A 144,179-nucleotide genomic window follows, 5' to 3' on the forward strand; every position below is an offset into this window, starting at 1 on the left:
GCCTGTCGTGGCTCCAAGGGTTCGGGTGTGTCAAAGCTCGGAAGGAAAGCTCGAACATGAGGATCAGACTTTTTGAGTGCGGTCCACTCATGCTCCCACATAATATTCACTTTCAAACCATAAGTAGCCTGTAAAGATTCCAATTTGTCTTGAAACTCTAGGTACATTTCACCAAATGTCTTTTGGGTTAGGACACACAAGGCCTGTGACTCAAAGCAAGATTTACAACCGTGGAAGAAACAACCGTTGTACTCAAACACGGTCTCAACACCATCAATATGTGTGTATCCATCTACATGATAAGGCCCAAACGCCTTCTCACCCCTATTCAAATAATGTTGAATAAAAATGTCTTTATCCTGGGCCAAGTACTCCAACCACTGAATGGAGCCACTAGAGTATGACTTGAATTGGCGTCGGTAGTTGTCAGGCGAGGGGATAGCTATAGATGCTGGAGGTAGAAAGTGTGTATGATAGGTTTTCATGCATGCCGATGCAATAGTTGTACAACTCCAGGGGTGAATGCCTGCATCTTTGATGACCTCTGCTCTGAATCTGAGGCCCCCTCGCAAAGGATAACCACGTCGTTGTCACAGTATGACTCCATCTCTTTGTGGAAATCAAAAGTGCTGTGACATACTGTCTCGTACCATGTCATGAATCTCTCTCGCTCTTTGGGAGACATTTGATCACAACCGTACATTTCGGGTCTCGGATAAGATCCTATATAGTGTAGATTCTCCTCGGATGTAAAAAAAAAATGGGGAAACCAACCTTTCACAGAGTTCTCAAAACCCAAGGCCTCAGGCATTTCAGCCAATCTCATGGGTAAGAAGCTTAAACTGTCAATGTATCTCTGGTTGAAAGCGGGGTCTACAAAACACAAGATTTTACTACCTTGAGCTATGACACTGGGTGCAACGCCTTGCTGTATCAGAGGGTTCAAAAGAAGGTACGAATCATATGCTCTAGAATTGTGCGCTATAAACGTGAAGTTTCTGTACTGGGGTTTTCTGGTAGTGTTTTAGAAAGAGGAATGCACAATTGGGTCCCTCGGCTGACCACTTATCCCCCTTGAAAGTCATGGTAGATACAAAAATAGGCAAATGAACCTCTGATTGTTGATTAGTCTCAAAATGATAAAAAACGTATTTCTCTGAATGTTCATCTTCAGCCAAGGGTTGAATATAACACTCGTGTGGCACTTCTTGAACCACTTCAGAGTCTCTGCTTTTCAAAGGCCCTTTACAGATTGGGCAATGTATGATTCCACACACATGAGGTTTAGGGCTGTCTATTTTAAGGTTGTAATTGCATTGACATTTTGGACATTTCCTGTTAATATCACAACTGCTTACAGATTTACAGGCCTTGGGGTGCCATGTTTCAATTTTGTGTTTTTCGTAACAGTAGGCCGAATGTCATGTCCTGTGACAATCGACACAGGGTGTCAGGTTTAAGGGCTGCATCGGACAGTTTTCATCCAGACATACGGAACAGTTATAACGGCACGAGTGCCCCCCCACAAAGAGATGGAGTCATACTGTGACAACGACGTGGTTATCCTTCGCGAGGGGGCCTCAGATTCAGAGCAGAGGTCATCAAAGATGCAGGCATTCACCCCTGGAGTTGTACAACTATTGCATCGGCATGCATGAAAACCTATCATACACACTTTCTACCTCCAGCATCTATAGCTATCCCCTCGCCTGACAACTACCGACGCCAATTCAAGTCATACTCTAGTGGCTCCATTCAGTGGTTGGAGTACTTGGCCCAGGATAAAGACATTTTTATTCAACATTATTTGAATAGGGGTGAGAAGGCTTTCGGGTGTAGCCGGTATGACAGGCTGGACACACATACGGTGCGCCTAAAAACGCTCCGATGTTGGTAACTGCATAGTAATGGTCATTTTGCACATAAAAGTACAGAATCTGAGGATGAGGTTGGGGGTTGTTTTGGAATTTCAAGAGAGAAGCATTAGCTCTACTGTGGTACAAAACCACAATCTTGATGTTCAGAAAGTTTTCAAATTTGACTATGTCAGAGAATGCGACTGCATCCTGTATGCCCAGACCGACAGCATTTTGAAGCTCTCTAGCCTTTTGTAACGCCTCTAGATCCGTACATCCAGGGTTTAGTAAATGTGCAAGGCCTATTGCAAAGCATAGCTTATTACCAGGATTGTGAACATTTATGAGGCATGCCCTTTTATTGTTTATGATTTCTGATTGCATTAAGCTATCAAGTTTCCTTCTCTGACTCCCACCTCCAGGGGTTGCCGTATTATTTGCACTATAAGCTCTAGCGACCTATCGGCTATGATGGATAAATTTGATGGAACAAGTCGTTCCAGCAGGGCTATAAATTGTTCAAGATCTGCTTCACCATTGGGTAAAATAAGAGATAGTGTTTTGCATGCTATCTCCACAAATTTCCAAATTGAAAACTGTCTAATCTCTGTATTGCTGAATTTATTTCTGTACACAACCCTGTCACTTCTATCAAGACCATCTCCCTCCTGATTTATTAGACAATTTTCCAATTCCTCAAAAACATCATATTGCATTACAGACTCTTCTGGCGGGGTGTGTACGGGTTCCGGGGTGTGTACGGGTTCCGGTGTAGACAGGGGCGAAAATCTGATATCAACTTTGGAGGGGACAATTACATAACATTTTCTCAAGAGCAATTCCTGAGGGGGACACCAAAAGTAGTGCTGTAACACATAGCCTACATTGTAATATGGTAAATATATATTGAGGAACTAAAGAAATAAGGTGTTTGCCGTACTCCTAACTACCGGTACCCTAAACTACACAACTAATCACAACAGCAATACCATTGCCTTTAACAAATCTTAGTTCAGTCACCAGTTTAAGTTGAGTGGGGGTATCCATGGCATTTTCCAATTATGTTCCTATTTTACAAGTAAAAAAAATTGAGAACCTTTCATAATGTTGCCAAACAAAGACTCAAACTTACCCGAGACTCCCTGTCTCTGCCAGTCTGTCCCTGCATATCTGTCCCCAACTCTGCTGTCTGTGTGCCATCTGTTGCCTGCTCTGCCTAATGACATCATTGTGAAACATTTCCATTAGAATTTCATTTCTTTCTTATGAACATTTTATCAACTAGTCTTTGAGATATTAGGCTACTAGGGTTCTTACTTTGCGTTTTGGTGTACTGAAAAATACTCTGATGTCCGTCTTTAATTTTTCTGCCATTTTTCTACCTGGCTGGCTGGCTGGCTACACACACACACAGTGTGTAGGTTATTTACAGTAGGAGATGGGCTTCTATCATCTTAACTTTTATCATTCTATTTGGGCTTCGATCTAAAAGGTAGCTAGCAAATGTGAAATGGAGTAAAATGACAAGAGTTGACAGCTGTATGAGTTCACCATTTACACAACATATGCTGCAACCTTTTGTAATTTTAATAGTTTGTTTCATATTGGCTGGCTTCCAACAATAGCTGAATTTGCAAAGCTAGCGAGCACCAATTCCGTTTCAGTGGTGTTTGCTATAATCTTTGCTACCCGGGTTAAATAAAGGTGAAATAAAATAAATAAAAGTTCCCTTGCGACAATTTAGCTTTTGCAACGAGACCATGAAATATATTTAAGACAATGGTAGAAGAGAGTGTAGTTCTGTTCAGTTTGGACTTCAGTTTATCGCTAACCTTATCACAGGGACTTTGAAGCACTAACTTACATCATCTGCATGCTGATCTTGGAATAAATTGACGATAGCAAAGATTCCATCTTTGACGAGGCCACATAAATGGAATAGGTACTAGCTAGCTTAATAGTTAATAAATCCCCCCGGGATTTCCGCCCCTGGGTGTAGAAGATCTCAGGCTCTCCTTCATCTGGTTTATTAAAAAAACTAGGGCGGGCGGGATTTGCGATAATTGGTTTTCATAGGTTGTTCCTGACTCGTTCATATGTTTAATTATTTCAATTAGGTCGGTGGGAATTTGGGAAAATAGATTTTCGTCTATCGGAATTATGTCTGATACCCCACCCTCGTTCATCCGTTCAATTAAAGCTTGTAGATCGGGGGTACTTTCGCCAAAAGGCTTTCAACTGTCTCAATTATTGGCACGTCCATTTCAGTAACTGTTTTTACCGCCGGTATTTGCGTTTTTTAAACGGTTTATTGCTTAACAAATGGGGCATTGTTCTACGCCAGAAGGATAGATCCTGACTGTATTGCCGCTCGAGTAAATCAACCATTCGTTTGTGTAGCAAGACTTTTCTGGATTTTAGAGCCTTTGAAAAGGCATTGATAAACCCAGCTTGGTCTATTTCAGGTTTGGGTGTTTCTACATAAGAATTGGAGGAATCAAGAAGATTGGCTGCTTTACAGAATATCCAGTCGTCTACCTCAGGAATGTCATTTAAAACGTTGAAATCATCCGGTTTCGTTGTTTTATTGTGAATGTCTGGCGCGCCGAAATCCTCCGCGTGTTCTCGGTGTGTATGGTCTTCTGTGCCGTTATACGCCGGGGAGGAGTCTGAAAGAAAATAATATTTACATAAAATAGATTGTTAAACATGGAATATATTAGGTTAAAATGTCAAATACATTTCAGATATAATACTATATATTAACAATACATAATTAAATTACCTCGGCTTTTTTGACGTGGGCTGTTCTGACGAATCGCGGAAACCGGGGGCTTTAGACTTTTTTTCACCAGGCCTTGCAGATTCTGCAGGGCATGTCTCGTTGGAGTCTGAAAAAACGTTATTTGTCATTGTTTTAACATATTCAATCATAAAAAATCTATAAATTATAATAAACTATGTATTACTAATAACATATATAATGGCTTCATACCTTGTCCATATAGGGTCGTTTCTTGAAGCAGTAACTTTTCGGGCCGGGGGGATTCTGCGCAATGCACTTGCGCAGATGTTGTGCCATGTTTGGGGCGGAAATATGTAGCTTGGTTCCTGGGGGGAGTTAGGGTAAACCCGTTCGAACAGAAAGGCAGAATAGCATCAATGTCCTCGTTCAGATTACATGAAGCACCTGTGATCCTTCTTTTGGGTCTGTCCGCTGTAAACACAAAAAATAGCTTTTAATATAGGGTTCACACTTTTTGTTTTTAATGTATACATTTTCTTAGGGATTTTTATTATTGAACTTACGTCGACAATAGTGTGATGGAGATTGGCTACTTAAAGGGCTGCACGCAGTTTGATTCTGAGAATCATCTATCCCCCGGAGAAGCTGTGTAAAGGATTGAGACCCTACAGATGTTAGATAATATTAACATATATTTATACGAAATATACACATTGTTAAAATATGAGAATACGTGCATTTGACATATTGCCCAAAAATCATTGTCCATCCGTTTTAGAATAGCGATATAATTTTTTTTATATCCATACAATTCCCTGAAAATACCTCTCCAAATCTAATATATTATTTTCACTACCTCACGTTCAGAAAGCTCCATTTGGACCGATTCCGCGATTATCTGTTGGCCTGATAACTCTTCTGTCTGTTGGCCTGATGTTGCGCTTTAGGATGTCTTACCGACTGGCTAGTTTCACTATTATGCAATGAGTTTACAGAGCTGGGGGTGCCGTTTTTTTGGGCGACATCCTGTATGCATAAAAGGGTCATATAAACTACCCCCAAATGTCTAAAGACCCAAAAACCACAGGCGGGTGTCTCGACATATTCTGTCTGCAGGTATTGCATTTATGCTTCATAGCACAGCTTGGGGGTGTCCGTTGTATATTTATATCCCGGGGTGGGGGACCTTTAGTATATGCACTGATTAGAAATAACATATGTTTTAAACCCTTAGGAGGTAATCTAGACAAGATATCTTATGCCTGGGCTTTTTCACTTTTTAGCCCCCACATGCTTGTGGGTGAGATAAATACGTATTTGAAAGGCTTTTGTGGTAATAAAATTGAAAGTGCCTTGCCCAATTGAAGAGACGCCCCCAATCCTAAACAAATTTACACACACTTTTTCTGGTTTCAAAAAGCCACCCATGCAGAGACACACCCCCCTTTTTGTTTTGAAACACACACACAATTACCCTCCCTCACACGCACGCACCCCCAGTGCACGCACATGACGTTCCGGAATCCTTTTTTCTCAGGGCCCTGCCGGGGTATGGCTCGAAAATGCATAGTCCCTATGTTAAAGGTGAGATACAGCTTTAAAACCATTTTATTTAATTCATAATATTTAGTACAGACCTTTTTAAACATGCAATAATCATTTAAAATGTTTTACTGTGCAATATTTTAACACGCACTAATGTTTTTTATGTATAAACAACGTTTGAAGAAATGAAAGATTCCCGTTCGTTAAGGGGTAAATTTAAAAACATTTATTTAATTCGTAATATTTAGTACAGACCTTTGAATAATGAATACATAACATTTTTTAACTGTTCCTTTCTTACGGATAACAGGCCCGGCTATAGGGTTGTCACTGAACCCCACCCGCTGTCTGTGTCCAATTCCCCAGCGTCAAGACTCGGTAAGTTTTCACTCCAGGGATAGATCCTACGTCTGGCCTGTAGACACTCGCCCGTGTGTCTTAAGGATAGAAGCGGCCATCGACGTAATTGTTCACGATTTTGGAAAAGACTGTCCATCTTATTCCTCAGGGTTATGAATATAGGGTAATCCCTCCATTTAAAGCTAAACACAGGCATAAAATAATTCACATCCTTGCAGGCTTTGGAAAATAAATATGAACTGACAAACTTCGTCGCATTTGTACTATCAAATTGTTCACATGCTAAAATTGTCACTTTGGAGTCGGGGCTATAAGCCATTGAAGAGATCCTGATGGCTTGTAAATCATGGCGACCCCCCACAAGCTCTTCCAATGCATAGCCTGGTAATTCTGTAGCGCTAAAGGCCTGTTCAATTTGACAGAGCGCTAGGCGTATCTTAAGCCATTCTCCCATACACAGTGCAGGAGAAAAACTCCCGGGTTTTGCATGATAAAGGGGTCTGGGGCCACTGTCTGTGAAAATCTTCACCGTTGAATCCTCAGGTTTGAACATATAAGTCATATGGCCATCAGCCTCCAACACATAGCCTCACGGACATTCCTAATTCATAGACAACAACCCTAAGAGCAATAAAATAGGGGGGTGTGGGGGCCATCCTCTTTGAAATGTTCAAACACAACCCCCCCAGTTCAATGAGGTCCCTACACATCAATCATTATGGCCACTTCAAAGAGATGCAATATAGATATAAAATAACACACACTCTAACACGTGACAGATGCAACTATATGACCCTAACCACGTGACACCTTCCCGCCAGGATGTCCTGACTGGATGCCCTTATTTGGGCATGTACGCCCCAGCCGGACATAGGGTCATAAATCATGATTTTGACCGATGCCGTCTACTTTATTCTCTTTGTAGTTATTGACTCTGAAAGACTCATCAAAGAGATGCAGTAAAAGAGAGAGGGCGAGAGAGAGAAAGTGATAGAGAAAGGAGGAAAAAATAGCAAAATTTGGTGAAATGAGCCCTACAGTGGAAGAGGAGAGTTTCACTGTCCACCACTCATCATAATCATAAAATCAAACAAACCACAGCACTGTGGGAGAAACAGGACTTGGAACATTAACTTTTAAGTTTCCTTACCAACTCCTTTGGGACATAATGGAAGTTTCAAGGGATGGTATCAGGGGAAGTTCTTTCTTATCAGTGTGTTTCAATGGTTATCCAAGAATCTACGGTGACATTTCAGTTTCTACTGAACTGTAGTGCTGGACTCTTATTCCTGGACTCATCAGCGTTTCGGAGTAAGAGTGCTGATCTAGGATCAGTTTTGTATTTTCGATCATAATGAATGAGATTACATGGACATGGGAGGACCTGATTCTAGATTAGGACTCCTACTCTGAAACGCTTTATGAAAAAGGTGGTTAACCTCTTATATCTAGACGTTCCGCTAGCGGAACACCTGCTCCAATATCCAATGATAGGCGTGGCGCGAATTACAAATTCCTCAAAAATACAAAAACTTCCATTTTTCAAACATATGACTATTTCACAGCATTTTAAAGACAAGACTCTCCTTTATCTAACCACACTGTCCGATTTCAAAAAGGCTTTACAGCGAAAGCAAAACATTAGATTATGTCAGCAGAGTACCAAGCCAGAAATAATCAGACACCCATTTTTCAAGCTAGCATATAATGTCACAAAAACCCAGAAGACAGCTAAATGCAGCACTAACCTTTGATGATCTTCATCAGATGACAACCCTAGGACATTATGTTATACAATACATGCATGTTTTGTTCAATCAAGTTCATATTTATATCAAAAAACAGCTTTTTACATTAGCATGTGACGTTCAGAACTAGCATACCCCCCGCAAACTTCCGGGGAATTTGCTAACAATTTACTAAATTACTCACGATAAACGTTCACAAAAAGCATAACAATTATTATAAGAATTATAGATACAGAACTCCTCTATGCACTCGATATGTCCGATTTTAAAATAGCTTTTTGGTGAAAGCACATTTTGCAATATTCTAAGTACATAGCCCAGCCATCACGGGCTAGCTATTTAGACACCCGGCAAGTTTAGCCTTCACCAAAATCAGATTTACTATTATAAAAGTTTGATTACCTTTTGTTGTCTTCGTCAGAATGCACTCCCAGGCCTGCTACTTCAATAACAAATGTTGGTTTGGTCCAAAATAATCCATCGTTATATCCGAATAGCGGCGTTTTGTTCGTGCGTCCCAGACACTATCCGAAATGGTAAATCAGGGTTGCGCGCATGGCGCAATTCGTGACAAAAAAATATCTAAATATTCCATTACCGTACTTTGAAGCATGTCAACCGCTGTTTAAAATCAATTTTTATGCAATTTATCTCGTAAAAAAGCGATAATATTCTGACCGGGAATCTCCTTTTCGGCAAACAGAGGAAAAATCACAAAGACGGGGGCGGCCAGGGCACACGCCTAAGCCCACAGTCCCTTGATCGGCCACTTGAGAAAGGCGATAATGTGTTTCAGCCTGGGGCTGGGATGACGACATTCAGGTTTTTCCCGGGCTCTGAGCGCCCATGGAAGACGTAGGAAGTGTCACGTTAGAGCAGAGATCCTTTGTAAAAGATAGAGATGGCAAAGAAGTTCAAGAAATGGTCAGACAGGCCACTTCCTGTAAAGGAATCTCTCAGGTTTTGACCTGCCATTTGAGTTCTGTTATACTCACAGACACCATTCAAACAGTTTTAGAAACTTTGGAGTGTTTTCTATCCAAAGCCAATAATTATATGCATATTCTAGTTACTGGGCAGGAGTTGTAACCAGATTAAATCGGGTACGTTTTTTATCCAGCCGTGAAAATACTGCCCCCTAGCCATAACAGGTTAATATATGCCATGGTTACTGTGTGATTGACAGCATAGCTGATACAATATCAACATTGCAGTGGCATTCCACGCCAGACTGCCCAAAAGATAATTATGATGTTTTGGGTCTTCCCCAAATTAAATTCATAGAAAGGTCCGGGATTCAATCTGATCAAGCTTTGTCAGCAAAGTACGTTTTAAAGCCAGTGTTCCTGTGTTCGCAGAGACCAAATTCACAGTAAACACAGCATATGGCAGATTTGGTCACTAATAAGTGCCTAAATTGGAACGTAGTGGCTGTACAGTAACATTCTATACAGTGCATAGCGTCGGTGCCCAGGGTCTCCACTTTTCAGCTCTCTATACGATTCAGCTGACAGCTGTTCTAAACTTGAGCAGCAAGTGCAACAAGAAGATGCCCCCATCCTCGCAGCGATTTGGGCTACTTTTGAAAATGTTATGTTGTCCGAGTGAGGGGAATGCGCTCAGATTTGGAGTTCAGATGTGCACTTCACATTTCCATATTATAAAACTCATGTATCAATGTTTATGATCACTATGTTTGATATACAGTTACAAGGATGACATGGCATTATACCCTGTGTTGTTCTGAACAGAATGAGCCCATGTTTGTCGTATTGTGAAGAAAATTTGCCATGGAACACGCACTTGAATGCACTCATGACTCCATTCTGTGAGCACCAACATTGTTATCTCTGAAGTGCCTTGTGAAAGCCTATCACTGTAAGATCATATTTTATAGCTAGTCATGTGGGCAATAAGGATAAGCTTTGAAATGATGCCCACCTGACCCAGTTTGCAATTTATAATGGGCTATTTTTGGATTGCGTAAACAGTAATTGTGTGAGGGTGGGGATGCAGGGCTGTGTTCCAAACAAAAAACTACAAGTGTGCTTGCTTCAGTTCCTCAACGGCCCAGCTAGGCGAGCTAAAAAAAATCACCTATTAATGAAATTACTTAAGAAATATGCGCACTTTGGAGTGTTGTGGCAACTTGGAGACACCAGTGTGTCACAACGTCGACTGAAGGTGGCGCCTCTCCTTGTTCGGGCGGCGCCCGGCGGTCGTCGTCGCCGGCCTACTAGCTGCCACCGATCCTCTTTTCATTTTCTTTTGGTGAGGTCTGGTTTATGTGTGCACCTGTGTTGTGTTAGATCGTTAGTGGGGGGGTTATTTAGTCTCTCTGTTTAGGTTTGGGGATTGTGCGGGATTGTTTTTGCCTGGTTTGGTTAGGTTGGAGTTTTAGGCATTCCCTCTGCATTGTGTGTATTAAGGCTACAAGGTTTTCTGGGCTGCGCCCCTACTCGGTTTTCGGGCTCTTACTGTATTGGTATTTTTTCCCCTGCCTTACATGTTGTTGGCAGTTTGGACTGTTGCCTATTAAAAACATGTGTTCACGGACCTTGGTCTCCTGCGCCTGACTTCACCCCTTCCTGCTGCTTTGAGTTCCCTGACACAGTGAGACCTCTCACTCAAACCCTTGTCATTTTTTCTGTCTTGTTTCACCTACCCTACATTTCCATGAATTCTTATTATATTACTGAATGTATCCAGAATATTTTCAGATTTCGTTATTGACAAATGCTGCGAAAAGTACAGTAAATGTAAAATACACATAAAATCAACAATGTAGTGTTTTGATTCAGTCTTGTGTCATGTGAACTGTGGTGTCCTCACCTTTAGTCTGATCATTTTTCCATAATCTCCAAAGTGATCCCTTTCAATTGCTACCATGTTTATGCATATGCTTCTCATATTTCTTTTGGTAGAAACATTTCAATTTGACCTTATCCAATACTCAAACTCATATTACAGATGGCGTCCTGTGTGAGGCCAACATGTCACAGATTTCCTAACTTTAATGAATTATTTCTCAAAAATTATTTTGAAGACAGATTTCAAATGAATGCCAAACATCCTTCTCTCCAAGGACCATTCTACGGATTTTAAAGAATATTCAAAACATCATGATTATCATTGGGCCAAACCGGCATGCAATTGCCCTGCAGTATTGATCAGAGAGAATAAAAAATAAATAAATAGAAAGACTGGAATTATAAAACCAACTAATTTTTTTAAGGCTTCAAGGCTCTGTGTCACTCTCAAATGGGCCTTGTCAGTTTTTGTATGAAGTCTATAATCATTGCCTTTGCCAATGTTATATTGCCTTTCATCTCTCTCCATGCAAAACCATGTCATTTAATATTCCCTCGCTCCGCTTGTCAGCCGATTCTAACCCCACCGGCCGTGTGGTAGCCTCTGGGAGTCAGGTAGAAAAGCAGAGGTACAGTGCATTCGGAAAGTATTCAGACCCCTTGACTTTTTCCACATTTTGTTACATTACAGACTGATGCACTGGAAGCCTAGTGCGTGGGGCTGGTACTGGAGGTACCAGACAAGGGACACGCACCACAGGGCTAGTGCGAGGAGCAGGAGCAGGACGTACTGGACTGGGCTGATGTACTGGAGGCCTGGTGTGTGGGGCTGGTACTGGAGGTACCAGACTGGAGACACGCACCAAGGCTAGTGCGAGGAGTGGGAACAGGATGCACTGGACTGGGCGGACGCACTGGAGGCCTGGTGCGTGATGCTGGCTTTGGAGGCGCCAGACTGGAAACACGCACCTTAAGGCTAGTGCGAGGAGCAGGAACTGGATACACCGGGCCATGAACAATCACTGGAGGTCTGGAGCGCACAGCCTGCACAACCCGTCCCGGCTGGATGGTAAACAGTAGCCCTGCACGAGCGGAGTGCTGGCACAGGGCGAACTGGGCTGTGCAGAGGCCTGATGGCTGCCGTGCGTAGAGCAGGCGCAGGGTAGCCTGGGCCTAGGAGACGCACTGGTGGCCAGATGTGCTGCGCAGGCATACTCCTACCCGGCTGGATGCCCACTCTAGCACGGCACTTGCGAGGGGCTGGGATCGCACGCACTGGACTGTGCGTGCGCATGGGCGAGATCGTGCGCACTTCCGCGTAGATCGGCGCTCTCATCTCCAAACGCTCCCCATAATAAGCACGGGGAGTTGGCTTAGGTCTATGACCTGACTTAGCCACACTCCCCGTGTGCCCCCCCCCAAAATAAATTCTTGGGGGTGCCTCTCACACTTGCCAATCGGCGCGTATAATGCCTCATAATGGCGCCGCTCCGCCTTGGCTGCCTCCAGCTCCTCCTTAGGCCATCGGTATTCCCCAGCCTGGTGCCATGGTCCTGCCCCGTCCAGAATCTCCTCCCATGTCCATGAATCCAAGGAGCTCCTCTGCTGCTCCTTCCTCCGCTGCTTGGTCCGTTGTTGGTGGGTAGTTCTGTCACGTTCGTCGGACTGAGTGAACAAGGCGTAGCGGGAATGTGTATGCTCATCTTCTTTATTAATGAAAAAAACAACAACAAAAAAACACTTAACCTGTTTAGGATAGGGGGCAGTATTTTCACGGCTGGATAAAAAAACTTATACTTATTAGATATGGATAGAAAACACTCCAAAGTTTCTAAAACTGTTTGAATGGTGTCTGTGAGTATAACAGAACTCAAATGGCAGGTCAAAACCTGAGAGATTCCTTTACAGGAAGTGGCCTGTCTGACCATTTATTGTCTTTCTTTGACATCTCATTCCATTACAAAGGATCTCTGCGGTAACGTGACACTTCCCACGGCTCCAATAGGCTCTCAGAGCCCGGGAAAAACCTGAATGTCGTCATTCCAGCCCCAGGCTGAAACACATTATCGCCTTTCTCAAGTGGCCGATCAAGGGACTGTGGGCTTAGGCGCGTGCACTGGCCGCCCATGTCTTTGTGTTTTTTCCTCTGTTTGCCGAAAAGGAGATTCCCGGTCGGAATATTAACGCTTTTTTACGAGATAAATTGCATAAAAATTGATTTTAAACAGCGGTTGACATGCTTCGAAGTACGGTAATGGAATATTTAGAATTTTTTTGTCACGAAATGCGCCATGCGCGCGACCCTGATTTACCATTTCGGATAGTTTCTGGAACGCACGAACGCCGCTATTCGGATATAACGATGGATTATTTTGGACCAAACCAACATTTGTTATTGAAGTAGCAGTTCTGGGAGTGCATTCTGACGAAGACAACAAAAGGTAATCAAACTTTTGTAATAGTAAATCTGATTTTAGTGAAGGCTAAACTTGCCGGGTGTCTAAATAGCTAGCCCGTGATGGCTGGGCTATGTACTTAGAATATTGCAAAATGTGCTTTCACCAAAAAGCTATTTTAAAATCGGACATATCGAGTGCATAGAAGAGTTCTGTATCTATAATTCTTAAAATAATTATGCTTTTTGTGAACGTTTATCGTGAGTAATTTAGTAAATTGTTAGTAATTAATAATAATTTTGCACGCCCAATTTTTAAGTTTTTTATTTGTTAAAAAAGTTTGAAATATCTAATAAATTTCGTTCCACTTCATGATTGTGTCCCACTTGTTGTTGATTCTTCACAAAAAATTACAGTTTTATATCTTTATGTTTGAAGCCTGAAATGTGGCAAAAGGTCGAAAAGTTCAAGGGGGCCGAATACTTTCGCAAGGCACTGTAGTCAGTCCAATCTACACTGAATGCACAAAACATTAGGATCACGGCAGGTGGGTAGGAGAGTTGGGCCAGTAACCAAAAGGTTGCTGGATCGAATCCACAAGCTGACAAGGTAAAAATCTGTCGTTCTGCCCCTGAGCAAGGCAGTTAAACCACAGTTTATTTGTTTGTTTTATTAATTTATTCATTTTTTTTTTTTAAGGGGGTGGATCTGTTTTAATATTGCAGATAGATTGTTTCCATCAATGTAATTGTCTGCATCATGTCCAATCCCCCATATATTCTTGGGGTAAATATATATTCATCTATGTACAGTGGGGAGAACAAGTATTTGATAACCTGCAAAATCGGCAGTGTTTCCAACTTAGGTTTTCCTACTGCCAAAACTATCGTTTGTAACAATACATTTATGGAGTGGTTGAAAAACGAGTTAATGACTCCAACCTAAGTGTATGTAAACTTCCGACTTCAACTGTATATGTATATGTGTATGTATGTATATACAGTGGGGAGAAGAAGTATTTGATACACTGCTGATTTTGCAGGTTTTCCTACTTAAAAAGCGTGTAGAGGTCTGTAATTTTTATCATAGGTACACTTCAACTGTGAGAGACGGAATCTAAAACAAAAATCCAGAAAATGACATCGTATGATTTTTAAGTAATTAATTTGCATTTTATCTCTAATGTTCAATTTACATAAACTTGTAAATTACTTATAAATGGATAAACCATGATAATAAATCATGAAAAAAAAAATAATAATAATTCATGTTTTATAATCAAACTAACAAATGGAACAAACAATGAACAAACATTCACCGCGAGGTTTACAAATTCAGAGACTTATGATCACACAATTTTATTTCCATCTATCATCACACAACAAAATGCCATTCCAGCTGAATCTGCTGTCTTGTTCTATGTCAAATGGAGCGGCTTTTAGTTTCTCCACTTCCCCCTTCTGGTTCCTCAGAGAGTAATAGCTCATGAATATATGCATGAAAACCAAAGTCTGAGACTATGACAATTCCCACTCGCTCTTCACCTGACACTCTGCCTCCAGGATACTTTCCTGCTGGGTTCCACAAAAATGAAAGCTCTAAAAAAACTTCCTCATGCTTTCGCCCAGTCTTCCCCTTTCGGCCCCAGGTTCCGAGAGGTGTTCCCAAGTAATGTCATATTCACTTTGTTCCCCATCTCCTCTATTTCACCTGATAGGCACGTCACCTGATATGCAAGTGCGCATCCCTAATCAACGTTACATCCTCTTGAGGTACCTCAGCACTATATATGCTTTCACATCAATGCCTTCAACATTTTGTTCAGAGTACAATTACCCCAACAGCTATCCTCTATCATATGATGCATTAACCAATAAAGCAGCTAACCCCAACCCAAATATGATGTTTAAAGTAGCTCCCAGGCCCAACCCATCTGTATGTCTTACAGTGGAATCGAGTCTCTCGCTCCGCTTCCTCTGTCATGGTGTCTTCACTCACCCATTATGCAGCTGGACCTCACTTCACGTGAGAACAATGCACCCCCCAAGGAGAGACATAATGATCTTTACCGCTGCAGGTACTGTACGGCGTAGTGTGTGTGGCCCAAACCAACGCTGTCCCAACACCCCTGCCTGGGGTCTCTTGATGGTCACTCAATCTCCAGAATTCAGCCCATGCCCTTGGTTATTTCTGCTTTCACCTGAGGATATACACACTGAAACACATCGGTCATTTCCTGACAACTCTCCACGTATGGCAAGATCACTAATTTGTGACATTTGAATAACCACCTACCCAGTACTCCCATCGGTCTCCCAGTTACAATTACCAATCCATGTGGCATGAGTCTTCATAAACTAATATCCCAACAATGCTACTAAAGTAACCCCTGCTACTACCAACATGGCCCATGACTATAGTATCACAATACCCCTCATTTGCACAGTAGTCCAATTCCATGCTGTCAATATAGCATCCTTCGCTACTAGTACTGCTCCTTCAGTTACTGTCCCTACAGTGACTGCCGTGAGAATAACTCCAGCATGTAATCTGTCAAAATGTTCACCGGCTATTAGAAATTGGAGAAAAATGAGTTGGGAATAATATCCAACCTAACAAAACTCTGAGTCACAGGTGTCCTGAAAGTTTACCATAGTGTCTGAAATGCCACCACTATCTCTTCTACTCTCACCATGATCTAGGTATGTGTAATGTTCAACTAAATCCCCATATTGTGTACAGTTAGCTGTCCTCCCTCGCCTATGAGCTATCTCCTGTAACAATATACAGTCTCTGGGAATGATACTATCATTACATCTAACCCATAACACACAATACTACTTCTAATGCATTTTCTACAGTTATAAACATACTAACACATTCTCAAATCAGTTAGTCAATATACATCATTCCCTTCTATGGAACAATTAACACCCTCATGTTCCATGAAACCTAAAAACATATTGACTTGAAAAGGAAAGAGAAAAAAAGTACATGTTTAATAACATCACTGATGCGATAATTCTGAATACAGGGTAAAACAAAAGAGAACAAAAAATGTTCATGGTTGTCCCAAGCTATCATCCAGTGATTCCCCTAACAAACCTCCTCCCCTCAGGATGACACTTAGAGATAAGTTTCTGGAAACTCTCTCAGCCAAATACATTTTAGCAGTACCCCCACCCCTCATCGTTATGTAGCAATTCCTTCTCTTTGTATCCCAATCACAAAGAACACATTTAATAAATTATCCAACCCAAATTCAGATTTACCAGTCCTAAGTGCTTACTTTGAGTCTAGGACTCGAATTCCAGCTTCTCAATTTAGCACACATCATCCCTGTTAGAACATACATTTATAAAAAACCTTTTATTGCCGGTCATAACGCTTCTCATTACAGCCCCCTTTTGTCCCTGTTCTCCTATCACGAGTGGCCTGGTAATGAAAGATCAGTATCTCAATGCATCCTTAGTCTAAATAGTTAGCAGGTTGTATACCACCACCACCACCACCTTTCCTTCACCCGGCATTTATCATTCTAGCGTGTTTTCTTCAGACGTCGTTTACAGTTCTTTTTCCCAACGGCACATGTAATATTTGCCTGTCACATTTCATGGCCCTTGATAATGTTCCCGATTTTAATATCCAAATAGATACTTCCGTTTATCCCATGTACATGAGTTTGTCACCTGAGCCATTCTCTCTCTCCACGCTCACTCCACACGTGCTCTCAGCACCCCGGCCCCGGTTTTTTGCTCGGACTCAGATAGACGTGTTAAAAGTCACTGTCTCTCATTGCATGCCTTTGTTGGTCTTTCTTCAGGCGGTTAGGGAGGGATTTGAGGTTTACACACACTGTTTGTGGTCAAATTATTCCTACCATGCATTAAGACACAATATGACGTCACCTTCCATGATAACCTCAAAAGCACAGATCATAACAGCAGTTTAGTTCATTTCATTTCTGTTTCAGGAAACCAGACAAACATTGACTATATGTCTAATTATGACATTAACCATTTCTTAATAACATTATCTCTACGACAAATGTCAAAAAGCATAACAATGTTACTGCTAAAACCATTTTATAAATTAGTCCATACTCCCTTATTCTACTGGCGACCTCTCGGAAGAGTTACCAGATTATGAAGTTAGCCTCCTAACCCCTCGCAGAATTCCCCACTCCAGTATTCCCATCTGGTGAAATTTGTATCGAAACAAAAACACAAAATGAAATCAGCAATACATATATCACAATCCATTTGAAGTAACTGTCATCCCTTATTAACATATATTTTCATTTCTATATGCAGACTGAACACAGTACCACTGTATAAGTACACAAAGACCAGGACCCTCAGGGAACTGGTAATTTTCCCCTTTCAAATGCGTGATTCAAAAACATGTTAAATCGAAAATAAAACAAATTCGAATAACTTAGACTTAGAATTACAACTCTTTATAACTCCCTATGGAAATAATAATAATCTCCTAAAGTAATGGTACAATTTGGATAGAGAATGGTGTTTCTCATACATTTTATATTTAAATCCCCCCGATAATTTCTAGTGAGGTTCTAGTGAGGGTCATTCCTCACCAGAAATTCTAGGATACAGGGCATTCGACACCATTAAAATGTTTCCTCTCCCTTTTCTTTCCCTGCCCTTCAGAAACTATTTAAATACCTTTCAAAACATTTCCATCCTTCTGCTTACCCAATTTAACTGAATTGAAAAGACCCCATCCAATAAATCCCACAGTATCAACACACCACTAACGCACATTCGTAACCAGTAAATAGTGTGTGAAGAGGCCTCACTTATTATCCGGAACTCGTTTATGGCCTAATCCAGATACGTTAATAACTAAAACTGCTGAATATCACTAAACTCTCACCCCCCTCAAACTCCAGGGACCAGCAATCCAAAAGTATTAATTATAAACCAAACCTTTTATTTGTAAATCCACTGTCCTTACTCCAATCATTAAATGTTTGTCTAACGATTCACTGGTCTCTTTTCCCCATGATTCTCCATAACCACCACACCACATAAAAAAATGTAAAGTTCATTTTAGGTTTGGTAACCCCTATACCAATTACTTGTGACCCCAGTTCATTTTAGGTTAGGTAACCCCTATACTAATTCCTCGTGACCCCTCCACCCTTTCGTCCATTCTAGAATTCTATTCCACAATAAGATGACATAAAACGTAAATCTATTTAAAAATAAAACCACATAAAATGTCTCATGATATAAAAAAAAAAAAAAGGCTTTCTGAGTTTGCAAGGAGTGTTTGGCCTTCTAATTTAAATTTGTTACCTTTATAATCTATTCCCCTGGCATTTTGCCTAGATTCTTCAACCCAAAATACATTTTCCTGTGGCAAATTTAGCCAATTTCTCATTGCAAGGAATCCGCAATATGTACATGTGGCTCTCTAACACTTTCTCTCACCAAGGCAGCCGCCTTAGCCATTTTGTCTGCTTTACGATTACCTATGGCGATTTTATCTGTACGACTAGTATGAGCTTCACGTTTCACCACTGCTAATTTACTGGGTAACTGACATGCTTCTAATAATGCCTCTACCTCCAGACCATTTTTTATTGGTGTTCTTGTCGCTGTTAACATGCCCCGTTGTGACCACAATCATGAACTACTCCAAATGCGTACCGAGAATCAGTGTATATTGTTACATTCTCCCCTTCCGACAATCTACAAGCCTCGGCCAATGCATGTAACTCTGCCCCCTGTGTTGACACCGAGGCTAACAGTGGGTCAGCCTTCACTATTCCTCTGTCATCACACACAGCGTACCCCATTGTTCTCTTCACTCTGTGTTCATGTAACTAGAGCCATCTGTATACAATTATTGTCCCGATTCCAATGCTGTCTTTTGCAAAACAGGCCTAGGTTTTGGAGTAATCTGATCTGGGTTACATGTATGCGATTCACCCTCCCCAGGCAACGGCAATAACAACGCAGGATTCAAAGCACCAATCTTATGAAATTGTAGACATTCCCCATTTAACGTTAACTCCCAGTTTGTCCATCTTGCACCAGTAACATGTTGTGCTTTCGTGCTGTCCACCATGGTTGCTACTGCGTGTGGAACATACAAATCTACTTTTTGACCCATTGTAATGGAAGCCATGTTATGCAACACTATTTCTGTCGCCTGTACCGCTCTAAGGCACGGTGGCATTCCTCTTGTCACCGAGTCTAGCGATTTACTCCAGTACATTACTGGTCTTTCTCTACCCCCAATGCCCGCTCCATGTAAAATCATCCTGGTATTGTCACAGGTCCTATGTTTAATGTCATAGGTAATAGTTGTATCGCCTTAGATTGTGACCCTGTTACCCCACTGAACGTGATACTTTTCCCTGTCGCATATTTTGCCAATTTTTCATCGTATGGAATCAGTGATATTTGAGTGGTTGTATCTATTAGAAAGTTGTGTGAGACGTGACCTCCTACGTCTCCTTTCACATAAAAAAGTCATCTCTATGAACCACTATTGATCGAACGGAGGCCATGTGTTCCTATGCAAAATGTTCCTGTCCCGCTGCTTTCAAGAGGGTTTGCTGCTGCTCTTTTGACACAGAAGCAAACGCTTTTACAGCGGCATTTTCTCCCAAAACAGCATGTTCCAGTACCACTGTACACTCATTCTTCCAATGCCGGCTCCATTTTACCTCACAGATCTTTATTTTTCTCTTTTTGTAGTTTTATCGGCTGCTGATAAAATGCTGTGATTAGGATGCCTGCATATTGTGGTTTGGACCGTTCTCTGATCTCAGTGTTCCACATTACGATTGCATCCATACATTGACTATTTTTAAACATTCTATTACCGGAAAGTGTGTTCCAACTTCGCTAATTTTCCCCACCATTTATTTGGTACTTGGTTTGATCATATGCTTTTTTAGTGCCTCTAAGGCTATGGTAACATTTTCCTTTTCTACTCCTCCCTCCCCGGGAGTATCCTGGACTTCAGAAGCCATTTCAGTTTTATTGTCTCGGCGTCACCCCCCCAACGGCGATAAGTAATAACAGTCTAGCCTATTAATAATTTGGACACTTTTGTACCCTTTTAGTGCTGGTTTTCAGGGAATAATAAATAATAAAGATATATTTTTTAAGTGTGTATATGTATGCATGTATATACAGTTGAAGTCGGAAGGCTACATAGAACTTAGCCAAATACATTTAAAATCAGTTTGACAATTCCTGACATTTAATCCTAGTAAAAATTCCGTCAGGTCAGTTAGGATCACCACTTTATTTTAAGAATGTGAAATGTCAGAATAGTAGTAGAGAGAGATTTCAGCTTTTATTTCTTTCATCACATTCTGAGTGGATCAGAAGTTTACATAAACTCAATTAGTATTTGGTAGCATTGCCTTTAAATTGTTTAACTTGGGTCAAATGTTTCGGGTAGCCTTCCACAAGCTTCCCACAGTAAGTTAGGTGAATTTTGGCCCATTCCCCCTGACAGAGCTGGTGTAACTGAGTCAGGTTTGTAGGCCTTATTGCTCACACATGCTTTTTCAGTTCTGCCCACGCATTTTCTACAGGATTGAGGTAAGGGCTTTGTTATGGCCACTTCAATACCTTGACTTTGTTGTCCTTAAGCCATTTTTGTCCCCATGTGCAGTTGCAAACCGTAGTCTGGCTTTTTTATGGTGATTTTGGAGCAGTGGCTTCTTCCTTGCTGAGCGGCCTTTCAGGTTATGTCGATATAGGACACGTTTTATTGTGGATATCTATATCCACCATAAAAGTACTTTTGTACTTCTTTCCTCCAGCATCTTCACAAGGTCCTTTGCTGTTGTTCTGGGATTGAGTTGCACTTTTCGCACAAAAGTACGTTAATCTCTAGGAGACAGAACGAGTCTCCTTCCTGAGCGGAATGATGGCTGCGTGGTCCCATGGTGTTTATACTTGCGTACTAATTGTTTGTACGGATGAACGTGGTAACTTCAGGCATTTGGAAATTACTCCCAAGGATGAACCAGACTTGTGGAGGTCTACAATTTCTCTTCTGAGGTCTTGGCTGATTTCTTTTGATTTTCAAATGATGTCAAGCAATGAGGCACCAAGTTTGAAGGTAGGCCTTCAAATACATCCCAGGTACACCTCCAATTGACTCAAATGATTTCAATTAGCCCATCAGAAGCTTCTAAAGTCATTACATCATTTTCTGGAATTTTCCAAGCTGTTTAAAGGCACAGTCAACTCAGTGTATGTAAACTTCTGACCCACTGGAATTGTGATACAGTGAATTATAAGTGAAATAATCTGTCTGTAAACAATTGTTGGAATAATTACTTGTGTCATGCACCAAGTAGATGTCCTAACCGACTTGCCAAAACTATAGTTTGTTAGCAAGAAATTTGTGGAGTGATTGAAAAATGAGTTTTAATGACTCCAAACTAAGTGTATGTAATTATCCGACTTCAACTATGTTGAAGATTGAAAAACAGTTTGGTGCATTTTTCCCCATATTACTTCCAGTTCGCTTTATTTTTATAATGTACTGCTTAAAAAAATAAAGGGAACACTTAAACAACACAATGTAACTCCAAGTAAATCACACTTCTGTGAAATCAAACTGTCCACTTAGGAAGCAACACTGATTGACAATACATTTCACATGCTGTTGTGCAAATGGAATAGACAACAGGTGGAAATTATAGGCAATTAGCAAGACACCCCCAATAAAGGAGTGGTTCTGCAGGTGGTGACCACAGACCACTTCTCAGTTCCTATGCTTCCTGGCTGATGTTTTGGTCACTTTTGAATGCTGGCGGTGCTTTCACTCTAGTGGTAGCATGAGACGGAGTCTACAACCCACACAAGTGGCTCAGGTAGTGCAGCTCATCCAGGATGGCACATCAATGTGAGCTGTGGCAAGAAGGTTTGCTGTGTTTGTCAGCGTAGTGTCCAGAGCATGGAGGCACTACCAGGAGACTGGCCAGTACATCAGGAGACGTGGAGGAGGCCGTAGGAGGGCAACAACCCAGCAGCAGGACCGCTACCTCCGCCTTTGTGCAAGGAGGAGCAGGAGGAGCACTGCCAGAGCCCTGCAAAATGACCTCCAGCAGGCCACAAATGTGCATGTGTCTGCTCAAACGGTCAGAAACAGACTCCATGAGGGTGGTATGAGGGCCCGACGTCCACAGGTGGGGGTTGTGCTTACAGCCCAACACCGTGCAGGACGTTTGGCATTTGCCAGAGAACGCCAAGATTGGCAAATTCGCCACTGGCGCCTTGTGCTCTTCACAGATGAAAGCAGGTTCACACTGAGCGCGTGACAGAGTCTGGAGACGCCGTGGAGAACGTTCTGCTGCCTGCAATATCCTCCAGCATGACCGGTTTGGCGGTGGGTCAGTCATGGTGTGGGGTGGCATTTCTTTGGGGGGGCCGCACAGCCCTCCATGTGCTCGCCAGAGGTAGCCTGACTGCCATTAGGTACCGAGATGAGATCCTCAGACCCCTTGTGAGACCATATGCTGGTGCGGTTGGCCCTGGGTTCCTCCTAATGCAAGACAATGCTAGACCTCATGTGGCTGGAGTGTGTCAGCAGTTCCTGCAAGAGGAAGGCATTGATGCTATGGACTGGCCCGCCCGTTCCCCAGACCTGAATCAAATCAAAATTATTTATATAGCCCTTCTAACATAAGCTGATATCTCAAAGTGCTGTACAGAAACCCAGCCTAAAACCCCAAACAGCAAGCAATGCAGGTGTAGAAGCACGGTGGCTAGGAAAAACTCCCTAGAAAGGCCAAAACCTAGGAAGAAACCTAGAGAGGAACCAGGCTATGAGGGGTGGCAAGTACCTCTTCTGGCTGTGCCGGGTGGAGATTATAACAGCACATGGCCTAGATGTTCAAATGTTCATAAATGACCAGCATTGTCAAATAATAATAATCATAGTAGTTGTCGAGGGTGCAACAAGTCAGTAACACAAGAGTAAGTGTCAGTTGGCTTTTTCATAGCCGATCTTTGAGAGTATCTCTACCGCTCCTGCTGTCTCTAGAGAGTTGAAAACAGCAGGTCTGGGACAGGTAGCACGTCCGGTGAATAGGTCAGGCTTCCAGCAGGTCTGGGACAGGTAGCATGTCCGGTGAACAGGTCAGGGTTCCATAGCTGCAGGCAGAACAGTTGGAACTGGAGCAGCAGCACGGCCAGGTGAACTGGGGACAGCAAGGAGTCATCAAGCCAGGTAGTCCTGAGGCATGGTCCTAGGGCTCAGGTCCTCCGAGAGTGAGAGAGAAAGAAAGAGAGATAATATATTTTAAATTCACACAGGACACCGGAAAAGACAAGAGAAATACTCCAGATGTGACAGACTGACCCTAGCCCCCCGACACGTAAACTACTGCAGCATAAATACTGGAGGCTGAGACAGGAGGGGTCAGGAGACAGTGGCCCCATCCGATGAAACCCCCAGACAGGGCCAAACAGGTAGGATATAACCCCACCCACTTTGCCAAAGCACAGCCTCCACACTACTGGAGGGATATCTCCAACCACCAACATACCATCCCGGGACAAGACCGAGTATAACCCACAAAGATCTCCGCCACGGCACAGCCCAAGGGGGGGCGCCAACCCAGACAGGAAGACCACGTCAGTGACTCAACCCACTCAAGTGACGCACCCCTCCCAGGGACGGCATGGAAGAACACCAGTAAGCCAGTGACTCAGCCCCCGTAATAGGGGTAGAGGAAGAGAATCCCAGTGGTAAGAGGGGAAACCGGCCAGGCAGAGACAGCAAGGGCGGTTCGTTGCTCCAGCCTTTCCGTTCACCTTCACACCCCTGGGCCAGACTACACTTAATCATAGGACCTACTGAAGAGATGTGTCTTCAGTAAAGACTTAAAGGTTGAGACTGAGTCTGCGTCTCTCACATGGGTAGGCAGACTATTCCATAAAAATGGAGCTCTATAGGAGAAAGCCCTGCCTCCAGCTGTTTGCTTAGAAATTCTAGGAACAATTAGGAGGCCCGCGTCTTGTGACCGTAGCGTACGTGTAGGTATGTACGGCAGGACCAAATTGGAAAGATAGGTAGGAGCAAGCCCATGTAATGCTTTGTAGGTTAGCAGTAAAACCTTGACATCAGCCCTTGCCTTAACCTCTATGGGCTAGGTGGGACGCTAGCGTGCCACCCGTGGTGCACTCCATCAACAGCAGGTGCATTTCAAGAGCGGCAAATTTGAATCCAAATAAATGTCAAAATTCAAATTTTTCAAAAATACAACTATTTTACACCATTTGAAAGATAAACATCTCCTTAATCTAACCACGTTTTATGATTTCAAAAAGGTTTTACGGCGAAAGCATAAATTTAGAGTATGTTAGGACAGTACATTTACAAGAGTTGTGTGTAATGTTTTGTCAAGTCAAAGACAGGGTCACCAAAACCATAAAACCAGCTAAAATGATGCACTAACCTTTTACAATCTCCATCAGATGACACTCCTAGGACATTATGTTAGACAATGCATGCATTTTTAGTTCTATCAAGTTCATATTTATATCCAAAAACAGCGTTTTACTATGGCATTGATGTTGAGGAAATCGTTTCCCTCCAATAACCGGCAGTCAAGTCAGCGTCACAAATTAAATAATTAAAATTAGAAAACATTGGTAAAATATTATATTGTCATTTAAAGAATTATAGATTTACATCTCTTGAACGCAATCAACTTGCCAGATTTAAAAATAACCTTACTGGGAAATCACACTTTGCAATAATCTGAGCACTGCGCCCAGAAAAATACGCGTTGCGATACAGACTAGACGTCATGTTGGGGAGATCTAAAATCGAAAATACTATGTAAATAATCCATTACCTTTGATTCTCTTCATCAGATGTCACTTCCAGGTATCACAGGTCCATAACGAATGTAGTTTTGTTCAAAAAAGCTCATCATTTATGTCCAAAAATCTCCGTATTGTTAGCACATGATCTAAGCCAGCCGGACTTCTCGTCATGAACGAGGGGAAAAAATATATTTCCGTTCGTTCAAACATGTCAAACGTTGTATAGCATAAATCATTAGCGCCTTTTTTAACCAGAACATGAATAATATTCAAGGTGGACGAATGCATACTCTTTTATAACGTATTGGAACGAGGGTACCCAACATGAACTCGCGCGCCAGGTGTCTAATGGGACATCATCGTTCCATGGCTCTTGTTCGGTCAGATCTCCCTCCAGAAGACTCAAAACACTTTGTAAAGGCTGGTGACATCTAGTGGAAGCAATAGGAAGTGCCAAAATATTCCTCAGCCCCTGTGTTTTTCAATGGGATAGGTTTAAAGTCAATACAACACATCAGGTATCCACTTCCTGTCAGAAAATGTCTCAGGGTTTTGCCTGCCAAATGAGTTCTGTTATACTCACAGACACCATTCAAACAGTTTTAGAAACTTTAGGGTGTTTTCTATCCATATATAATAAGTATATGCATATTCTAGTTACTGGGTAGGATTAGTAACCAGATTAAATCGGGTACGTTTTTTTATCCAGACGTGCAAATGCTGCCCCCTAGCCCTAACAGGTTTTAACAGGAAGCCAGTGTAGGGAGGCTAGCACTGGAGTAATATGATCACATTTTTTGGTTCTAGTCAGGATTCTAGCAGCCGTATTTAGCACTAACTGAAGTTTATTTAGTGCTTTATCCGGGTAGCCGGAAAGTAGAGCATTGCAGTAGTCCAACCTAGAAGTAACAAAGGCATGGATTAATTTTTCTGCGTCATTTTTGGACAGAAAGTTTCTGATTTTTGCAATGTTACGTAGATGGAAAAAAGCTGTCCTTGAAACAATCTTGATATGTTCTTCAAAAGAGAGATCAGGGTCCAGAGTAACGCAGAGGTCCTTCACAGTTTTATTTGAGACTACTGTACAACCATCCAGATTAATTGTCAGATTCAACAGAAGATCTCTTTGTTTCTTGGGACCTAGACAAGCGAAAGTTTGCAGCCATCCACTTCCTTATGTCTGAGACACAGGCTTCTAGCGAGGGCAATTTTGGGGCTTCACCATGTTTCATTGAAATGTACAGCTGTGTGTCATCTGCATAGCAGTGAAATTTAACACGTTTTCGAATGACATCCAAGAGGTAAAATATATAGTGAAAACAATAGTGGTCCTAAAACGGAACCTTGAGGAACACCGAAATTTACAGTTGATGTCAGAGGACAAACCATTCACGGAGACAAACTGATATCTTTCCGACAGATAAGACCTAAACCAGGCCAGAATCCAATTGAGCACATCTGGGACATCATGTCTCGCTCCATCCACCAATGCCACGTTGCACCACAGACTGTCCAGGAGTTGGCGGATGCTTTAGTCCAGGTCTGGGAGGAGATCCCTCAGGAGACCATCCGCCACCTCATCAGGAGCATGCCCAGGCATTGTATGGAGGTCATACAGGCACGTGGAGGCCACACACACTACTGAGCCTCATTTTGACTTGTTTTAAGGACATTACATCAAAGTTGGATCAGCCTGTAGTGTGGTTTTCCACTTTAATTTTGAGTGTGACTCCAAATCCAGACCTCCATGGGTTGATAAATTGGATTTCCATTAATTATTTTTGTGTGATTTTGTTGTCAGCACATTCAACTATGTAAAGAAAGTATTTAATAAGATTATTTCATTCATTCAGATCTAGTATGTGTTGTTTAAGTGTTCCCTTTATTTTTTTGAGCAGTGTATATTACAATGGATCTTTCTTGAATAAGTTCCTCTATTTCTTTTTGTTTTTCCTTTTAACTTATTCTGTGCCTCTATGGTAGAGTTTGTATTGCTATCCATCTGTACTGTTAATTTCCTTTGTTAATATGGTGTCAAGGGGTGAGTGTAGCTGGTGCATAGAAGTCAGGCGCAGGAGAGCAGAGATGAGTGGACAAAGCACTTTACTTAGGCAATAATTTGCATAGAACGCAACTGCGTCATAAAACAAGTGCCCAACGAACAAGTGAGGCAGCACAAAGTACAAAAACCCATGTACAAAGTACAGGCTGCCACAAAGCACGGGAATAAAACAAAACCCGGTGCAAACCAGCTGGAAGCGTGCCAACCTCAACAATAAACAATTTCACACACAGACATGGGGGGAACAGAGGGTTAAATACACGACAAGTAATGAGGGAAATGTAAACCAGGTGTGTGGGAAAACAAGACAAATGGAAAATGAAAGGTGGATCGGCGATGGCTAGAAGACCGGTGACGTCGACCGCCGAATGCCGCCCGAACAAGGAGAGGAACCGACTTCGGCGGAAGTTCTAACAGTACCCCCCTTGACACACGGCTCCAGCAGTGCACCAAAAACCGGCCTTGGGGACAACCCGGAGGGCGAGGTGCAGGGCAATCCGGACGGAGACGGTGGAACTCCCGCAGCATTGAAGGATCCAACACGTCCTCCACCGGAAACCAGCATCTCTCCTCTGGACCGTACCCCTCCCACTCCACGAGGTACTGAAGGACCCCTCGCCTCGAATCCGGTATGGACCGAACGGAATACACCGGGGCCCCCTCAATGTCTAGAAGTGGAGGAACCTCCCGCACCTCAGACTCCTGCAGCGGGCCAGCCACCACCGGCCTGATTAGAGACACATGGAACGAGGGGTTAATACGGTAATCGGGGGGGAAGTTGTAACCTGTAACTAACCTCGTTCAGTCTCCTCAGGACTTTAAATGGCCCCACAAACTGTGGCCCCAGCTTCCGGCAGGGCAGGTTTCGGGCCGAGAGCCAGACCCGGTCCAAACACCGGGGCCTCACTGTGGTGATGGTCTGCGCTGGCTTTCTGGCGCTGGCTTTCTGGCGCAGCATGGCCCGCTGAAGGTGAACATGAGCGGTGTTGCCCAAACGCCGCCCAAACACGGAGAGGAACCGACTTCGGCGGAAGTCGCGACATATGGACTCGACCTAAATTGCATGACCTCTAAAGGCACGTTTAAAAGCGTCCCATACAATAAAGGGGATCTGCTGTACCTATGTTATGTCGGAAAAAGTCAGTTATAACTTGTTTACAACTAGGACAGAAGAATTTATCATCCAGTAGGCTTTGATTAAATTTCCAATATCCTCGTCCACGTGGAAATTCTGTAAGAGTAATATTTATGCCAATTATGTGACCACATGCTGTCCCCTATAAACACTTTAAACTTTTGGTGCCAGAAAGAATGACATAAGAAAGTAATCAAGACGACTAGCTTGATTAAGCCTCCGCCGTGTATTTCTCACTAGGTCAGGGTATTTAAGCCTCCATATATCCACTAATTCCAATATATCCATGACATTCATGATTTCCTTAACCTCTTAGTGACCCATTCGAGACAGGATCCCGTTAACGGACAAACTAGCATGGCGCGAAATTCAAAACAGCAAAAATATCATAATTTCAATTTCTCAAACATACGACTATTTTACACCATTTTAAAGATACACGTCTCCTTAATGTAACCACATTATCCGATTTCAAAAAGGCTTTACAGCGAAAACATTAGATTATGTTAGGAGAGTACATAGACAAAAATAACCACACAGCCATTTTCCAAGCAAGGAGATGTCACAAAAACCAAAACACAGCTAAATGAAGCACTAACCTTTGACGATCTTCATCAGATGACACTCGTAGGACATCATGTTACACAATACATGTATGTTTTGTTCGATAAAGTTCATATTTATATCCAAAAACAGCATTTGTTCAGAAAATGTGATGTTCAGAAAATGTTTAGCCTCCAAAACTTCCGGTGAATGAGCACACATATTACAGAAATACTCATCATAAACGTTGACAAAATACACAACAATTATTTTAAGAATTATAGATACAGTACTCCTTTATGCAACCGCTGTGTCAGATTTTAAAATAGCTTTTCGGCGAAAGGATATTTTTCAATATTCTGAGTACATAGCTCGCCATCAAAGCAAGCTATACAGACACCCGCCAAGTTCTGGGGTCACCTAAACTCAGAATTAGTATTATAAATATTCTCTTACCTTTGCTGATCTTCGTCAGAATGCACTCCCAGGACTGCTACTTCCACAAGAAATGTTGTTTTTGTTCGAAATAATCCATATTTATGTCCAAATACTTCCGTTTTGTTTGTGCGTTCGGGTTACTATCCAAAGGCATAACGCGCGAGCGCAATTCGAGACACAAAAAGTCAAAATGTTCCATTACCGTTCTTAGAACATTTACATTTTAGTCATTGAGCAGACGCTCTAATCCAGAGCGACTTACAGTAGTGAATGTATACATTTCATACATTTTTTGTTGTTGTCGTTGTTTCTTTCCCGTACTGGTCCCCCGTGGGAATTTAACCCACAACCCTGGCATTACAAACACCATGCTCTACAAACTGAGCCACACGGGACCCGTGAAGCATGTCAAACGTTGTTTACGATCAATCTTTATGGTATTTTTAAGGTAAAAATGCGATATTCCAACCGGACAATAGCGTAGTCATTCCAGAAGAAAAATAAGGAAAGGCTCGCTCGCGGGATCGCGCATTACCAATCCCTTTGTCCATAAGCAGTCCACTCATTGACTGAGCTACTATTCTCTGCCCGGTTACAGGATAACGAGGAAAAAACTTTGAAGGCTTTTGACAGCCAACGGAAGCCTCAGGAAGTGCAACGTGACCCCTCAGACACTGTAGTTTCGATAGGCATTCAAAAGAAGAACTACAATTCTCAGATCTCCCACTTCCTGGTTGAATTGTTCTCAGCTTTTTGCCTGCCATGTAAGTTCTGTTATACTCACAGACACCATTCAAACAGTTTTAGAAACGTCAAAGTGTTTTCTATCCAAATCTACTAATAATATGCATATTCTAGTTTCTGGGCCAGAGTAGTAACCAGTTTAATTTGGGTACGTTTTTCATCCGGCCGTGAAAATACTGCGCCCTATCCCTAAGAGGTATCTGTTTATTGTCTGTCAAGTTGTGTATGGTTCACACTGCAGCTCTTTGCCCAAACTTGAAAAAGGCCTCTTTAAGGAATGAAGGACGCAAGGGCAAAACACAAAAATAAATATACATTACTTCAAGTAAGGTCATTTCAAATTAAATATATAATCTCAATGTAGTCATATTATCTAAATTATACTATATACTAAATTAGACAATTGGTCTCAATTCTCAACACAAATAAACACCTAACTGGCAACAATTTTACACAACAATGTCCATGTGCCTACCGGTTGAGTCTCCAGAATCCTAAATGAGCTGAATGTGTATGAATGAGAGTCTCCTCTTCCATGAAGGACTTCCAGTGAAATGCTTTTTCACCAAACATTTCACCACCTGCTATCACAAAGGTGCACCAGTATATATGTTCCCCAGGGAAACAATGATGGGTTCCACAATGCATACACTCTTTCGCCCCCTGCTGGTGTTTTATCTTTGAAATCAGTTCAAAATGTGAATGCCTTGAATATGAATACCTGTCTTTTTGACGCAACATTGTCCAATAACATATTTAAAATCATCCATCTACCTTGATCATCCATCTACCTCAAAATTACTGTTAATTAATGTCATCACTCCTTTTGAATTTCATTGCCCATGTGAGAAATATATTTCACCCCCCCCAGTCCTTTTTCCACAAAACTTAATCTAAAATTGTAGAAATGAGTTTCCTGTGAACGATAGATATTATATTCCTTCTCTTTTAGCCAGATAAATACTGAGCGTCTTTTCTTATCTGCTAAGCCATTACAATTATAACTGGCTATACTTATTTCACCAATTACCATAATGAGACACAAGTTTCAATTCTATTTATCATAATATATGTTTGTAAACATACCATTAAAAAGTAACATGAGTAACCCACTGTGCCCCGGGTGCCGATGACGTGGATGTTGATTAAGGTAGCCCCCCGCACCACTCTGATTCAGAGGGGTTTGGTTAAATGCGGAAGACACATTTCCTTCGTGAGTTGCACTTCCTTTTGCCCTCAGAACAACCTCAATTCGTCAGGGCATGGACTCTACAAGGTGTCGAAAGCGTTCCATAGGGATGCTGGCCCATGTTGACTCCAATGCTTCAACAGTTTTGTTAGGTTAGCTGGATGTCCTTTGGGTGGTGGACCATTCTTGATACACATGGGAAACTGTTGAGTGTGAAAAACCCATCAGCGTTGCAGTTCTTAACACACTCAAATCGGTGCGCCTGGCACATACTACCATACACCGTCCAAAGGCACTTATGTATTTTGTCTTGCACAATCACCCTCTGAATGGCACACATACACAATCCATATCTCAATAGTCTCAAGGCTTAAAAATCCTTCATTAACCTGTCTACTCCCCTTCATCTACACTGATTGAAGTGATTCAAGTGGCATCAATAAGGTATCATAGCTTTCACCTCAATTAACCTGGTCAGTCTGTCATGGAAAGAGCTGGTGTTCCTAATGTTTTGTACACTTAGTGTATATACACTATGTTTCCAGACTGAAAGAGAATAGCAACTCAGTGAAATAATATCCAGTATCCTGAGATAATATGTATATTAATTCAGTTGACATACAATGTACAGTATTAACTGTATTATCTCACCCTGTTCTCTTGTTCACGCTGTCTCTCCATGCAGTGGCCTTATCTACTCACCATGTCTCTCACTCATTTCTCAGTTTATCTTTTAATTGACATTACACATTGCCTATGGGTAGTCTGTTTGAGCAGACAGGGTAGAGTAGTCTCTCTGATGGATTAGTTTATTGATTTATTTGTTGACTAATCAGTCAATTATAGAAATGGATACCATTACATACATTACCCCATGTGAATTGTTGTGTCTCATGGAGTTGTTCTCTTCCCCTCAGGCTAAACTGGCATTGCAGAAGGACCTGGTGAAGCCCAACAACTCCATCTTCCAGACAGCCGCCCTCCCGCCCTCTTTCCTGCGAGCGGCTCCTGGCCCTATCCTGCCAACAGGAGGGTCCATCCTCTTCGCCCCCTATTGACCTTTGAACCTCTCATCCCGACCACCTGAGCACAGAGGGAGGTCCAGCTCCGTGTGTAAGTTGTCCATATTATGACAGCTCCAGAGTCACAAGTATGGTGGAACAAGCTCCCTCACGACGCCAGGACAGCGGAGTCAATCACCACCTTCCGGAGACACCTGAAACCCCACCTCTTTAAGGAATACCTAGGATAGGATAAAGTAATCCTTCTAACCCCCCCCCCCCCCCCCCTAAAAGATTTAGATGCACTATTGTAAAGTGGTTGTTCCACTGGATATCATAAGGTGAATGCACCAATTTGTAAGTCGCTCTGGATAAGAGCGTCTGCTAAATGACTTAAATGTAAATGTACAAGTAGTTGGTGTCAGACTGTTCCTCAGAGAGCTCTGAGATGTGTATGAAAGGTGTTACCATGGCAACGTTCACACTGGGCAGTCGGGATTACGGATCTTGACCTGACAACGTATTTCTCCTAAACCTGCTGAATCTTAACCGAGGGGAGCGTCGAACTGCCTACACCCTGATTGACTTGAATTACCGCGGTCTCTTGGCACAATGTAAGGTCAATCCCAGTCATCTGTACTGTGTCCATATTAGGACAGCCTCAGTGTCAGGACTTCTTTCAATCTCACCTTACACATGGTCGATGTGAATTTGTGGTAGTGCTGGACAGCAGAGGAAGTGCTGTGTTGTTTTAGACTGATGATGGGGGCTAGCTTGTCTCCAGTGTTTGTATGCTGGAGATAGCTATGGGGATACAGTGTCATGATTGACCTCAACTTTTTTCTAGCTCTTGTAGGCTGAACAACTGACACCAGCTGTGATTAATTCTTTCAAAGCCACAATAAACATCCCTGCAAAATCTGGGATGTTTTGCTTCGGTCCTTCGATTTCAGTGTTATTATAAGTTAAACAACTGTTTGTTTTTTCCATAGACAAAATGGAGAATTGCACATTAATGTTGACCTGCCTGTTGTCTGGCAGGGATGTCATGGGCCTTTGATTTCTATGTGATGTCAATGTTTTTGTCAGGGCACTATTGTGACCCCTTAATGCAATAATGTACAGAGTTTTAAATCAAGAAAATCTAAAAACTGCCATCTCTGGATGATACAGTGATGTCCATTGCTATGCAAGAAGTTGATTAACGATTGTCTCCACATTTTAAGCGATATCGTGTATGGTTTAAACTGCAGCAACAACAGCAAGATTTAACCTGTATGGTGTTAATATTACGACAACCTCAGTCCCAGTAGGACTTGTTTCAATCTTAGCAGGACTTAGGCTGTCCTAATATGGACACCATGGCTAGATTTTTATCCATAGGAATTCTTTGAAGGTATGCCTTCAGAAAGTATTCACACCCCTTGACTATTTCCACATGTTGTGTTAGAAAGTAGGCTTAAAACGTATTTAATTGTCATTTTTGACAACGATCTACATAAACTGTAATTTTTTCGAACATTTATAAAAACAATTCATGAAAAGTTAAAGACTATCTTGATTAGATAAGTATTCAACCCCCTGAGTCAATACATGTTAGAATCACCTTTGGCAGCAATTACTGCTGTGAGTCTTTCTGGGTAAGTCTCTAAGAGCTTTATACACCTGGAATGTAACATTTTTGCACATTATTATTTACATTTTCTTTCAAGCGCTGTCAAGTTGGTTGTTGATCATTGCTAGACAGCCATTTTCAAGTATTATTAGGTCATAACTGTAACTAGGCCACTTAGGAACATTCAATGTCGACTTGGTAAGCAACTCCAGTGTATATTTGACCTTGTGTCACGGCAAGATTTATTAAGATTTACTAAGTGTTTGCATCAGGTGCAAAATTGCAACTTTTCAGCAAGTGATAAAACACCAGAAACAATGCTAAAACATGAAACTGCATAATTTACATAATTTACTTTTGTGTTATTCTTTCTCCTAACCGTTATTTTGCTTTTTTTGCTCTGTACTCAATGTTTAATTCCGTTTTGAATATACAGGTTTGCACCGGGTGCAAACAGGTTTTTTTCAATATTGGCCCTATATGTGTAAAAACGTCATACTGTATGTCATATGGGTTTATCCACAAATATGAGTAAGTACTGGTGTGACTCATGCCGCAGCAGGATTTCGTTATACAAGCAGGTTATGTAAAGAACGTGTGTCTTTTGATCCTCCTGCCGAGTGCTGTGTAAGAAGCTCAGCATCACTCCACTGACACCACATCTAGCTTATACTCAAAACATGTTTACATAAAATCACTTAGTACAGGCTAAACTGCATGAGAAAAGCTTCCCTGTGGCTCAGGTTTCCCTGTGGCTCAGTTGGTAGAGCATGGTGTTTGCAATGCCAGCATGGTGTGTGCAACACCAGGGTTGTGGGTACGATTCCCACGGGGGGCCAGTACAAAAAAAAAATGCATGAAATGAAATGTATGTATTCACTACTGTAAGTTGCTCTGGATAAGAGCATCTGCTAAATGACAAAACGTAAAAGCATGCAAGAACAAAAATATGCAGTGGCTAAAATCACCAGTTATGTTTTCAGCCATATCAGCAGAATCACCAGAGGGATTACATTTCATATTTAAACAATTTACACATAATCTACATTGGCCATGTTGATAATTTAGTACTGCATTATAGTTTTCAGCCTTTAATGTGGCTGTTATGACAGGAAAATCTTACCACATATGTCAAAGAACACAATCTAACACTAGAAAAGATTTTAAGAAAATCTTAGGAAAGTATTTTAGCAGTGTGAAAGACTCAAGTCCTCAAGTCTTTTCCCCCCCTTTCCTTTGAAGTGAATGCCGGGGTTAAACCGTGGTTGTCATAGTATTATGAAGGCCTTATGTCAGCTTATCTATGTACTCTTTTCGCTCGCCCTTGATGCGGGTGATCCCACTTAAACACCCAGGCCCCATGCATAATGTTGAAAGCAAGTCATTACAGTCGAGAGCGCTGAAAGAGGAACACAAGTGTCACAAATCTCCCTTGATAGCAGTTAATGCCAGATTTAGAAAGCATAGTCCTCTCCCTTCATATTTTTTAAATGTCAGTACTTAACTGGCTAATTTGATCTGATAGGCATGGTTAGCTGGTTTGTGCTACTGTAGAGTGAGAATGAATAGCAAATACTAAATAGCAATAACACTGGGCAGTTCTCATTATATAATTTTATGGTTGGTCCTACATGAAAAAATGACCTTGCAAATAATCCAATAGCAAATCATAGAAACATGTACAGTATGTAGGCTACTGACTATTAATGCTATGCCCTGAAACTCCATTTCTCCCTTCTATGAAAAGGCCTCCAAATGGCAACATTTTCCCTATATAGTATACTAACCAGAGCCCTATCGACCCTGGTGAAAAGTTGAGCACATATAGAGAATAGGGTGCCATTTGGGATCCAACCACTTTGTTTGCAATCTGCCTGGAGTGCTTTGTATGCACAACCATTAATCGGTTAATTCTTGGGAGACTGGGAGCAACAGTTTGACTCTAGTCTTCTGTTATGAAAACATGACTACATGGAATCTCTCTGTTTCTCTCAGAGCTAATATCACACTGACATGACTGAACATACATAGAGTATGATACCGTTCAGGTAGGAAAGGGAGAATGGACCTCGTTAAAAAAAAGGAAAATAAATACAGTTGTTGCATATGGACATAAACATTGAGACGAGCATCACTACAGACAGTTAATCTGGGCTGGCTGCTCACTTCCTACTGATAGGATAGGTGGAATAAACACCTGTGCAATTCTCTCACATCTACACAAGTGCCTAGGGGGTATCGGCGGGCACCAGTGTGAAGCTAGCCACAATAAGGATTGGCCACAATAGTGGAATTTTAATAAAAATCACTCATTGAAAGTGATGCAAATGGTTACAAATATTGGAATCAAGACATATTTGGATTAGATAATGATAAACAAGGTTGGAATGTTGTTATATAAATTCAAGAAAAGACACCCTACCCTATGGATTGTGCACCCATGAAAAAACTCCTGCAATAAGAGCTGAAACACTAATATTTGTTTAAACCCTACAGTGTTGTGTTCTGTGAATATCACTGAGCTGGCTGATACCCAATTTCATGAGTGTATAATCCATAGGTTAGGCTGTACAGTGCAATATGAATGTCCAATACACACAATATACTGACTGAAAGGTGATTTCCTACAGTCAAAGTCCTGCAATAAGAGCTAAGAAGCCAATATTTGTGTCAACTCTACACAGTTGTGTTCTGTGAGTGTCACTGAGCAGGCTCATACCCCATTTCATGGTTGCACAATCTCTAGCTGTACAGTTGTATAGTTCAATAGATACAGGTAGCCTCAAGGTTAGCGCGTTAGACCAGTATCTGAAAGGTTGCTGGTTCAAATACCAGACCCAACAAGATAAAAAATAAAACAATTCTGTCACTGTGCCTTGCCTAATTGCTGTACAATGGTGTTGTGAGTGTCACTGAGTAGGCTGATACCCACTTCATGGGTGCACAGTCCATAGCTTAGGTTGTACCGTGCATATGAGTATATCCCCAGTGCATTTTTATTTATTTTTATATTTTATTAACTATTGTCTTTTGTTGAATTTATATAACAACATTCCGACCTTGTTTAGCATTATCTAGTCCAAATATGATTCCACTTTTTCAATTAGTTTGAATCATTTTCGATGGGGGACCTTTACTTTGAAGGTGAACCTCAAATTCCACCATTGTGGCTAATCCTTATTGTGGCTAGCTTCACACAGGTGTGGCGGGGAATGAGTTGTTTCTGGATAGGGCCTATAGACCTTTATTCTAAAAGCCTAAAGAGAGGCACATGACTTGTTGCTAGTGTAAACTAGCTGGTAAATCACTTCAAGTTGAAAGATCTATGACAGTTTATTAAAGCTCTCAGATTAATGTGTGGCTGAACATTTTCTGGTGTAACTCATGCATTTAATGACATCACTGTGTTCCACATTTGTTCGTTGATGGCCCCTGATTTAGAGAAAATACAGCCAATCAGCTCCCGAGTGGTGCAGCGGTCTAAGGCACTGCGAAAAACAGCTTCTATCTCAAGGCCATCAGACTGTTAAACAGCCATCATAATAACTCAACTCTAGCCACTTTAATAATGGAAAAATGAATGTAATAAATGTATCACTAGCCACTTTAAACAATGCCACTTTATATGTTTACATATAGAGGCGTCACTACAGACACCCTGGTTTGAATCCAGCTGTATCACAACCGGCCGTGATTGGGAGTCCTATAGGGCAGCGCACAATTGGCATAGCATTGTCTGGGTTTGGCTGGTGTAGGCCGTCATTGTAAATAAGAATTTGTTCTTAACTGACTTGCCTAGTTACATTTTGTTTTTATAAAAAAATCTTTGCAGGTTCATTTCTCATGAACATACTCCAGTCAAACCATTTCCATTTCACATTCTCTACAGTCAATTGCTCCACAGCGACAGTAAGCAGTGAAGTGAGGTGTATGATAGTATAATGATAAGTCTTTCTACAGTTCAAATGATCTTGTCACACCAGAATTACAACACATCTCAACTGCGAACGAGAATGATTTTGTAACTGAGCCTTGTACTTGTTTTCATGATAGTATGGCGTCCTCTACTGTAAAATGTGATAACAAAAGCGCTTTGGACAAAAATGTGATTGTTTTGGACATCCTTTGTGTTTTATGTTATTTTATTATTCCCATTAAATGCTTCTTGTTTGCATTCGCTTCTTTTCATTTGACTGTTTTACTGTAAAGTGTGCTGCAATGTTTTATTTTAAATGCACTTTAAAGTTTGATTAGACTTTTAATTTGACCATATTTCTGTACAAACTACAGGATGAAGATCTGATTTAGAATGCAAATAGAGCATTTATCACCACAAAAATGACTAGCCTTTCTTTGAAGGAAAGACGTTCCAGTAAGTGACTGTTGATCTGTTGGTAATAAAAGAAAATGGAAAATCAATAAGGAAATTAATCGAATAGACAGCAATCACTTTTTTTCCCTCTGCACTACATCTTGAGAGTAACAGAATGTTCAGTTCACTTAATTGGCCTTGTGGGTGTTTGACTCACATTTCTTGGAATTAAAATCAACAGTTGTCATCTATGTGCCCTAAACTAAAACAGGAAGCACCCGTGCTCAGGTCTGTTCAATGCTGGTCCGACGAATCGGATTCCACACTTTAAGATTGCTTCGATCACGTGGACTGGGATATGTTCCGCATAGCGTTCAACAACAACATTGATGAATACGCTGATTCGGTGAGCGAGTTTATTAGCAAGTGCATCGGTGATGTTGTAGCCACAGCATCTATTAAAACATTCCCCAACCAGAAACCGTGGATTGATGGCAGCATTCGCGCAAAACTGAAAGCGCGAACCACTGCTTTTAACCTGTTAGGGCTAGGGGGCAGCATTTGCACGTCTGGATAACATTTTTTTACTCGATTTAATCTGGTTACTAATCCTACCCAGTAACTAGAATATGCATATACTTATTATATATGGATAGAAAACACTCTAAAGTTTCTAAAACTGTTTGAATGGTGTCTGTGAGTATAACAGAACTCATTTGGCAGGCAAAACCCTGAGACATTTTCTGACAGGAAGTGGATACCTGATGTGTTGTATTGACTTTAAACCTATCCCATTGAAAAACACAGGGGCTGAGGAATATTTTGGCACTTCCTATTGCTTCCACTAGATGTCACCAGCCTTTACAAAGTGTTTTGAGTCTTCTGGAGGGAGATCTGACCGAACAAGAGCCATGGAACGATGATGTCCCATTAGACACCTGGCGCGCGAGTTCATGTTGGGTACCCTCGTTCCAATACGTTATAAAAGAGTATGCATTCGTCCACCTTGAATATTATTCATGTTCTGGTTAAAAAAGGCCCTAATGATTTATGCTATACAACGTTTGACATGTTTGAACGAACGGAAATATATTTTTTCCCCTCGTTCATGACGAGAAGTCCGGCTGGCTTAGATCATGTGCTAACAATACGGAGATTTTTGGACATAAATGATGAGCTTTTTTGAACAAAACTACATTCGTTATGGACCTGTGATACCTGGAAGTGACATCTGATGAAGAGAATCAAAGGTAATGGATTATTTACATAGTATTTTCGATTTTAGATCTCCCCAACATGACGTCTAGTCTGTATCGCAACGCGTATTTTTCTGGGCGCAGTGCTCAGATTATTGCAAAGTGTGATTTCCCAGTAAGGTTATTTTTAAATCTGGCAAGTTGATTGCGTTCAAGAGATGTAAATCTATAATTCTTTAAATGACAATATAATATTTTACCAATGTTTTCTAATTTTAATTATTTAATTTGTGACGCTGACTTGACTGCCGGTTATTGGAGGGAAACGATTTCCTCAACATCAATGCCATAGTAAAACGCTGTTTTTGGATATAAATATGAACTTGATAGAACTAAAAATGCATGCATTGTCTAACATAATGTCCTAGGAGTGTCATCTGATGGAGATTGTAAAAGGTTAGTGCATCATTTTAGCTGGTTTTATGGTTTTGGTGACCCTGTCTTTGACTTGACAAAACATTACACACAACTCTTGTAAATGTACTGTCCTAACATACTCTAAATTTATGCTTTCGCCGTAAAACCTTTTTGAAATCGTAAAACGTGGTTAGATTAAGGAGATGTTTATCTTTCAAATGGTGTAAAATAGTTGTATTTTTGAAAAATTTGAATTTTGACATTTATTTGGATTCAAATTTGCCGCTCTTGAAATGCACCTGCTGTTGATGGAGTGCACCACGGGTGGCACGCTAGCGTCCCACCTAGCCCATAGAGGTTAATCAAGGCAAGGTGACCGGAAACATGACCGAATACAAACAGTGTAGCTATTCCCTCCGCAAGGCAATCAAACAAGCTAAGCGTCAGTATAGAGACAAAGTAGAGTCGCAATTCAACAGCTCAGACACGAGAGGTATGTGGCAGGGTCTACAGTCAATCACGGACTACAAAAGAAAAACCAGCTCCGTCGCGGACCAAGATGTCTTGCTCCCAGACAAACTAAACAACTTCTTTGCTCGCTTTGAGGACAATACAGTGCCACTGACACGGCCCGCTACCAAAATCTGCGGGCTCTCCTTCACTGCAGCCAACGTGAGTAAAACATTTAAACGTGTTAACCCTCGCAAGGCTGCAGGCCCAGACGGCATCCCCAGCCGCGTCCTCAGAGCATGCGCAGACCAGCTGGCTGATGTGTTTACGGACATATTCAATCAATCCTTATCCCAGTCTGTTGTTCCCACATGCTTCAAGAGGGCCATCATTGGTCCTGTTCCCAAGAAAGCTAAGGTAACTGAGCTAAATGACTACCGTCCCGTAGCACTCACTTCCGTCATCATGAAGTGCTTTGAGAGACCTGTCAAGGACCATATCACCTCCACCTTACCTGACACCAATAGACTCACTCCAATTTGCTTACCGCCCCAATAGGTCCACAGATGACGCAATCACACTGCACACTGCCCTAACCCATCTGGACAAGAGGAATACCTATGTAAGAATGTTGTTCATAGACTACAGCTCAGCATTTAACACCATAGTATCCAAACTCGTCATTAACCTGTTGGGGGTAGGGGGCAGTATTGACACGGCCGGATAAAAAACGTACCCGATTTAATCTGGTTACTACTCCTGCCCAGTAACTAGAATATGCATATAATTATTGGCTTTTGATAGAAACCACCCTAAAGTTTCTAAAACTGTTTGAATGGTGTCTGTGAGTATAACAGAACTCATATGGCAGGCAAAAACCTGAGAAGATTCCTTACAGGAAGTGCCCTCTCTGACAAGATCTTGTTCTTCTTGTCTCTGTTTATTGAAGACTGAGGATCTTTGCTGTAACGTGACACTTCCTACGGCTCCCATAGGCTCTCAGAGCCCGGGAAAAAGCTGAATGATATCGAGGCAGCCCCAGGCTGAAACACATTTACGCTTTTGGCAAGTGGCCGATCAGAGGACAATGGGCTTAGGCGTGTGCACGAGTCGACTCCGTGCTTTATTTTCTTTCCTCTTTTTACCTAAACGCAGATTCCCGGTCGGACTATTATCGCTTTTTTACGAGAAAAATGGCATAAAAATTGATTTTAAACAGCGGTTGACATGCTTCGAAGTACGGTAATGGAATATTTAGAAATTTTTTGTCACGAAATGTGCCGTACTCGTCACCCTTCTTTACCCTTTTGGATAGTGTCTTGAACGCACGAACAAAACGCCACTGTGCGTCCTGGGAGTGCATTCTGACGAAGAACACCAAAGGTAATAACATTTTTCTTGTAGTAAATCTGACTTTGGTGAGTGCTAAACTTGCTGGGTGTCTAAATAGCTAGCCCTGTGATGCCGGGCTATCTACTGAGAATATTGCAAAATGTGCTTTCACCGAAAAGCTATTTTAAAATCGGACATATCGAGTGCATAGAGGAGTTCTGTATCTATAATTCTTAAAATAATTGTTATGCTTTTTGTGAACGTTTATCGTGAGTAATTTAGTAAAATTTTTGTAAATTCACCGGAAGTTTGCGGGGGGTATGCTAGTTCTGAACGTCACATGCTAATGTAAAAAGCTGGTTTTTGATATAAATATGAACTTGATTGAACAAAACATGCATGTATTGTATAACATAATGTCCTAGGTGTGTCATCTGATGAAGATCATCAAAGGTTAGTGCTGCATTTAGCTGTCTTCTGGGTTTTTGTGACATTATATGCTAGCTTGAAAAATGGGTGTCTGATTATTTCTGGCTGGGTACTCTGCTGACATAATCTAATGTTTTGCTTTCGTTGTAAAGCCTTTTTGAAATCGGACAGTGTGGTTAGATTAACGAGAGTCTTGTCTTTAAAATGGTGTAAAATAGTCATATGTTTGAGAAATTGAAGTAATAGCATTTCTAAGGTATTTGAATAACGCGCCACGGGATTCCACTGGCTGTTACGTAGGTGGGACGATTTCGTCCCGCCGACCCTAGAGAGGTTAAGCTCGAGACCCTGGGTCTCGACCCCGCCCTGTGCAACTGGGTCCTGGACTTCCTGACGGGCTGCCCCCAGGTTGTGAGGGTAGGTAACAACATCTCCACCCCGCTGATCCTCAACACTGGGGCCCCACAAGGGTGCGTTGTCAGCCCTCTCCTGTACTCCCTGTTCATCCATGACTGCGTGGTCATGCACGCCTCCAACTCAATCATCAAGTTTGCAGACGACACTACAGAGGTAGGCTTGATTACCAACAACAACGAGACGGCCTACAGGAAGGAGGTGAGGGCCCTCGGAGTGTGGTGTCAGGAAAATAACCTCACACTCAATGTCAACAAAACAAAGGAGATGATCGTGGACTTCAGGAAACAGCAGAGGGAGCAGCCCCCTATCCACATCGACGGAGTGGGAGGGTGGAGAGGGTGGAAAGTTTTAAGTTCCTCGGCATACACATCACGGACAAACTGAAATGGTCCACCCACATAGACAGCGTGGTGAAGAAGGCGCAGCAGCGCCTCTTCAACCTCAGGAGGCTGAAGAAATTCAGATTGTCACCAAAAACACTCACAAACTTTTACAGATGCACAATCGAGAGCATCCTGTCGGGCTGTATCACCGCCTGGTATGGCAACTGCTCCACCCACAACCGTAAGGCTCTCCAGAGGGTAGTGAGGTCTGCACAACGCATCACCGGGGGCAAACTACCTGCCCTTCAGGACACCTACACCACCCGATGTCACAGGAAGGCCAAAAAGATCATCAAGGAAAACAACCACCCGAGCCACTGCCTGTTCACCCCGCTATCATCCAGAAGGCGAGGTCAGTACAGGTGCATCAAAGCGGGTACCGAGACTGAAAAACAGCTTCTATCTCAAGGCCATCAGACTGTTAAACAGCCATCATACTAACTCAACTCTAGCCACTTTAATAATGGAAAAATGAATGTAATAAATGTATCACTAGCCACTTTAAACAATGCCACTTTATATGTTTACATAACCTATATTACTCATCTCATATGTATATACTGTACTCTATACCATCTACTGCATCTTGCCTATGCCGTTCGGCCATCACTCATTCATATATTTTTATGTACATATTCTTATTCATTCCTTTACACTTGTGTGCGTAAGGTAGTTGTTGTGAAATTGTTAGGTTAGATTACTTGTTAGATATTACTGCATGGTCGGAACTAGAAGTACAAGCATTTCGCTACACTCGCATTAACATCTGCTAACCATGTGTATGTGCCAAATAGAATTTGATATGATTTGATAAAGACTTGTCTCGCATGAAAGATGTTAACATAGGTGTAACTCAAATATAAAGGTGAATAAAAACACATGGCTGACTAACTGTTTGCTATGATGCTGCAATCCTCAAGATACAGTTCAGGCCTCTTGAGCTGGCTCACCTCCTGATTGACAGGAGTACTATCCTTCAACCACTCCCGTCAGGAACCCAGACACCCTACTGGCATTGGCTCTGGCCTGCATATGATGCACAGCACTCTGGGCCAGGCCGGGACACTGCAAGGCCTACGGTTCAGCTCAGTATCCGACACAACCTTCTGAGATGAGCCTGGATGATCAACTTCCCTCAGGATCATCAGAGGGGTTTCTGGGGTCAACACACAGGATGGACTCCCAGAGGAATTTAGCCTTGCACCGATCAGTAGTTCCAGCACGGTGAGTGACTTTGACTTTGGAACCAAGAGATGGAGCTCTAGCTGTGTTGTTACCATTGGAGACTTGAGCAGTAGTCTACTGTTACTTGAGATGGGCGTTCTCATCTGAATTGCATCCTGTGGTAACCTCAGAACCCAGATCCAACAAAATGTATTTTCTGTCACAAGAGACTATTCCTATGGATTTCTGAAAAATGGGGAGAGTAATTGGAGAATACAAACTAGGCCTAGATGAATTTACACTACTAAATAAACTTCTAAATAAATGGACATTTTGACTTGAAAGGCTGTGAGAACAATTTTTTTACAGCTCCAGGCATAAGCGACAAAAAGGGGTTAGGGATAGGAGAAAGGGGGATACCTAAGCAGTAAGTTAGAAATTTGGTTGTGCATCAGCAGTTTTTCTCTTGTTTTGTCAGTCACTGACAGTCACTCAACAGTGCCAGAAAGTATTCACACCAGATTTTGTTGTAGTGTGAACAACCTACTGTACAATTCCTAAGCTATCATTCATTACATTAAAAGTAGGCCTAGTTCCATGTCAGTGATGCTTTGACCTGCTTGCTTTGACTCTTAAAAGGATCACTTTACAAAAAAATATATGTTTGGGTATAAGTCCGCTGTTGATATGGTCCCAAAAGTTGAGCATGTCAAGCAGGAAAGTTATGATAGAGCATTTTGTGGAAAAAAGCTAAAATGTATGATGATGCAACATGTACCATATTATTGTCCATGGAAAAATGGGCCACAGAGGTCATCCACAGTGTGGGACCCTCACAGTCACTACACTGAGATAGGGAGAATCTCAATTGCATCTACTTGATCTTGATACCTTGCATCCTCTCTCCTTGCCGCCGTCTCAAAACGCATTGGATGAGATGATCAGAAGGGAGGGACCTCCCTTCTGATCTTTCAACCCCCCCAATGGGGTTTGAAAAGGAGGCAAAAGGACACAAGGAAATTAAATTGAGATTGTCATATAGTGACATTTAGTAAATTGGTATCCTTCATGGTGGCCGGTGCTTGCAACCCTAGGGGTCAGGTGCTTGAAATGCGTCATCAATATGTCAGCAGCACCCCCTGCTGGCACAGATATGTGGCTGTGTCACTTCATTGTCAGTTAATTCTGAGAAGCTTCCAGTCTGAAACTGCTGGCATCTGAAATTCTTTCACAGATAATGAATGCATTGTATAATACATCGTATTTCTTAAAATGAAAAGGGGTTAGGCTATTTGTGACAGCCTTTCAGAATAGAGGGACAACTGTCCAATATGACAGGTTAATCAGATATTCATAAAACATTTTAGACTAGTAGTACTGATCTAGAATCAGCACCCTCGTTCCCATATAACTGTATTCATTATGATCTAAAAAGGTAAACTGATCCTAGACCAGCACTTCTACACTGACACTATGAAGATGAGCCCTGCTTCTCATTGCAACACATTTCCTAAGGACATAGTGCTAAAGAATTGTGGAAAGTGCAAAAATTGCCATAACCCTCATTATATAATCTGGCAGCATAGTTCAATTAGGAACTTTTGTTCAACAATGTGTGTTATAAAGAGGTGACTATTCATTGTTCAGTTAAAAAAAATGTAATCACCTGCAAAATGAGGTTTACAGTATTTTTGCACAATTATTTTGCACTAAAAAAACATCCCCCTTTGTCTTCTGTCAGATTAAACAGTATTATGATAATCAATTTGCGGAAATCATATACAAACAAGTGATTTCACTTCATTTTTAAGATGCATCTTTACATTTCGAACATCAACATCATACAGTCACAGAACTCCTTCCATGCCCAAAATCTTTTTTTAAGGCATTACTCTTTTGGTGGCAAACATGATAACTTAAAAAAACAATACAAAGTGTCTTTCACATAGCAATATAGTGAACACTGTGGGCATGCCAAGTTTAAAACATTGGGCGAGTTTGTTTTGCATCTCCCGGTGACTTGGGTGGGTGGAGATTTCACTCTAGGACCAATGGAACGGTCTAAAATAGACAAACTCTGCCCACCCGGGGTACAAGGAGATGCAAGCGAACTCAGCCCATTGATGAAAATGTCACCACATACAAACATTCTAAATTGGTCCTCAGCACAGTTAGCAACCCTGACATGTAAGGGTTTTGGTTAAAGGCTAATGTATTCCACCTCTGTGTTTCAAGTGAAATTGTTCACTCCATAATGAATGAACAGTAACGTTGCATATCAAACATTTTATTCTGCAATAATAACATACAACTTCCTGGAATAGTACAAACATTCAAAAAGGACTTTGTTTTGATCCATAATTCTTAAAGTGCAAAGAAATGCTTCCACAGGAAATAATACAATACTTTTTGAAAATACCATTAATGCAATACCAAGCAGTGACTGCATTGCAGTATGTGAGCAATAAAAGCTGGAGTGTTCATTAGGCACTGAAGGGAATAAAACGACAGGGAAGGACAACTAGTCATTCAATAAGAAACACTCATTTTCTTTTTCAGTTTTAAAACTTTTTTCCATTGCGTGCCCTAATGAACTCGACCCTGGTAACACCACACATTACAGTAGCCTCATATCAGTCTAACTTCAGTGGAGTAACTGAAGTATCTGATTACATTCAGCTCTGCAGAATTCACAACTCTTCACGCTTTAGCCAAGTCATTATTCACGCTTCATAAAATATAGACAGTACAATGCCTACAAGTTTGCACAGGCCTACTGAACAGACAGACCAGTTACTTGACAGTGGACTACCAATCTCAACTCCAGGACCTGGATTTAAAAAAAACTTCTAAAGAAAAAACATAAGCTTAAGAAAAGTCCAGAAGATTGTTCCTAAGTGCAATTCCTCAAAGATATTCTTAAGAATTCATGATTTTCTTATGAACCTCGTAAAATATATTTTTATGAAGGTTTGTGAATTTGGGCCCAGTCTCTCTTTATCTGAAGCCACTGGTGAGTATTTGGTGAGTGACAGGACAGGTCAGATGGACAGGTGAGTCTCTGGAGTGTCTGACATGGCTCTGGGACTGATAGGTCTGATGGCACCACACTCCTCAGGGACAGGAGGAGTCCCTGTTCACACTGGCATTGAGACACAGCACAGCAGCACCTGTATAGATGACACAAAATGGAGGCCAGGCTCATTTTCAGCAGGAGAAACCATTTTGAAACGGAGGTGCCTCAACATACATGACTTGTCCAATTAGAAACCAAAGTGTTTTGGTACATTGTGCCCTGCCCTACTAGACACCAGCCACGACTAACAACTTATAAAAAGGGAATGTGTGTGCAAGAAAAATACTGAACATAAATAACAAAATGCTAAAAAAAAAATACACTCCAGTTTATTTTTACATTTTTGTACATTTTTTTTTTTTAATGATTAAATAAATGAAAACACGTGGAAGGTGTCTGGTATTTGAATTCACAAACTTAGAGTCTGAGAAGTGACATCATTTGGTAATTACTGTAATGGTTGAGGGGAGCAGTGTGTGTGTATGTGTTCGTTCATATCTCTTACGGTCCATCTCATAAACACAGCTGTCACTGTGAGCCTCTGTGTCCGAACAAGTCCGTGTCCTCCTCTGGGTTGACCTTTGACCTGATAACACACCCTCCTTTGGCGGGAGGCCAGACCTGGAAATGACAAAGGTTTCACTTAGAAACAGATCTAGATACAGATCTAGGATCAGCTTCCCCAACCATTAGTGGGGGAAATATACAACTGTCCCAAGATCAGCATCTAAGGGCAAATTCACCCTACACCTGGTAATGACAAGGACCTTTGTTTGTAGTAGAAAGAGTGGAATGTTTTCTGTACGCAAGAATACCTGTCAAAATTGTACGTGCCCGGGTAACTTATGGACCGCTTCATCTGCAAATGGAAAAAGGAAATGGAGTTAGTACCTGTGCCCATCACTGATTAACATCTGCAATTGTGGTATATTACAAAACATGCGTCGAAAAAGTAAGTAACATTGGAAACTAAAACACCGTCTCTGTTCAAGTCGACAGAAGCTCTGAAGCCCTAGGCAAAGATTGGAATTGTATCATTTGAATGACTTAGTATCTGGCTAAAACAACTTAGTATCTTGTTCGAACAATTTGTATCGCGTTTGTTGTTCAAACTATATACTAATTAGTTTAAAATAGATACCAAGTAGTTTCAACCACTTATCTCATTTGAATGACAATTGTTATTTTGTCTAATTAGACCTTATTTGTTATGCAGCTTGTCAGACCGTGTAATGATTGCCGCAGCAATTCCATCCATTGATAAGACTATTAATTGACAGTTCTTTGATAGCCTAAAGCAGGGCTGCTTTGAATGCCAGAGCATGTAAGTATGCCGCAGAGCGTAATTTGAGCAAATGAAAAAAAATGTTGTCGGCATTCTCTCCTGCTCCCATGTCACTCTGGTACTGCTCAGCCACAAGCTCTGGGCATGCTCTGTCTAGCATTTTTTTGTTTCCTTTATCACTATTCTTTTAATTAGGCCTTTTTGGTTTAAATTATTTAGCCTACTGCACCCGCAGTAGCCTATATCTAGTTTATATTCTACTTTCTAACTATATGAAATGTAGTTTCAATTTTGAAGGACTTCAAATGTATTAACATATGTTTTAGATAGGCTAGTGTAAAATGTTTTTCTTGGAATAGAAACACCATAATATAAATCAATTTAATGAATCTAAAATATCAGAAATAAATAGTAAATAATAAAGGCCACTTTGAGCTTCTTTTCATAAATAAAAAAAGTAATAATCCCAAATTGCAACGGTCAAATGATTTGCGCACAACAACAAGCACCAACAAGCTTCACATGTGCATTGAGCGTGGGAAATGTGCTCTACAAATGTCTTATAATTATTATAAAAGACAGAAAAATTCACATGTAAAAGCGTAATTACATAAAGGAACATTAGTGAGAATATAGAATATATGAAAAGCTTCAAATTGAAAAATATATTGAGATAAAGCCGCCACGGTGTATGGATGCTATTTCAAAAAAATCTATTACATTTAAGTAGTGACCGGCACAGAGTCCAGCAGGACAGTGTCATAAGGCTGCATAGTCGTAGGTCTACACTTCACCACTGCTGGACGGAATGCACAGCCGTCCTTCATTGTGAGCTAAAATGTTATGTGTGCGACACAACAGGTAAATGACAATAACCTATTAACTTGATGGTAAGGCAAAAAATAAATATTGATTTGAAAGCATCCATGAGAGGGAGAACCATGCGTAATGGATGGATTTGGCGGACGTGCTGCAAAATAAATCCTCGCATTGCAGGGATCCACTTGATATTTGAATTACTACCTCATCTATGTACCTCACACATACAATTATCTGTAAAGTCCCTCAGTCGAGCAGTGAATTTCATACACAGTTTCAACCACAAAGACCAGGGAGGTTTTCCTATGCCTCGCAAAGAAGGGCACCTATTGGTAGATGGATAAAAAAGTACAAAAAAACAGACATTGAATATCCCTTTGAGCATGGTGAAGTTAATTACACTTTGGATGGTATATCAATACACCCAGTCACTACAAACATATGTGTCCTTCCTAACTTAGTTGCCAGGGATTTCACCATTGCGACTTTAAAACAGTTACAGAGTTTAATGGCTGTGATAGGAGAAAACTGAGGAACATTGTAGTTACTCCACAATACTAACCTAATTGACAGAGTGAAAAGAAGGAAGCCTGTACAGAATAAAGAATATTCCAAAACATGCATCCTGTTTGCAACAAGGCACTAAAGTAATAATGCCTAAAATGTGGCAAAGCAATTCACTTTTTTCCTGATTACAAAGTGTTTGGGAAAAATCCAATACAACATATTACTGAGTACCACTCTCCATATTTGCAAGCATAGTGGTGGCTGCATCATGTTATGGGTATGCTTGTAATCATTAAGGACTGGGGAGTTTTTCAGGATAAAAAAAGAAACGGAATGGAGCTAAGCACAGGCAAAATCCTAGAGGAAAACCTGGTTTCGTCTGCTTTCCACCAGACACTGGGAGATTAATTCAAATTTCAGCAGGACAATAACCTAAAACACAAGGCCAAATCTACACTGGAGTTGTTTACCAAGACAGTTTATGTTCATGAGTGGTCGAGTTACAGTTTTGACTTAATTCTGCTTGAAAATCTATGGCAAGAACTCAATATGGTTGTCTAGCAATGATCAACAACAAATTTGACGGCATTTGAAGAATTTTGAAAAGAATAATGAGCAAATATTGCACAATCCATGTGTCAAAAGCTCTTAAGAGACTTACCCAGAAAGACTCACATCTGTAATTGCTCCCAAAGGGGATTCTAACATGTATTATCAACTCAGCGTGTTGAATACTTATCTAATCAAGATATATTAGTATTTTGTGTAGATCGTTTCCATTTTAATCCCACTTTGTGGAAAAAGTCAAGGGGTGTAAATACTTCCTGAAGGCACTTTAATTAAACAATATTTTAGGGAGTGCAGATTACCAGCGTAGAGCTGTTTTTACGCAATAATCTATGTTCTCTTTTGGTGATATCACTATTGCGCATGCCCTTGGTGACAGTGTGTTCAATTACAGACAAAAGTTGTTTTGTCGGGTTTGTAGTGTGTCTCTCATAGAACATCTGATAATTCAGTTGCCTAAGTACTTCAGTTTTATAGACAGCATATTCTTGTACAGTAAAAGCCCCTCCCTTGTCCACTGGGTGGATGACTATAGAGGTGTCATTCTGGAGACTAAGGGCTTGTTTCTCAGAGCGGGTAAAGTTATTCCTAACATAGGGGATATGAACTGTAACTCAGTCAAATCTTTAAATTGTTTCATGTTGCGTTTATATTCTTGTTTAGCATACATAGGGGAATGTATAGCTATGCCTTGGATCAAGTCAAGCAAGGATGCAGCACATTGAAAAAGAGAGAAGACATCTGGGTAGTGTTCATTAGGCACCAAATGGGAGAAAACCGATTGAAACGGAGTGACAACCTGGAATTTTCCAACACGAAATGCTCATTTTGCAAAACGTTGTCTGTTGCATGGCCTAATGAACACACCCCTGTAATGAAGCTGTACGGTGATTTTTGTATTTATTATTATTTAGGGGTGGATCAGCTTAATATTGCGGAAAGATTGTTGCTTCCATCAGTGTAATTGTCTGCATCATTTCCAATCCCCAATATCTGTTTTTGGTAAATATACATATCCATACATACCTATATAGATATACATACTTTTATTTAGAATATAACTTTATTATTCCCCGCAAACCCTATCACCCTTCCCAAATGGAGTAAACTAATAAACAATAACACTTACACGGAACCCAAGCCGTCTGCGTGCATGCGCCATCGTTCATACATTTATTTTGTCCCCTCACACCAAACACGATCACGACACGCAGGTTAAAATATCAAAACAAACTCTAAAACAATTATATTAATTTGGGGACAGGTCGAAAAGCATTCAACATTTATGACAATTTAGCTAGTTAGCCTCTCTGGGCTAGGCGGGACGAATTCGTCCCACCTACGCAACAGCCAGTTGAATCCCGTGGCGCGATTTGCAAATACCTTAGAAATGCTATTACTTCAATTTCTCAAACATATGACTATTTCACAGCATTTTAAAGACAAGACTCTCGTTAATCTAACCACACTGTCCGATTTCAAGAAGGCTTTACAACGAAAGCAAAACATTAGATTATGTCAGCAGAGTACCAAGCCAGAAATAATGAGACACCCATTTTTCAAGCTAGCATATAATGTCACAAAAACCCAGAAGACAGCTAAATGCAGCAATAACCTTTGATGATCTTCATCAGATGACACACCTAGGACATTATGTTATACAATACATGCATGTTTTGTTCAATCAAGTTCATATTTATATCAAAAACCAGCTTTTTACATTAGCATGTGACGTTCAGAACTAGCATACCCCCCGCAAACTTCCGGGGAATTTACTAACAATTCACTAAATTACTCACGATAAACGTTCACAAAAAACATAACAATTATTTTAAGAATTATAGATACAGAACTCCTTTGTGCAATCGAGGTGTCCGATTTTAAAATAGCTTTTCGGTGAAAGCACATTTTGCAATATTCTCAGTAGATAGCCCAGCCATGACGGCTAGCTATTTAGACACCCACCAAGTTTAGCCCTGACCAAAGTCAGATTTACTATTACAAAAGTTTGATTACCTTTGTTGTCTTCGTCAGAATGCACTCCCAGGACTGCTACTTCAATAACAAATGTTGGTTTGGTCCAAAATAATCCATCGTTATATCCAAATAGCGGCGTTTTGTTTGTGCGTTCCAGACACTATCCGAAATGGTAAATCAAGGTGACGAGCATGGCGCAATTCGTGACAAAAAAATTCTAAATATTCCATTACCGTACTTCGAAGCATGTCAACCGCTGTTTAAAATCCATTTTTATGCAATTTTTCTCGTAAAAAAGCGATAATATTCCGACCGGGAATCTGCGTTTCGGTAAACAGAGGGAAGAAAACAAAGCATTCGGTCGACGCGGGCACGCGCCTGAGTCTCACAGTACTGTAACCAGCCACTACCCAAACGCGCTACTTTTTTTTCAGCCAGAGCCTGCAAAGCCACGATTCAGCTTTTGCCGCCTTCTGAGAGCCCATGTGAGCCGTAGGAAGTGTCACGTAACAGCAGAGATCCTTTGTAATGGATAGAGATGGCAAAGAAGGCCAAGAAATGGTCAGACAGGGTACTTCCTGTACAGAATCTTCTCAGGTTTTGACCTGCCATTTGAGTTCTGTTATACTCACAGACACCATTCAAACAGTTTTAGAAACTTTGGAGTGTTTTCTATCCAAAGCCAATAATTATATGCATATTCTAGTTACTGGGCAGGAGTAGTAACCAGATTAAATCGGGTACGTTTTTTATCCAGCCGTGTCAATACTGCCCCCTAGCCCTAACAGGTTAGCTTGCACTTGCTAGCTAATTTGTTCTATTTAGCTTGCTTACTGTTGCTAGCTAATTTGTCCTGGGATATAAACATTGAGTTGTTATTTTACCTGAAATGCACAAGGCCCTCTACTCCGCCAATTAATCCACACATAAAACGGTCAACCGGATCGTTTCTAGTCATCTCTCTTCCTTCCAGGCTTTTTCTTCTCTTGACTTTATATTGCGATTGGCAACTTTCATAAATTAGGTGCATTTCCGCCACTGACCTCATTCGTCTTTCAGTCACCCACGTGGGTATAACCAATGAGGAGATGGCACGTGGGTACCTGCTTCTATAAACCAATGAGAAGATGGGAGAGGCAGGACCTGCAGCGCGATCTGCGTCAGAAATAGAACTGATTTCTATTTTAGCCCTTTGCAACGCAGAATCTCGTTGGCGCGCGCAAGCAGTGTGGGTGCAATAATTGAATAACATAGATTTCTACATTTATTTTGCAACGCTTGCTCACGCGACGTGATGCAAGCGGTGTAGTCAGCCTGTTAGGCTTCTACATCTTACACACATTTTACAGACACAATCTATTTTACAATAGTCATATTTTGTTTGTTTTTGGTCCTTCCTATATTTTTGATGTCCATCCAGTTTGATTCTATTTGTAACTGTGGTATTTCACAAAATTTCTGAACCTATATACACATTTTACAGACCCCGTATGTTTTACATTGGTTACCTTGTTATATTGATTGACTATGGCTTTTCAAATCACCCAGTACTGCTATCTGCAGCGTTAGGAAAATGCTGCAATTATTCAGCCATTCCTGAACCTGTGACCAAAAACGAGCTACATATGGACAATATAAAAATAATTGATCTAATGACTCTGCCTCCTCACAGCAAAATCTGCAGAGCTGGGAAGATTGTATCCCCCATATATATAACATTCTATTGGTTGCAAGAATTTTGTATAGTAATTTGAATGGAAAAATGTGAAGTTTTGAATCCGGCGCTGTTTTGCGTATCAATTCATAAACCATGTGCCATGGAATGGGTACATCGAAAATCTCTTCCCAAATATTTTGCAATTTATATGGCACAGCTGTCAGTTTGTTGGTCCTTAAAACTCTTAGGGAACAAATCCCGTTAACGGGACCGATTTGACAACATCCGGTGAAATGGCAGAGCTCCAAATTCAAATTAAATTATTAGAAATATTTAACTTTCATACAATCACAAGTGCAATACACCAAATTAAAGCCTGAAATCTTGTTAATCTAGCCACCATGTCAGATTTCAAAAAGGCTTTATGGCGAAAGCAAACCATGCTATTATCTGAGGACAGCACCTCATCAAACAAACACAGACAATCATATTTCAACCCGCCAGGCGCGACACAAAACTCAGAAATAACAATATAATTCATGCCTTTACCTTTGACGAGCTTCTTCTGTTGGCACTCCAATATGTCCCATAAACATCACAAATGGTCCTTTTGTTCGATTAATTCTGTCGTTATATATCCAAAATGTCCATTTATTTGGTGCGTTTGATCCAGAAAAACACCGGTTCCAACTTGCGCAACATGACTACAAAATATCTATTAAGTTACCTGTAATCTTTGTCCAAACATTTCAAAAAACTTTCCTAATACAACTTTATGTATTTTTTAACGTAAATAATTGATAACATTTAAGACGGGATAAACTGTGTTCAATACAGGACGAAAACAAAGTGGAGTGAGCTTTCAGGTCGCGCGCCACTAACAAACAGTACACTTCACTTGACCCTCGTTCTGAACTGCACTACTTCTTCATTTCTCAAAGGTAAAACATCAACCAATTTCTAAAGACTGTTGACATCCAGTGGAAGCGATAGGAACTACAAGCAAATGCCTTATAAATCTAGATCCCCATAGAAACCCCATTGAAAAAAGAGTGACCTCAAAAAAAAAAAAAAAAGAATCCTGGATGGTTTCTCCTCGGGTTTTCGCCTGCCAAATAAGTTCTGTTATACTCACAGACAGAGTGTTTTCTATCCAAATATATAAATAATATGCATATCCTTCAGGGTCTGAGTAGCAGGCAGTTTACTTTGGGCAAGCTTTTCTTCCGGATGTGAAAATACCGCCCCCTAGCCTAGAGAGGTTAAATGAAATTGGAATATGTTTTTATTCATCACACTTTTCTTTAACCATTTATGTTGTTTAATACAGGGCCGACATACAAGTTCCTTACTTTTGTCCCCTTCCATTTTTGTGGTAATGCTGCAATTAGTTGGTTATAATTTTGGGTAGAGCAGACATTTCCATATGTCTGTGTTAGCTGCATGTGTGACATAACTCCACCAGTCCTATGTATGATATCATTCACTAAAATTATACCTTTTTTAAACATTTCTTTGAAAAATATGTTTTTTTTAAATCAATCATTAGTATAATCGAGTTTAACCACAACATTTGTTGTATTATTTGTTCTGTCTTTTCAGGTGGATTAAACTGAAATTGCAACCAACTTTCTAAGGCTTGTTTAAAAAAAGAATGATATTTTGGAGATGCTTTCATTTTCAAATAACCGAAAGTGAGCAGTTGTAATCTGAGTAAAGGGAAAAAGGCCATTCTTGAACATAGGATGACACATTCCTACCAATTTACTAGAGAACCAGTTTGGATTTAAGTATAACTTTTGTATGTCTGATGCCTTTAGTGAGAGGTCTAATGCTTTAATATTTAATAATTTCTGCCCTCCGAAATCTTATTCATTATATAAATAGTCCCTTTTAATTTTGTCTGGCTTGCCATTCCAAATAAAATTTAATATTTTTTGTTCAGATAATTTAAAAAGCAGGGCATTGGGTGCAGGCAAAACCATAAGCAAATAGGTAAACTGTGATATGATTAAAGAGTTAATCAGGGTGATTTTTCCACAAATAGACAGGTATTTTCCTTTCCATGGTAACAAGATCTTAACTATTTTTGCTAACTTTCTATAAAAATGTATTGGAGTGAGATCATTTCTTTCTTTTGGGATTTGTATAGCGAGTATGTCCACATCTCTGTCAGACCATTTAATTAGTAAACTACACGGTAATGTAAAATTTGCATTTTTTTGTGATCCAATACGTAATATAGTACACTTGGTTTTAATCCAGAGAGGATAGCAAAATTATATAGATCCTCTATGAGGTCTTGGAGAGATTCTAATTGTGGTTAAAAAAAAAAAACATGAATCATCAGCGTACAATGACACCTTAGCTTTTAAGCCACAGATTTCTAATCCCTTAATATTAATTGTTGGATCTAATTTGAACAGCTAACATTTCGATGGCAATAATAAATATATATGCCGATAGCGGACAACCTTGTTTTACTCCTCTAGCTAGTTTAAAACTTTGAGATGTAGCCATTATTTACTATTTTACACCTAGGGTTACTATACATAACTTTAACCCATATAATAAAAGATTCACCAAAATTGAAATATTCTAGGCATTTACATTAGAGGTTGACCGATTAATCGGAATGGCCGATTAATTAGGGCCAATTTCAAGTTTTCATAACAATCGGAAATCGGTATTTTTGGACACCGATAAAAACATTTTTTTACACCTTTATTTAACTAGGCAAGTCAGTTAAGAACACATTCTTATTTTCAATGACGGCCTAGGAACGGTGGGTTAACTGCCTTGTTCAGGGGCAGAATGACAGATTTTTACCTTGTCAGCTCAGGGATTCAATCTTGCAACCTTACGGTTAACTAGTCCAACGCTCTAACCACCTGCCTTACATTGCACTCCACGAGGAGCCTGCCTGTTACGCGAATAAGAAGCCAAGGTAAGTTGCTAGCTAGCATTAAACTTATCTTATAAAAAAACAATCAATCATAATCACATGTTAACTACACATGGTTGATGATATTACTAGTTTATCTAGCGTGTCCTGCGTTGCATATAATCGATGCGGTGCGCATTCGCGAAAAAGGACTGTCGTTGCTCCAACGTGTACCTAACCATAAACATAAATGCCTTTCTTAAAATCAATACACAAGTATATATTTTTAAACCTGCATATTTAGTTAATATTACCTGCTAGCATGAATTTCTTTTAACTAGGAACATTGTGTCACTTCTCTTGCAACAGAGTCAGGGTATATGCAGCAGTTTGGGCAGCCTGGTTCGTTGCGAACTGTGTTAAATCCTTCCCAAATGGGGGAGGATTTAACAAAAGCGCATTTGCGAAAAAAAGCACAATCGTTGCACGACTGTACCCAACCATAAACATCAATGCCTTTCTTAAAATCAATACACAGAAGTATATATTTTTAAACCTGCATATTTAGCTAAAAGAATTCCAGGTTAGCAGGCAATATTAACCAGGTGAAATTGTGTCACTTCTCTTGCATTCATTGCACGCAGAGTCAGGGTATATGCAACAGTTTGGGCCACTGGCTCATTGCGAACTAATTTGTCAGAATTTTACGTAATTATGACATAACATTGACGGTTGTGCAATGTAACAGGAATATTTAGACTTCTGGATGCCACCCGTTAGATAAAATACGGAATGGTTCCGTATTTCACTGAAAGAATAAACGTTTTGTTTTCGAGATGATAGTTTCCGGATTCGACCATATTAATGACCTAAGGCTCATATTTGTGTGTGTTATTATGTTATAATTAAGTCTATGATTTGATAGAGCAGTCTGACTGAGCGATGGTAGGCACCAGCAGGCTCGTAAGAATTCATTCAAACAGCACTTTCGTGCGTTTTGCCAGCAGCTCTTCACAATGCTTCAAGCATTGAGATGTTTATGACTTCAAGCCTATCAACTCCCGAGATTAGGCTGGTGTAACCAATGTGAAATGGCTAGCTAGTTAGCGGGGTGCGCGCTAATAGCGTTTCAAACGTCACTCTCTCAGACTTGGAGTAGTTGTTCCCCTTCCTCTCCATGGGTAACGCTGCTTCGAGGGTGGCTGTTGTCGATGTGTTCCTGGTTCGAGCACAAGTAGGAGCGAGGAGAGGGATGGAAGCTATACTGTTACACTTGCAATACTAAAGTGCCTATAAGAACATCCAATAGTCAAAGGTATATGAAATACAAATCGTATAGAGAGAAATAGTACTATAATTCCTACAACCAAAAACTTCTTACGCGGGAACCACCAGCTTTCATATGTTCTCATGTTCTGAGCAAGGAACTTAAATGTTAGCTTTCTTACATGGCACATATTGCAGTTTAACTTTCTATTCCAACACTTTTTTGTTTTTGCATTATTTAAACCAAATTGAACATGTTTCATTATTTATTTGAGGCTAAATTGATTTTATTGCTGTATTATATGAAGTTAAAATAAGTGTTCATTCAGTATTGTTGTAATTGTCATTATTACAAAAAATTATTTTTTTTTTAATTAAATTAAAAAAGAAAGATTTGGCGGATTAATCGGTATCCAATTTTTTTGGTCCTCCAATAATCGGTATCGGCGTTGAAAAATCATAATTGGTCGACCTCTAATTTACATAAACGCGAGTCGTACTTGATTAAAAGCCTTTTCAAAATCAGCTATGAAAATCAGGCCTGGTGTCCCCGATATTTCATAGTATTCAAATATTTCCAGTACTTGTCTTATACACTGCTCAAAAAATAAAGGGAACACTAAAATAACACATCCTAGATCTGAGTGAATGAAATAATCTTATTAAATACTTTTTTCTTTACATAGTTGAATGTGCTGACAACAAAATCACACAAAAATAATCAATGGAAATCCAATTTATCAACCCATGGAGGTCTGTATTTGGAGTCACACTCAAAATTAAAGTGGAAAACCACACTACAAGCTGACCCAACTTTGATGTAATGTCCTTAAAACAAGTCAAAATGATGCTCAGTAGTGTGTGTGTGGCCTCCACGTGCTTGTATGACCTCCCTACAACGCCTGGGCATGCTCCTGATGAGGTGGCGGATGGTCTCCTGAGGGATCTCCTCCCAGACCTGGACTAAAGCATCCGCCAACTCCTGGACAGTCTGTGGTGCAACGTGGCGTTGGTGGATGGAGCGAGAGATGATGTCCCAGATGTGCTCAATTGGATTCAGGTCTGGCGGGCCAGTCCATAGCATCAATGCCTTCCTCTTGCAGGAACTGCTGACACACTCCAGCCACACGAGGTCTAGCATTGTCTTGCATTAGGAGGAACCCAGGGCCAACCGCACCAGCATATGGTCTCACAAGGGGTCTGAGGATCTCATCTCGGTACCTAATGGCAGTCAGGCTACCTCTGGCGAGCACATGGAGGGCAGGGCGTCAGTGGCGAATTTGCCAATCTTGGTGTTTTCTGGCAAATGCCAAACGTCCTGCACGGTGTTGGGCTGTAAGCACAACCCCCACCTGTGGACGTCGGGCCCTCATACCACCCTCATGGAGTCTGTTTCTGACCGTTTGAGCAGACACATGCACATGTGTGGCCTGCTGGAGGTCATTTTGCAGGGCTCTGGCAGTGCTCCTCCTTGCACAAAGGCGGAGGTAGCGGTCCTGCTGTTGGGTTGTTGCCCTCCTACGGCCTCCTCCACGTCTCCTGATGTACTGGCCTGTCTCCTGGTAGCGCCTCCATGCTCTGGACACTACGTTGACAGACACAGCAAACCTTCTTGCCACAGCTCGCATTGATGTGCCATCCTGGATGAGCTGCACTACCTGAGCCACTTGTGTGGGTTGTAGACTCCGTCTCATGCTACCACTAGAGTGAAAGCACCGCCAGCATTCAAAAGTGACCAAAACATCAGCCAGGAAGCATAGGAACTGAGAAATGGTCTGTGGTCACCACCTGCAAAACCACTCCTTTATTGGGGGTGTCTTGCTAATTGCCTATAATTTCCACCTGTTGTCTATTCCATTTGCACAACAGCATGTGAAATGTATTGTCAATCAGTGTTCCTTCCTAAGTGGACAGTTTGATTTCACAGAACTGTGATTGACTTGGAGTTACATTGTGTTGTTTAAGTGTTCCCTTTATTTTTTGAGCAGTATATTATCTCCAATGTATCGTCCATGTAGACAACCTGTCTGATTAGGATGAATAATATCTGACAATACTTTTTTAATTCTATGCGCCAAGCATTTTGCTAGGATTTTTGCATCACAACACTGAAGTGTAAGAGGCCTCCAATTTTTTAAATGGACTGGATCTTTATATATACCACTTGGGTCCTGTTTCAGTAATAATGATATCAGACCTTGTTGCGTGTCCGATAATCTACCATTTATATAGGAGTGGTTAAAACATGCTAATAATGGTCCTCTGAGTATATCAAAACAAGTTTGGTATACTTCCACTGGTATGCCATCCAGCCCTGGAGTTTTCCCAGCCTTAAAGGCTTTAATTGCATCAATAAGTTCCTCCTCTGTAATTTGGCCTTCACATGAGTCTTTCTGTACAGATGTTCATTTTACATTATTTTAGGAAAAAAATCCATACAATTAAATTCGGTTGGTGGAGATGGAGGAGACTGAAACGAAAACATATTCTTAAAGTACTTAACTTCATCTTTCAAAAATATCATTCGGTGAATCATGCATGACTCCATCATTTGTAACAAGTTTCAATAAAACATTTTTGGTAGCATTTCTATATTGAAGATTGAAAAAGAATTTGGTGCATTTTTCCCCATATCACATCCATTTCGCTTTATTATAATATATTACACAAGATCTTTCTTGAATAAGTTCCTCCATTTCTTTTTGTTTTTCCTCTAACTTATTCTGTGCCTCTATAGTACAGTTTTTATTGCTATCTAACTGTACTGTTAGTCCTTCAATTTCCTTTGTTAATATGGACTCTTTTGATCTACATTGCTTTTGTTTGTGAGATGAGTACTGAATTGCATGGCCTCTAAAGGCACATTTAAATGTGTTCCATACAATAAGGGGATCTGCTATGTTATGTTGGAAAAAGTCAGTTATAAATTCTTCTGTCCTAGTTCTAAACAATTTATCATCTAGTAGGCTTTGATTAAATTTCCAATATCCTCGCCCACGTGGAAATTCTGTAAGAGTAATATATATGCCAATTACGTGATGATCCAACCGCATTCTGTCCCCTATCAACACTTTTTACATTTTTGGTGCCAGAGAGAATGACATAAGAAAGTAATCAAGATGACTAGCTTGACTAAGCTTCTGCCATGTGTATCTCACTAGGTCAGGGTATTTAAGTCTCCATATATTCACTAATTCCAATATATCCATGACATTCATGATTTCCTTTAGTGCCTGAGGGTGATCGTTTGTAATGCGATTTCCTTTACGGTCCATAGAGGTGTTTAAAACTGTATTAAAAATCTCACACCATAATAAGAGTCTAGTGTTGCTTGTAGAGTTGATAAATTCTTATATATATTTTCAAAGAAGCTTGGATCATCATTATTTGGACCGTATAGGTTAATAAGCCATATATGTTTATTGTCCAATAACATATTTAAAATAATCCATCTACCTTGATGATCTGTTTGGACAATTTGCTCATTTGGATCAAAATTACTGTTAATTAATACCATCACCCCTTTTGAATTTCTTTGCCCAAGGGAGAAATATATTTTGCCCCCCCAGTCCTTTTCCCACAAAACTTAATTTTACATTTTTGAATGACTTTCCTGTAAACAATAGATATTATATTCCTTCTCTTTTAGCCAGGTAAATACTGATCGTCTTTTCTTATTATCTGCTAAGCCATTACAATTGTAACTGGATATACTTATTTCAACACTTAGCATAATGAGACAACTTTCAATTCTATTTATCACAATATATGTTTGTAAACGTACCATTAAAATGTAACATGGTGATTGAGTGTCTACTGTATATAGCTGTACCATGATATTTGCATTGCTACTAAGTAAACCTCCAATTGGTCTCCACTATTCCACCTGCTAAAAGCCCTCCTCATCCCAAGTTGGGTTGTCATCCCAATGCCCGGCAGACCACCCCCGACCCCCGTATCCCATAGCCCTGAAGAGACTGGGATCCATCCTTCGAAAAAAGCACACAGTGACATTACAGAACAGAAGTATATCAACTGCCAAATGCATTTCCATCGCCCTCACCTCAATTTGTATTATATATAGCATCTAAAAATTATATATATATATATATATATATATATATATATATATATATATATATATATATATATATATATATATAAAAATCCTGTTTCTTATTTTCCATAATTAGCTATTAATATTTGTAGTAATGTAGACAATTTATGCAAAAGGATTTTACCTCTCACCAGTCTCGCCATTACCAAAATTACATTATTGCAAGCAATTATTATATTAGCAAACAATTATTGTGAATCATCCTATATTGTTCCTAACATCTTTTACTCCTTTGCAACAGTTGTGGGATACGCACATACACCCACACACTCAACCCATTTCCCCCACACAACCATAGGCTCGAATTCAACAGTTGCACCATCCCAGAGCCCAACTCAAGGACTTGATTTACGAATGCATATACAGTTGCAGCTGTATGAGATTGGCCTGTAAGACTGTGCAAAAACAAAAAAAATGGGCAGAAATGGGAAGATTTTATTAACCATTGTCACATCCTAGATGGAGGTCAAATGTACCCCTTTTCCCTGAAACACCCACAACACGGTCCCCCGTATTGACCATATTCCCAAGCATCTCCATGCAGTCAGACTTTTGATTTTGTGCCACAATAATATACCCCCTCTCTGAATGTCCGAGTGTGACCCCCTCCCCATGGGTTACTGCAGCTAGTGTTGCCAGCACTGCCACTGCCTGGGTGGGGGCACCCCACCGGCTAGGTACAAGGTCATCAAGGTTCTCATTAGCAGCTTTGAGAAATTCCTTGTATAGTATGCTCTGCCTTTAGGGGGCTTTGGCTTTGCAGGACCAACCCTGCCAAGCAGGCTCAGAATCTTGAGGGGGCAGTGCTGCTCTAGGTCTCTGACCACATTTTGGCGGCATACAGACCGCTTACAGCAGGCCCATAAAACAGTTAGGGACTTCTCCTTAGTATCTGGATCATTCAGGTGGGTATCTAGGGTATAGGGTTGTGGACCGTTCCATCAATATAGGATCATAAATAAATAAATTAGATGTATGATTTATTTTAAAAATGTAGTTCCCCATGATAGGACAATAAATGAAATGTAGAATTTATTTTAAAACGCTGTTCCACCATGATAGGACAATAAATAAGAAAAAGTATATCAATCATCTGAACAACATTGAAAGTTCTCTCACACCCGCTCACAGCAATACATTGGTTCTGGGATATGCAACCATTTCCTTCCTCACTCAACGACACACTTTCCCAAACATAAAAAAAAAAAAAACACCACACCATCCACACATACTGTGCCTTCGGTTTACTGAGTTTTTACCTTCACCATGTTGAATTTGTGTTCCAATTAGTTATATTTGAAGATATATAGAAAAGCTATATTTTTTTGTTGTATTATTTCAAACCACAACCGGCTAAATTGTTTTCCTCGTCTATAAGAACTTTATCATTTTTAAGATAGCCATGGATTAGCCTTTGTGTCTCTGAACAACAGGTTATCAATATGATGAAGTTGCCCCTAGACATTAATCATTGGTCAGTTTAGCATTTTCCCCACTAATAGGATTGGGGAGGGGAATCTCCTAGATCTGTACCTAGGGGAAACTTCACCCCGGAGCTAGACAGTACGTTGAATACCATCCTACCCGGGAAATCTGTATTGGGGACGGAGAAACAGGGGACATCATCATGTTATCTGGAGGGTTCAACAGCACCATGTCTGTCTTGAACTTGGAGTTGGCCATCTTCATACATTCTTCCAGTGTTTTGATGAAGGTGTAACACGTGGCACTCAGTAAAGAGGAGGCCTCATTCAGAGTCTGGAGCAACAAAGAAAAGACAAGGAGAGGTGAATCAGTCAACAACAATTGGAGATTAGGCACAGACAAAAATAAAGACCTAAACATAAACAATATTAAGCCTAATATATTGGTTTGATATAATACACAGACATGCCTCAGACCTTCCTAGGTGATGTGAAGAAACTACTCTGTTTAAATTGGCAACACAATTTGTGTTAGTAAAAAAGTGCTTGAAGAGTTTTTACAGGGCTCCAAACTGCAACCATTTAGTCACATTTGGCAACCCTTTGACTTTGTATGTTACATTTTTTAAATTGGACATACCGGTGAGAGTTGCACATTATACCTGGTCACGTCAATCAAAACTTCAAATGTTTTGGGTGGATAAAACCCTGCTTTTGTTAAACAGTAAAGTGCACTGAGCCCGTTTCAACAGGGCCAGCTGATGCGATGAGTGGGACTCTCACACCCTCTTCTCCCCCCTCGTGCACCCCGAAAAATGCATTATGATTGTATAACATTTAAAAATGCAATTGCGGGGGTAAAACACACGTTTGGAAGCAAGCTGCTGTCCATGCAAAAGAGAGTAGGATCTCGGCTTTCTTTAAGTATACTTTTTATTTCTCAACTCTCAATATTTAGCTCAAGGCACACTGTTCTACAATCAAGATATCTGATATGGCTTTGAAATACGGAGTGCACTAGGCCTCATTGGGGACATTTCATTTACTGTTAGATTAATACATGGCAACACTAGCAGTAGGTGTTATAGTTTGAGTCAGCAATCGAGCTAATGTGTTTGAAGTTCACTCCCTTAGGTGGTGAATTAGTACCAATTGAATTAGGCCGATGTCATATTAGTGAACATAAACATGAACGCAAAACATTTTTTATTCTGGAGTCCTATTTTGACAGTAAAACATAACAATAATAACCTAATTATCAACCCAAAATTCATGACAATCACTGTTACATATCAAAAATATCTTGAATTATGCATTCCTGCTTGGACATGTTATATGTAACAACTTATTTATTGAATACTATGAGTCTATTGCACTTCTTAATAAATCACTGTAAATTTAAATTACTTTCTAAGATGATTACTTTTCTATTATTTTTCTATTGCGTGTCCCCGCAAAAATGTGGGAGTGCGACCAAATTGTGGGCTGGTGCCACCAACTGAAAAAGTTACTGGCTCCAGTGCCACCAGTGGGAAACATTAGTCTGGAGCTCTGGTTTAACATAATTTCTGTATCCATCAAAACAAATATATATTTTTGCTGTCTGTTTTTATTTCCCCAACCCTGGGCTCCCAGTCTCACCACACCAAACACACAGGATAAGTGCCTTTCTCAAGGGCACAACTGCAGTACCAGCTTGCACCAGATATTTCCTCACCAGCCTTGGGATTTGCACCGGCAACACTCCAAATCCTGGCCTGTCGCTCTGATCTCGTGTACAGTGGCACTACAACCATTTAATTTGGGGTAGATGAAGACTAAAACAGCAAACACACCCACGCTGATGATTTCTGACAGCCAACAATAGGGCGGCGTCCCAATGGCACCCTATTCCATACAGCGCACTACTTTTGACCAGGGCCCATAGGTTTCTGGTCAAAATAAGTGCAGTATGTAGGGAATAGTGTGCCATTTGGGACACAGCCTAGCTGAAACCATGCAGGTATAGTTACCTCCGAGCTGGAATTGGAGTGGTCTCCTTCCTGGTCCTCAGACTCCTGTATCGTGTGGACCTGCTGCATTAGCAAGTCACAGTAGAGACGCAGCTCTGACATCTTCGTCTTAAGAGATTCTGTCTTCTCTGTTATTTCTTCCAATAAAAAAAAATATATAACACTGTTATTTTAGTGAGAGACCCTTTAAGGCAAGGTACTGTAACTCTAGCCTGGTTAGTGGTCTACATCTGTTGGTGCTCTTCAGTGTTTCCCCTAGGATTTTTTCCAGTAGGTCAGAGTTAGCACTTATCTAAGAGTGTGTTTAGTCCGGTTCCCTTTTTCAGGGCAATGTGAAGACAAAGCTCCCCAGTTTGCTTGTCATTACACTAGACTACTGCAACACTGTTTCCCCTGCCATGCCCCTCACATTGGTGCCACAAAAGAGAGATGAGGATGTGAAGGTTTGTTGGAAAAACATGTGCCGTTTTTGGATATTGATTGGATGGGGAGAAATTCCCAAATATGTGTGGAAATTTGTACTGACACGATATTCAGATCATTTGTTTGCAATATATGATCTACTTGGGCGGCAGGTAGCCTAGTGGTTAGAGCGTTGGACTAGAAACCGAAAGGTTGCAAGATTGAATCCCTGAGCTGACTAGGTGAAAATCTGTTGTTCCTAGGCCGTCATTGAAAATAAGAATTTGTTCTTAACTGACTTGCCTAGTTAAATAAAGGTAAAATAAAATTTTTAAAAAATACTCCAATATAGATTTGGCCATGTGTTTTAGGTTATTTTCCTGCTGAAAGGTAAATTAATTTAAGCAATTGTTTTACTCCTAAATTGATTTAGGTTTGCCATACCAAAGGGATTGAATACTTATTGACTCAAGACATTTCAGCTTTTCATTTTAATTCATTTGTAAAAATTTATAAAAACATAATTCCACTTTGACATTATGGGGGTATGTAAATTCAACCCATTTTAAATTCAGGTTTACCCAATTACTGGGAGTTTGAGTGTGCGGCTCTACTTTTATAGCCTAGAAATTCAGGCTGTAACACAAAAGCGCGTGTAAAAAGTCAAGGGGTGTGAATACTTTCTGAAGGCACTGTACATGATACCAAGTCTAGTTCCAAGACGGCGGCAATTATAAAAAATTAAAAAGTAAATTGGGCTGATTTATAGGCACATTGAATGAACCATGTTGCACCGTAGTTTAAAAAGTCTGTGGATAGCGCCCAAACTAAGACGTCATATCTGAATTCCTCCATCTTTATGCACGGTCGCCATTACAGCATTATTTAATCTGCAGTACTCCTCTACTATTTATTCTGTCACCAATAATATTTACATGCTAATATCATATTCTGATTATAATTACGTCTCATCTTTTAACTAAATGCAATCTATTATCTTCCAAAATGTAAGTTTCAAGTTTTATTAGTTGTGTTTACGGATACTCATGGTATACATCGTCCAACGAAATGCTTACATGCAGGTTCGTTCTCGACAATGCAACAACAAAAATCTAAAAACCTGAACAAAGTAAATGGCTCAGTAGAATCTAAGAAACGTTTTAGCATAAGTATAATACAAGAAGGGACAATTCATAGTCTAATATTTACACGTGTATTGGGGAAGGGGAATGGGGGGCAGTGTATAATCTGAGCAGTATAATAAGAGTCTGGTAGCAGCAGTTGTGAAGTGTGTGTAGCATGAATGTGTGTGTGTGTGTGTGTGTGTGTGTGTGTGTGAGTGAGTGAGTGAGTGAGTGAGTGAGTGAGTGAGTGAGTGAGTGAGTGAGTGAGTGAGTGAGTGAGTGAGTGAGTGAGTGAGTGAGTGAGTGAGTGAGTGAGTGAGTGAGTGAGTGTGTGTGTGTGTGAGTGAGTGTGCAGAGAATCAGAGCAGGTGGTCAGTCCAGTTCAAGTGTTCAGCAGTTTGATGGCTTGTAGATAGAAACCGTCTCTTAGCCTGTTGGCATCCGACTTCATTCTCCGATACCATCTGCCGACGGTAATGGAGGGAACAGCTTGTGGCTGGGGTGTGTGGGGTCCTTGATGATGCTGCATGCCTTCCTCAGGCACCGTTGCGAGTAAATGTCCTGGGATGGGTGGGAGCACGGTTCCAGTGATGTACTGGGCCATCTTCACAACCTGCTGGAGGGCATTGCGGTCGTGGACGGAGCAATTCCCGCACCAGGCCGTGATGCAACCGGTCAGGACCCTCTCGAAGGTGCAGCGGTAATATTTGGAGAGGACCCGGGACAGTATACCGAATTTCTTCAGCCGCCCTCTTGACAAGACAAGTCCTCGGTGTTGTGGACGCCGAAGAACTTACAACTTGTGATTCTCCTGCTCCCTCTGCGTCCTGAAGTCAACAAATCAAATAATTTGTTTTGCTGAAGTTGAGGGAAAGGTTGTTGTCACGACACCACAATGCCAGTTCACTTACCTCCTTCCTATAGGCTGACTCGTCGTTGTTGGTTAAAAAGCATACAACCTTGGTGTCGTCAACAAACTTGATGCAGTTGGTGTCGTGCAAAGCCACCCAGTCGTGGGTGAATGGGAAGTATAGCCGAGGACTGAAAACACACCCCTGGGGGCCCCTGTTTTAAGAGTCAGTGTAGAGGTGGTGTTGTTGCTGGATCCAGTTGCAGAGGGTGGTGTTCAGACCCAGGGCTCTGAGTTTGGTGTCGAGCTTAGAGGGAACAATATTGTTGAATACTGAACTGTAGTCAATGAACAGCATTCTCACATAGATTTCTCTGGTCGAGCTGTGAGAATAGCGATGGAAATGGCATCTTCCGTGGATCTGTTGGAGTGGTCGGAAAATTGGAGTGGGTCCAGTGTGCCCGGCATGATGGCCTTAATGTGGGCCATGAACAGCCTCTCGAAGAACTTCATGATGACAGGTGAGCGTGATGATAGTCATTTGGGCACGTCATCTTGGTGTTTTTGGGCACTGGGACCATGGTGGGCTCCTTAAAGCAGGTGGGGACTACAGTCTGGGACAGGTTGCAGATGTCAGACAAGACGCCCGCCTGCAGGTACGGAACACACTCAGAGAACAGGACCAGAGACGCCATCTGCGCCGACGGCTTTGTGAGTATTCACTATTTTTTTGGTTTTCTTCACGTCAGCCTCGGTGAGCAAAAGCAGCTGAATTCATGTTTGAGTCGGTATTGTCTTTTTGCGTCCCTCGTACCTGTAAGTACGTATATCTAGCGGTCCGATAACACAATCTGATGGAATTGCTTGTCCTGCACTTTGTAAAAACCCAAAATGCATTGAGTGAATGTTTGAAAAATATCCTGGTTCCTTTCTTAACATAGGAATGTGAATGCAAAGAGGACTCGGACCACAAAATAGGTGAAGTGAAAAGTCCTCATTCAAAGGCAAGGGCAGTGTGAATACAAAGATGACTGAGTTATTTAGCTTCTTTTTTTTTACCTAAAGTTCACTTTAAAGAGGACTGGGGAGATTAATGACGAACAAAGAAAACACTGCTGGGTCAGTACCTTTTCCTTTATTGGCCCTTGTGTCAGCAAGGCCGGCTTTGGAACTTCCAAGTGCCACAAGCCACTTCTGTCGTTCGGCAACATTGACAGCTTTGACGTAAAAATGCTGCTCTCCTGGTATGATCAGTTCCAGTCTGGTATTGTCAGTGGCGTGAACTAATGAAAAAGATGTCAACACAACCCTTCAGCACTACAAGTACAAGAATCAACCATAAGTCGAGATTCAACAGCAAATACTACCTGTACTGAGATTAAAGGGGTTTAACAGGGCAACATGGGGTTTAAACGACAATAATTAGAAACCCTGCCAATGTTTGGGTAAACAGCGGAGGGATGGGAGTTAAGAAATGTAACCACTACCAAATTCATAGGGTGAGTGGCACAATATAGGCCTTTCAGAAACAAATCATACCTTTGATTTCACAGACGGACATCTTAATACTTCCTTTGCTCCCTTTGCAGACATCATCTTGAGAATCATAGTAGGAAATTATCCCATCATCTAAAACAAACCAGCGCGGCTGCCACCCTGCAATCATTTCAGATACGCTAGGTTAGTTCTTCTTGAGCTGACAACTTTGTTTTTACAGGTTAGTTCTTCCTCAGCCTAGTTAGATATCAACACAACCAACCAGTAGTACCAAGAACACCTAGTCAATCACTCTTCCAGGTAGCCTAAACTCAACTCCACGATTTACGATGGAGTTGAGCGGCAACTAGTTTGAGGAGGGGGCAATTGTGACCTGCAATTTGGGGCATTTCTGCATATGCAAGAATCCCTCATACTTCTATTTGTCCATTTTAAAGCTAGGACTCTGGTATACAGGCGGAAGTGCTCCAGTACAGTAGGTGGTGATAATGCACCATAACGATGGATGCCAACTGACGATAAACTCCACAGAAGAAGAGGTGGGGGCAACAACAGTAGCTAGCTATGATAAAGTGTCCTTCGCCCCCACCTGTCGGGCAATGTTTTACAACATTGCCCGACAGGCGGGGGCAAAGGACACTGTTTATATATAGGTGCTAGCTTGTTAGCAAGCTAGAACTCCGGTACACAGCAAGCAGGAAGCGGGATAGGAAGCTAGCTAGCACACCGGTAAACAGTGTCCTTCACCCCCGCCTGTCGGGTAGTGTTTTCACACAGTTCTGTTAATGACAGTGAGGACAGGTGTTCGGCAAGCGGGAGCAAAGGACACTATGTGCTAGCTAGCTAGTGGGATCGGTAGCTAGCACACCGGTAGACAGTATCCCTCGCCCCTGCCTGTCAGGCACTGCTTTGCCGCAGTTCTGTTAACGATGACGAGGCCAGGTGTTTGGCAAGAGGGAGCAAAGGACACTGGGTGGTAGCTAGTTAACTGGGTCATTCCTACTTTGCGGTGCCTGTTCTGTCAGCAGGAAATATCAGTTCTTATTTAGTTTAAATGTGATTCCAAAAAGCTTTAAATATAAGGTCAGGTGTCCTTTACCTTAAAAACACCAACATTTGGATATTGAAAGGGCATTTTAAATACGTTTTTCCCCTGTGGATTTAAGCATTTTTGTCATGTCCCCAGGTGTTATTCATCAACTTCTAATAGAAATAAACCATTAAAAAAATCCCCCCCTCCAAAGAAATTATGAATTATTTTATAGTCCTAGTTAAAATCTCAAAACGTTTTTTTTTCTTCATGATTATTGTATTTATTATTATTGCATTTTAAATGTTCTGTGTCCTTGATATCACCTTCCAACCTGTTAGTTTGTAGCAATTTGTAGTAAAGCTGCAATACGTTTTGGGCGAACTGACCAAATTCAAATAGAAATATGAGTTATAGATGTCATTGTCATAGAAAGCAAGTCTAAGAAGCAGTAGATTGCTTCTATGTGCGCTATTTCTATGCGTCCCATTCTTAAATTTAGTTTCAACCTCGGTTTTGTACACCAGCGTCAAACAGCTGAAAATACAATATTTTTGGGTTATGGAAAATGTATTTCACAGCGGTTTAGATGGTACAATGATTCTCTACACTAACCTTGCTTATTTTGTCACATGAACTGAAAATAGCCAAACTATTAGAATTTTAGCAACCAGGAAATGCCAGAGTGATTTCTGCATAGTGTATCTTTAGACTTTAGGCTTTCAATGACAATGTCATATTTATATGTTCAGGTTGTGGTTTGGTTGAAAAACAATGGTGCAAAGCTAAATAAATATAAACAGTCAGTTTGATCTATTTTCCCGTGTTTCATGACATTAGTCTGTCTCACTCATACATTTCCACACTAATAGGCTAAATTATAGAGAAAATGTAACACATTTTCTACATGTTAAAATACATTACATATAGAGGTTCAAAACCTGTTCAAATGTTTACCATTATGCTAGTTTAATCTCAACACAGAGCTATGACTAATTTAGGCTACAAATGTCCACCCTGTTAGGTTCCACCTTGCCTAAATGTCAGACTGTAACCATGAATATCAGTCTGAAAGAAGTAGTTGTAAAAAAGACGCATCTCTACATGGCAGAATGTTGAATAAAATGATATTTACACTTACTTTACCGGTTGTACATGCTGTTGGTCCTTTTTGCGGTAGGAGGTGGAGATAGGGTATCCACAAGAAAGCCTTGTTTACCCCACTTTTTGTGGCGCGGGTGGGTTCTGTAACTTGTATTTTCAATCTGTTAACGCATTGCACATCATGATCAATATGTCAACAATAACCGAACATGACCGAAGCACATTTCCTCGCAATCAGCTGGAAGTGTTTGCGTTCGGTTAAGCTCGGCCATATTGTGTAAGTGTTTGTCACATGCGAATTGCATCAGTATTGAAAATAAAAACCAGAAATACAAACGATAAACAGATCAGCATCGGCCGACTTAAGGTTGGGTTGATAACACTCCTCGGTGGATATTTTGTCTCACATCCCTATCTGCAAAAGGACCAACCGGTAAAGTAAGATTTTATTCAGCATTCTGGCTTGTAGAGGTCGTGAAAGGAAACTTTCCTGATCCAAACACTAATTTCTATGTCTTGGGTCTTCAGGCTAGGTTCCACCCTGTAATTATTATGCAATAACTGTATGGGATTATGCACCTAAAATAGATCTAAGTGCCTGAGTTTTTCTGAAAGAATACAAAACAAATAATATATACACATCTTTTTTTTCTAAAGTTATGAAGTCCAAAAAGTACCGCAATGTAGGAATGACCCAGCTAGGATGACTCCGATACACTGGAGGCGGGTCGACACCGGTAGATATCTAAGACACTGGTAAAGTGTTCTTCACCCCCAAAAAACTCATAAAACTTGTATTTCCCTTTTGACCACATTTCAATCGCATTGACAATCAGGGGAAATCTGCAGATGCAGGAATCCCACATGCAGGAACGCCCCGAATTGCAGGCCCCAATCACACACTGTTGACTAGTGTGGGCAAACTGTTACTCCGTTACATAAAATGAAGTTATTTCTATTTTTTTTAACTACTGATTTCAGCACCCAAAGAATATCCCGCAATTACACACGACATTGGTAACTGTATGTGACAGTGGCGCTCCAATCCGCCCACAAGCACAACACTAGTCACAGCCCAACTCCATCGTCAATCGTTGAGTTTAGTCGGTTAGTGCAGTTAGCTAGCTTACATAAGTGTAGTTTGCATCTTATAAAAGTTAGCTACCTTAGACATATCAAATTACACAGAAAGGGCTGTGAAGGGTAGACAATCAGATGTAGGCTGTGTTTTCTATGCGAACGTTGGCTTAGCTAAATTGAATGTCAATATGACAGCTTTGTTAACGAGATAGTTTAGCTAGCTAGACTATGGACCAAAGACAATAAATGCATAGTGTTACCTGTCATATAATTTGTCCACTTATAGAGAACTCCTTCCATAATGTGCTTGCAGAAATACCACACGACCCACGTCTCCAAAAATCTCGTCGCTAGCTAATACTGATAACGTACCAAAACTCGCAAGCAATTTAGCTTGCCAACTTCATGATGGTAGCTAGCGAAAACCAAACTAAAGATGTATGTTAACTTCACAGTAGATAATGCCATGTGAATGACTATGCGTCGGCCAACAACACAGTGTGAATTCCGTTCATTTTGTTATCTTGTTGTAATTGAACTAGCGTTGAATAGCCGATTGCCAGTTGATCGCTTCCTAGCTAGCTAGCTACATTTGTAAACAAAAAGTACGTCACGTCCGTTTTGAGCCTTCAAAATACAAGCTCTCGTTTTACTTAGAGGCTTTCTTTATAAGCACAACTTTACACCCCATAATTCTCCTACATGGAACAGAGAGAAATAATAATGGCGTATTTATGTAGAGTTTTTTGATAAACTCCGAAAATAAGGTCAGTGGTAAACAGAGGTTTAGATCTTATACGTTTTGTTCTATGCGTTAATTGTCATAAACTAACTACACTTTTTGTGAATTTTGAAGAATTTATGTAATAAACAAAAACACAAAGGCTTATTCATGAAGGTCATGTTAACTAATATTATCTCATACAACAAAAAGTATAAGATCTCCTAAACCTGTCTTAACCTCAGACCTTATTTTCAGCATTTATTCCAAAACCCTATTATTTCCCCATAAAATGTTCCCAAATAGATGGCTAAACAAACCAGTCTGTGACAGTAGGAGTGAAAAGTGGAGCCTTGCCTTTTGGCTGATCCATTTGTGGTTTCAGGGTGGGTTAAAACAGAGTTGGGTGCTGTGGAATCGTTGAAGGTAACCAGAAGTGGTCTTGTGATAATTGCTTGTGATTCTGCTTGTCAGAGGAAGCAGGTGCTCCATGTTAAACGAATGGGGACAAGAGATGTGAATTGTTTTGCTCTCAAGGAAAGGGCGCCATTCAGAGGAGTGATTACTAGGGTAGCGATAAATGTGAAAGTTGACCAACTGAAGGGGAAGATTCATGGTGTTTGTGATGCTCGTCCTTTGTTGCGATGCAGACAGTGTGGTGTGAGTGGTGAAACTGAAGAGTCGTTGTATGTCCTTTTGAGTTTTGATGTTGAGTCATTGCCCGACAAAGTGCTGTTAGGATATATAAGTTATCCCGTACGATCTTTGTGCCGAATACATAACGTTGTTACAGGTGTCAAGTTTATGGGCATGTTGCAGCAGTGTGTAGGAGGGGGCTTCCTAGGTTTGAGAAATGTGCAGTAGGGCATGAGACAAATGAATGCGTAGCATTGGGGAAAGTAGTGGTATGTGTTAATTGTAGGGGTGCTCGTGGGGCTGGGGATCAGAAATGTCCGGTGTGAGAGAGGCAGATTGAGATTTTCCAGGGTTAGAGTAGTGCAGAAGTTGTTGTATGCTGAGGCAGTGAAGAAAGTAGAGGACGATGGATCAAGGAAGAGGGATCCTGAGAGGAGTGGTGTTAGTAGTACAGCTGTACCAGTACAAGGATAGGCCAATAAGTTATATATGTTTCAGTAAGATTGGATTTTTAGCATTTATAGTAATGGTTATCAACTGTACTGCAGGGATGGGATGTAAGTTGCAGAAAATTGAGGTTGTGGTGGCAGCTGCAGAGAGGTATTTGGGTGTGCATGACTGGACGTCAGAAGAGTTACAGGGTGTGTTAAGTGGTGGTATCCCATCCTTTCAGGCTGTTGGCCTGAGGTAGGACTAAATAGATTTAAATAGTTGAATAGGGTGGTGGCTTTTTAGTGAGTGTAGGGTTAGATGGTTGGGTATTTTTTGATTTGTTTGTTTATTTGTATAAGGGAGTTATACTTCAGTACAGTAGGTGGCGATAATGCAACATTTATTAGATGCCAACCACTTTTTTAACCTCATCGAAGAAGAAGATTTAACAAAGTACTCTTTTTATTTTATTGCAGAAAAAACAGTATACATACAAGAAGTATACAAACAGGCAATGATAACATATGCTAGGGGGTACAACAAATTACAGATTATACAAAGACCTTAACAGATGCACACATATTGATTGTTTTAACAGCTTTCCAGAAGAATGTAGAATCGTCTTAAAACCTCTTACATCTAGATGTTCCGCTAGCGGAACGCCTCGCCAATATCCAATGATAGAGCGTGGCGCGAATTACAAACTCCTCAAAAATCCCCAAACTTCCATTTTTCAAACATATGACTATTTTACACAATTTTAAAGACTCTCCTTTATCTAACCACATTGTCCGATTTCAAAAAGGCTTTACAACGATAGCAAAACATTAGATTATGTCAGGAGAGTACCCAGCCAGAAATAATCAGACACCCATTTTTCAAACTAGTATATAATGTCACAAAAACCCAAACCACAGCTAAATGCAGCACTAACCTTTGATGATCTTCATCAGATGACACTCCTAGGACATTATGTTAAACAATACATGCATGTTTTGTTCAATCAAGTTCATATTTATATCAAAAACCAGCTTTTTACATTAGCATGTGACGTTCAGAACTAGCATACCCACCGAAAACTTCCGGTGAATTTACTAAATTACTCACGATAAACGTTCACAAAAAACATAACAATTATTTTAAGAATTATAGATACAGAACTCCTTTATGCAATCGCGGTGTCCGATTTTAAAATAGCTTTTCGGTGAAAGCACATTTTGCAATATTCTGAGTAGATAACCCGGCCATCATGGCTAGCTATTGTGACACCCACCAAGTTTGGCACTCACCAAACTCAGAATTACTATAAGAAAAATTCGATTACCTTTGCTGGTCTTCGTCAGAATGCACTCCCAGGACTTCTACTTCAACACCCAATGTTGTTTTGGTTCCAAATAATCCATAGTTATATCCAAATAGCGGCGTTTTGTTCTTGTGTTCAAGACACTATCCGAAGGGTGACGCGCCGGCGCGTATCGTGACAAAAAAATTCAAAATATTCCATTACCGTACTTCAAAGCATGTCAAACGCTGTTTAAAATACATTTTTATGCGATTTCTCTCGGAAAATAGCGATAATATTCCGACCGGGAGACGTTGTTTTCGTTCAAAGACTGAAAGAAGAAAATGGTGTCTTCACGTGCACGCGTGCGCCCGTGTCATTGTTCTCAGATTGACCACTATCCAAATCCCCTACTGTTTTCCGCCCCGGGACTGCAGAGTCATCATTCCCCGTTCTGGCGCCTTCTGAGAGCCTATGGAAGCCTTAGAAAATGTCACGTTACAGCAGAGATCCTCTGTTTTCCATAAAGAGGCTATAGAAGGCCAAGAAATGGTCAGACAGGGCACTTCCTGTATGGAATCTTCTCAGGTTTTGGCCTGCCATATGAGTTCTGTTATACTCACAGACACCATTCAAACAGTTTTAGAAACTTTAGGGTGTTTTCTATCCAAATCTACTAATTATATGCATATTCTAGTTACTGGGCAGGAATAGTAACCAGATTAAATCGGGTACGTTTTTTTATCCGGCCGTGCAAATACTGCCCCCTATCCCCAACAGGATAAGGGAGGTAATGCAATAAATAGGCCATGGTGGCGAAGTAATTACAATACACCAATTAGACACTGGAGGGATTGATGTGCAGAAGATGAATGTGCAAGTAGAGATACTGGGGTGCAAAGGAGCAAGATAAATAAATAAATACAGTATGGGGATGAGGTAGTTGGATGGGCTATTTGCAGATGAGCTATGTACAGGTGCAGTGATCTGTGAGCTGCTCTGACAGTTGGTGCTTAAAGCTAGTGAGGGAGATATGAGTCTCCAGCTTCAGTGATTTTTGCAGTTCGTTCCAGTCATTGGCAGCAGAGAACTGGAAGGAAAGGCGTCCAAAGGAGGAATTGGCTTTGGGGGTGAGTAGTGAGATATACCTACTGGAGCGTGTGCTACGGGTGGGTGCTGCTATGGTGACCAGTGAGCTGAGATAAGGCGGGGCTTTACCTAGTAGAGACTTGTAGATGACCTGGAGCCAGTGGGTTTGGCGACGAGTATGAAGCGAGGGCCAGCCAACGAGAGCGTACAGGTCGCAGTGGTGGGTAGTATATGGGGCTTTGGTGACAAAACGGATGGCACTGTCATAGACTGCATCCAATTTGTTGAGTAGAGTGTTGGAGGCTATTTTGTAAATGACATCGCCGAAGACAAGGATCGATAGGATGGTCAGTTTTACGAGGGTATGTTTGGCAGCATGAGTGAAGGAGGCTTTGTTGCCAAATAGGAAGCCAATTCTAGATTTAATTTTGGATTGGAGAAGCTTAATGTGAGTCTGTAAGAAGAGTTTACAGTCTAACCAGACACCTAGGTATTTGTAGTTGTCCACATATTCTAAGTCAGAACCATCCAGAGTAGTGATGCTGGACGGGCGGGCAGGTGCAGGCAGCGATTGGTTGAAGAGCATGCTTTTAGTTTTGCGAGCATTTTAAAGCAGTTGGAGGCCACGGAAAGAGTGTTGTATGGCATTGAAGCTCATCTGGAGGTTTGTTAACAGTGTCCAAAGAACACTGTTAAAAGTGTTTGAAAAGCAACTTCAGAGAAGACACCTGTTTTCTACACTTGTAAATGAAAACACAGCATGCGGAAGAATCACGTGTGAAAAATGTACACCAAGCGATAAGAACTTTTGAATATTGTACTTTCAGACGCATGAAATTGTGCCACCGCACACGTTCTGAACGGCTGTGTAGTAAAAGGGGCACATTTCATCCCACCTCAATTTCCGGGAGTTTGACTTTGTTTGACTCCCTGCCTGTCACAATGAATTGCTTACTCGGGAGGGTGGAGATATGTTTCAAAATATGGATAAAATTGTTAAAATGAGTCAATTACATTTACAGAATGTAAACACTACAGCAAGGCATGGTGAGAAAAATGGAGGAAAAAATTAAAACAACTTTTTCCACATAGCATTACAACTACAAAGGTGACGCTGGCTAGCTAGCTTCTTTTCATTGGAATAGAATGGCTGGTTAGCTAGCTAGCAATAGTCTTCTGTCTAGCCTGTAACTAATGGTTATTACGTTGTGGAATAGAGCAATAGTTATTTGTACTTGTCATTTGGTTGAGACTAACATTAGTTTAGAAAGTAATTGTTTACTTTGTGTATATCTGTTGTGTAATTTGTTGGCTTTGCTAGTTAGCAAACTGAGATTGATTTGCTCAAGTTGGCTAACTTAGCTATTGGTTAATGTTTTAGGAGAACAAGCTAGCTCCCTGCAGAATCTTCTAGACAATAGAGAATGGGGAATAACATCTTAAGTTATTCAGCAGGCCCCATAGGATAACTTTTTGAAGAACCCTTGTTGGTTCCATGTAGAACTCTTTCCACAGAGGGTTCTACATGGAACCAAAAAGGGTTATACTATGGGCACAGCTGAAGAACCCTTTTTTTCTAAGAGTCTATCTAGTTGTTGTTCTTATGCAATGTCCATATATATTACAGCCACAACATGATGATCATGTAGTCAAGCATCTGAAGACCAGCGAGGATAGAAAGGCCTGCTTTGGATGAGCAAGCTATAACAATAACAACTAGCGATATCAGATAAACATATTCAGGAAAAGCAGGGAGACAGCAAGCTAGTAGTAGTAACATTCTTTTTTGAAACCTCACATGCACATAATCTGTATCTGTGTTATATTTAAGCAATACGGCACCTCAGGGGTTTGTGGTATATGACCAATATACCTTGGCTAACGGGTGTTATTATGCATGACGCAACACGGAGTGCCTGTATACAGCCCTTAGCCTTGGTATATTGGCCATATACCACAAACCCCTTAGGTGCCTTATTGCTATTAAAAACTAGTTACCAACATAATTACAACAGTAAACAAGTAATATTGACTCATACCCGTGGTATACGGTCTGAAATACCATGGCTTGCTTACTTGCCATCTGTCTCATGTTGTACCGATCATCAACATGAACAAGACTGAATTCTGTTGAATTGTCAACTGGTCAAAATGTTTGTTAGGAAGATGTTGCTGTTCAGAATGACATGTTTGACTGTTGAAGTTCACAGGAATCTCCAAATGCTATGTTGAACGAGCACACGGACAAAGGAGGGGGAGGAAAACAGACAGCTTCTTTCTACCACACCATGTCATACAATGTTTGCTTCATGAACAATTGTTACATCAGAAATAAATGCAGAATTATTTTAGTTTATTTATTAGTTTATGTTTTTTATGCTGGATGTGAGTAATTTAACAGGTCTATAGTATAATGTATTGTTTTGAAATGTTTATTAAATATCTATTCAGTCAACTCACTTATTTTATGTTTGCTAAAATAATGTATGCTTTGTGCTGTTACTTCATAAATGCTGAAACAGTCTCATTAGTTTTGAGCTAGACTATGATCGGGGAAATGTCTACTGTAAATGTCTACTACCCTTTTTAAGATGATGTTGATGAATGAAATTAGCACCGTTTCTAAAAGTTTGTTGCTACTGTCTGGTGAGGAAGTGGGCAATATGGAATACACCGGAGGAGGAAGGGAGATGTTTTTCTTTTGAGAAATGAAGACGTAGTCCTATTCATTGTAAGTGTCACTCCAGGTGGACTCTACTGTTTTGGTGCGCGTGAACTGGAGCGTGCTTCACGTTGTTTTTATCCGGTTTTAGAAACTGTTTATTCCGTCTTAAATTTTATCGATTATTTACGTTTTAGGGTACTTGAGGTTAGATTAGGAACTTTGTTTGAAATGTTTGGACCAAGTTTACAGGTAACTTATTAGATATTTTGTAGGCATGTTGGGTGAGTTGAAACCGGTGTATTTCTGAATAAAACGCGCCAAATAAATTGATATTTGTGGGACATAAAGAAGGACATTATCAAACAAAAGGACCATTTGTGATGTTTCTGGGACATTTTGGAGTGCCAACAGAAGAAGATCTTCAAAGGTAAGGCATTAATTAGATCGCCATTTCTGACTTTTGTGGCGCACCTGCCTGGTTGAAATATGATTTGCATGTGTTTGTATGCGGGGTGCTGTCCTCAGATGATCGCATGGTTTGCTTTCCCCGTAAAGCCTTTTTGAAATCTGACACAGCGGCTGGATTAACAAGAAGTTAAGCTTTATTTTGATGTATGACACATTTTCAAGAATGTTAAATATTTGAATTTGGTATTTTTGAATTTCGGGCTCTGCAATTGGGACGCTACCGTCCCACCTGCCCATAAGAAGCTAAGCCTGTATTTACCAAATAAGTAATTTTTGCCAATAATGGGGAAAGAAACACCAAAAACGCCATTTATTTTTATATACAAGTTCTCATTTACAACTGCGACCTGGCCAAGATAAAGTAAAGCAGTTCGACACATATAACAACACAGAGTTACACATGGAGTAAAACAAACATACAGTCAATAATACAGTAGAAAAATAAGTCTATATACAATGTGAGCAAATGAGGTGAGATAAGGGAGGTAAAGGCAATAAATAGGCCATGGTGGCGAAGTAAATACAATATAGCAATTAAAACACTGGAATGGTAGATTTGACAGTAGATGAGTGTGCAAAGTAGAAATACTGGGGTGCAAAGGAACAAATTAAATGAATAAATAAATACAGTTGGGGAAGAGGGAGCTGTTTGGGCTATTTATAGATGGGCTATGTACAGGTGCAGTGATCTGTGAGCTGCTCTGACAATTGGTGCTTAACCTCTTAACAATGAACAGCTAGTGAGGGAGATAAGTGTTTCCAGTTTCAGAGATTTTTGTAGTTTGTTCCAGTCATTGGCAGCAGAGAACTGGAAGGAGAGGCGGCCAAAGGAGGAATTGGCTTTGGGGGTGACAAGTGAGATATACCTGCTGGAACGCGTGCTACGGGTGGGTGCAGCTATGCTGACCAGCAAGCAGAGATAAGGCGGGACTTTACCTAGCAGAGTCTTGTAGATTACCTGGAGACAGTGGGTTTGGGGACGAGTATGAAGCGAGAGCAAGCCAACGAGAGCGTACAGGTCGCAGTGGTGGGTAGTATATGGGGCTTTGGTGACAAAAGAAGAGTTTACGGTCTAACCAGACACCTAGGTATTTGTAGTTGTCCACATATTCTAAGTCAGAACCGTCCAGAGTAGTGATGCTGGACGGGCGGGCGGGTGCAGGATTCTTCATGGAGGTACATTCAGTCATAGTTTATTATATTATTATAAAAAAAATTATATTATAACAGTTTACTGTGATTATGGATATGGACTCATGTTGACTTATACATTTTGACTTTCTTTTTCGCTGTCACGTCCTGACCAGTATAAGGGTTATTTGTTATTGTAGTTTGGTCAGGACGTGGCAGAGGGTATTTGTTTTATGTGGTTCGGGGTGGTGTTTTTGGTAGAAGGGTATTTGATTTATGTATTCCGGGGTTTTTGGGCACTGTTCCTTGTTTATGTATTTCTATGTTTAGTCTAGTTAGTTGTATGTCTATGTTTAGGTTAATGGGGGGTTGGACTCTCAATTGGAGGCAGGTGCTTTCTCGTTGCCTCTGATTGAGAGTCCTATATATGGGTAGGTGTTTGGTTTAGTGTTTGTGGGAGATTGTCTCTTGTTTTGCGTGTGTGAGCCTTACAAGACTGTTTGGTTGTTCGTGTGTTTTTTCTGTGTTTGTTATTTTGGTGTTTTCTTGGTTTCAATAAATATCAAGATGAGCATCCACATTACTGCTGCGTTTTGGTCCTCCTTTCCCGACGACAATCGTGACATTCGCCCAGAGAATTTTTAAAAAAATGTGTTATTATTACTACTGTACCTACATTCTTAAAAACTAAAACAGAAAAAGTGTAAAAAGATGTAGGAAAAGCCATAAGACGAAAAAGCACCATGGGATGGGGATTGAGGGATGGGTAGAGAGAACAGTAGATGGCTCTGAGAAATATTATTGCTGAAATCACCACTTCCTTTTGTGACTAGAGTCTAATACTTCCTGAGGCACACATCAGAGGGCATGACAGGTCACCAAAAATGATTCTGAAGTGTGCCAGGCCTTGCAGTCCCAAGATAGGAGGGGGTGGGGGATTTCGGCAGGCAAGAAAATGGCCTTGCCGAAATCCCCCTCCCCCTTCTAATTTCCTTCACTTTGTGGCCAGAGTCAAGTACTTTCTGTGGCACACATCAGAGTCTAATACTTTCTATAGAACAAACTTCACGTCAGGATAGGCAACCAAAATTAATAATTAATGTATGTGTTTTATATTAAACATATTAAACACGTAAAATGTAGGTAAACATTTCAGAAACATGTCAGTCGAATAAGACATGGGAGAGATGATGAAATTTGGCAAAGTGATTTATTTATAGACTAATACACTTGACTAATACAGCCAAACCGAAAACTGCAGACATTACTGTCTGAAATGAAACTCAGCCTAACGTGATCAGAAATCTCAACTAGCAAGCAAGTCGCAGCAATAAAGAATTGAATGTGTGCGCGTTCACGCGAAAGGGGGGGGGGGGATTTTTGCAGGGGGGAGCATTTTGGCGCAACCTCGGTGGAATGATGCTGCTGCTGCTCATTACTCTCCTTATCCTTTGTTTGGGTACTTTGTGGAAGCCACTTTCTGATATTGTGGCAGATTAGCTGGTTTGAGCTAGCTAAATTGGCTAAGGCTAATAACACTAACCCTTTTTTTATAGCTAGCTAAGAAGCTAACTCGACTCTAATGTTGGGGCGTGAGGCAGAGTTGAGTGAAGCAGCTTTAACAGTAAATTTGACCCAGCAGGTCCACCCTTATAAATCTAAATCAAATATTACAGGTGGAGGCATATCATGTTATTCACCTAGCCTACCACAGAGATGAGAAGTGTACCTAATCGCCCAGTGGCTTTCCATAGCCCCGCACACACCACGGTGCGTGTGCTGACACAGCGCAGCGGGATACATATATTGTTTGTGCCAACCTGTCACTCAATCATTTAAACTTTTTTGCAATTTTTTATTGTTGTTGAAGGGGCTCAAGTTTGAACTGAGGGGGCTAACCTTGGCCTTCCTTTGACACTGGATGCTGTAGATGTCCTGGAGAGCAGGCAGTATGGCCCCAGTGATGTGTTGGGCTTTCCTCACCACCCTCTAGAGCGCCATGCGGTTGAGGGTGAAGCAGTTGCTGTAACCTGGTTTTATTTGATTTTTATTTCACCTTTATTTAACCAGGTAGGCCAGTTGAGAACAAGTTCTCATTTACAACTGCGACCTGGCCAAGATAAAGCAAAGCAGAGAAAACAAAACAAGAGTTACAAATAAACAAACTTACAGTCAATAACGCAATAGAAAAATCTATGTACAGTGTGTGCAAATGTAGAAGAGTAGGGAGGTGTCGTGTCTTTGGGGTACCATTAAACTGAAGACATGTTTATCAATTAACTCCCTGTAATTATTATCACGTGATTAAACTGATTAATCGTTTAATTGTAATTAACTAGGAGATCGGGGCACCAAGGAGAATATTCAGATTACAAAGCTATAATTTTCCTAATATAACTTTCCTGTACTATAATATTATATTCTATTACAGTATAGGCCGATTATCTTCTGGTTTAAATGGTGTATTTTACCTCGAGTCCAGTCTCATTCCAAACGTCGTAAATTGTTGTATCTGCACGAACCCAGTCTTTACTAAAATCATCCATACATCAATTGTCTTAAAATCATTTATTTACTACACTAAGTAATTAACAGAAAAAATACAAACAGTAATTATCGTCACAAAGGATTGGTATAGTAATGTGCCCTAATGGCTAACAGGCATGGCTGGTCTGTTAGACAATGGGTCATAAACGGTCAGCTGAGAAGGTACACAGAGTTCATTAATATTAACAATTGACAATTGAAGGCTCGATCATTCGGGAACAATTGCAAATCAATATATATTTACGCTCATGTGTCGGGATCCTTGTTCGAACCTCGTTCTGATGGAGAGTTCACTCTCTCTCTCTCTCTCTCTCTCTCTCTCTCTCTCGGTTAGAATGGATCTTTCAAAGCGACATTCATTGATGTCGTTATAGAATGGATGTTTCGTTGGTCTTCGCGTTCGATGATATAATTTACTTAGCTGCAGACTAATAATTAATATCAAAGACTTGTTCTTATTCTGTCGGTCTCGATAGTCTAAAAGTTAACCACGTGGTGTAGTTCACTTTCAGTAGAGGAATTGGATGGTAAAACCTATTGGCCATGGAGTGGAGGCCTGGTCTAAAGAAATGTAAATCAGGGTGGGTTTTATAGTGACCCTTGAACAGGCTTGTCAAATGATGCCTGGTCCTGTATGTGTCCCTGGGGGCGTGCCTATGACTGAGTTATACTTGGTTACAGAAATACAATTCTATCACATTACATCAGCACATAGCATCTCAATGTATTACAAAAGCTTTATCCTTATTAATACATTCTATACAACCATTATGATGCAAGTCTCAAGCTGAGGCTATTATATAAACAGTTTTATGGTAATATGGCTATATTGTCTCTTCTGAGTATCACAAAATTGTACCAAGCGGACCAGTTCGTAGCTGGATTCTTCACCAATCTTCCATACCTTCTCCAGAACACACATGTCGCTCAGTTCTCCAATTCTATGAGTTGGAAGAATTTCCTTTGTCTCTCTATGAAACATGTGGTAGGAGATTCTCCTCTTAGGGTTTTTACAACCCTTTCACACAGGGCCTGGGTTGGGGGGAAGGTAGGTTGGGGAATGGTACAAAGGGGAGGGGGTGAACTGTCCTTCCTGTACCCAAAGAGGCCAACGTCATGACAGAGGTAAGGCCATGGAGGCGAAATAATTACAATTTAGCATTAACACTGGAATGACATGTGCAGATGATGATGTACAAGTAGAGAATAGAGATACTGAGGTGCAAGAGGATAAGAAACAATATGGGGATGAGGTAGTTGGATGGGCTATTTACAGATTGGCTGTGTACAGGTACAGTGATCGGTAAGCTGCTCTGACAGCTGATGCTTTGTCATTGTCGTGTGTGTAGGTGGCAGGGAAGTCAGGCGCAGGAGAAACCAACTTGGTGTAACTGGAGTAGTTTAATTTAGATAAAACAAACTCAAACCAACGTACATAAAAAAATAACAGATAAAATAACCCGTTGCGCACCAATACAAAATACACGAACACATAACACCAAACAATCTCCGACAAGGACATGAGGGGAAACGGATGGTTAAATACACAGCATGTAATGAATGGGATTGGAACCAGGTGTGTAGGAAGACAAGACAAAACCAATGGAAAATGAAAAATGGATCAATCATGGCTAGAAGACCAGTGACGTCGACCGCCGAGCACCACCCAAACAAGGAGGGGCATCGACTTCGGCAGAAGTCGTGACATGCTTAAAGTTAAAGAGGGAGATATAAGACTCCAGCTTCAGTGATTTTTGCTTTTCGTTCCAGTCATTGGCAGCAGAGAACTGGAAGGAAAGGCGGCAAAAGGAAGTGTTGGCTTTTGGCGGTGACCAGTGAAATATACCTGCTGGAGCGCGTGCTACGGGTCGGTGTTGCTATGGTGACCAGTGAGCTGAGATAAGGCAGGGCTTACCTAGCATAGACTTATAGATGACCTGGAGCTAGTGGGTTTGGCGACGAATATGTAGTGAGGACCTGGTGGTGATGCAGCCCGACAGAATGTAGGTATCTAAAGAACAGGATAAAAATGTTGTTTTATAGAAAGCATAGTCTCTTTTACCAGCTACATGCTTAATCCGTTATGCACAGCTTAGTATAAAAATGAGATGTACCAGTAGACTACTTCCTACATGATTCACCAAGTTGGCAGTTGTAACCTAGCCCAAAGTTAGCTCTAGTTTATCTCCCTGTAAAATGGATATCTTCCTACAGGGTTCTAGCGCGATGCGCCTAATAGAGGGTCCTGCCATTACGTCGAGTCACTATAAGTTGATACTTGTAAAAATAAATATCCATTCTAATGCTTCCTTGTGCATATGCATGTCCTGTGTAACTGCATGCTTTTCTTTGTGTGCTGAAATCTGTAGTTTTTGTCAAACTGCCCCCAGTAATCCACTATTTCCAATGGAGTAGGAAGTTACAACTTCAAACGTGCACCACTCGATACCTTTATAAATATCCATTCTTGAATGCTTAATGTATACCTGTGCTTGTCCTGATTGTTATAGAGTTGTCAGTTGGATTTGGAATCCATATTTTTTTAATAAATTGCATTTATGCGTCCCCTGCCCAAACCAAAAAATATCCAGTGCAAAGACAGGCTTCTCCTTCTCTTTTAATAACAAATAACGGCTTCCTTGGCAGAGGTTGCATAAAATGCTACTCTTATCAAAAACTATAGATTTCAGCACCAAAAGAAAGCTTGCAGTTACACAGGACAAACATAGGTATAAGGAAAACATTAAAGAACGGACATTTTTACAAGTATTTACCGATAGTGACTCGACGTTGTCGGTAGTACACACTGCCGACACATCTCAACTCCTTGGACGGAATTTTGTTTACTTAACTAGTCCAAAGTAGACTCAACTGACAGATCACTATATTATCCATAAGACCATGTAGACAACTTGATGTAGGTTCTTTGAGAGTAAGTCATTCAATGCATTATTTTCATTGCAGGCTAGAGAGAACACCGTTTGAGGATGGTAAGTAGGCCAGCCTTCGTTCTGACATCTGAAGCCTATACATGTCATGTCAAATACCATTGGTGTTAGTTCACTTGATCTGCTGCAGCTCTTCGTGTCACAACTCTCTCATCCATTAAACAACTTCTTTGCTCGCTTTGAGGACAATACAGTGCCACTGACACGGCCCGCTACCAAAACCCGCTATCATCCAGAACGCGAGGTCAGTACAGGTGCATCAAAGCTGGGACTGAGAGACTGAAAAACAGCTTCTATCTCAAGGCCATCAGACTGTTAAACAGCCATCACTAACATTGAGTGGCTGCTGCCAACATACTGACTCAAATCTCTAGCCACTTTAATAATTAAAAATGGGATGTAATAAATGTATCACTAGTCACTTTAAACAATGCCACTTTGTATAATGTTTACATAACCTACATTACTCATCTCATATGTGTCATGACGTTGGCCTGTGGGTAAGGTTTATGACCCCCCCCCCATAAATACCTTTCTCCCTTCCCCTCTCTGAGTCTACTGAAGGACTTGAATAGCCTGTGTTAAATATAGAGAGTCTGGGAACATCAAACAAATGGGGAAAAGGAACCATATTTTGTTAATAAAACCAGTTGGAAATATGCTTGATAACGTAATGAGTATGGATTTCATTTCAGTTGTCATCTGAGACATTATGATTGATGACAGGACGACATAAACTGTACCTGAGAAAGTATACGCCCTCTAGTTATCAGAGTCACATGGAATTGTTATGCAATTGAAATGTTTGATATGGAAATTGTTTGTTAGGAGATTAAATGTAATTTTAGCTTCCAAATGAGAGAATTGGGTTTTCATAAGGAAAGTGCCCTGCTCGATCAGTGGCCCAACCCTGTGAAGAGACAGGGGTTATAAACGATGAAACACCTCCCTCCCCCTCTCAACTATATAAGCCTTTGACGAAAAGATAACCAGTGGTTCCAGTGCGGGAGGTCTGCAGCCTCTACGTTAGAAGGACACACATGTCAAGAACAGAACTAAGCCAACCTCGGCGTGAGCTTTGGTGGCGAATGGTATGAACTTTGAGCTTATTCACTACAGAAGTGCTACTTCCTAGCCGTTGAGTTAGCAGCGGCCGCTGCTTACGTGGGCTAGGAAAGGACGGACGACGGATCCAGTCTAACAACCAGACGAAGATACCACCACGTATCCAATTGACCACCATTGACATTCTTCCGGCCAGGAAGATCTGTTGGCCAACCCGGCCAGCATCTACGACCAATCTACCGAAGCGCAGCTCAGAGTAAATATTTATTGCATTTTCCTTTTCCAAATGGGCAGTAATTTAGAATGCATAAGATAATGTATTTACGATAGCATAGCTGCTGTTTCTCTGTTCCTAAATCTTCCCGCTCTTTCATTCAAGCCCAACCCCCTTTCCTTTGTGTAACCAGCCGTCATATCTGTTCCGTCTACCGGGACGTTTTCTGTATGACATCATTGTATTCTGTGTATTTGTAATTCTGTGTGATTAGTTAGGTATTTAGTAAATAAATAATTAAACCCAATTTTGTATTGCTGATTCAACTTGTTAGCCAGGGTTCGTGAAGATAGCCAAGAATTTACAACTTTCATTATGAGACTGAAAATAAGACAAGGGTTAATATTGACTGCTATCGATGTAAAATATTACAAAGTATTTTAAGAGTTTATTCGGAAGATAACAGCTCTATAAACGTTCTTCCGTGGTGCCCCGACTTTCTAGTTAATTACATTTACATGATTAGCTTAATCAGGTAATATCAATTACAGAGAAATCATTTTATAAGTTAGCATGTCATATCACTTAATCCGGCATAGCCAAAGACACGACATATGTATACACTGTACTCTATACCATCTACTGCATCTTGCCTACGCCATTCGGCCATCGCTCATCCATATATTTATATGTACATATTCTTATTCATTCCCTTACACTTGTGTGTATAAGTGTAACGACTGTCTTGAAGAGGGAACCAAGGTGCAGCAGAGGATGTGTTCATCATTAGAGTTTTCATTCAAATAAACAAGAGAACACTACAAAATGAACAAAAAACTACAGCAAACAGTCCTGTGAGGAAAATACTCAAACAGAAACAATTACCCACAAAACCCAAAGGAAAAACATGCTCCTTATGTGTGACTCCCAATCAGCAGCAACGAGCTTCAGCTGTGCCTGATTGGGAGCCACACACATGGCCCAAAACAAAGAAATACCAAAACATAGAAAAAGGAACATAGAACGCCCACCCAATGTAACACCCTGGCCTAACCAAAATAAAGAACAAAAAACCCCTCTCTATGGCCAGGGCGTTACAATAAGGTAGTTGTTGTGAAATTGTTAGAGGACTTGTTAGATATTACTGCACGGTCGGAACGAGAAGCACAAGAATTTCACTACACTCGCATTAACATCTGCTAACCATGTGTATGTGACCAATAAAATTTGATTTGATTTTGAGTTCACGGAAGAGTATCCAAACAAACCACCCGCAGTCAGATTCGTCTCCAAGATGTTTCATCCAAATCGTATGGCATTTGTCTTTTCCTTTTCGGAATTGAATGTGTTACTATTGTGCTTTGATCCTGTTATCGTGGTTTCCTCTATCCCCCAATGTATGCTGATGGCAGTATATGTCTCGATATTCTTCAGAATCGCTGGAGTCCAACCTATGATATATCATCAATTCTCACCTCTATCCAGGTATGTTGTATGGAAAACCTCATTATCCAAGTTAACTGACCACATATGCACAGTATGTCTACACAGTGTGTTTGCATAGCTCAAGGAAGTGGCATGCATAACTCATGTACAGTGGACAATGACACTAGTGCAGGATTCTCCAATCTTGTTCTAGAGAGCTACTGGTTGTGAAGCCCTGCAGTAACTCACCTGCTTGAAATATTCAACTAATCATGGTCTTCTCTCTGGAGTCTGGACCATAAGTAGCTGGGTCAGGTGTGTTACTGCAGGGCTGGAACAAAAGCCTGCACAGCTAGTAGCTCCACTAGAGTTGGAGAACCCTGCACTCGTGTAATCTATCCATAACGTCTATGATCCATACACACATTTAAACTTACCTCCATCATGTTTCATTGTTGCTGTTTGGTCATGGAACTTCTTCCTTGTCTTTCCAGTCTTTGCTGGACAAACCAAATCCCAACAGTCCGTCAAACAGCCAAGCGGCACAGCTGTACCAGGAAAACAAACGGAGTACGAGAAGAGAGTCTTGGCCATCATCGAGCAGAACTGGAGGGACAGCTGACCCCCCTCGAGACGACCTCTGACCTCCCAAAGAACGTTCTGGAACATTGTGTGATTTAGCGTAGCTGAGTGATTCGTGAATCATTTATTACTCTCCTTTGTTTTTGAGAAATCATGTGCACTTTAATGGTTTGTTCTACCAAGGGGAGTATCTTGCAGGTTCTTCTGTCACCCCTCGTTTACTTCATCCGTTTACTCTTCCACTAACCTATCAATCAAGTTGGACTGGTCCGAAATGTGGGTCGGGACTCAATGACAGTGAACACATTCACATGCGCACAGTATTCCGGATAGTAACTCATTGTAACAAGCGTCGTTAAAGGTAGACCAAAACACAGCAGGTACGTGAATGCTCATCTTCCTGTTTATTAAACAAATGAACACTGAACAAAAGAACGACGAAAACAGTCCTGTAAGGTACACAGACAATACATGGAAACAACCACCCACAAAACACAAGCTGAAAACCCCTACTTAAATATGGCCTCCAATTAGAGGCAACGAAGAACAGCTGCCTCCAATTGAAGGCCAAACCAAAACCCTGAACATAGAAATAGAACTAGAAATACAAACATAGAAATACATGACATAGAACAGTACCCAAAAATCCCAATAACACAAAACAAACACACCCCTGCCATGTCCTGACCATACTACAATAACAAAATGACCCCTTTACTGGTCAGGACGTGACAGTTCCCCCCCCAAAGGTGCAGACCCCGAATGCACCTGAGAAAAAAAATTCACAAAAACAATAACCACAAACTAAAGGGAGGGGAGGGAGGGTGGTCACCGTCACCGACGGTTCTTGTGCAACACCCCCCCCTTCCCAATCCTCCCCCCTACGGAGGTGGCTCAGGAGTGGGATGCAGACCCCGCTCCACCACTGGCTCACCCCACTTTGGTGGCGCCTCTAGAGCGATGTCCCTCGCTGCCGACCCCGGACTGGGGACCCTCGCAGCGGGCGACTCTGGCAGCCACCGGACAGGCGGGCGACTCTGGCAGCCGCCGGACAGGCGGGCGACTCTGGCAGCCGCCGGACAGGCGGGCGACTCTGGCAGCCGCCGGACAGGCGGGCGACTCTGGCAGCCGCCGGACAGGCGGGCGACTCTGGCAGCCGCCGGACTGGACAGACGCACTGAAGGCCTGATGCGTGGGACTGGCTTTGGAGGCGCCAGACTAGTGACACGCACCACAGGGCTAGTGCGAAGAGCAGGAACAGGACGTACTGGACTAGGCTGGCGCACTGGAGGCCTGATGCGTGGGGTTGGCTTAGTTGGCGCCAGACTAGTGACACGCACCGCAGGGCTAGTGCGAGGAGCAGTAACAGGACGTACTGGACTGGGCTGACGCACTGGAGGCCTGATGCGTGGGGCTGGCTTTGGAGGTGCCAGACTGGTGACACGCACCTCAAGGCTAGTGCGAGGAGCAGGAACAGGATAGACCAGGTCTTGAGGATGTACTGGAGGTCTGGAGCGCACCGCCTGCACAACCCGTCCTGGCTGGGTTGTAACTGTAACCCTGCATGGGTGGAGTGCTGGCACAGGGCGAACTGGGCTGTGTTGAGGCGTGATGGCTGCCGTGCGTAGAGCAGGCGCAGGGTAGCCTGGGCCTAGGAGACGCACTGGTGGCCAGATGTGTTGAGCAGGCATACTCCTCCCTGGCTGGATGCCCACTCTAGCACGGCACTTGCGGGGGGCTGGTATCGACCGCACCGGACTGTGCGTGCGGATGGGCGAGACCGTGCACACTTCAGCATAGCACGGTGCTCTCCACGCCAACGCTCCCCATAATAAGCACGGGGAGTTGGCTCAGGTCTATTGCCTGACTTAGCCAATCTCCCCGTGTGCCCCCCCAAAAAAATATTTTGGGCTGCCTCTCAGGCTTCCTTGCCAGCAGTGTTCCCACATAACACTCCCGGTCCTCTCCATCCTTCCTCCATGGTCCTTCTCGACCATGGAGGAAGGATGGAGAGGACCGGGAGTGTTATGTGTGAACACTGCTGGCAAGGAAGCCTGAGAGGCAGCCCCAAAATATTTTTTGGGGGGGGCACACAGGGAGATTGGCTAAGTCAGGCAATAGACCTGAGCCAAGCTAGTATCTCCTCCCATGTCCAGGACTCGAGATAGCTCTCCTGTTGCTCCTTCCTCCGCTGCTTGGTCCTTTTTTGGTGGGTGGTTCTTTAACAAGCGTCGTTAAAGGTAGACCAAATCGCACTGGGTACGTGAATGCTCATCTTCCTGTTTATTAAAGAAATGAACACTGAACAAAAGCACGACGAAAACAGTCCTGTAAGGTACACAGACAATACATGGAAACAACCACCCACAACAAGCTGAAAACCCCTACTTAAATATGGTCTCCAATTAGAGGCAACGAAGAACAGCTGCCTCCAATTGAAGGCCAAACCAAAACCCTGAACATAGAAATAGAACTAGAAATACAAACATAGAAATACATGACATAGAACAGTACCCAAAAATACCAACAACACAAAACAAACACACCCCTGCCACGTCCTGACCATACTACAATACCAAAATGACCCCTTTACTGGTCAGGACGTGACACTCATGTCCCGCTTAAGGTCTTATTCGGGATAAGCTGTTTACATGCACCTTTAATATCCCGCTCACGAGTATCCCTGTATTCATGAATAAATAGAACATTCATAATTAATGTTCATATGGGTTAAATGGAATAGCAACATAAATCTGGACACTGACTGTAGCTCTATAACCTCTCAAATGTAGCCTAATATAATATTAACTCCTGCAGAATTATGCATTTCTTTTAGTAAAATGGTACAACAAATGTAAATTTTGTCTCGGGAACAGAAGTGGAGAAATGTCTTTCAGCATCTCTTGAGAAAATGTGACTGCAACGTGGTATCTTTGACACTGTTATGCAAGCAGACAGTATTTAAACCACATACAATATGCACCCAAGTTGAACTGAAGTATTATAAGAAACCTGTTTCATCGTTTTCCCAGCTTCTCATTTCGCTCAAACTGATGACATTGGACATTTCCCAGAGGAACAATCTTTCCACTGTTTTGGAGTTATTGCATTTTTTCCAGTGCCTAAACGAAAGACAACTTTATGAGTGTTAACTAGACTACTAATGCATTCATTCTATTGATGTAATACATTATTCTGGTGAGACTAGTCAGGAAAGATGAACGGAGCAAAGTACAGAGATCCTTGATGAAAACCTGCTCCAGAGTGCTCAGGACCTCAAACTGTGGCGAAGGTTCAACTTCCAACAGGACAACGACCCTAAGCACACAACCAAGACAACGCAGGAGTGGCTTCGGGACAAGTCTCTGAATGTCCTTGAGTGGCCCAGCCAAAGCCCGACTTGAACCCGATCGAACATTTCTGGAGAGACCTGAAAATAGCTGTGCAGCAACGCTCCCCATCCAATCAGACAGAGTTTGAGAGGATCTGTAAAGATGAATGAGAGAAACTCCCTAAATACAAGTGTGCCAAGCTTGTAGAGTCATACCCAAGAAGACTCGAGGCTGTAATTGCTGCCAAAGGTGCTTCAACAAAGTACTGAATAAAGGGTCTGAATACTTATGTAAATGTGATTTTTCCGTTTTTTATTTTTAATACATTTGCAAACATTTCTAAAATCCTGTTTTTGCTTTGCCATTATGGGGTATTGTGTGTAGATTGATGAGGGGAAAAAAACAATTTGATCAATTTCATAATAAGGCTGTAATGTAAGAAAATGTGGAAAAAAGGAAGGGGTCTGAATACTTTCTGAATGCACTGTATGTGCCCTCCAAAGAAAGGTCAGTGATCAAGATTCAAAGGTCAGATTAGGAAGGAAGAGGTGTTTGCTCGATTGCACTTAAGAAACTGTACATTGAACTTGTGATTACATGTGGTTGGCAAGCATGTGATTGGTTTGTGTCTGGAGTGTATGGCCGGTGAAACGGTGGAGCGTGTTGTTATATTGTTGTAAGTATGTTGAAGAGAGGGAAAGTGTAGGGTCATTGATGTTAGACGAGGTTGGGAAAGGATTTGGGGGATGGGGTAAGATTATATTAGAAGTTAGTAGGGCTCTTTTTTATTTTCTCCGAAGTACTGAGTTAGGTCGGAGGATTTAGAAATGTTATAAACCGTGATAGACCAAACACTCCAACACAGTAGGTGGCGGCATGCACCTTTAACGTTGGTTTGCAGACCACCATTATATCATAGAAGAAGAAGAGCTCGCGAGATCTGGATGTATTGTACGAGGCTAGTTGTGAACGGAATACGACTTTGTAATGCAGAGTAGAGCAGCTTTCAAGATTCAATTTACAAACTTGCGCTTTACAATCAAATACATACTTCCATAATTGATGTGTGCAGGACCGCTTGCCTCCGTTTATTTAGCACATGTTGGACCGCCTGCAAGCACATTTGCACGCGCTTATTTGACGCGTATGGGGTTAATTTAGCGTCTGCGCCTGCTTACTTTACACGCGTAGCATTAAAAGGATTGCGTTTTGACCACGTGCTTTAAAACCTAATCCGGCGTTCCATAATATTGAAGCATGTCGAGGTATCGTCCAGGCACAACGGACGACACATTTGGAGGTGGAAGTTGAGTTGCCTGCTAATCAACATTAGCTATATTGAGAGCTGTCAAGCTAGCTAGTACCTGTCTGCTACACTGGACACAAGGGACTGTGGACAAGTGGCATTACCGCCAGCTACATCCTATTATTTTGCACTCAGTTGTTACCATGTGGCCCTGCATAACAATATTTACGCCGTTTCTATTGAAATTAAGAAGCGGGTATGCTTTCTCCAAGGACATTCAGCCAACGTTAGTGTTACCAAGCAAACTGATCTTCAGACCCAGTGTATCATGTACAGGGGCGGGGAAGAAATGGACTCGACCAACAGGATACTACATGGGGTTGAAGACCTACAACAGCCTCCCACAACCAGAAAGATCCACTGGTATTGGCTCAGGAAGGAATTGCTACTTGGTATGGAAAACATGGGATTTCATATAGCTACTACTACTGACCCTTCTGGGACGGCAGTAATTATTTGTACCGTCATTGCAGGTATAATTGTGGACCCACTGTCTATGACCAATCCCCCCCTGGGAACCCACTCTCAAAGTATTTTTTTAATTATACAAAAATGAAATGTCATAAGTTGATTTTGCTATACTGATACCGCTGAGTTTTTCTCTCGTAGCTCCTATGTCAGATTTGACATCATCCAGATGGTTCTATCCAGGGTCTTTGGCATTAATGTCATCCATGTCATGGTCATCAGACATCGATGATAAAATCATCAGAAGAGCTTTGGAGGTAGGCTTATTATACCTCTGATGCAGCACCTATAATTACTATATTGGTATCTACTATACTATATTGGTAGCACAAGATGCTGTTGTGCTGATGATATTGGTGAAAATTTCATAATTTGATTATATTTTTGACATTGCAGAAAAGCATATCTCCAACAGTCCTGGCCAGATTGTATGAGGAGGAATTTGACATGACATGTTAGCCGTGAAGGTGTGTGAGTATGTAATGTTTGTTGGGTGGAAGAAATTAGCTTTTGTTAGCTGTGTACTATATAGTACTTACCCTGCATACATTAATTACTGCACATATATTTGATATACATGTTTGTTTATATTTTTCAAGGTTCTTCCTCCTGCTGTGCACTTGAGGGTCACTGAGAATATACCTCAAATCGTGGCTTTCATCGAGGGCATCATCAGAAATGAACACGCCTATGCCACAAAACAAGGTATGTCTATATGTAAAAGTTGTTGTTTATACATTCTCAAGCCAAGATCAGTTTGCAAATAGTTGCGGAATCTGAATTCCGTGTGTTCATTCTGCTGCAAGGGATGTGTATTTCGGTATCAGGTCCATCGGGGTCCGTTACGGCAAGCTTATGGGTGCTGGAGATGCAGCTGGTGAGCCTGGTACGTGTTTACATCACTTCATTGTGACATGTTTTTGTCATACAGTGACTCTTACTTCCTTTGTGTTTGGAAGACTACAGTCTACAGTATGTTTTTTCAAGACCATAAGCAAGGCAATGATTGACTAACTGATACATGTTTTGGGTAGGAACTAAGCTTTAACATACTGTTTCCAAGGGGACACAGAGAAACGGAACAGCAGGGATGTTGCCCTGTTCCAAGCCGCAGGAGCCCTCCTGGAAGTCTCCCTGGGGCAAGAGAAGACCCGGCTGCCACATCGAATGCTCCACCATAGCCAGGTGCCAACTTCATTTTACTAACCCTTTGTTATTGAAGAATAACCCAATATTCTTAATTTAGGACTAGCATAGTCCCAGATCTGTTTGTGCTGTCTTGCAAATGAAAATGACCACTGGAGTTGGCAAGATGGCACAAACAGATCTGGAACCAGGCTATTTTAGCATCATGTCTTTGCTTTTTGTATTCATCTCATTCTCTCAATCAGCCTGACTAACCGGTGTCTGTATGTAGCCTCGCTACTGTATATAGCTTCGCTACAGTTTTTCACTGTCTTTTTACTGTTTTTATTTCTATACTTGCCCATTGTTCACCTAATCCCTTTTTGCACTATTGGTTAGAGCCTGTAAGTAAGCATTTCACTGTAAGGTGAAATACCTGTTGTATTCAGCGCAAGTGACAAATAAACTTTGATTTTATTTGACTTAAGTCCTCCATGGGTAATGATGGAGAACGGCAAAAGGATACGATTCATATCTGCATTTGTACGTTTACTTTATTTTCTTATACATGACATTTACATCTTAAAGGAAGTGCTGAGAAAATGTCAAAGTCCTTGAATAATTATATCACGTTAAAGGTAAAGTGTTGATCTACAGTACATTGCTACTTTTAAATCAATAAACATCATTAAATGGTTTCAGGCTTGTACTATAGAAAAGGTCATTTGTTTTATAACATGTCTTCGTTCTTCCTAATTGAGGTAATATCTACTTCATGTGTGTCTATCTCTCGTAGGACTTCCTAGAATCTTACTCAGCCAATGAATTCTGAATGTTCTGCCTGCTGACCAAATACAGATCAGGTGTGAATCCTTTTTGGTGGTTTTTATTGTGGTACACTGGTTTTCATTTTACTCAAGTGATGTTGAGCTCATCGCTTTTGTTGTTCGCAGCAATCAACTACAGTGACGCCAGCTTGAACGAAGCCCGGAGCTCCCTGGCAACCAATTACTGCCTTCACCCATGATGCCCAGGTCTACATGAGGGGCCAGCTGCAATGCCAGGCTGTGCAAGAGGGGGCTTTATGGGAAAGGTAGGGCCTACATCTCCTTTCTGCTATTATACTTATATACAGTGTAATACACCATTGAATACACACACAAGTTCATTCTAGTTCAGGAACATCTCATCAGGAAGCATCAGGAGAGTCACATGCATTCTCAGTTGATTGAGACATTACTGCAATTTTCGGTTATGATGCCTTTGTCAAGGTGATATATTTGCTTGCATATTTTACACAAGGTGGGTCACTTATATCTATGTTTAATAAGTCTGGTTGAACAGTTAATTTTCCTACCATACCCCATGTTCTTCAGACGGTAAGCAGATAAACCTTGACCAATTCCTTGGCGTCTGTGTTTTCAAGGTTAGCTGAAACCAAAGCAAACATTGTCAGATGACTTTGATACGCCAAGGGTCGTCAACGCCATCATGAGCCTTGTTTACCATGGGAACCGCCATCTTCAGCCCATCACTAAGGTAACCTGTCAAGATGAGAACCATGACAAACATAGCGTACCCCTCTGAGGAACAGGTTCAGGCTAAGAAAGTCAACATCTCAACACAACTAACCTGAATAAGATGTAACATCACAAGTCATACCTTCACAGATTGCATTGAATTGTTACAAAGATGACACAATTTATCATGTAGATTTTCCTGTGTTTCATAAGGGGATGGCTTGTACTCTATGGTGTACCCTGCCTTTTTCCAGTGCAACATATGATTGTGTACATGGTGTGTCTGCACCATTTTAATGGTAAATGTCCATAAACTGATTTTTTTTTTTTTGCTGGTTAATTAAAATGGCACCAATTATGGGCTTAACGTCAGGTTAATTATAACAATTTTATGTTACATTTGACATTTTAGCAGACACTTTTATCCAGAGCATACGTTTCTTAAACGGAAGTAAACGAGATGGACCGACCTGCAATAGAAACTCTTGTTTTGGTTGCAAAACTGAACAACTGTTTGGAATAATGATTACACCCTAGATCCGCTAGATGCAGGCAAGAGTTTGCAAGGCGGTATTGAATGTGTCACTGCCACCTTTGTCTCTAAACCTCCTGTGCACCTACGTTAATACGTTATAAACTTATATATGTATGTTAGGTTGTAGCAACCTCATGATGGGTATAGGGCAAATTCGAGTATCATGTTGATCGATGTTACATTAAGCTGGGTGAATAGAATATGAAGCACTGGATTACCTCTTTCATTTCGCATTTAATAGTCAGATTTCCTTTAGGCAAGTAATATTTGAATACATTTTTTTTTTTTCATTTTTACATTTCCTCAAGTAAACCATAGGATAAAACTAATCCAAGAAGTTGAACACTTGGATACTTTATGCCATCTAGTGTCTCTAAAAATACATGTAGCTCTCTTAATAACAACAGACACAGGTTGGTTCCTTGAAACGGGCGTTTATTGCCTCGCACGTCTTTTTCTCCGATGCATCCACGTCATGCCGTGAGAACTATATGTTTGAATGAACACAGTAACGTTGATAAATTATACAGTACTGAAACAAAGGAATGCAAATGGCGCTCGGCGCAACAATGCAAATGGCGCTCGGCGCGACTATAAACAAAGTTTTATAGGCAGAGGCTAAGAAAGACAGTAAAGGGACTTTCAAGGGACTTTAAGGATTCAAGAACCTCTTTTCAGGACAAGCAGCCAACTTGTAGACTTGTCAGTTTCCACGTCAAACACAGAAGACCAATGCAACCACGTCATAATGGTACAGAAAGAGAGACCTGTCAAACACAGAAGACCAATGCAACCACGTCATAATGGTACAGAAAGAGAGACCTGTCAGTTGTTGACCTTGTAGACATTGTGGACAGCCGCAAACTGACATTCTCTTTGTTTGTGTTGAGGTCTTGGGCCACTTCATCTAGGATGAAAGTCGTATCGCTTTGCGTGTCTAAGAGCGCGTAGACGAGAACTTCTTGATCTGGCTGTTTTGTGGACGAGACCCAGACTCGTATGATTGAGGACGTTTGTGTGCTTAGGCCTTCTTGTATGACTCTGTTGGTAATTGCTGCTGCAGCTATTTCTTTGGTGTCTGCTCTGTGCTTTGAGTAGTCGTCTACCTTTGGAGGTGTCGACCTTTGATGTTCCTTGAACTTGTCATCATGCAAACATGTCAGGTGTCTCTTCTGACATCTTTCACACGTACTCTTGTTATCACACGTTCTTGAGTGATGACCAGTCTTCAAACATCCAAAGCAAAGCTTTTCTGCTTGCACAAACTTGACACGATCTTGAACTCTGTTCACTGAACTTTCTGCACTTGAAGAGGACATGTCCTGTTCTTTTGCAAAAAATGCATGATGGGATGTTGCTCTGTGTTGTTTGTGGACAGTGTCTTTGCTTGAATGGTTTGACTTCGTGGATGCTTTGGTTTCTCGCTTTCCACACTCTTGAGCGCTTGTATTGAGGATATAGGATTGCAAGCGAGATCTGCTTCCTTTGATAGAAAGTCTATAAACACCTTGAATGGTGGGTACCCAGCGTTTGCTTGTCTGACTTCCATCGTTTTGCGGTTCCAACTGGATACCAGCCAATCTGGCAACTTCAGCAGAATCTTTTGACTCTCATTGCAGTCATTGAGAACTTCCAATGTCTTAATGTGGGGCATTGCAGCCTCGCAGCTCTTGAGGAAGTCTGCAAAGTCTCTTAGTTCACAACCATCCTTAGAGCTTATCTTTGGCCATCCATGCAGCTTGTCTCTGAAGGACTTCCCAATTATGAATGGGTCTCTGAAACGTTTTTGCAACAGCTGCCAGGCTGAGTCGTATGCTGCTTCAGTGCCAAGTAGGAAAAATCCTTCAACAGCTTTCTTTGCGGCACCACCTAAGTACTTTCTTAGGTAATACAGTTTTTCATTCTTTGAAATGTTTTTCCCGTCTATTAATGTTTCGAAAGATAGCTTCCAGTCTTTGAATTTCAAAGGATCTCCAGTGAATAATGCAGGCTCTGGTGTGGGAGACGATTGGCACTTATAGCTTCTGCTAGCATGTTGACCAGATCAGAGCTGTTCTGCACTTGATGCATGGACACTGAAGTTGGTGGAGCTTGAGGTACCAATGGTGGATTTTGGGAGCTTGACTTGTAACTGGTAGAGGTTGAGGAATGAATGAGGGACTTGAGGCATAGAGGGCTTGCGTTGTGACTGGTAGAGATTGAGGGCGGTCTGGAGGAACTGTGAGGTTAAGAACTTGAAGTTCTCCTGCTGGTTCAACATCATGCAGGAAGTCGGTGGTCTCAATTGTCTTCGACTTGATCGTAGACCTTTACTCGAGCTCTTGCAGCGTTCAACTTCTTCACTTCCTCTAGACGTTTAAGCTTTCTACGCTTGTCTTGCATTGCCTGTTGTCTGGCTAGGTTCTCAGATTCAAATTGTGTCAGCCGCTGTTTTCCTTCAGCCTCTAGCCTTTGAAGTTCTATCGCTTCCCTTTCTTGTTCATCCAACACTGCCAAAATCTCATTGGATGCGGCAGCTTCAGCTGCAGTCTCATTTCTTTTGACTGAGTGGATGCTAGAGTGGATAGAACCACATTTTGATCCACGAGACGGTGGCCTCGATAGAGAACCCGCAGAGTACCCGCAAAACACCAGTCTCAACATCAACAGTGAAGAGGCGACTCCGGGATGCTGGCCTTCTAGGCAGAGTTGCAAAGAAAAAGCCGTATCTCAGACTGGCCAATAAAAAGAAAAGATTAAGATGGGCAAAAGAACACAGACACTGGACAGAGGAAGATTGGAAAAAAGTGTTATGGACAGACGAATCTAAGTTTGAGGTGTTCAGATCACAAAGAAGAACAAATTTATTTACATCCCTGTTAGTGAACATTTGCCAAGATAATCCATCCACCAGACAGTTGTGGCATATCATGAAGATGATTAAACAGCATGGTCATTACACAGGTGCACCTTGTACTAGGGACAAAAAGCCACTTTAAAATGTGCAGTTTTGTCACAACACAATGCCACAGATGTCTCAAGTTTTGAGGGAGCATGCAATTGGCATGCTAACTGCAGGAATGTACACCAGAGCTGTTGCCAGAGAATTTAATGTTAATTTCTTTACCATAAGCTGCCTCCAACATTGTCCAGTGGATGGATTTTGCCTGCTATTTTTGTTCATTGTTTGTCATTCTGTTGCTACGTTATACTATTTGCTACTGATTTCATCAACACACACACATTAGAGGGAGTGGACATATAGAAGTAAAAGGATGCCAACCTTTGATTAAACGTTAATTTCTCAGATTATTAATTGTTATCAAACAAAGGTCACAAGACATGCAGCTGAACAAATACAATAGCTACACACATGCAAATATAAAGGGAAAACCCTCTTTGGTTTGGTGGAGTACATTTACATTTTCCTATCAAATCTCAGTTATTTGATTGATGTTCCTGCATGCTCGTTGGCCAGATACTACTTTAAAACGTCCAGCAGTCTTGCGCACAAGTTTCTCCTGTCATTATTTTCTGAGTGAACTCTGATCATCGAGCAAGCTGTGTCACAGCTTCATTGATATATCTGTTCATGTAGGAATGAGTCATATGCCTTTTATTCTGCGGTGGATGCTACATGGGTAGAAGTTGCTCACGGTTGGTTTGGTAATCCTATGCATTTCTTCGCTTTAGACCTACACATGTTCTATGCATGTCAAAACCGAAGGCCACCTGTCAGACTGGAACAGTAGTGATGCTTAATTGCTTTGACAATTTTTTTCAATTACGTTTTTATTCAAAGTCAATTGCACTTTTGAGATAGTGTAGCCTGTTCGTATGTCTAGACAGAGAATGAAAATAACAATGCCTGAAATGAAAAGGGCGAGGAGGCCCGACGTGAAACTGGTTATATTGGGGGACATGAACTTTGGGAAGACCTCTCTGTTACACATGGATAAAAAGTTAAATGGTACAATTAGTACCGTCGGCGGTGCGTTCTACTTAAGCAGTGGGGACCCTACAACATATTGCTTTGGGACACCGCAGGTATACTTTTATTTTGCATTTTTAAATGCACAGACAGACTAAATTATTTAGGCTATACCCATCAAGAGTAAATTGTTGACAGAACCAAGCATCAATATGTATTTCCAAATTCACAGTAGGGTTTGAAGAATCTTTTTTAAATTTGTATTGCATGTCTAATTTTGGGGGGATTTGTTTACAGTGGGGCAATTAATGGGTGGGCTTAGTGCTTGACACAGTAGTTTGGCCTACTTTGCATACAGAGCTCAACTGAAGATAACCTCTTATCTTGAGTGACTGGATTTTTCCATTCAATACAGAAATCAGTAGCTTTTGTGTGTGGAATACCCAAAGCATATAGTAAAAGTTGATCTGTCTGCCCATCTGTATATCTCTGTTGATTTATGTCTGTTCTTACTGTATTGTAGAGCGACCCTGCGTTCATAAACATATATTGACTCCCACAAGGCGGAGAGGTTCTTGGAGCAGTTGTTAGCGTGCTGGTCTTTTGACCAGAAGGTTGAGGGTTCGCAGACCACCTTGGACAAGCTCCCTCTCTGTTCTTGTTTCATTACACTATGTAACCATCTAAACATGCTTAATATTTCACTACTAGGTCTGGAGCAGTTCCACGGGCTCGGCCCCATGTACTGCCGGGGCGCGTCCGCTGTCATCCTCACCTACGACGTGACCAACTGGCAGAGCCTGGCCGAGCTTGAGGAGCGATTCCTGTCTCTCACCGACACGGCCAATCACGACTGCAACAAGGCTAACTTTACTGACCCCCCCCAATGAGGAAGAAGACTATGGTGGGGGTTGCCCTGGCCACATACCACACTATGCCTGCCACCTCACCCCTCCAGCCTCCCCTACTATGGGCTCCCCTGTGGCCAACCGAGAGGTTCGAAAGGAGGAAGCCATGGCCCTCTACACGCTGGATGAGTGTTTGAGCCTGCCTGCAGAGAGGATGTGCTTTGAGACGAGCGCCAAGACGGGTGACAACGTGGATGCGTTGTTCGAGGCCCTGTCCGACATGGTGCTGCCGTCCATCCTGAGGATGAGGTTGGAGAGCGAGGCCTCACCCACCATAGACCTGGAGGACTATGGGCCGGTGTCCAGCAAGCAAACCAAGGGGGGCTGCTGCTGAATGGAGTAGAGTGAAGTTGCCCCAAGATGCTGATCTTTGGTCTATTTTGGATTTTCCCCACAAATGAGTACGGTTAGGATTGGGGGAGGGGAAGCTGATCCTAGATCTGTACCTTGGGGAAAGTTTACCCCAGAGCCTGCTGAAGATGACAAGGAAAGCTATCTTGGGGAGAATCTCAATTATATTCTCCTCACCTCCTCTCGCCCAGTATTCTTCTCATAACCCATTGGATGAGAAAGCCAGAGGTCCCTTCCCTCTGACCATCTCCAATAGGTTTTGAGATGGAGAGAGGATGCGAGGAGTACGCAATTGAGAATCTCCCCTGGAGTTGGGGGTTGGTTTTCACAAACACATGTACATACACCCACGTAGTTTCTACTTTAATACAGAGGGATTCCCTCGGAGCTCAACTGTTCAGCAGGGCTGGATTACTGCACGCGCCCTGGGCCCCTAACCCATATTTTGGTTGCATATGATACCAAAATGTGAACTTCAATTATTTCAGCCTCATGGCAAAATGTGAACAAAATGAGATGCGCTATAAAATATCAACCTTGAAAAATCTGCCCAATGTCAAAAAGTGTAGAATTTTAGGAAATTGGCTTTAAAACTGTATATGTCAAAATGTGCTCTTAGCCTCATGACACAATGCATAGAATAGCATTGGAAAACTTCAAATGTTTCTCTGCACCATGGAAAAATGTGCTAATTCAGTAAGTAAGTCCAGTAGTACGGCACTGCTGTTCAGATTTCTAGATTTATTTAATAGTTTCACACAACGGAAATCACATTTTTCAGTTTTTTTAGTCAATTCTGATCTTGGGTAATTTTTGGACTGAGTTGCACAAACATGTCACTTGTCTGAGCTGTTTGTCCTAGATAGAAAAATGAAGTTTCACTTGATTTGTGGCATTTGCAGTTTTCAGACACCTTTTTTTTCTTTGTTTACAATCTGCCTAAATTATACCCATTCTACTTCAGTAATGGTTATTGAATTTCAGCTTTCTGTGAATAACATGGTTTTTAATTTTTGAAGGCGTCATGTGTTTATTCTACATATGGTGTAGAATGCTACCACCAGGGGGTAGTGTAGGGACTGTTTTTAGAGGGCTCCCATTGAATTGGAGGACTAAGAATATGGCCAAAGAACCAAAGGATCCTCTTTACCCCCAAGACATTGTGTTGCCACCTTGACCTAGAAATAGAACAGAATTGATGTACTGGTGAGACTGAGTCCCTGATGAGATTTCAAACTACTGTCCTTCATTTAAACAACATTTTGACACATACGCTACTCAAAAATGTTCTTAGAACATGTTGATTCTCTGGGAAATTAGAACAGAAACATTTTGATATGTTCAGAATAACAACTAGGGCTGAGTGACTTGTTATTGGGGCCACTTTACTCCCCTGTCACCTTAGCCATTGGAACAAGTGTTCTAGTAAGAGGATTACATGGCCGAGTGTCTGTCTAGAACTGTGCCATGGATATGATGGTGTTTGTTTCAGTGTCTTGAGCCGGTTAAACTAAGCTCCCTACCTGATGGACTGGGACCAGAAATAAATAGATATATACACATACATACACACACACAACCGTTCAAAAGTTTGGGGTCACTTACAAATGTCCTTGTTTTGAAAGAAAAGCATTTTTTTTTGGTCCATTTAAAATAACATCAAATTGATCAGAAATACAGTGTAGACATTGTTAATGTTGTAAATCACTATTGGTGCTGGAAACAGCTGATTTTTAATGGAATATCTACATAGGTGTACAGAGGCCCATTATCAGCAGCAATCACTCCTGTGTTCCAATGGCACGTTGTGTTAGCTAACCCAAGTTTATCATTTTAAAAGGATAATTGATCATTAGAAAACCCTTTTGCAATTATGTTAGCACAGCTTAAAACTGTTGTGCTGATTTAAAGAAGAAATAAAACTGGACTTATTTATACTAGTTGAGTATCTGGAGCATCAGCATTTGGGTTCGATTTACAGGCTCAAAATGGCCAGAAACAAAGAACTTTCTTCTGAAACTCATCAGTCTATTCTTGTTCTGAGAAATGAAGGCTATTCCATGCGAGAAATTGGCAAGAAACTGAAGATCTCGTACAAAGCTGTGTTCTACTCCCTTCACAGAACAGCGCAAACTGGCTCTCACCAGAATAGAAAGAGGAGTGGGAGGCCCCGGTGCACAACTAAGCAAGAGGACAAGTACATTAGTGTCTAGTTTGAGAAACAGACGCCTCACAAGTCCTCAACTGGCAGCTTCATTAAATAGTACCCGCAAAACACCAGTCTCAACGTCAACAGTGAAGAGGCGACTCCGGGATGCTGGCCTTCTAGGCAGAGTTGCAAAGAAAAAGCCATATCTCAGACTGGCCAATAAAAATAAGATTAAGATGGGCAAAAGAACACAGACACTGGACAGAGGAAGATTGGAAAAAAGTGTTATGGACAGACGAATCTAAGTTTGAGGTGTTCAGATCACAAAGAAGAACATACGTGAGACACCGAAAAGATGCTGGAGGAGTGCTTGACGCCATCTGTCAAGCATGTTGGAGGCAGTGTGATGGTCTGGGGTTGCTTTGGTGGTAAGATTTGGGAGATTTGTACAGGGTAAAAGGGATCTTGAAGAAGGAAGGCTATCACTCCATTTTGCAATGCCACGCCATTCCCTGTTGACGGCGCTTAATTGGAGCCAATTTCCTCCTACAACAGGACAATGCACCAAAGCACTGCTCCAAACTATGCAATAACTATTTAGGGAAGAAGCAGTCAGCTGCTATTCTGTCTATAATGGAGTGGCCAGCACGGTCACCGGATCTCAACCCTGTTGAGCTGTTGTGGGAGCAGCTTGACTGTATGGTACGTAAGAAGTGCCCATCAATCCAACTTGTGGGAGATGTTTCAGGAAGCATGGGCTGAAATTAATTCAAATCATTATTTATAACCTTGTCAATGTCTTGACTATATTTCCAATTCATTTTGCAACTCATTTCATGTATGTTTTAATGGAAAACAAGGACATTTCTAAGTGACCCCAAACATTTGAACGTGCGTGTGCGTGTGCGTGTGCGCACACACACACATACACACAGTACCAGTCAAAAGTTTGGACACACCTACTCATTCAAGGGTTTTTCATTATTTTTCCTATATTCTACTTTGTAGAATAAAAGTGAAGACATCAAAACTATGAAATGACACATATGGGATCATGTAGTAAGCAAAACAGTGTCAAACAAATCAAAATATATTTTACATTTGAGAATCTTCAAAGAAGCCAGCCTTTGTCTTGATGACAGCTTTGCACACTCTTAGGATTCTCTCAACCATCTTCATGGAGTAGTCACCTAGAAAGCATTTCAATTAACAGGTATGCCTTGTTAAAAGTTAATTTGAGGAATTTATTTCCTTCTTTATATATACAGAAGATTGCCCTATTTGGTAAAAGACCAAGTTCATATTTCAAGTTTCTCTTCAGCCACACATGCTAAAGAAGTTTGTCTTGTGTAAATGGGTATACACTATGTAGTGGAAAATTGTTCTGTTTGTGCTTCTCACTGTCTTTGCATTTGCACAGCAGCTGAACACATCTAGATGTAATATGTTAGCATTTGTGCTACACTAGTAAGCATGCATGTTTGCCAATCCATATACTAGGGCTGCATGATTAATCAAAGTCAGATCGAAATTGCAATATCCATATCGCAAATGGCTGCGATTCTCCTTTGACACTCCATTAATACAACAATAACTATACTATGGCATCTCTTCCAATGAGATGCGCTAGCGTTTCCCAAACTCGGTCCTCGAGACCCCAAGGGCTGCACGTTTTCATTTCCCAAACTCGGTCCTCGAGACCCCAAGGGCTGCACGTTTTCATTTTTGCCCTTACACTACACAGCTGTTTCAAATTATCAAAGCTTGATGATTAGTTGAGTATTTGAATCAACTGTGTAGTGCTAGAGCAAAAAACAAAATGTGCACCCCTTGGGGTCCTGAGGACCGAGTTTAGGAAAATCTGATTGCTGACCTCTCATTCTCTGCATGGCATGCACATGCTGACCAATCACAAGTGTCCTAAGCGCTGTTAGATGCTAGTGAGGAGAGCGAGAGCTTTACCTCCGTAAACCTCGGAAACATGAGTGCTGTGACTGCTAAACGAGATCGATTTGATGCCAAAGTAAGGCGCATCTTCAGTGGTATGGCAGTATTTTGGCTATAGGCAAACAGATATTAAACAAATGCAAGTGTTGTGTAAAAAGTGCTTCAGAGTTGTGGCGACAACAAATGTATTCAATAATTTGAAGAAGAACAATCCCCTACTTTACGACGATTGCGTGGTGAAAAAAGCATTGACAGCAGCAAAGCCCCTCAGCCACAGCCGGCCACCTACATTAAACAGGCATTGATTACCGATTCGTTTTCAAAACGTCCCGCAGACACAGAAATCACAGAGGCTATCACCTACACTGAGTATACAAAACATAAAGAAAATCTGCTCTTTCCATGAAATAGACTGACCAGGTGAATCCAGGTGAAGGCTATGATTCCTTATTGATGTTACTTGTTAAATCCACTTCAATTAGAGTGGATGAAGGGGAGACAGGTTAAAGAAGGATTTTTACGCCTTGAGACAATTGAGCCATGGATTTTGTATGTGTGGCATTCAGTGGGTGAATGGGCAAGACAAAGGATTTAAGTGCCTTTGAACGGGGTATGGTAGGTGCCAGGCACATCGGTTTGTGTCAAGAACTGCAACTGCTGGGTTTTTCAGCCTCAACAGTGGTCCACCACCAAAGGACATACAGCCAACTTGACACAACTGTGGGAAGCATTGGTGTCAACATGGGCCAGTTTCCCTGTGGAATGCTTTTGACAGCTTGTAAAGTCCATGCCCCCATGACTTGAGGCTGTTCTGAGGTCAAAAGGGGGAGTGCAACTCAATATTAGGAAGGTGTTTCTAATGTTTGGTATACTCAATGGATGTCACATAGCCAAAGAAATGGTTCCTATTTACACAGTCAGACATCTTCAAGAAGATGATAAACAAGCTGGACAGCACAGATACAAGATTTCATCTCCCAAGTTACCATCCCAATACTGTAAAACTAAATTAAGGGAGAAGTTGAAACAGCTCACACGTGTTGATTATTAGGCTACTTTATTAATTTTTTTATTTAACCAGGCAAGTCAGTTAAGAACAAATTCTTATTCACGTTTTAAAGGCCATCACATTGAATGGACCAGACACCAATGTTTTGGACACAGGCTGCACCTTGCAGTCGATAGACTACGTGTTACATGTTTTTAAGGCAATTAGACTCATAATTTCAATTATAATAATGATTGAGCCTACACATACAGGGTAATTACACAATCATAAGTTTCCTATTCCATCTGCAGCCTATGGCTGACTGAATAAATAACTTGGGTTATTTAAGAACTCATAATGGTAAAATAGGAAATATGAACTCAATGTTTGTTAGTTAATGAACAAGGGATGCTCTTATTGCACACTATTTTAATGATCCCGTTACAAATGTGTGTTTATGTAGGTGCAATAATCTTATCTATTATCATATGCATAATTGTGTTGGAAAATATTTGTTTAATTTGGTTTTGTATTCAGTTAGCACAGTATTTATTCATTCATATGAACCTATTTTAGAAGTGATGCTCTCTACCCTGACGCTTTTTTTTACCATGTCTGATGGAATTAAGTTTTCACCTAAGTGTTTGAAAATCACAATTCATAATCGCAATTGCAATATCGTCCCACAAAAATCGCAATTAGATATTTTGTCAAATTGTGCAGCCATATCATATACTGTACCTTCCATCCATAGGATGAGCTCTGGAGGTAAGGATCTCCTCAGCTCTCCCTACCTGAACAGCGGGCTTCCTCCCTGGGGATATTAAACAGGCGACCCACCCCTACTTCTGGAGCGGGTTTATGCCAGTAATGCTAAATCACCCTTGTGCTAAGTAGCTGAGTTAATTCCCTGTAGACCAATCCCAGGGGTGTAAAATGGCTCGCAGGGAGAGAAAGTTGTGGTCAAGTGTCTAGCCCTGGCCCTATAATTCCTCAGTAGGATTATACAGTGAGTGAAAGGATCCAAGAGTAGCATGGTCCCAGATATGTTTGGTGTAACAATGACCATAGGAGTTGGCAAGGCAACACAAACAGATCTGGGACTAAGCTAGCTCAAGGGTCCCTTAAAACAAAATTGTGTCATAAGGTCCCCATGGACTCAAATGGCTACCCCCCCTTGATGTCCTCTCTGGCGCTCTCTCTGGGTGAAGTCCCTTGGTCTGACCCCAGTGTGGATTTAAGCCCATCCCACACTGGCACTATGTTCGGGCATCATATGGTTGGATGAGGGGGTCCGTATCCTCAGATCATATGATTAAAGCACAAGTGGTTAAACTTTTGATTCCGTTGCGCTCTGTGATTACTGACGTTGATTAACCTTAGTAGGATTTGGTGTCCCGGACTGACCCCTTAAGTATGACCTGCCAGCAGTGCCATTGATCACCCGGGCACTTGTTTACAGAGTTGAGAGTGAGCTGATCTTCTCTGGTAATCTGTCACCGCTCACCAGAAATGGGAAAACATGCACAGAAATGTGTCTAGTCATAAGATATACAGTATATACCAAAATATGCATGCAAAAATGTAACATTTTGCACTCTGAGAAACACATTTTCACGAAATAACTACATAAGACGAGAACCACAAACAACAATGTCCATTCGGAAATATTTGGATTTTGCGTGATCGTCCTGACTCAGTATATGCCCTCTCCTAACCTTACCCTCAACAATAACCCCCTCACATCGCCCTGCTCCTCTCACCCCTCGGTGGTTTCAACCCTCCAAGCCAATCTCTGTCACAAACACTTCACCATCAAGACCGCAGGAGAGATGCAGCATACAGCAGAAGTGTAATTGGTATTGTGTGGAGAATTGTCCTTTTGTGCTCCTGCCACAGCCCCCAAACACACACACACACACACACACACACACACAATGACAGCCTGCCATGGCACACAAGGAAATTTGGGAATTCTGTTATGGGACAGCAGGATTAAAGAATGTGCTTACTCCACGCTCTAGATGCTGGCTCGACACTATCCCAGCTCCCGCCTGTATTTTAACGGTTTAAGGGAAACAGCTAAATGCTGAGAGGGAAATGTCTCCAACAGCTTCTCTCATCTTTTACAATCAGGCCAGTCATCTGTGTATTTATCTACCACTGCTTGGAGTTGTATATTATTTCATAACACAGCAATAGAGAATGTGATATTAAGATTATTAACTTTTTTGCGGCAGCAGTAGCTTATTTGTTTCCTTGGGCATTTATCAATTGTTGGCTATTTGCAGTATTGCTTTGGATATTGTGTGTGTGTATATCCCTGTGTGTTTCTGTGTGCCCCTGCAAGTGCATGGATATGTGCGGGGGGCTGTTGGCGGAAAGTAATAGAATATTTTTAGATCAGTGGGAAAAGGTTACACACACTGACTGAAAGTAACTGCTATAACTTGATAGCATGTAAACAAAAGTGGTTATTCCTAAATACTCTGCTGCCCTTGCTAACACGACCAGTCACCTCCAGAACCGCTGGCTAGCCTCTCAATCACTGAGCTGTCCTTTATCTGACATAGCCAGTGATGGCCTCTTTGTCTTTCCTTAATGTGACCACAAGAGTGAATGATCAATAAGGGCCTATAGATAGAGATACAACCCACAACAGAGACCCACAACAGCAGAGACATGGATGATTGACAGTTAAGGGGGTGGTGGACCATTCTTGATACACATGGGAAACGTTTGAGCATGAAAAACCCAGCAGCGTTGCAGTTCTTGACACACCCAAACCAGTACGCCTGGTACCTACTTTCATACCCCGTTCAAAGGCACCTAAATCTTTTGTCTTGCCCATTCACCCTCTGAATGGCACATATTGGGCTCTGGTAAAAAGTAATGCACTATATAGGTAATAGGGTGCCATTTGGGACACTGTCTATATTGCCAGCGGTATCTCTTAGCAGCTTAGCTAACATCTGTTCATACATTATGTAACTCGTGGACAGATGCACGGAACACAAATGGTAGTAGCATCTGTCGACAGACTAACAGACAGTGGGATGCGACAACTAACGAGGAACTTTGTTCCAGTACACAGTTTTTTTTGTCACTAATCATTTGGACAAATCACGATTTCGCAGATGCTCACATCTTTAGAATTTCAGAAGGGGAGGGGGCATTTGGCCCATACACTTACCTGAAACTGGCACTAAGTTTCTGTTCAGAGGGTCGGAGACTGCTAGTCCCGTTAATACATTTTCTAACACGTCTCCCCCAGAACTTAATCGAGCATCTGACGCAATTACGGAACATTTTCACTCTGGGTGTCCGAGATTACTTCATATGAAGCTGATCATGAGCATGGGGTGATTCTCCTTCAAATCAATCTGTTTAGAAGTCCATCAATGATGACCTATACTCCCATCTGCTACCCTGAGCATGGGCTACCCAACCCAGACACAGTACATGTATGGCTGGGGTAGCTACCTAGGGATGACATGGGTTTCCAATGTTAACCTGTGAGGCAGTGTGTGCCCCACATAATCTTTTAGAACGTAATAGTAGATATATTGTAGATGCACCTCACTCACTCACTCACCCAACCATGCCTCTCGGAATACAAGGCCTTGACACAAGATGACCAATGCTTTGTGGACTGCTGGTGTCTCCAGCCTTCCTCTTCACCTATCCTTCACCACATCTCTCATTTCCCTTCAGAGGCAAGGAGAAAGGAAGTGAGGAATCAAGGAAAGGCTAATGAGATTGACCCAGAAGAGGCTGCAGACACTGCATGTGGCTGCCGTACGCACTTTAATCCCCCTTCCAGTCACGTCCCAGCCAGGCCAGCTGTACACCTGACATCAGTAAATGCTAATCAGACATGAAAGCAAATATGTAAATGACCCAGCCACCCACTTGAAGAGGGGATGCAGGCTGATTGGCACTGATGTATCCTTGTCTCAGTCATGTCTTACAGTGAGTAACTGTTAATAATTCACTAATTATGGTGCTGTGATCCACTTTTTGCGGTGACCATGTCGTCATGCTGTGCCGAAACATGAATCTCTCATTTACGTCACAAGTCTGTTATGATTTGAGTGTTATTTTAAAAGCTTCATAATCCTTTAATAAACATTAGGTGGATGGCTTAAGTGTTTCTCAGGAGCCGTTCTAACTTCCGCCACCATCTTGTCCATGCTGGTTGGTCCTTAGCTAAAGTAGGATGCTGTTTCAATGTCATTGTGGCTGCTGTAACTGACCCTTATGCCCCAAGTACTGCATCTCTTATGGCTCCACACCAGATGGGTGCAACACTGTGAGGAAAGGGGGGCCTTCTGATTTGATTATCAGATGGGCTAGCCTGGCATAAACAAAATTCTTGTTTTTAAATATCATCCGGGCTTAATGGTTATTGAATGTAGGGCATTGGTATAAATTACAACTCAACCTGAATAAGTATAGAATACATTAGTGAATTAGATGTAGTGGCCATCTGGCCATGTTGTGATTCTACGAAAGAAGACGACTCATGACTATTCAGTGTTCACCATTCCCTTTTGATGAAAACAGCACTTAGCCTTTTTATATATACTGGACAGTTGAAGTCAGAAGTTTACATACACCTTAGCCAAATACATTTAAACTCAGTTTTCCACAATTCCTGACATCTAATCCGAGTAAAAATTCCCTGTCTTATGTCAATTAGGATCAGTTAGTGAAATGTCAGAATAATAGTAGAGAGAATGATTTATTTAAGCTTTTATCTCTTTCATCACATTCCCAGTGGGTTAGAAGTTTACATACACTCAATGAGTATTTGGAAGCATTGCCTTTAAATTGTTTAACTTGGGTCAAATGTTTTGGGTAGCCTTCCACAAGCTTCCCACAATAAGTTGGGTGAGCTTTGGCCTATTCCTCCTGACAGAGCTGGTGTAACTGAGTCAGGTTGGTAGGCCTCCTTGCTCGCACACGCTTTTTCAGTTCTACCCACAAATTTTCTACGGGATTGAGGTCAGGGCTTTGTGATGGCCACTCCAATACCTTGACTTTGTTGTCCTTAAGGCATTTTGCCACAACTTTGGAAGTATGCTTGGGGTCATTGTCCATTTGGAAGACCCATTTGCGACCAAGCTTTAACTTTCTGACTGATGTCTTGAGATGTTGCTTCAATATATCCACATAATTTTCCTTCCTCGTGATGCCATTTATTTTGTGAAGTGCACCAGTCCCTCCTGCAGCAAAGCACCCCCACAACATGATGCTGCCACCCCCGTGCTTCACGGTTGGGATGGTGTTCTTCGGCTTGCAAGTCTCCCCCTTTTTCCTCCAAACATAACAAAGGTCATTATGGCCAAATAGTTATATTTTTGTTTCATCAGTCCAGAGGACATTCCTCCATAAAGTACAATCTTTGTCCCCATGTGCAGTTGCAAACCGTAGTCTGGCTTTTTGATGGCGGCTTTGGAGCAGTGGCTTCTTCCTTGCTGAGCGGCCTTTCAGGTTACGTCGATATAGGACTCGTTTTACTGTGGATATAGATACTTTTGTAATCTGTTTCCTCCAGCATCTTCACAAGGTCCTTTGCTGTTGTTCTGGGAATGATTTGCACTTTTTGCACCAAAGTACGTTCATCTCTAGGAGACAGAACGCGTCTCCTTCCGGAGCGGTATGACAGCTGCGTGGTCCCATGGTGTTCATACTTGCATACTATTGTTTGTACAGATGAACGTGGTCTCTTCAGGCATTTGGAAATTGCTCCCAAGGATGAACCAGACTTGTGGAGGTCTACAATTTTGGCTGGCTGATTTCTTTTGATTTTCCCATGATGTCAAGCAAAGAGACACTGAGTTTGAAGGTAGGCCATGCATAAAGTAGATGTCCTAACCGACTTGCCAAAACTATAGTTTGTTAACAAGAAATCTGTGAAATTATTGAAAAACAAGTTTTAATGAGTGTATGTGTATGTAAACTTCCGACTTCAACTGTATATGTTTGAGATTGGAGAACACATTGGGAGGGTTCTTAGACCGTTCCTTACAGAATCTTTCCAGATTCTTGATATCCTTCAGTTTGCGCAAACCACAGGTTTTCATTGGGGGCAAGTCGGAGGACTGAGATGTCCATTGCAAAACGTTGATTTTGTGGTCAATTAACCATTTCTTTGTGGTTTTTGATGTGTGCTTGTGGTCATTGTTTTGCTGGAAGACCCACTTGCAGCTAAGTTTTAGTCTCCTGGAAGAGAAACCAGGTTTGTTTAAAATGTCCTGGTTCATGACCCAGGAAGCAAAACAGCTCCATAACATCAAAGATCCACCACCATACTTTACAGTCGGTATGAGGTTCTCTTCTGCATATGCATCCTTCTTTTTCAAGGCAAAACCGACCACTGGTGTGCATGGCCAAAGAGTTTTATATTTTGGTTTCATCTGACCATAGCACCCAGTTACAATCCAAGTGCCAATGCTCTCAATACAGGTTTTTTTTTATGGCAACCATTCCAAATAGCCTATTGGCATGAAGGTGGTGTCTAATTGTAGATTTGGAGACTTGGTGACCAAGATATGACCAAGTTCTGTAATTCTCCAACTGTGGCCCTTGGACTTTTCTTTGCCTTCCAAACCATCTTCCTCACTGTATGTGTGGACAAGATACACTTGCGTCCTCTACCAGGCAAGTGTACCAACAGTGGTTTTAAATGTCTTAATTGTTGCCCTAATAATGGTAAGTGGTATATTAGATTTTTGAGTTGTTATTATTGCCTGATTTATAAAAGTCACAAACCATTTTTCAATTTTTTAATTGTGAGTTATTTTCCTTTCTCCATAGTGATGGAATACAAAGGGATTGTACATGTGTATTACCTAATTTTTATATCCCAGTGAAACAGGAAGCCATGGAAGGCCACATAACATTTCCTTAAAATGAGATTAACCTAAAAAAAAGTTTAACGTTAATGCAGATTTAATGTTGTTTGATTTTACTTATAAAAATCTTTTGGGGTGCCAATAATTTTTCACCTACGCTCACATACGCTCTGTGTAATTAACACACAAACAGACAGACAGACACAGACAGAAATAATGTCTGTTTACCCCCTCTGTTTTGGCCCTATTATTATTATTATTATTATTTATTTATTATTGAACTCTGAGCTTTCTATTTTAGTTTTTCATTCTAGTTATTTCCATTCCATTGGATGGCCCTTTTCCATCTTACAACAAAATGTAATCCAACTCCTTATGATCTTCTAATGCAATCATCTTCTATGTCATGATACAAAAAACGACTTACTAAAATAAGTTGTTATGATATTACTACACTGTATTATGTTATTCTCTCTCTGTTTCTCTCTCTTTCTCTCTGTATATTCTCCTTTATTTATTCACACTACACAGCTCTATTAGTTTCCATATGCCACTTATGTCAACACCTCAAACACATAACATTATATTTAACTGAAGAAAATAGGATTATGGTAGGCTAGCCCTACCAGGCCCTGCTCTCTAATTTCATGTGTAATTCTGCACAGCTGAAAAACATCAACAAAAACAGCCAGTCAAGTGGAATGTGAAGGGCTTAAAATGATCTTAACTAATCATACTCAAATAGAAATACCACCGGGCCAACACAGGTGTTTTATACACAACCGACCGTTGACATAATCCACATTTCCTGATATACTACAATAGCTAGTGGGAACATGATTCTAGGACCATTTTAAGTTCAATCGAATAAGAAAAAAAAATATGTATGAACTATGATAGTTGTTTCCCAAATAGGATGAGAAAAGCATGGTCTTATTGTAGTATAATAAGCATAGTGGAATAACAGACTTGTGTATACCATATCAGAGGATTGGTATGTACATGCAGTTACTTTTACCTGATTGGTACCACTTTTACATATAATTTTATTTTTTCAATTTTGATAGGAACATAGCTGTGATTCAGAACACAGATAGGGGAAACATCTTGATAGCAGGAACTTAGACTATAGGCTTCACATAATGTACACAGTAAGGTGGAATATCAATTAACCTCATTTGGAATCTCTATGATTTCCCAAGAATTTTGCTCGGGCAAAAGAAACTCACACATCTTAGTCAATCACGAAGGGTTGGGGATTTGCAATTGGCCACAGACTGCATACAATGCAAACAAAAATGAAATAATAGGATGTGCCTTGGTTGTCACGAAATGGTTGCCTAAAGTGTCATGGTTCTCTGGAGGTTTTGTCTAGTTTCCGGTTGGTTACGGGGATGATCCGAAAACATTTTTAGGTCATTCTTGGGACGTTATGTCATGGTCCCCTGGTGGTCTTGCCTTGTTCCTGGTTTGTCCCGGGGACGTCACCTAATGGTCTTAAAGAAACGTCCCCACCCCCAGGGCACCCGCACCCTAGTTTCATTACACATCATCCCATTTTACTGTTGCCAAGCCTATCAAGGCCCTGATTGGTGAACCACTGATCCAGTCACAGCTCTTTGTCCTTTGGCAATGCTCGTGACACCCGCCCCACACACACAAACAGTGCTTTTAACATAGTGTTTTGAACTTACATATTTGACACATTTCACATACACTACCGTTCAAAAGTTTGGGGTCACTTAGAAATGTCCTTGTTTTCCATGAAAAAATACATGAAATGAGTTGCAAAATTAATAGGAAATATAGTCAAGACGTTGACAAGGTTATACATAATGATTTGTAATTGAAATACACAATTATTCCTTCAAACGTTGCTTTCGTTAAAGAATCCTCCATTTGCAGCAATTACAGCCTTGCAGACCTTTGGCATTCTAGTTGTCAATTTGTGAGGTAATTTGAAGAGATTTCACCCCATGCATCCTGAAGCGCCTCCCACAAGTTGATTGGCTTGATGGTAACTTTTTACGTACCATACGGTCAATCTGCTCCCACAACAGCTCAATAGGGTTGAGATCAGGTGACTGTGCTGGCCACTCCTCTGTCCAGTGTCTGTGTTCTTTTGCCCATCTTAATCTCTTCTTTTTATTGGCCAGTCTGAGATATGGCTTTTTCTTTGCAACTCTGCCTAGAAGGCCAGCATCCCGGAGTCGCCTCTTCACTGTTGACGTTGAGACTGGTGTTTTGCGGGTACTATTTAATGAAGCTGCCAGTTGAGGACTTATGAGGCGTCTGTTTCTCAAACTAGACACTCTAATGTACTTGTCCTCTTGCTCAGTTGTGCACCGGGGCCTCCCACTCCTTTCTATTCTGGTTAGAGCCAGTTTGCGCTATTCTGTGACGGGAGTAGTACACAGCGTTGTATGAGATCTTCAGTTTCTTGCCAACTTCTCGCATGGAATAGCCTTAATTTCTCAGAACAAGAATAGACTGACGAGTTTCAGAAGAAAGTTCTTTGTTTCTGGCCATTTTGAGCCTGTAATCAAACCCACAAATGCTGATGCTCCAGATACTCAACTACTCTAAAGGAGGCCAGTTTTATTTCTTCTTTAATCAGCACAACAGTTTTAAGCTGTGCTAACATAATTTCAAAAGGGTTTTCTAATGATCAATTAGCCTTTTAAAATTATAAACTTGGATTAGCTAACACAACGTGCCATTGGAACACAGGAGTGATGGTTGCTGATAATGGGCCTCTGTACGCCTATGTAGATTTTCCATAAGAAATCTGCCGTTTCCAGCAACAAAAGTCATTTACAACATTAACAATGTCTACACTGTATTTCTGACCAATTTTAATGGACAAAAACAAGGACATTTCTAAGTGACCCCAAACTTTTGAATGGTAGTGGACATGATTACATTGTGTATATTTATTCAAACAGTGTTTATTATTTAATGTTTCCGCACCTGGGATAGAAACTCTCACGTTCTGACCTTAGAATGAGGTCATTTTTCCATAGTAGATTGGTCAGGGCGTGACAGGGGGTGTTTTTGTCTATGTATTTTGGGTTTTCTGTTTTCTATGTGGGTTGTCTAGATTGTCATTCTATGTTGTATTTTCTATGTTGTGGCCGGGTATGGTTTCCAATCAGAGGCAGGTGTGTTTCGTTGTCTCTGATTGGAAGCCATACTTAGGCAGCCTGTTTTTCATGGGGTTTTGTGGGTGGTTGTTTTCCGTTTCGTTGTTTGTACCTGACGGGACTGTTGTTGGTCGTTTTAAAGTGTTTTCATTAAAAGTAAATATGAGCACTTCACACGCCGCATTTTGGTCTCCTTTAGACGACCCTTATTACAAACTTACAACGTCTTGGTTCACGGCATCGCTGTGGTTCATGGCATCGTGCCGTGAACCTCTTGGTTCATTGCGCCGAAACCCTTAAGGGACCTAATGGGAACGTTGCCCAATATTCTCAAGACTTCCCCTGTATGCTGGGTAATCATGTGGATTTATGCATTGTGACAGGTGGTGGGGTGGCAGAGCAGAGCAGCTGCATCTCTGCATCCCAAATGGCACGCTATTTCCAAGAGCAGAACTTTTGATCAGAGCCCTGTACTATATTGGGGATAGGGTGTCATTTGGAACACAGCCTCATGCTACAGCTGTGAGGCTAACAGGCCCCTCTCTGCCTTACTCAGCTCTGTGAAGATTACATGTATCGGGTTAGCAACATTGTGAATGATCATCATGGTAAGACATTCCTCCCTCTTCTATGGCTTTGCCTGGCAATCACCCAGAGAGGAATATATTCAAATCATAAAACAGTTATCACATACTGTACTAGTCAAAAGTTTGGACACACCCACTCATTCAAGGGTTTTGCTTTATTTGTACTATGTTCTACATTGTAGAATAATAGTGAACACATCAAACTATAAAATAACACATGGAATCATGTAACCAAAAAAGTGTTAAACAAATCAAAATGTATTTTACATTTGAGATTCTTCTTAGGGCTCCCAAGTGGCGCAACAGTCTAAGGCACTGCATCTCAGACCCTGGTTAGTTTCCAGGCTGTATCACAACTGGCCATGATTGGGAGTCCCATGCGGCAGCGCACAATTGGCCCAGCGTTGTCCAGGTTAGGGTTTTGGCTGGGTTAGGCTGTCAATGTAAATAAAAATTTGTTCTTGACTTGCCTAGTTAAATAAAAGTTTTATAAAATAAAAGACACTGTCAGTGATTTATTTATAATTCAAGGCACACTTAACCAGCATGGCTACCACAGCATTCTGCAGCAGTACGCCATCCCATCTGGTTTGCGCTTAGTGGGACTATCATTTGTTTTCCAACAGGACCATGACCCAACACACATCCAGGCTGTGTAAGGGCTATTTGACCAAGAAGAAATGTGATGGAGTGTTGGCTCCCAAGTGGCGCAGCAGTCTATGGCACTGCATCTCAGTGCTGGAGGCGTCACTACAGACCCTGGTTTGATCCTGGGCTGTATCACATCTGGCCGTGATCTGGAGTCCCATAGTACGGCGCACAATTGGCCCAGTGTCGTCTGGGTTAGGGGAGGGTTTGGCCGGGGTTGTAAAATAAGAATCTGTTCTTAACTGACTTGCCTAGTTAAATAAAATACAAATATCAGATCACCTGGCCTCCACAATCACCCGACCTCAACCCAATTGAGATGGTTTGGGATGAGTTGGACCGCAGAGTGAAGGAAAAGCAGCCAACAAGTGCTGTTGGAAAAGCATTCCAGGTGAAGCTGGTTGAGAGAACGCCAAGAGTGTGCAAAGCTGACATCAAGGCAAACGGTGCTAACTTTTAAGAACCTAAAATATAAAATATATTTTGATTTGTTTAACACTTTTTTGGTTAGTACATGATTCCATATGTGTTATTTCATAGTTTTTTTCTACAGTGTAGAAAATAGTAAAAATAAAGAAAAATCCAACCAAACTTTTGATTGGTACTGTATATGGAAAGAACACGTGAATAAAGAGGGTGAGGGGGTTGAACGAAGGACAAAAACAAAGAAACAAATTCATTTGCTAGACTAGACAAAAATATATATTTGAATCATAAAACAGTATATGGAGAGAACACGTGAATATAGAGGGTGAGGGATTTGAACGAGCGTTTGGGGGTGGGAGTGCCAACAGGTACAGGACTAGTAAAATACCATAGCACTACTTTTGTGGAAAAGTTTTTGATTATAGAGGGGGTTGAAGGAGGGACATAAAAAAAAAACAGAAACAGAAAAACATTACCATTCAAGAGAGCAAAACAGGGTAAGAGAGCATTGAGGGAGCGAGGGAGAGAGTGCGTACATTCTGTTTCTTCTGGAACACTGCACTATACAGTGAGCGATGTGCGTTCTCTGTAAACATGTATGTATTTACAGCTTGCTGTGAGTCAGCATTTACTTTTTTACCCCTTTTTCTCCCCAGTTGGTAATTACAGTCTTGTCCCATTGCTGCAACTCCCGTAAGGGCTCAGGAGAGGCAAAGGTCGAGAGCCATGCGTCACGACCCCGCCAAACCACACTGCTTCTTGACACACTGCTCACCTAACCCGGAAGCCAGCTGCACCAATGTTTCAACTGGCAACCGTGTCAGAGTGCATGCGCGTGGCCTGCCCCAGGAGTCGCTAAAGCATGAGGGGACAAGGTCATCCCGGCCTGCCAAACCCTCCCCTAACCCGGACGACGCTGGGCCAATTGTTCGACGCCTCATCGAACGCGGATCTGTAGTGACACCTCAAGCACTGCAGTGCCTTAGACCGCTGCGCCACTCAGGAGGCCCAAGGTTGACTTTTTCAGTTTGTGGATTTAAACAATTTCCTAAATAACCAATTCAAATGGTTTAAGTCACTGTTAATGGTTAATAACAACAACAATTGCCACCAAAAACAATTACACAAAACTGTGTTTTCTGTTTGTCTCAGAAAAAAGGCCAAGCCAGGCCAGGTTTCACTTGGTGATTACCAGTATCGTAGCTATAAGCCCTCTCCTCAGTACAATATGTTTTTTTGTCTGATAAGAGGTGGTGGTTAGTGCCAAGAACACATGTTGTGGTCAAGCTTAAACCTCTGAATCAACACTTTAATCGAAAACAGAAAAATAGGCAATGGTCAAACGTCACAAGGATCACAAACACAATACCATAAACAATAACACCCGAGAACAACACTTATTAGACACCCCTGGGGATTGTTTTTAATCTGTTCTGATGTGTGGGTGGGGGGGTACCCCATTGGTGGGGTTAGAAATACAATAGCCAGATGCTCTATAAGGGGGGTGGGGGATATTGATCTTGATCTACTGCTCTTCTCTGTGTCACGGAGGCTCTCCGCACTGCTAAAGCTAACACTCTCTCCTCTGCTCTCATCCTTCTAGACCTATCTGCTGCCTTTGATACTGTGAACCATCAGATCCTCCTCTCCACCCTCTCCGAGTTGGGCATCTCCGGCGCGGCCCACGCTTGGATTGCGTCCTACCTGACAGGTCGCTCCTACCAGGTGGCGTGGCGAGAATCTGTCTCCGCACCATGCGCACTCACCACTGGTGTCCCCCAGGGCTCTGTTCTAGGCCCTCTCCTATTCTCGCTATACACCAAGTCACTTGGCTCTGTCATATCCTCACATGGTCTCTCCTATCATTGCTATGCAGACGACACACAATTAATCTTCTCCTTTCCCCCTTCTGATAACCAGGCGGCGAATCGCATCTCTGCATGTCTGTCAGACATATCAGTGTGGATGACGGATCACCAGCTCAAGCTGAACCTCGGCAAGACGGAGCTGCTCTTCCTCCCGGGGAAGGACTGCCCGTTCCATGATCTCGCCATCACGGTTGACAACTCCCTTGTGTCCTCCTCCCAGAGTGCTAAGAACCTTGGCGTGATCCTGGACAACACCCTGTCGTTCTCCACTAACATCAAGGCGGTGACCCGATCCTGTAGGTTCATGCTCTACAACATTCGCAGAGTACGACCCTGCCTCACACAGGAAGCGGCGCAGGTCCTAATCCAGGCACTTGTCATCTCCCGTCTGGATTACTGCAACTCGCTGTTGGCTGGGCTCCCTGCCTGTGCCATTAAACCCCTACAACTCATCCAGAACGCCGCAGCCCGTCTGGTGTTCAACCTTCCCAAGTTCTCTCACGTCACCCCGCTCCTCCGCTCTCTCCACTGGCTTCCAGTTGAAGCTCGCATCCGCTACAAGACCAGGGTGATTGCCTACGGAGCTGTGAAGGGAACGGCACCTCCATACCTAAGGGGCTCTGATCAGGCCCTACACCCAAACAAGGGCACTGCGTTCATCCACCTCTGGCCTGCTGGCCCCCCTACCTCTGAGGAAGCACAGTTCCCGCTCAGCCCAGTCAAAACTGTTCGCTGCTCTGGCACCCCAATGGTGGAACAAGCTCCCTCACGACGTCAGGACAGCGGAGTCAATCACCACCTTCCGGAGACACCTGAAACCCCACCTCTTTAAGGAATACCTAGGATAGGATAAAGTAATCCTTCTAACCCCCCCCCCCCCCCCCTTAAAAGATTTAGATGCACTATTGTAAAGTGGTTGTTCCACTGGATATCATAAGGTGAATGTACCACTTTGTAAGTCTGCTAAATGACTTAAATGTAATGTAAATGTAATATTGGCTGAATAGAATGGCAGCATTCTACAGTAGCCTCACCCCCACCCAGCTTGGCACCACCGATTGGGGGATTTTTTTATTTTTTTTTAAGATTATGAAACCAATCAGGGCAGCTAAGCCTGGGGGACAGGGGGGTTAAATGGGGTGTTGAGTGGGGTTTCATATGACTGTTAGAGGGTTGGGGGTGGAGGGAGGCTGTGACATTAAAGTTCAGAGAGCAGGACAAGTCAAATTAAAGGTAGGTAGTATTTAGCATTGTGGCCCACAATTGGCAGGATGATCCAAGAGTTGGCAAATATTTGCTCCCCTGCTTATTGTAAAGACACTAATGCTGCTTTTCGACTGTAACACCAGTGATACTCTAGTGTTTACACCCTTATGTTATACTAGGGAAATTGTGTTTCCATAGCTAGGGCTGACAGTGTAGACTTGTGAAGAGCATAGCCCAAAAGCCAGCAGATGTTGATATTGAGTCATTTCATTTTACCGTCCAAAGGGAGAGCATGTAGCTGGCAATACACTCATATCCACCGTGGACCGGTTCGTACATAATACATTCTCCATTCAGGCTGAAAAGGAATCGATTTCCTCCTTAACTCTATTTAATGGCGAGAATGCAGACAAAAAAGGTTGGAAAAATCCATACTTTCTTTATGAAACACTATTTTCTACCACCATGCTAGAGTGGCTAATGCTACTTCCTGATGTTGCGCCCTGCGTTCAGCCAGGGGTAATCAACACGCTGCTGCAACCTGATTGGCTGAATGCTATACGCAACATCCGAGACTAGCATTCCTAGGCATTAGCCACTCTAGCATGGGTGTGGAAAATTGTGTTTCATAAAGAAAGTATGCATATTTTCCCCGTTTATTTTCTTGCCTTCTCACCATACAATTTAGTTAAGGAGGAAACCCTTTGCAGCCTGAATGGAGAATGTTTTCTGTACAAACCAGTCCACGGGGGTACGAATGTATAGCCGGCTGCATGCACTCCCTTTGGACGGTAAGAAGAAACAACTCAATATCGTCATCTGCCAGCCTTTGGGCGCAGATGGAGCAGAATCAACAACCTCTGCATAATCAAAACCGTTGCTTTGTGAGAAGATGTTGAACTTCACAGTTAGCCATTGTTATGTAAAGGACAGCTGAAAAGTACCAGTGGCCCCAAGTGAGAGCAGGTCCCCTGGAGCCATGGCCCAGTGAGATATGGATGCCAGCCCGCATAGATGGAAACAGAAAAGTCTGAGCCTTTTGTGTAAAACACTGGGGTAAATTGCACCATAAGACAAATCAATAAAGCAGTAGCTTTACAAACAGGTGTTTTTCTATGCAGGGACCATGAGCTTAGGTTAGCCTATATTAAGCACTTGTTTTACAGCACAATGAATAACAAGTGTGTTGATGATGCATAGCCTACACACCAAATGGGAGTAGGGGGTATAATTTATCCATGACTGAGAATGTTGTGTTAACTGAGGTCACCTGTGCATGCAGATTTGTATTTTAGAGAAAACAGAATAGGGATAAGGGGCCAATTAAGTCAATGAAATGAAATAAATTGTATTAAATCTAGTCGAGTTGCTCCAGTAGGCCTATATGTAACATCCCCAGACTGGAAGAGTCTGGTGAGACTATTACTATTTTTCACGCGAGAAAAAAAGTTATTATATCTAAAATGGCCAGACGGTGGCAGCATTTCAGGCTTTTACGCGCAATAGAAGCTAAGCTCACGACGCACCAAGTAAATAGAACCCCGAAAAACACACCTCTCATCCATGTCATCACTATCACGATTTAAATACCCATACTCCAACCTAAATGTGATTCCCACAGTATGACAAGCGATTTAAATGATTTTGTTGAAAAACTATCTATGTGCATGTGTGCATAAAAACACAATTATCACAGTTCCATCTGGGAGATAAAATGCTTTAAATTGCAGGCTTGTTGATGAACCATGAGTAGAAAGAAGATAGAGGTCGGATACGCAGTTCACTGCTGGACAGGGAGAGGGATACCCAAACCGCAAAATATATCATAACGCACGGTTATTTAAAAGTAGGGCGATGCTTATTAAGCAATTGAGGCGCTCCATGACATGCACTGCGGTGTCACAACAATACGAATAGTGCTCAGCTACATATTGTGCATTTGATAAAGAATAAACATTCACAGTTTCCCACACTATACAGGGTAGGCCTATTGTATTTCCACAGCAAAAAAAACTAAAACAAATGTAATCCTCTATATTATGCACCGATTCTGAAGGCTATGCCCGTCTCTACCAAAATGATCAGAGTGCAATACAAGAGGCAACACCTAGCCTATTTCGGCTATGTAGAACGCCTGCATTTGGACACTTACTCGGTTATTACATCGTTACAATGTAGCGGAAGGAGGCGTTAATTGGATATTTTGATACATTTACCCTACGTTACAGTGATATCTGCTGTACTATAAGGAAAGGAAAAACGGGTAATATATGAGGCGGGTTTAAAAGAACGAGAAGGGAAGGATATGGCTGCTGTGAGTCGGGTCCCGTTTACCAGCTGTTCGTTCATTCCACCAATGAGTTGGGCAGAATTGGCTAGATTGACAGGCACGTCTTTCCAAGGTTGCGCCGCCTTTTATGACTGTAGTTTTCTTCTACTTTTTACTGCAAGCCAGAACTGGATGTAATAACGTCACATGTTGTTTTTCTCACTAGCACATTCACGGTGGTGTTATTTGGTGCTTAACTGTTGCAGACAGCGGGTGGGAATACCTGTGTCGGGTAATGGAATAAGTAAAGCGGATTTACATTCGTTTTTTCGGTGCTTTGGAAAATAGCTCAAACAACTTCTCTAAAAGTAAGTGAAGCGTGCGCATCAGAATGGCGAGTCCTCCAACGAGTGGAGGACAGATGTTGTCTAATGTGACCAATAATAGTAATAACATTAAGAAATGTGGATATCTAAAGAAACAGAAGCATGGACACAGACGTTTTTTCGTGTTGAGAGAACCCAACGAGAGCTTTCCTGCCCGGCTGGAATACTACGAGAGCGAGAAGAAGTGGAAAAACAAGTCGGCTGCTAAAAGGGTGATACTGCTGAACTCATGTCTTTGCATAAACAAGCGAGCTGACTCTAAGCACAAACACCTCATCGCCTTTTACACCAAGGACGAATACTTTGCAGTGGCAGCCGAAAACGAGCAGGAGCAGGAGAGCTGGTTTCGAGTGTTGTCGGATATGATCGAAGAGGGGAAAGTCAATGACAGTCCCGCGTCTAATTCCACCTCTCTTTTCTGTTTCGAGGAGGCGAATTACGGTGTGATCGCCAACCACTGCCTTTCACAAGGAGGTATGGCAAGTGAATTTGAAGTCCAGAGGACTGGGTCAAACAAAACATTTGATAGGGGTGTTTAGGCTGTGCTTATCCAGTCGGACTATCAGCTTTGTGAAACTGAACTCGGAGGTTGCGGCTGTCAGTTTACAGCTCATGAATATCCGGAGATGCGGCCACTCTGACAGCTTTTTCTTCATCGAGGTTGGTAGGTCGGCTGTCACTGGCTCCGGTGAGCTCTGGATGCAGGCTGACGACTCGGTGGTTGCGCAAAACATCCACGAAACCATCCTGGAGGCGATGAAAGCCATGAAAGAGCTGTCAGAATTCAGACCTCGCAGTAAGAGTCAGTCGGCTAGAACCAACCCCATTTCAGTGCCCACAAGACGCAATTTGAATAATCTTCCCCCAAGTCAGACAGGGTTGGTGAGGAGGTCGAGAACAAACAGCATAGTGGCCACATCCCCAATGAGCAAGTTCACATCCTGTCGGATAAGGACTGCTAATGGGGGGGATGGCAGCATGGTCAGGCCAGTGTCTATGTCAATATCTATGAGCGGGAGTCCCACCAGTCCCCTCTCCAACCGGATCCCCCTGAGCCGGTCCAATACGCTCTCTAGCGGACGCATCTGCCGGATACTGGAGTCCAGCCTCCAGCACAGCCGCTCCTTGCCCGTCTCCAACTCCCCCCCCTCAGTCTGCAGTTCCATCTGCCTCTCTCCCATGAGTGGGACCCTCCCCACCCCTGATGCGGTCCACCGCCCCTTCAGCTTCAGCGCCTCCATCTCAGGCTCCCTCAGTGACGCAAGCTTCATGCTATGCGAAGAGTACAGCTCCAGCCCAGGCGACACCTCCAGGCTACTACCCCTCACCAGGAGTGACACCCACGACTCCCTTTCCAGCACTCCCCCCTCCTGGGAGGCCAACGACCTGTGTGGCTACATGATTATGGACAGGACGAATGACCAACAGCGGGCGTGCCAGGAGGAGGGCCTGACATCGGAGAAGGCGTACAGGAAGAGGACATACTCTCTCACCACACCACGCCAACAGAGGGTGCCCGCCCAGCTGTCGTCTGCCTCGTTGGATGAGTACACCCTATTGTGGGCTGCCCACGACACCAACAGCGGCCACCACTCCAGGAACAGCTCCATCTCCGCCTCCCCAAAGGTGTTCTACCCCGAATCCAATGGTAACCAAGGAGGGGACGATGGCTATATGCCTATGATGACAGCGCCGCCCAGGGGAAACAACAGCAAGGCAGACGCTTACATGCCCATGAGCCCCATGTGTGTCTCGGCTCCCAAGCAGATCATCAAACCCTGGGCCCAAATCCACCAGGACGGGGGCGGCTACCGGATCAACTCACCCAGCAGCGGAGGCTCCTTGGAGGACAGCGGCTACATGAGGATGTGGTGCAGCTCCAAGTCGTCCATTGAAATCCCTGACAGCCGCTCGACTTACATGAACATGTCCCCTAGCAACGCTGCTTACACCACCTCGCAGACCCCCCCGGACTACTTCCTGGAGCAGCTTCCGGGTGGTGAGCCTTCCATCTACTCCGCAGACTCCCTGCCGTGCCCCACCAAACTCCACCAGACTTCCAAGGAGGTGGGGGACACTGATGACTAGTACATCCTGATGAGCCCCCAAGGCCATCAGTCGCTAGGTGGGGAGTCAGACGACTACTACTCAGTGATGACCAATGCGGCCACGCTCAACTCCTCGGTGCCCTCGGCCATCAGACAGAGCTGGGGGACTGAGAGCCTGACGTCCTACCAGGGGAGGATGGGACAACCCAACCGGCTGTCTCTCGACAGCTTTAGGATCCTGCCCAGCATGAACGAGCACCTCTTGCCCGGGGAACCCAGGAGCCCGGGCGAGTATATCAACATAGACTTCAGTGAGAGCACCAAGTACTCCTCCCCGTCAGCATCCAATGAGAGCCAGGGGTCGTCTCTGGGCTCCATCGGCAGCCAGCCGAGTTCCCCTCTCTCCGACTACGTGAACCTGCACCACATCGTCTCGCACTCACCCAAGGCTGGAGACACCCCTGCCGGGCGGTTGGACACGGTCCCTGAGTCATCCCTGTGCCCTTGTCTGGATGGGGAGGGAGTGTACCATCTCCGATCGAAGAGGGATTCCAAGTGCCCCCAGAGAGGCAAGGATGAGTACACCGAGATGACATTTGGACTTGGAATGGCCAACATTCCTCACCAGTTCGTCCCTCAGACCTCAGCAAGGTACACTCAAGACTAGCCATAATGTCAGTTATAAATACGTTATTCAGCAACGTTATTTGGCTCGTTATAGAAAAGCATCTCAAACTATGAATAGGATTAATAGATTCCCCTGGCACGGCAGGCACTTTGTTGTGTTTGTAAGTGTATTGAGTTCAAGTGGATTGAGTTCATGATAAGTATAAAATATTTTCTATATCACATCTATGGATGTTTTGTAATAGACCATGTATTGTAATGCATATTAACTCTGTTTATTATCTTCAGCCCCAGTGCCAGAGAGAAGAGGCTATCCCTGGGTGAGAAGGGCCTCCCGGTGGGCATTGGGGTGTTCCTCCTTGGCGCCGTCAACCCCCTGGATCCTGACAAGGCCGCCAAGGTGATCCGGGCCGACCCTCATGGGCGCAGGCGGCACAGCTCCGAAACCTTCTCCTCTACGGCTACCGTCACCCCTGTGTTCCCCTCGTTCGCCCATGGGAATGCCAAACACCACAGCTCGGTGGATAACCTGTCGGTGCGGAGCAGTGAGGGCTCAGACGAGGAATGTGACAGCCCCATGAGTAGAGAGACCTCTGCGGGCTTCCAGAATGGACTGAACTATATTGCCCTGAACCTAATGGAGAACAGGGACAGGGACCTGGAGGGACCTTGTTGCGAAGACCTGCCCACGGTCAGCTTTAAGCCGGCCACCAGCTGCAAGGGAGCCCTCCATGGATTACACGTCGCGCCATACGTCTGTTTGGGGTTCAAGGAGGCGGCAACCACTGTCACAGGTGTGTGTGTGTGTGCGTGTGTGCGTGTGTGTGTGCGTGTGTGCGTGTGTGTGTGTGTGTGTGTGTGTGTGTGTGGTTTTAGCTGCCCATTTTATGGCTGGTCAGAGTTTGTAAAGGTAGGGTTAGAGGTCTGCAGTGGTCATATACTTATGGCAATGTTGCTGAAAACAACTTTGTCCATTCTTTATGTGAAGAAACATGATGATAATTAAATCAACACATTTTTAGACATGGGAGAAAATCATTTAAATGCTTGTTGACTGGCTGCCTTAGAGACTATGCTTTGATGGCATGTTTGGGGTGAAAAATGTGTCCAACTCTATGGTGATCATGGACATTTTAGTTTATGGCTTCACTCATTTATACTGGAGGGTGCTGTCACTGTCAACAACAATAAGGGGATTTATATTGCATGAGAGGAAAACCTGAATGGAGGACTGGCAATGAGTTAAAAATGAATGTTATTTCAGTTAGTACAGCATAGGCCCCCTCCTACTACTGTTCAGCTTGCTATTCTGCCATGTGTATTGCGATAGACGAGATAATGAAAAACACATGAGGGGGAAAAACATATTTCGAAATGGACACGTTGAGATTATTTGCTGTGGCGCCCTTGAATTTCGAATGTTTACCACCGAAGATACGTAGGTGGTACATGAATTCAAAACGGACCTGCTGCGTGACGAATGTTGGACTTTTGAAACCACTGAAGTAAACAAGTGGTGGGTGGGTACGTAGGCACCGTGACACTGCAGGACAAAATTGATTTTGGGAACCAGCCATTTTATAAAACAAGTGAGAAGTGTTTATTCTCTGTCATACTAATTATATTAGAAAAGACACACGAGCGAATATGGTTGATCGATTTACACACTGAAATTACGCACAGTGCGCAGGCGGAGTGTATACATGGACAGTGAAGAACGAAGGGTCTAAATACTGTCAATATAGATTAATGTCGATTATAATGGCTTGTTTACATTAAACTTACATTGATCTCCTATTGACAAGCACGTTTTAATAGCAATTATCATTGCATTACATGTTTAATACATCACCTTTAGGCTTGGGCGGTATACCATATACCAGGGTATTTGTAAATAGCCACAGGATGGTTTTTCAATACCGTTAATACTGTTTAAACAATTTCTTTGAATTTAAAAAAAAATAAATGTTAATATTTGAAGCAACTTTTTAAGTAAATACCTGCAGTCAACTTGTGCAATACGTTAGGAGATAAAGAACATTGCATTCTTAATTTCATAAGCTACATTATTATGAAGCTTATGGTAGTCCCCAGTCACGTGACATGTGGTGTTTCATCACAAGTATAGAGTCATAACAATGTGAACAAGTGTAAGCATCTTCTGACAGGTGGTTGGTTTCATCAGGTCTGTGGCAGCTTTGTGTTCTCGGAAAACCAGATAACCACGGTGGGATCCAGACAGGAGGAGTCTGAATGTAGACGCCTTCTGATACTGTCTGAAGGTCACAACACTCAAAACAGGTTTTAACACACACACAGATTACAGTTTATCATAACATCATTTATTAACCCCTTAAAAGGTATAAGGCCTTGGTTTAACCTTCTTCAGTACCACACATGCGGAGATCATCCATTCACCTACTCTGCATCTCACAAAGACACAGAGGTTGGAACCAAAAATCGCAAATATGAACTTATCAGAACAAAGGACAGATTTCCATCAGTCTAATGTCCATTGCTCATGTTTCTTGACCCCAGCAAGTCCCTTCTTCTTATTGGTGTCCTTTGGTAGTGGATTCTTTGCAGTAATTCAACCATGAAGGCCTGATTCACGTAGTCTCCTCTGAACAGTTGATGTTGATGTGTCTGTTACTTGAACTCTGAAGCATTTATTTGGGCTGCAATCTGAGGTGCAGTTAACTCTAATGAACGTATCCTCTGCAGCAGAGGTAACTCTGGGTCTTCCTTTCCTGTGGCGGTCCTCATGAGAGCCAGTTTCATTATAGCTCTTGATGTTTTTTGCGACTGCACTTGAAGAAACTTTCAAAGTTCTTAATTTTCCGTATTGACTGACCTTCATGTCTTAAAGTAATGATGGACAGTATTTATGCTGCAGTAGTTTATGTGTCGGGGGGCTAGGGTCAGTCTGTTACATCTGGAGTATTTCTCTTGTCTTATCCGGTGTCCTGTGTGTATTTAAATATGCTCTCTCTAATTCTCTCTTTCTCTCTTTCCGTCTTTCTCTCGGAGGACCTGAGCCCTAGGACCATGCCTCAGGACTACCTGGCATGATGACTCCTTGCTGTCCCCAGTCCACCTGGCCGTGCTGCTGCTCCAGTTTCAACTGTTCTGCCTGCGGCTATGGAACCCTGACCTGTTCACCGGACGTGCTTGTTGCACCCTCGACAACTACTATGATTATTATTATTTGACCATGCTGGTCATTTATGAACATTTTAACATTTTAACATTTTGACCATGTTCTGTTATAATATCCACCCTGCACAGCCAGAAGAGGACTGGCCACCCCTCATAGCCTGGTTCCTCTCTAGGTTTCTTCCTAGGTTTTTGGCCTTTCTAGGGAGTTTTTCCTAGGGAGTTTTTCCTAGCCACCGTGCTTCTTTCACATGCTTTGCTTGCTGTTTGGGGTTTTAGGCTGGGTTTCTGTACAGCACTTTGAGAATATCAGCTGATGTACGAAGGGCTATATAAATAAATTTGATTTTGATTTGATTTGATGGACTGTCGTTTCTCTTTGCTTATTTGAGCTGTTCTTGTCATTATGGGCTATCTTCTGTATACCACCCCTACCTTATCACAACACCACTGATTGGCTCAAAAGCATTAAGAAGGAAAGAAATTCCACAAAATGAACTTTTAACAAGGCACATGTTTTAATTTAAATGCATTCCAGGTGACTACCTCATGAAGCTGGTTGAGAGAATGCCAAGAGTGTGCAAAGCTGTCATCAAGGCAAAGGGTGGCTACTTTGAAGAATCTCAAATGTAAAATATATTGGTTACTACATGAATCCATGTGTTATTTTATAGTTTTGATGTCCTCACTATTATTCTACAATGTAGAAAATAGTAAAAATAAAGACAAACCCTTGAATGAGTAGGTGTGTCAACTTTTGACTGGTACTGTACATCTACTATAATAACACTTTTCACGTTATTCATTCATAAATACGCAGAGCTTGTATGCAACTCCTTCAGAGATCTGTTTAGGATAGTGCTGTGAGAATGCTGTACTCAATGTAGGTATCCAGCCTAAGCAAGCTAGAACATCTTGTCAGTGTTTTTATGACACGTCAGCACTGCCTGTTCCTTCCATGCCTCAGTCAGAAAGGCAGGCAGGCAGGCAATAAAACATGCTGCAGCCCTAAGCACACATCACTAAATCATCCAAGGCATATCCCAGGTCCATCTGACTGTCCTGGTGTCACCGGTGTCAGTTTTTTGGCCCAGAATAGTCCCTGTGGTGGCTATAAACAAACCAATGTTTCAGGGGCAAGGCACACGGAGTCAGTGTTTTGGCAGTCATTTACTCATTGTACCTTTTAAACATTGAGGTGCAGGAGACATGTTGACAGGTGAGGGTTTTTTAGTTGCTTGCACTTTTATCAAACACTGTGTGTATTTGAGAGAGAGAGCGAGAGCATTTGTGACTGTTTCTCTGTGTGTGAGGCCTCATCCATGTGCGGGTCCCTTGGAGGCGGCATCCACGCCAGTGTCTTTCATGAATTTGGCTAGTCACTAGTCGCTCCGCAGGTCAGAAAAACAAGTGAGCTCGTTGTTTACTAGACGCCAGGCAATGACGAGGTGTCACGCTCTGAATTCCTGTCTGTGTTGCAAAGGCTGCTGGGAGGGACGGGTCAACTGAACATACATTATTATCCTAAACTCCCTAGTCCATGCTGATGATAAGAATACCCATAATGTTATGAAGCCACCACCATTCTTGAAAATATGAAGAGTGGTACTCTGGGATGTATTGTGTTGGGTTGCCCCAAACATAACACTTTGTATTCAGGACATAAAGTACATTTCTTTGCCAATTTGTTTTGCAGTTTTACTTTAAGATGCATGCTTTGAAATATTTGTATTCTGTGCAGGCGTCCTTCTTTTCTCTCTGTCATTTAGGTTAGTATTGTGGAGTAACTACATTCCATCCTCAGTTTTCTCCTATCACAGACATTAAACTCTGTAACTGTTTTAAAGTCACCATTGTCCTCATGGTGAAATCCATCTACGGCAAGTTAGGAGGGGTGCAGGTATCTTTGTAGTGACTGGGTGTTGGAGGCATTGGAAAACCTCCTTGGTCTTTGTGTTTCAATCTATGTTTTGAAATTCACTGCTCGACTGAGGGGCCTTACAGATAATTGTATGTGTGGGGTACAGAGATGAGGTAGTCATTCAAAAATCATGTTAAACACTATTATTTCACAGTCCATGCAACTTATTATGTGACTTCTTATGCACATTTTGCCGAAACAAAGAGGATAAAAACTTATTGACTCAAGACATTTCAGCTTTTATTAATTTGTAAAAATGTCCATAAGCAATTATATTTTGACATTATTGGATATAGGCCAGTGACCCAAAATCTCAATTTTAAATGTATGCTGTAACACAACAAAATGTGGAAAAAGAACTTGTGGAAGAACTTGACTGGCCTGCATAAACCCCATCGAACACCTTTGGGATGAATTGGAACGCCGACTGTGAGCCAGGCCTAATTTCCCAACATCAGTGCCCGACCTCACTAATGCTCTTGTGGCTGAATGGAAGCAAGTCCCCTCAACAATGTTCCAACGTCTAGTGGAAAGCCTTCCCAGAAGAGTGGAGGCTGTTCTAGCAACAAAAGGGGAACCAACTCCATATTAATGCCCATGATCTTGGAATGAGATGTTCGACGAGCAGGTGTCCTCATATCTTCGGTGACTTCTTGCTAGTCAGAGGCCTAATACGGGGTTTATCTTTAACTTCAAAGCCACACAATGAATGAGTGGGAGGAGAGGGAGAGAAACATGGCAGTTTTGCTAGGTACAAAGTACCAACTCAGCCATCCCAGGTATTTAGATCCTCCGACACCATGTGCGTCTGCCTGGAATGCCACCGGGTTGTTTTCGGACAAACGGCGCCCCTTAGACAGACTCCCGAACTTCCTCTTCTCTCTCCGTCACTGTCAATCAGTCAAAGGACTTGAGACTCGGCGGTGACATTGTTGATGGATAGATATTTTGCGTGATTATCTAGACGACAGTTGGTTGCATAAATAGAGAGGTCACAGGACAGTCACTGTGTTTGTTTACATCCTGCCTTATCGGCAGGCCAGGGCACGTGGGCACCAACTCTGTTTACCTCTGTGTACTAATGTATGCTAATGTAAATCCTATCACAATGACCTGAGAGTGTGCTAACGTGAGCTAACCCCATGACCTGGGCACTCATCCTAGGTGAACAAGGTGTTCAGAGATTAGTAGAAGTAGCAGGCAGAGGTTTAGGGATGTCTCTTCGTCTCTGGAGACTAATAGCCTTTTATCTGATCAGGTCTGTCTTGTTTTTCAATCCCTCTCTCTCTCTCATTTGACATCACTCTCTGTGATTTGACGTCAGGTGTTTTGCCCTAATGGCTGGCAGCAACGAGGGTAAACACCCAGAGTGTTTTTGTGTGCGGACACACACACACACACACACACACACACACACACACACACACGTACGTGCGGACACACACTTGGGCCTCCTTGAGAGGGGAGTGAGTGCTCCTATGAGCAGTGCGCGGTGAAAACTGCAAACTCTTCTTGAGTGGTGGCAGATGGCTCTGCATCCGGGAGGAAGGGGGTGTATTGCACCTGCCGTGCACCACTATCTCCCCGTCAACCCCCACCTTTGTCCCCTCCTCCACCCCCACTACCTCCACCTCATTACAGATGGACCACAAGCATGTAGCACACATGTTGCTCTGTCCCAAATTACACCCTATATGATACACTACTTTTTGACAGAGTGCAATGGGCCCTGTCAAAAGTAGTGCACTACATAGATAATAGGGTGCCATTTGGGACACAGCACATGAGCAGCAGTCACTGGTGAGTACTGGACAGTGCCTTGCACGCCAGTCAAGGCAGGCTAGCACCACCCACTACTATACATTAGTGACTGCACACTAGGGCTGGGCATAGTGATAATTTTTTTTCCATATCTATCTATCTATAAAAAAAAAAAAAATTAAATAACGATAATTATCACGATTTACATTTAACATTTAAGTCATTTAGCAGACGCTCTTATCCAGAGCGACTTACAAATTGGTGCATTCACCTTATAATATCCAGTGGAACAACCACTTACAATAGTGCATCTAAATCTTTTAGGGGGGGGGGGTTAGAAGGATAACTTTATCCTATCCCAGGTATTCCTTGAAGAGGTGGGGTTTCAGGTGTCTCCGGAAGGTGGTGATTGACTCCGGTGTCCTGGCGTCGTGAGGGAGCTTGTTCCACCATTGGGGTGCCAGAGCAGCGAACAGTTTTGACTGGGCTGAGCGGGAACTGTGCTTCCTCAGAGGTAGGGAGGCGAGCAGGCCAGAGGTGGATGAACGCAGTGCCCTTGTTTGGGTGTAGGGCCTGATCAGAGCCTGAAGGTACGGAGGTGCCGTTCCCCTCATAGCTCCGTAGGCAAGCACCATGGTCTTGTAGCGGATGCGAGCTTCAACTGGAAGCCAGTGGAGAGAGCGGAGGAGCGGGGTGACGTGAGAGAACTTGGGAAGGTTGAACACCAGACGGGCTGCGGCGTTCTGGATGAGTTGTAGGGGTTTAATGGCACAGGCAGGGAGCCCAGCCAACAGCGAGTTGCAGTAATCCAGGCGGGAGATGACAAGTGCCTGGATTAGGACCTGCGCCGCTTCCTGTGTGAGGCAGGGTCGTACTCTGCGAATGTTGTAGAGCATGAACCTACAGGATCGGGTCACCGCCTTGATGTTAGTGGAGAACGACAGGGTGTTGTCCAGGGTCACTCCAAGGTTCTTAGCACTCTGGGAGGAGGACACAAGGGAGTTGTCAACCGTGATGGCGAGATCATGGAACGGGCAGTCCTTCCCCGGGAGGAAGAGCAGCTCCGTCTTGCCGAGGTTCAGATATTAATCAAATAATGTTTTAAAGGTTCATATCTGCTTCAGACTCAAGAATTCCTGAACAAACCAAAGGCTTTAATGTTTCTTATTTATTTTCAGAAGTAGAACTCACAAATAACATTTTAACTCCACTTTTTTTTAAAGCTGTAAACTGTTACAAGTCATGAGTAAGAAATTTAAAAAATACAAAATAAAATAGTGCAAGTCAATATGCATTATAACTGTTAGCGTAATGGCACATCACAGTTGAAGTTGGGGTAGTTGTCTTACAAGCAAGAAAGAATGCACAGGTCGCACTTTGCCAGGTGGCTGACTTTGGGAATGTTTTTTTTGGGTGGATCTTCCACCAGTGCAGTGGATTGGTTTCACTCTCAGCATCAGGAGACTGAAGGTAGCAGCTGTTCCTTTTCTACCAGCTGGATTTCAGTAAGACCTGTGGTGATGGAGCATGGCTTTTTGAAAAAACTGCCCAGTGACTTTCTCTTTTTAGCTGGTAGTTTTGGTGAAGCAGCAACAACATCTCTCTGTGCTGGGCTTGGGTTTTCATGTCCCTCATTGACCATCCCTGAGACAGCTCTTGCTTTTATGTGGCCCACCTTCTCCTCTTTGATGTAATGTGTTTTAAACTGAGGGTCGACCAACGAGGCTATGTCCAGGAGGTCATCTGTGGCTAGGTCATCATATTTCTCATTCAGATAGTCCATGACAATCGTTTTGATGGTTTGGGTGAGCTCTGTTTCACCATCATCAGGTTTCATGACCTCTGCATTGAGTACTGGCTTCAGCTAAGACACACTGACATAAGACTCACCAGACAGAGCATCTGTGAATTCTAGGAGTTGGGTCAATGCCTGGTTGATGGACTCAAGAACATCTATATCTGTATAGGTGGGAGCTAAGTGCCGGGTCTTCTTGTCACTGGACAAGACCTGTGAAATGGCTTTCTCCTGCTCCAGTACACTTTGCACCATCTTTTGACTTGATCCCCACCTGGTAGGCGACTCTGTCACCAACTTGTGCTGGGGTAGGTTTGGTTCTTTTTGAGCAACTGCCAGGTCTCTCTTCTTTTTCCATGAATAGGAAAAGGCACCTACCACTTTCTTACACACTCCAATTGCTCGATCCACCCGTTTGTTTCTCCCCACTCTCTCTAAGAGAAATCAAGAGATTTAAAAAAAATGTTAAAATAACATTAATCCCTTTAGTTACGTACAAATGTAATATTTAACTTAATCAGTTGATGGAAAAAAATGCACATTTAGTTTCATCTAACCAATCACTTCAATATACACTATTGACAAGGTTACTGACCAATGGCCAGGTGCAGACAATGTCCAAAACATTGCAGTCGGGTCCATTTGTTGATTTGATCGGCCTTCGCCACGTTCGCACCACTATCCGTTGTAATGCAGACCTGTCTGTCTTGCTGCTGCAGGTGCAGCCCAGGGGCCAGTCTAATGTCCATCAACTTGGGGAGGGGGACGGGGGTACGGGGGGTGAGGTGGGGGGGATGAAGCCGTAGCCAGTAGCTCACACTCTAGCACAGCTCTCTCAGATATCCATCCTATCCGTGAATCAGAGCCGCGATTGTTCTTCATCTCCAGATTGCGTGTTGAATCGGATGTGATCAAAGATCATCATCATCATTTGTCAGTGCTGCTTTTGGTTTAGAACACCCAATACAGTAGAATAGTGGAACATCACACACGCCAGATGCAGATTATTTTCGCTCTGGGCCAGGCCAAGTGTGTGTGTGTTACGTGTTTTGTTCTTGCACAACACGCTCCCCTCCCCACCACTTTTACTTTCTCTCTATCGCTCTGAGAGTAGAAGTCAGGGAGCATGCTCAATGAGGCTCTGCTTTCATTTCAAAAGAAATTGAGAGAGGCAGTTCGACCCTCCCTCTCCTCGCTTGATTTGTCTCTCTCTGCTCCCGCTCTTTTCCTTGGTCTTATTTTCTCTCTCTCTTTCCTGCTCTTTTCCTGTTCTCTCTTTCCTCTTTTGGTGTTCTTTTCTATCCTTTTCTTGTAGCTTTTTTGTTTTGCTTACTCTGTGCTACCGCTCTTTTCAGTTTCTCTCTTTTGCACTCTGTTTAGTATCACACACAAACATCCCCTCCAAACACACGCACTGCTGCGTCAGAGTTTCCAGCAGGTGGCGGTTGCAGTGCAGACGCTGTGACACGGTGACTAAACTAGGCCAGGATGTTCCCGGCTCCAGATAACCCACGCGGCAGGCGTCGCCAGGCAGCACTCCCTTACATTTAGCCTCAGCAGCTGCAGCCAGGGTTAGAGTTAGAGATGAGATTACACACTGTGTGTGGCTGGGGATTAGACACCGCCGCCGTGTCCAGGTTGCTCGTTATGGAGGTGGGATGAAAGGGTGTGTGCATACACTCTCAATCTGTCTCTCTCTCTGCCTTAGACTCACATAAACACACACCATCTTCCAAAACCATTCATAAATTGCCTTTAGTAGTTAGCTGCACTGCAGTTCAGTTTTGGTATTGTAAACTGACGAAGTCCACCATAGTGGCATGTGTATTATATGAGAATAAGCAGTCTATAAGGTGTACAATCACTGAACAGCAACATATCAGAGCCTTTGCAGTGAGGTACAAGGCCTTCTGCCCCAACCGTGCCCTCTGTAATACGGTTTGCAGGGCCACTCTGCTCTCCTGCTCTGCTCTCTAAGCCCCCATCACCGCTGGCCGGGACCATTTCTGGAAGACCCAGATGGCATAGAGGAGCTCCACAGTACTGCAGTACTCCTAACCCCCCACCTCCCTCCTCAGCCCCTACAAAGCTGCTGCTGCTTGCTTGGTGTGATAGCGTCCCAAACGCATCGCCCCACTGAGCTATAATAATAATAATAACCCTCCTTTTAGTTGATCTCCTAATTGTTATGATAATCATTATTATAATAAGTAATCTCATTATCATTAGTTGGCTTAGTATAGCAACCTTGTATAGCCACCATCGAGCTGTAGGCCTAAGTGCATCCTGTTTAGTCTTAATACCATAACTTACTTAGGCCTATATTTCAATAATTACAGAATATAAGCTACAGTAATGTATCAATCATTAATTCATTCATGTCATCACACAGCATAGAAGTCATTCATGATTTAAAATGCAATCAACCCTTTAGTTTTAAAATAAAATAGCAAAGTGACTCTTGAAAATTAGCATAAACAAGAAATAAACATGCATTTTGGAAATTGCATTCACTAATGAATGCAACTGGTTTTAGACTTTGCTGTAATAAAGGCTTTACAACAACAAAAAGACTATGGTATGCTTGTAATTTATTTAGTGTTGTTTACATTGTTCCAAACGGTCAGAGAAATTATATTGTAGTCTAACAGCACCTGTTTGGCAATTGGCACACATAATATGCACGCAGTGCTTGCTCCTTACCTTATTTTTCTTGATCTCCAGTATTTTCCATAACTAGTCAAATTTATTCCAAACGTCTGACTTCCCCTTTACCTCCTTAGCAACCTAAACATTCCCCCATTTTCGAGTTTATTTGTCAAGTCCTCTGCATCCATTTTTGCATCACGTGTTTCGGAGTTTTTAAATTTCATTGATGTGATTATAATATGCTATAGGTCAGGCCCTATTGGTCACATGCATGCGATGCATACATGTGTTATGTAAAGAGAGCAAGGGTTGAGGGAATAAGGAATGTTTTTCCTAAACAAATGAGGGATTTCGGTAACAGACTTTTTCAGTCACAAATGGCTGTAGTTTCAAATATTGCAGTTTCAGCAACGCGGACAGCGCAATAAACACTGTTGATGTTATGTGGTGGTCGCTCCAGCAGGGAGGAGAGAGAGAGAGAATGGGTGCAAGTCACACAGCCACTCGCTGTGTTTTTTTTTTTGGAACACAGCGCAGAAAGTTTGAACCCGGCACAATCACATCAGTTGCGGTTGGACTCCCTCTAGTCGTGTGTGCGCGTGCGAGCGAGCGTGGTGCAACGCACACTTGCTGTTCCGGTTGTCTAGCTTTTTTCCCCCCAACAGCTACAGGATCTTAATTTGAGCCAGTTTGCTACAGCAGGAGAATAATCCTGCAGTAACAGGAAATGTGGATTATAGTTGCGCAGGAAATTCCTCAGCAACAAAAGACTGATCAAATATTAAGATCCTACATCTATAATTCGGAGTGTGTTGTTGTGACACACAAACAGGCTCAATTTTAATCTCTCCGAGGATGGAATGAATGGTAACAGGAGGCTGTTTTACATCTATCTCTCTCCAGATGTCAGATATAAGCGTGGGACTTTTGGTCTATAAGAGTTGTTTGTGGTAGCAGTGGTAACTAAGAACCCTAATTTGAGGTAGCTTGACTGACTAATCATATGAAATCTAAGAGATCCAAGAATTTCTAAGCTAATTGCAGTCTGTATTGACTCAAAGCGCTATGTAATGCAATGAGACTTAACATGCTCTTCTCTTCTTTCTTTCTTTCTTTCTTTCTTTACCCCCCCAAGACTGAACAGGACAGTGGACGAGCCAAGGCATCATCATTCATGCTCTGAGATGGACAGTCATACATTGGGGGTGGCCGAGACAACCTGCTGCTGTAAATGAACTCGAGAAGTAAAGCTGTGCCTCATGTGACCCAACAAACACCCCCACCATGACTAACTCCCTCGCCCATGAACGGGAATCCTAACACTGGTACTGTCCCAGAGACTCTGTACTGAAAAGGAGATGGGGCCAGAGGCTCCTGTATATGGGGGACCTCTGTATGTGTCTAGAGGCTATATTTCTGGCTCTGTTTATTTGTTTTGAATTTTCCCTCTGGTTTTATCTCGTGGACTGTGAGTAGCCTGTCTGTTGACCCACAAGACAGGACATGTAAGGCACAGTACGTGTACTTACACCCTCCTCAAAAGATTAGTCAACAACCCCCCCGCAACACACACACAGTACGCATATATTATTTATTTACTTACATGACTATGGATGGGTCGAAGTTTGCGTGTGTAAAAACAGACACCATGATCGTTTCAGTAACACATTCGCTAACAAACCATTTAAAATAATCCAATCCCTACCTCAGAAAGAGCAAGGCCACATACTGAGTAATGTATAGAAATATTTAGGTTGTGTTTATTTTGGAATATTTCATAAAGACCAACCCAAAGCCTTACTGTCTTTACTGTGGTTGTATTTGTAAGGCACAACAAAGACAATCTGATTTATTCTTCTGATATTAAAGTATTTTCTTAATTCTAATTTCATGCTATATGATACTATTTAAGAGCATTTATTACTAGTTCCAGTTATGAGGTGAGAAATACATTAAATACACTACTAGGAAGTATTAAATACACTACTAGGAAGTATCTTTGCATCCTTACTTCATTAAAGTACATTAATGTAGTAAGGATGCAAAGATACTTCCTAGTAGTAGTCAGAACCTCAACTAACCCAGGCATTTACTGTATTTGCAATGCATTACCCATAATCCCTAGTTGTAACCTGATTACATGATAGAACATCTCAATGATTTAGTTTTGGGGGTAGAACAACACGATTTTGGGGTCATGGGGATTGCCACCATCACTGCTGCTGTAAGCACAAGGAGTACATAGTGCCAGGGTCCTGTTCATTAGGCACCAAACGGAAGAAAATGGACTGAAACAAGGGAAGACTACTTGGACTTATAAATGTTTGGTGCCCTAATGAATACTACCCAGTTCTCACACATTTCTCACAACTCGTTAGATTGTAACACACTAGAGACACATCTGAATGTAGTAGAAACAACCATTGAAAATTAAGTGGGAGGGGGAGACATTTATCAAACTGTATTATTTAATATGTACTACACTTATGAAGTATTTTCTCTGCAAATTATTTGTTGTGTAGATTATGTACATAAGAGTTGATCTGAAATAGGATGTTGATTTTGAAGATACATTTTGTCACATTGCAATGAAATTACTAAACAATGTAAAGAAAATATTTTTGAAAATGAGATGTTTTTGGATTGTAATGTATGCCTTTACCCCTATAATATTTAAAAAGAGAATTACCTTCAGTATATTTAGTTATCTTTGCCTTGTTGACAACACTTTACCCATATGGCATATTCAGTAGCGAAACACATTAACTTAGTTTGTAACCAAATGAACAAAGGAAACTATTTTGCTGACTATTTTGAGATGGCACAGATTGAACATGTCTTCCATTGTACATACTTCATAAAAACTGTTGATTGTGATGCTCTAAAGAGAATTTTAATTGTATTAGTCAGTATCACCAACTAACAGTTTTGTTATTGTCTCAAATGGCATCCTATTTCCTATGTAGTGTACTACTTTTGAGGGCTCTGGTCAAAAGTAGTGCACTATGTAGGAAATAGGTGGCATTTGGGACTCAGTGGACAAACTCATGTAATGGGTTGAAATGAAAAGAGAGAACCCTCCCTCCCATCAGGATATTCCAGGTGTCTGAGTACCGTAATTTCCGGACTATTAAGCGCACCTGAATATTAAGCGCACCTAAAAAAAAATGTTTTATTTTGAACATAAATAAGCCGCACATGTCTATAAGCCGCAGGTGCCTACCGGTACATTGAAACAAATGAACTTTACACAGGCTTTAACGAAACCCGGCTTGTAACAAAAATAAATAGGCTTTAACGAAACACGGCTTGTAACAAAAATAAATGGGCTTTAACGAAACACGGCTTGTAACAAAAAATTGAAAATTAGCAGTAAGCTTTAGTTGTCTTTTTGCACTGAGTCAATTCCTCACGCTGCTGTTTCCAACGTCTTATCATCGACTCATTAAGACCAAGCTCCCGTGCAGCAGCTCTATTTCCTTTTCCAACAGCCAGATCAATCGCCTTCAACTTGAAAGCTGCATCATATGCATTTCTCCGTGTCTTTGCCATGATGAGGGTGACAAAATGACTACCGTAATCAGAATGATGGGAAGTTTGAGAGCGCTCGATTTAATCTAAACAGTAAACAAAAAAGTAGTTTGACCTTAACCCGTTCGGCAATTTCATTGGTCTAATGAAAGCTTCATGCCGCCAAAAAACTGAGCACGTCACAGAATGTGTTTTTTTTAATTTTTTTTATTGAAAGCGGGAAAAATCCATATATTAGCCGCGTCATTGTTTAAGCCGCGAGGTTCAAAGCTGGGGAAAAAGTTGCAGCTTATAGTCCGGAATTTACGGTATTTCTGCCTTTTTCTGCTGCTTGAAAACATTTCTCCTATTTAGGAGACCATAGAAAACTCATTCAGCAAATAACTTCCTTCCTGGTTTGTGTCAGACTCAGGGCTTAATAGGGCAGCCAGAGAGGGTCAAGAGGGTTCTCACTCACACACACCACAACACTCTCACATCAATAGGCCAACTGCTCCAGTTCTCAACCATAGTGCACAGATTTCTCAGCTCTATTGTTCCTGTGGAGGCTCTATCCCTCCTAGGTACGCTTGATGGGACAAACAACACGGCACTACGAAAAAACGCATAACAGAGACAATGTCCTCTCTCCATTCAGAAGATACCAGCACATTTGCATCCCCATAACTCCCATCAGGATATTCTCGGGCTTTTGAGTATCGTTGCCTTTTCCTGCTGCCTGCAAACATTTCCCCGTTTAGAAGGAGACCAT

General features: G+C 41.9%; 1 protein-coding gene, 1 long non-coding RNA gene and 2 pseudogenes across 6 annotated transcripts; 2 read left to right on the forward strand and 2 right to left on the reverse strand.

Moving 5' to 3' along the window:
- Window positions 1-16,441: 16,441 nt before the first annotated feature.
- Window positions 16,442-30,840, reverse strand: LOC145861122 (uncharacterized). Its single transcript, XR_014380941.1, has 2 exons — window positions 30,696-30,840; window positions 16,442-23,727 (listed from the first exon to the last, which is right to left on the reverse strand). It is a non-coding gene; the product is annotated as an uncharacterized LOC145861122 (long non-coding RNA).
- A 16,017-nt stretch (window positions 30,841-46,857) lies between these two features.
- LOC106574344 (pleckstrin homology domain-containing family A member 3) lies at window positions 46,858-73,429 on the reverse strand. Of its 3 annotated transcripts, XM_014150204.3 has the most exons (8): window positions 73,064-73,402; window positions 69,632-69,748; window positions 69,220-69,375; window positions 65,717-65,853; window positions 63,865-64,038; window positions 48,017-48,060; window positions 47,707-47,822; window positions 46,858-47,295 (listed from the first exon to the last, which is right to left on the reverse strand). In XM_014150204.3, exons 1-8 carry the CDS (start codon window positions 73,101-73,103, stop codon window positions 47,240-47,242), a joined length of 840 nt encoding a protein of 279 aa, XP_014005679.1. In that variant the 5' UTR covers window positions 73,104-73,402; the 3' UTR covers window positions 46,858-47,239. The 3 variants fall into 3 exon arrangements, with proteins under 3 accessions (XP_014005679.1, XP_014005680.1, XP_014005681.1); XM_014150205.3 differs by lacking the exon at window positions 69,220-69,375; XM_014150206.3 differs by lacking the exons at window positions 69,220-69,375; window positions 69,632-69,748 and having other exon boundaries at window positions 73,064-73,429.
- Window positions 73,430-94,168: 20,739 nt separating this feature from the next.
- On the forward strand, window positions 94,169-107,286 carry LOC106574343 (ras-related protein Rab-20 pseudogene; annotated as a pseudogene). Its single transcript, XR_001321520.3, has 9 exons — window positions 94,169-95,038; window positions 95,256-95,371; window positions 95,511-95,581; window positions 95,714-95,819; window positions 95,921-96,000; window positions 96,178-96,299; window positions 97,036-97,102; window positions 97,193-97,332; window positions 97,666-107,286. The product of XR_001321520.3 is annotated as a ras-related protein Rab-20 pseudogene (transcript).
- Window positions 107,287-125,663: 18,377 nt separating this feature from the next.
- On the forward strand, window positions 125,664-132,128 carry LOC106574341 (insulin receptor substrate 2-like; annotated as a pseudogene). The gene is made up of 3 exons (XR_014380942.1): window positions 125,664-128,639; window positions 128,904-129,409; window positions 131,646-132,128. The product of XR_014380942.1 is annotated as an insulin receptor substrate 2-like (transcript).
- The last annotated feature ends 12,051 nt before the right edge of the window (window positions 132,129-144,179 follow it).

This window comes from Salmo salar, chromosome 16 (assembly GCF_965601325.2).
Source record: "Salmo salar chromosome 16, fSalSal1, whole genome shotgun sequence".
NCBI lineage: Eukaryota > Metazoa > Chordata > Actinopteri > Salmoniformes > Salmonidae > Salmo > Salmo salar.

Excerpts from the sequence above, each read along its gene's own strand:
- LOC106574344 (XM_014150204.3), bottom strand. The coding sequence starts at position 73,103 with ATGGAAGGAGTTCTCTATAAGTGGACAAATTATATGACAG. Across the intron at positions 69,749-73,063 it reads GTGGACAAATTATATGACAG|GGTGGCAGCCGCGCTGGTTT; the intron begins GTAACACTATGC and ends AAATGATTGCAG. Across the intron at positions 47,296-47,706 it reads CTGTGTTTATGAGATGGACC|GTGCTGCTGTGCTGTGTCTC; the intron begins GTAAGAGATATG and ends TCATCTATACAG.